Here is a 121,896-nt window from a genome sequence, read left to right on the forward strand (position 1 = left end):
AAGTACTATGGTGGTTTTTTGTGGTTTGTTTTTTGTTTACTTATTGGGGTTTTTTTTAAAAAGGACACTAATTGTATTTTTAATACGTCAAAAGCAATTGCTAAAGTCATGGTGGATCCGGTTTTGATCAGTTACAATACTGAAGTAATTTCCAGAATTTTTACTGTTACAGATGACAGGAAAAGGTCTGTTTTATTTGCTCTTAAGACTTAGTTTAGAGTTATTTCTAGTAATTCCTGGGATTGTATGTTGGTTTTTAATGTTAGTTTATTAAAATTCTGGAACATTATCTTCTGTTTTCTGGTGAATTCAGGAATTTAAATTCTCCTTGAACCTACCTCCCTTCACTTGGGAAGGCCTCCTTGAGGCACTGGGCCAAAGGCTGATGCTGTTTACGCACATTTTCCTATTTGTGCTAGGTAAAACCTGAGGCTTCAGCCTTTCAGACACACCTGTGAGCTGGAGTTCCACCATTTCAGACCCCTCTGTCATAGCTGTGCACAGGCAATGATAAGTCCACAACCTCTGGACCCTCTTCTGTCACTTCAGAAAACCAAGAAGGGAAAAGCTGCAAGTCCTGACTGTTACCTGTGGTTCCTGGAGAGATTTCACTGGAGTCTTCTCAGGCATGCACCAGTATGGCATAAAGAAGAAGGGAAATGCCACTGGTCCCAACAAGCCATAAAAATAGAGTCCTAGGCCTTTGCTGGCTGACCCAGTGTGTGTGTGACTCAGCCCCAGTCTCCTCCGCATGTGGAAATTAGATAATCCCACCATAGCTTTAGTTAATTAGCAATGTGTTCATAGCAGAGGAGCAGTATGAGTAATTCTTTCCTTTGAAAGAGACCTTGATAGACCTTTCTGGGGGAGTTATGAGCAGAGATTTCAAGATTTTGCTTGATATTAACAGTAAGAGAAAATAAATATCACAGAGGCATCAGAAGCAGCACCAAAGGGAAAAAAATCTCCAATATATTATAAGGATGGTGAGGGGGGGAAAAAAAAAAAAAAGGCAAACCCTAAACTAATTGAAATAACAAAACTCAAAAGTGATTTGTAAAATGGAGCCTCTAGTTACCAAAATGCCTAATTCATTTGCCTTATTTGGATGCTCATAACATTAAAATATTATTTTCTCTAAAGTATCACAGTAGCAAACATTCAGATAGCCTAGGTAGATCACTTAAGTAAATTGCATTGGCTAGAGGAGTTGAATTTTGTTATTAACCATGGAAAAAGAAAAGGTAATTGAAAAGGTTTCTTGTGGTTTGGAAATGCCTTCCAAATATTCATTAAACATTTAAGCAACTAAATTTGCAGAATATGTTCCTGACATTGGCACTAGTTCTGTGGTATTTCTCTCATCAGATGGAGTACTGTGTGTTATGCAGAGTGCATTCATGCATAAACAATATCATTTTCATAAATTAAAACCTCCCCTGCAGAAGGAACATCTGTGCCTGCCTTTGAATAAAAGATGGTGGCATGTGAGTTGCCCCTCGACTGACTAAAAGAATCCTTATATTTAAGAACAAGGTGCATAACCAAAAGGCGAGCAAGCCTAGGTCAGCTTTTTCAATTTTATCTGAAAATTGTCATCCATTTCCCCACCTCAGGTTACCTAGGTTATATTTAGCTGTGTTGCCACTGACAGGGAAAGGTTAATCGGGTGCTTGAAAAGTTGCCTCTTGCTTTCTTCAGTTTCTGCCACAGTTTTGGAGTGCGGAGCTGCGGGCTCGACCACAGTGCAGGGAGATGCTGTAAAATGCATCAGCCGGCGTCGCAATTAATTTTCAGCCTGTTTTTAGCACAAAAGACTGGCAGAAACGGGTGCTGCACCACCAACACGGGTTTGCAACGCTTACGCGTTGGATTTCCGTAGCTATAAACACCTTTAAAATAGACGTCAAGAGCTTGATTTCTCTTGGGGGAAAAAAAAAAAAAAGAAAGAAAAAAAAAAGCGCTGTCATCCACAGGAGAGCTTGTTCACTTTCTGCTGTGTTTAAGTGAAATATTTCTGAAATACTTCTGCGTTGTGACAGACTTCGGATAAGATATTTCAGGGAGCCCCGTAAAACTAATTCTGAGAGTCGCAGGCAAAGACCTGTTGATAATCGTTCCTGGTCATTAGGGGAATTGCTCTCCCGCAGGTTGCGTCTCCGGGTTTATCAAGCCCCAGAATCACCAGTGGAGACTAAAGAAACACACATTTCGCATTTGGAAGGGGGTACAGCGAATCGACAGCACTGGGTCCTGGGCTGGTTTGCGGGAGAAGGAGCACCTGCTGCCAGGGAGGCCGGGCCGAAACGGCGTTTGCCCGGTGTGCCACTCGGCGCGGGGAGCCTCGCCGGTGCGGCGGGCCGAGGCGGGATGGGGTCCCCCCAGTGCTCCCGCTGTAGCCTGAGAGGGGAGACCCGCGGGTGGGCGGTAGCTGCTGGGCTGGACTGAGCCGGGCTGGACTGAGCCGGGCTGGGCTGAGCCGGGCTGGGCTGAGCTTACCCGGCCGCGGGCTACCGGAGCGGGAGCGGGCGCTCGGCACAGCCCAGCCCCGTAGCCGCAGCTCCCAGGCGAACCGCGTTTCTGCCCGTTTCCCTAATTCAAGAAATCAGCATTGCAAATGGCCAGTTCCGCTGTAAACAAACCAACAAAATTCGCCACCCCCCTCCTTTTCCCGCAGCCCCTCGAGATAAGTAAAGAATTCGTGTCTTTTTTAAGTCCGATTTTATTCTACAAATAATAAATGTTGCACCTTTCATGAGCTATCCGAATAAAACAATAATCCCATAGGAATTACTTACACTAAGAAAAAAAATAATAATCACATTTAAGGAGAAACGCAACATTCGACCAAATGTTCAATACTATGTTGTTGCCAAAGAATGGATGTTTTTCTAAAATCCCAGTGTGCATTACACCATAATATACAGGATTACAAACAAAATTACAGTACAGATTGATTCCAGTTGAACCAGCGTATACATTTCAAACAGCACTTATTCTGGACTGCATTGTACATGCAAGAGCTATTGTTCTAATTACGGATTAAATGGTTTGAATTTGTTTCAAGCTACCGTACTAATCGACTACAATAGGTATATAGCCCGACTTTAACAACCTGATTAGTTTTAGGTTCCGATTTATAAGATGAGCATATGACAACCACGGATTGTGTGAATATGTATAAAAATCATGCATTTATACCGCCTGGAAACATTAACATCTTCAAGTTCTCTTCAAAAAAAACCACGGAATGCCGAAGGGTTCAGAGACTAAAAAGAAACAGTGCAAATTGTATGTGATAGTCAAGCAGCTTTCGATTTAAAAAGGGTGTTGGCATTTGCTTATACTCTTTATATACAAGTTTGTGCAAGTAATGTGTTGAATTGATATGTTTTAATAGAAAATAAGTCTCTCGTTCTTATATCTTCTCGTGACCTAGGGGATCTGGTTCTTGTTGTAGGGGAGAAAGGAGAAAAAGAAAAGAAAACAACAAGAAAATAAAAAAGAAAAGAATACTTTCATGGGAAAGAAATTGCCCGGATTGTGCATTTTTTTTTTCTTCTTCAACTATTTGAAAGGAAAGAAGTGCTAAGGCAACATAACTTCTCTAAGCACTTTTCTGCTGGTTTAAATTAGTTAAATTATTTTGTATAAATTAGATATAATTCTACCTTTCCAATATGTATAAAAATTGATGAAGCTGCATGATTTAAAATAGGAAATTCACGTTATAAAAAGTCATTAAAAATTCTGTACAAAATCACAACAAAATAATTCAGCATGGGAAAGATAACAAGTAGTAAAACGTTGGTTGAAAAATATAGATCTCATATATATTTTGTAATTGGCCCATCGCTAGTTTAAAAATTGCATAGATCCTAATTATTGCTTGTGATTTTGTTATCCCGATCAGGTAATTGACGCGATCCCAATGCCCCTACCCCAAATTTACAGCGTCGCTCCGAGGAGCAGAAGCAAGACAGAAGGTGAGCGGGGGCGCGGGGGCCCCCGAAGGCAGCGGCGGGCCCCGCCGGGCTGCCCCTGTAAACAAGGCGCTGGCCGCCGGCGGGCGGCGGGGCTCGGCTCTGCCCCTCTCCTCTCGGCCCCTCCCGCGGGCGGAGGGCTCAGTCGTGGAAGATGGCGTTGAGCTGGGCGTTCAGGACCCGCTCGTGGTGGGGGTGGCCCTCGTAGGGCGCCAGGCCGTCGACCGGGATCTCGCAGCGGGAGGCGGCGGCCGGGAAGATGGCGGCGTGGGCGGGCGCGGCAGCCAGCGCGGCGGCGGCGGCAGCGGGGTAGTGCATGGTGAAGGCGTAGCTCTTGTCGAAGTCGGCGGCCGGCTCGTGCTTGAAGGAGAAGTTGCCGTTGACGCTGAGGGGCGGGCTGAGCGGCCCGTCGAAGGCGGGGCTGGCGCCCTCGGCCAGGCCGCTCTCGAAGAAGGGCTCGAGCGCGGCGCCGTAGGCGTGCGGCGGCTTGAGGTGGAAGAGGTGGGAGCTGTCCATGGTGCCGTAGGGCGGGCTGGGCAGCCCGGGAGACTGGTAGGGGTAGGGGTGGGCCGGGAAGGGGGCGCCGGCCGCCGCCACGTGGGGCGGCATCTCCTGGCTCTGCTCGGGAAGGAAAGTCCGTGGGTTGAGCTGCAGGCAGCCAGCCACCAGGTTGGTGGTGGGCTGCGACAGGCCCTTGCAGAGAGTCTGCACGAAGGAGACCAGGTCGGGGCTCTTACCCGAGCGCAGGATCTCGGAGAGCGCCCAGATGTAGTTTTTGGCCAGGCGCAGGGTCTCGATCTTGGAGAGCTTCTGCGTCTTGGAGTAGCAGGGCACCACCTTCCGCAGGTTGTCCAGGGCCGCGTTCAGGCCGTGCATGCGATTGCGCTCCCGGGCGTTGGCCTTCATGCGTCGCAGTTTGAACCGTTCCATGCGCGCCTTGGTCATCTTCTTCTTCTTGGGGCCCCGTCTCTTGGGCTTCTGGTCGTCGTCCTCTTCCTCCTCCTCTTCTTCCTCCTCTTCATCCAAGTCGTCCTCCTCGTCTTCCTCCTCGCCGTTCCGCAGTGAGTCCTCCTCGGCCTCGACGTGCAGACCCTCCAGGTCCTCCTCCTTCTTGTCCACCTCGTGGTCCTCGTCCTGGGAGCTGAGGCACTCGTCCGTCCAGGTCGGGGGCCCCTGGGGCTGGGGCTCGCCCATCAGCCCGCTCTCGCTGTACGACTTGGTCATGGTGGGCGCCTGCTCCGCGAAGACAGAAAAGAGCCGGATCAGCACCCGGACCAGCGGCCGTGGCCCCGCGCAGGAACCCGCGGGGAGAAGCCGCCCGCGCTCTCCTCCCAAGGGAAGCCCCGGCTTCCCCACGGTGCCAGAGCAAACTTTTAATTGTCTCCGCGGTCCTGCCTTATTATTAAATTGACATACGTTCAAATGCCATTATGTAACTCGCCGATATTAGCAGGGAATATTAAGCAGATTACGTGTGCGGGAGACAGCCCGAGCGGCACGACGCAAGCAGATCAAACGTTTTTTCTTTTTTTTTTTTTTTTAAAACCCCGATATTTGTAGAATCGCAGAGGGAGAAAGACGGGGAGGGGGAACACACAAGACAACCACGGGAACGAATGGTCACCCGTGACGCCTGTCCCCGTCACTCCTCCTTGCCGCCGCCTTGCGCGGGGCGCTCCCACCACTTCGATGGGCACCAGGCACCTGCTCCCCCGACCGACGCTGCTCATCCCCTCCCGGCGAAGCTTCCTCGGTCCCTCCTCCGCTCCCAGGATTGTCGCTGGGTGCCCGCGGCGAAGTGGCGAGCGGAGGCGCTCCGCGGCTCCCGCCCGCGGTAACAGGTGCGGGACCGGTCCCGGTTTTCCGTGTCCATCATCCCCGTCGCCGCAGACGGGCATCGTTCCCCGGCTCCCCGCGGGGGCCTTTCGTGATGTGTTGAGACCGTCCCTCAGTCCCACCGGGCACAGCGGGGAGGAACAATGCTGCCCGCCTAGTAGGGCCCAGAGTGTGGGGTGCCGCGGCGGAGGAGAGGGAACTGGAAGTTAGGAGATGCATAGGTGGAAGCACATATATGATAAGTATGTGTATAGACGTACTCACACATATTTATATGTGTGCATGGACGCATATATACATTTATATACATATATGTATACACACATATATGTGTGTGTGTGTACGGATGGATACAGGTGTGTACTCATACGGCTGCCTGCACACAGCGGCAGGAGCGACCGCCGTTCCCACGACCGCAAGCGACAACATAAACCGAAGCTGCTCCGGTAGAGGCAGGTCCCTCCCGCCCCGACCCCGCAGACTCCTCTCCCACCCCGGTAGCCGTCGCCAACAACCCCTCTCCCGCGAAGGGCGGGAGGAACCCGGTTTCCCGTTACCTCCGTTGCTCAGCCTGTCCTGCGCGGTGACGGTCTCATAACCCCGGCGCAGCTCTCCGTCCGAGGGCGGCGCGTGTTTTTTTTTTTCCCGAGGTTGCGCAGCGCCGGGCTTCCCCGTTATATAGCGGGGCGGCGGATGCTCGGCGGGGGGCCGGCACCGGGACCTGGGCACGGCGGCGATCGCCACCGCCCAGCGCGCCTGCGCCCCGCCCCGCGCCCCGCCCCGCCCGGCGGCACGCGCCATATGGCCGCCCACGTCAGGCGCGGCCGTGTCCCTCCTTTCCACGTGACGCCCCTTATTTGTATGCGGCCGCGCGCCCGCCCGTTGGGCCGCCACGCCTTTTGTGGCCCGTCGGGCGCCGCCATCTGTCACCGGGCGGCCCCCCCGGGCGGCGGCGGAGGGCAGCTACCGCTCGTCTCTGCTCCTTTCCGCGCCTCTCCGCGCCCGCCCCGCCGCCGCCCGGGGAGGTGGCCTGCCCCGATCCGCGGACCCGCATTGTTCCCATTGTTCGGAGATGCGGCCTCTGCGGGCCCCGCCGCCCCTCCTTCGCAGCTCCTAACGGGCTCTTCTGACTCCCGGAGCTTCCCTGTCCCCGGCCTTCCCGTTCCCTCACCGCCACAGACAAAACGTCCCCTTCGTGGCTTTCCCCGGTTCTGGGGCAAACGGCGTCCCGGAGGCGCTGTGCCCCTCGCTGTGTCCTGCCGTCTGGAGCAAACGCTGTTTTTGCTTTCCTCGGGTTTTTGATGGAAATACCGGCCGTTACGTGGAGTTTGAAAGAAAGATGCTGAGCTATGGCTTCAAAGTCTTTAAACGCCTCGGTGGAGTTTGCAAACACCGCCAAATTTTAGAGATGTGCTTGATTTAACGAGGGATAACATGCATGATAACATGGGGAGCTTTGTTATCGGCATGCATTATCCGGAGATTTAATCAATGAAAAAAAACCGAAATAATTTATTTTCGCCTCATGCAGTTTTAATTGTGAAAACTCTAATTCCGCTCTGCGGAGACCGATTCGAAAGATATTTTTCCGGGACGGGTTATTTTTAAAATGTTTCTCTCCTGTTCGTGACCTACATAGCCCTGGGGCTGGCGGGGCGACAGGAGAGGACTCCGGGCGATGTTTGCCTTCTCGGTATAAAATACGAAGGACAAGCGGCTGCATTTTTGTTATTTTCAAGCTGGCCGGTTCTCCGTGCGAAGCGAGGGGCGGCAGTGCGGCGTGTGCCACCGGGCGGGATGAGCGGGGCTGGAGCGGGTCACCGGTGGCTGCGGCCCTTCCCTGGGGCATGACCAGCAGGGCAGCGCCGGTGCCGGCCCGCCTCCCGGCAGCCCTTGCCCACGGCGAGCCCCTTCTGTGCCCGCAGAGGTGCCCCCGAGGCAGGGGCCGGGAGGATGCCGGTGTCCCGGGAGGCTGGGCAGGGCGTCCCGCCGGGCCGGCCGCCCCCTCGGGAGCGCGACTCCGTTAACGGGGCGCTGCTGGGGCTGCCGCGCTGCTGAAGGGAAGGCGTTTTAGACCCAGGGAGGTTTGAACAGGTTTTGAGGGCGCGGGAGGGGGCTGGGGCTGGACCAGCCCTGTCTCGGCTACTGGAAAAACGTCACCCATGTTTGGATGGGACTGATTTGGGAATACACGCGGGAGTGCGGGACGCTGGGGAAACAACCGGCAAAAATACCCGGAGGAGGGCCCTGACTGAGAGCTCGATCCCGGGGAGCGGTGAGAGCTTTGGGATGCTCGTGTGCTTCTGCGTGTGTTCGGTACTATCAGCTTCCTCCAAAACAAAATAGTCAACAAATTGCCGGTAAACAGAAAAGTAGACAGATAAAACGGCAGGCAGTCGGACAGAGGGGTTTGGAGCCCGGCTCGGGGAGCTGGTTCCTCCCCAGGCGGCGCTGGGCGAGGGGACAGGCGAGGCCGTGGAGAAGCCGGCCCGGTAGGTACGGGGCACTCTGCGATGCGGCCCGTCGTGGCGGAGGACGGGCGCTGCCCTCCAGGGCTCTCTGCCGCGCCGGCTTCTTCCTTCCCGCTCCTCTCGCTGCTCCGACACCGCTTCTCCGACGGGATCTCACAGTCAGACGGCTCTGGCTTTCCCCCTTGGGCTGTTCCCTGGCTCCGCGGCTCCGGTTTCCCACCTTCCTTGCCTCTCCTCCCAGCCCCTTGATTTTATCGCTCCGAGCGTCTTTTTTTTTTTTTTTTTTTTCCCTCCCTGACCCACAGACTCCTCCTTCTCCATCTGGCTTCTAATTCGGCTTCTGCTTATTTTTCCTCCCGAATCCTCTCTTCTTTTTCTCTTTTTATTTCTCTCTTTTTTTTCTTTCAATTTTCTTTTTCCCTCTCCGCCCTGCCCCCCTCTCTCTCCCTGTCCCCCTCCCGCAGCGCGGCACGCGAACCGCACGCGTCCCAACAAAGCTGCGGCCCGGCCGCCCCCCGCCCTCGGCGCCCGCCTCATCTGCCGCCTCCCGGTCCGGGCGGGAGGGGAAGCCCGGGGGCTGCTGGGGCCCAGAGCGGCGAGTGGTGGAGGGGAAAGCAGCTCCTCTGCGAGTCGCCGCCGGGGCTGAGCCCCAGCCCAGCCGGGCAGGAGGAGGGTTCGTTAGGGAGCGGGGCGGGGAGCAGCGCTGTGGAAATGCTTTACAGTTGTCCGGAGCGAGAAATCCGCTCCCGAGGAAATCTCTTGGGTTTGCGGCATTATCTTAATTAAGATAATTGATTCATATTGCACCTGCGAGAGTGCGGGAAAAGGATGCCTCCTCAAATAGCTTAAAGCTATTGGAGAGAGGAAGCCGCGCTGATAATTTAGCGAGTGATTTACTGCCCGGGCAGCCCAGGCTGTTCGGGCTCTCTCCTTTCGATGTCCCGTTTCTCGCTCCCTCCCTCTCCAGTGTGGCACCCACACACGGCCTGAGGGTTATCTCTAATAAACCAAACCAAACAAAAAAAAGAGAGAAAGTGCCCCTAACGGCTCTCCCGCCGCCCCGGCCCCGCTCAGCACGGCCCCTCCATCCCACCGCACGCCTGGGGCCACTGCCGGCGCGGGGAGCCGGGCAGGGCTCGGGAAGGTCCCGCTCGGGTTTGCCGGGCCCGGGCCCATCGCGGGCGTCCGCCGCTCGTCCCTCTCCCAGCGCTGCGGCGAGAGGGGCCAGGAGGAGCGGGCAGCCACACCGCCCGCTGCCCGGGCCTCTCTGGCTGCCTCGGCTGAGAAATCACCGGCGAGAATAAGGCTTTAAAATTGCGCCCTGTTACCGGTTTGGCGCCGGGATGCGTCTGTATCGCACAATCTACTCTCCAGGATACGTGTACAGCTGGGGTCGAAATTCATACGAATGATTAAGGTGCCGTTTCTGCTCTTTTTCCCCTTAAGACTCAGTGTATTAATTGTATTGAGCCTTTCACCGTTAAATAAATACTGTTGTTGTTTTAATTCTATAAATGTAAACTTCTATTTAGTTAATGGAAAATACATCATCATCAAGGTTTAATTATCAGCTTTTTAAATGACTCTTTTAGTCAAGTGCACACAATTATGAAATCACAATAGATTTAAAATATAATTCAAATTGATTTAAAAAAATCAGACAAGTACGTACCATTAAAGCAAATGTCTAAATTATATTGGTAGGCCAGCTACTGCCTGAGCTAGAGTTTAAATAACATCAGCAGTCTTTGCTATCGGTGTCAAACCACCTCTGTTATTAGGAAAAAGGATTCTTATCAGACGGGATTTAGATGCTCTTATAACTGCAAAATCTAATTATTTTTGATCCAGGCGTTTACCCCCAGAGTCCTACCTTGTTTAAATAAAGTGTTTTCTTTCCTCTTGAACAAATGCATTTCCATTTGAATTAAATATTGATAATTTGACCTTTTAGTTCCTTTAACTAATCAAAAGGAAAAAAAATCCGAATGTAGATCCTAGTGCCTTGCCCTAGTGAGTCTTTCCGCTTGAATAGACACTGAGATTAAATGAGTCAAACTTCCTCTTTCATTGCACTCTCTTTGCACTAATTGCTTATGCAAAAATGCAGATTTGTATTAATTAGTAACTCCACTGATTAGTTCGGTGGTATTTTCACGTAATAAATCATGCTGCAGACACGATTTTTGGCACGTCCCCAGTAGTGGCTCAGGATGCAATAAGTTTTCCATATTAAATAAAATCTTAGACTAAATCTACCTTTTCGTTGCAGGTACACTGTGTACCACCTGCTGTATGCACCTGCTACGGGAAATTACCTTCTGTCCCTGGCAAGCCTCTTTCCTTTCCTTGATAATGCACTCCTCTTCACAGGGCGGAGGCTTTAAAATGGGAAGCATAAACCACAGAATCAAAGGAGAGAAATCTGATGTTATTTTTAACCCTTTCAAATAAATAATGATCACTTTTAAGGGGATAAAACCTATGTGAGATACATCAGCAGTAGATTTTTAAAATTTTCTTTCCTATGCCCAGTCACATGATCTCCTTTACAGCACCATTCACTGCGCACCCAAATTATAATGAATAAAACAAGTTTGGAGTGTTTGTTTGGTTTTTGTTTGTTTTGTTTGTTTCGTTTTGGTTTTGTTTTTTAACATTTCTTTCTCCTTCCTTGAGATGCACAGACTAAAGTCTGATAAGTGTGATACTCGGTAACTGGAGTTCACATCTCAGTCAGATACAAGGGCCTCCACAGCAACAGGACTCCACAGTATCCATAGTGGTGTCTGCATGGTACTGAAAACGTCCCCACTTGCTCACGTAATTAAACCACTATAAAAATCTCTCCAGAGCACACACAGACTACATGTCCAGTAGCTTAGATCTATGTATGAACAAGCTTTACCAATTCTTTCATAAATCACCCCAGATAATACCTTTTTACCTTTTTCCCTTGAGCAGAGTGGTCTACACTTCACTGCTTTTTCTCAAGCAAGTCAGCACGATATACCAGTATGTACGTAACACAACAAATAATGTCGACTAGTGCAGTACCTGGCAGAAAAAATAAGAGGGTCCAGTGGAACAAAAAAGTCGATGACACTGGTGTCATTTCCTCACAGGTGACACTTTGCGGGGCAGATCCTGAAAAACCTTTGTCTCGCTCATGCCAAGACTCCCTATCAGGGAAGCAGGATCGCTGCCACTGACATAATGTGCAGGATCCGGCCTTTGGCCCTCACGCTGAGCAGTGCAGTGGGGTGGAAGAGCAGCAAACACAGGTGCCAGCAGATTATCCAAAGCTTTGCTGAGATTAAAATCTTGTCTCAATATGAGTTATTGCATATTCTCTAAATAGAAATCTCCTTAGTGGAGGCTTTAAAAGGTCTGATTTTGTTTTCCTCTGAGATAAAATAATGGTTGAACCCCAGGCTATGCACATAATAGCTTATGTGTTCCTTCCCTATGGCCATGCAATCTGAATATTTTGCAGTTCCTAGCGAAGATATTGGTTCTGTTAGTGTTCCTTTCTTGAAGAGAGAAAGCAAAAGTCAAAACACTCTTTACAGGGTTATACAAAAAATTATCCTAATTAATTTCAGAACATGATTATTGTTTCAGCAGTATCCTGAAAACAAAAGAAGGAAGGTTAAATCAATGATCCACAGGGATGGAAAAAGAGATTCAAATAATCATTAAATCTTATTACATAATGCGGCTTTGTTTTTACCTCTTGGAGTGAGTTCACACCTGGATCTGTGCTTTAGGTGCTCCACAGTGAGCTGGACATGATGGAGAATTGTTTTCCCATCACAAGTACAGTATAACCTCTACAGCTGTAGAACAAAACTAGGCAACTGAAACTCTTGCCAAGAATTTTAAGTGTATATGGGGATATTCTTCACTATACACAGCACCACATTTTGAGTGCTTGCCTTCCTCTGCCATTCCTGTCATCGCTCCCAGTTTACTACTGTGATTGCCACTGGTGTTTCACAATAGTGTAGGAAATGCCCAAGTGCATGTGTCATCACATGTAACTGCTTTTCAGAGATGCTCCTGGGATGTTAACTATCCCAACTATAAGTATGCTTTCCCCTGCACTCCGTGGACATATGATGTACTCTTTCTCTGTGTCTCAATGTGGTGTCTCAACCTCTTACCCACAAAGGACAGGATAAGCATCAGATAGTACACTTTGTTTGCCTTCTTTGACTCCAGAGGCACACTTAAGAGGTGACATCTTGTTATCCAAAAAGCATCTTTGTTCTGCTCTCAGTTCATGCAGAGAGTGCAGTTTGCTTGCCCTGGGAGCAATCTTAACATCCACCTAAATGAGTTATGGAGATATTAAAGACCTAGGACTGAGACCACACAGAACATAGACATAAGTAGTCTGCATTCACACTCCAAGAACTCTCAAAGGCAAGTGTCCATTAGGATCAAAAGTATGGAATACAAAATATTTGAAGTTCTTGTGCAAAATTAACCTTCTGTGATGGACATTGACTTTAAGTAACTGTGGTACAAGGGTAGACAGGCTAGAAAAAAAACAGTAGATGAGGAATGATCTACACACTGTAGCCTGCCACATGCCCTTTCAAGGATAGCTGGCCTTAGTGGGGTTATGGGATGTGCAGTGACACAAAAGCTTATGATGTTCTGGCTGGAGTCATCTGGCAGGGAGAGGCCCTGAAACCAGAGCTTTAGCCCAAGGCTCTAGCAGAGAAAATTTCTGAGGTGCTGGGGGTGAAGCTGTGTGCTGTGATGTACACGCACTTATGTGTCCAGGTAGAGCTTTCATACTCATCTGTGCTGATTCTTGCCCAGGAAAACATTTCTCTTTGCTAGGCATCTTCTGAGCACAGAGGAAAGTACATCCTGAAAACCTGTAGCTCTCTCATCTGGCTCACTCCTTCTGTCAGACTTTTTTCCTCACTGCTGAACCTTTGCTTGGTTTATATGGATTTCCAAGAGAGGAGGAACATGCTGGTAAATCACTGTTTCCTCCACAACTGATCTTCAGTTACGTGCCACTATGATAAGATAAATAATTACTCATTTTGTGCCTCTTCACCCTTGTAAGAGGATAAGAGCATCTGACCCTTTGTTAGTCTATTGTCAGTTTACTAGAGTACCCACTTGTTTATGTTTACCTGTACAAAAACACATAAATAACCATTCTCTCCACTGTTTTGCAGAGCATGGTCACTGTTGAAAGTCGGTGTTAAACTTACCCTCCTGATGGGAGTGGAGAATTCTCATCTGATCACTCTTCAGGTGGCTTGCAGAGCTGTAATTCACAATATGAAATACAAAGCAAATCTATGATTTTTGCATTTCTGTACATTTATCCTGGCACTTCATGCTGTAATATTTGGCAGAATCTTTTTGACAACACAGAAAACCTCAAAACCAACAGCAGGGCAATGGAGAATGAGACCTAGCATCTTTTAAAATTGACAGGAAGCAGAAATATAGAGCATACCATTAAGATATATTTTTTAAAGGATCTATTTCAAACTATCAGCTGTAGTTCTCCTATATCCATGTCATCTCTGGGTAGAATGGTGTTCTGCAAAGCTATCAGGAAATAGACTGCGTATTCCTTCTGAAATGAATTTAAAGATTTATGTTGTCCATGTTGATTTTGATTTAGAGGGAGACATCTCCTTTTAAAAATAATCCCTCCAGAATTCAAAAGCCACTGTCAGCCTTTTTTTTTTTTTAAACTGCACATTCAAGAGTCACAATAGAAACAACCCTTGAAAAATTTGTATTTCTATAATAAATTATTATTGAAAGTATCAACCATAGACATAATTATAGACCCTTGGCAATTTCAGTTGGTGTCAGGCATGTAATCAAGTTCAAAGGTAATTTATGGTCCATTTGTTCTACTATATACCCACAAGAAGTTATAAGTTTCTTGGATCACCTTGATTTCAAATTGTCTGTTGAAATTTTAGGGCAGCTCATTCAACAGTTGATGTGAGCAAATGCATATGAGAGCTGTGACCTGGAAGCAGCGGTGCTGCCGAGCAGGTCTGGTCATCCATTGACAGCACTGCTGTATTCCCATCCTTTGACTGAGGGCTTCATGCTGAGAAAATGAGCCTGAATGTGATGATGTAGGTGCATACTTTATGCCAAGCATGTGAGGGATTACAGTAAGAACTAGTGTGATTACCTGCATATCTCCTAGCTCACAAGTCTACAAGACAGAAGCAGGGCATTATCTCATGAAGTTTTTGAAATAGATAAACACTTCAGTTTTGCTGCCTTTTCATGTGCAGTCAAACAAATGTAACAGCTTGCTGCTGCTCAAGGCAGGAGGGCTCATTCCCTCTGCCTCCTTTTCTATGTCTCTCTTTCCTTTGCCCTGGTTGGTGTAGTCTGCTCCATCTCCTGAACCAGATCTGCTGCATGTGACTCAGTTTAGAAAACTCCTTGTTACTGAACAGGTGACACTGGCTCATGGACAAACACCTTCACAAGTGCAGGATGAGGGGCAGGAATGCACAGCCAGGAGCAGAATGAAGATGAGGGAGAGAGGAAAAGGGAGTGGTAGGGCACCCTCACTCTTTCTGCTGCAAGGAAGTGCTGCATTGGGCCATCATTTCTGGAGGAACTGCATAGTTTTCCCCTCCTTGCTAAACCACCCAGGATGGACCTGTTGGAAACGTGATTAGCAGGCTAGATGAACCTTTGGTCTGGTCCAGTATGGGAACATTGTGTTATTATGTTTACATTATTCTGTCGTTCTTGTTTGTACCATTATAGGAATCTTGTTTTTACCATTGTAGGAATCAGCCAGCGACAGAAGGGAATTCCTGCCTGTCCCTGTTCAGATTCCTGAACAACTGATCCCTGAGATGTCTTCAGTGAGGCTAAAGTCTCCCTGGATGGCTGGCACCCATGTCATCCTACCCACTGTACTGTCCATCTGCAATGTGCTTCCTTCTTGCTCCAAGTTCACCCTCATGTGTTACCTGCAGTAGTTCAGTCTGAAGAACAGACAGCACAAGGCTGCTTAGAGCTACATTTTTGGTGTGAAGAGATGGCAGCTTTCATTCATCTGGGCAACAGCATTGTTTTAGTCAGAAACCAAACTAACAGACTCCATGGGGAAGAAAATATCCAGAGAGATACTGATGTTCTATCACACCAAGTTGGAGGGGGTCCTGTGAAAGGATTCACTAAGCATTATTTAGGAAGAAACATGCAAGAGTCAACATCATACTCAGAGAAGATGGTGTTCAGGATCCATCACAAGCAACACAGGACTTCTTGCACCTCTGCAGCTAACTCCTCCTCCCAAGCTGCAGCCAGTATGATCAATGTACAATCACTTTCAACCAGCAGAGGCTGTTTCCAACAACCTTACTGCTAGCATTTGATTACGAAATTTAGTATTTTCTATGAATCCTTTCTATAAACAGAAGGAATCCTTTTTTCTTTAAATGCCTAGAATTGCTAAATAAACCCTACATTAAACACAATGAACTTAAGCAAGGATTTTTTGTTTTGTTTCTTGTTGACTTCAAGAGAACACATCTTCATTTCTTTGCATTAAGACGGAAATAGGACATAATATTCTTGACTATGATGTGAGGTTGTTTACAGGGAACTGAAAATAAGTCTTCAATGAAATATAGGTATTAGAATGTGAGATTACATGAAAAAAAAATATATATTTGATCAAATGTTTTGCTTCATACTGGCAATAGAAAAGAAATGGAGCACCTGTGCAGAAGTTCACTTTGACTGTGGTGGAGAGATGAATGGCAATGAGGACAGAGTTGTGCAGATGAGTGGGAGGAGCGGAGGAGGCAATAAAACAAGGTAACTTAAAGCCATTTCTGTGCTCATTTAACTACTGCATTCCCTATCAACTTTCCAAATAAATTAGAGAAGATGAAGAATATTTCGCATTTATACCAGCTGCCAGTTGTTTTGAACAACTGAAGTGTGCAGAGATGTACCACTGTGCTCCACAGTCTGCAGGGGCCATTGAGGCGCCCAGCAGTGGCACCTGCATCTCCTGAAGGGGCTCCTGTGCTGGTGGTCCAGGACCGTGCTACCCATATGTGGGAGCAGGACTCTGTCTGTGAACACTCAGTTCTGCTCTGGAATTGCAGTAATATCTGAGCACAAGTTTCTCTTTCCATCTCCATCCTCAGCTCATCTCAGCACATATATCTTTGAAGATGGTACAGAGAGGCTGCCACAAAGTCAGTGAATAACGTGATTATAAAGCCCTCTTCTCAACTGCAAAAATTGTCTGTTTTCTCTGTCAGAAGATATGGGTATGTCATAAATAGAGAAAATATTTATTAGATGGTGACAATAAGCAAGCTAGCTCTCCTTAAAAATCTATTTTCACATTTGCATTTGTTTGAATGAAAATCTTTCTCACATATTCTAGACATGAAATAGCAATGTTACATGTGCTTTATGTGTCCATTTATTTACTTATAAGTAAATCAATATAGGTATGTAAGTATGTATTGAAGGGTAACAATGCATGGTACAAACAATAGAAATCATTTGCAGAAAAAAAGTCTGCCACTAGATCGTGTCATTCTGCTTTATAATTTTCCAGAAATAAATATCTATTTTGACACTTAATCTTCCCGCACTTATGTCAGCTTCAGTGCCATAGTCTTCCTGACGATCGTGCCTGCCAGAAGGTGGCACTGAATGAACCTGTCCTACAGATAGGTCCGAGAAAGAGGAAAATTCAAATTCACAAACTGCTTTTGAATTTTTGAAAATAAAAGAATTCAAAAGGTCAGCCAACCATCATACCTAGTGAATGCTGGCTTAATTTGCCTATTACCTACAAGCACATTGTCATTCTCTCAAGTAAGTCCTCTTCACAAGCTACAATGCTGTTGAGCTTTCAAATACAAAACCTTACAACCAAAAAGGGTTTTGCTGGGAATTACTATTTATAATTGCTGTTTCCTGACTGAGCAATCAAGTCGCTTCGCATAGACCTATACTTCTAACTGAAAAAAAGGCAATTCTGCATCTTCACATAGAAATACATTTTTAAAACTTTGGTAGAAAAGAAAATTAATTTTCTAGTGACATGAGCATTTTCACATAAGAACTGTATTGGTTTCAGTTTCCCTTGCTAAATTTCTCTTTCTTTCTCAGATAACTATCAACTGAAAATGGTATTTTCAGCATCATTCTTCTGCTGCTTTACTTCTGGTCGGAGCCCAGTTCTGCTATGGGCTGAAACGGCAGCGGCACGGCCAGGTTGTAGATCTACAGCTGTCAGCCCGGAGCGCTCCGTGCACCGCAACTAATTACTATAAAGGAATAAACCGGCATAAAGCAGACAGATTAGGATTTAGATAATTGCAGTATGTTTAAATGTGGGTTCCTGGCTGCTGGCTACGGCGCCTCGGGGGCGGGCGGGCGGCAGCTCCATCTCCCGGGCAGCGGGGAAGCCGCCGCCCCGAGGGAGAGCTCTGGGTTTAGAGGTGCCGCTTGGTCACTTCAAAGCTTGTTTCTCCCTGCCTGGGGACTGTCTCAGCCTGTCGCTGGCAGGGCAACACGGTGTGCCGCAGCTGAAGAACGTTACAGAAAATTCACTTATCTGGTTTGAGACGGGTTTAAACCTGGAAAACCGAGCACAAAGTAAGTTTGGAGAGTGTGGGGACAAGGGCATGTTTTCCACCTGCGTTTAACAACTTTCTCAGAGATAAACAGTGAACTAGCCCTGGTAACACTCTGTAAAATCTGAGGTTTCGTAACTCTAAAGGGAGGGTTGAGGTTAGGGTTAAGTTTAGGATCTGGGAAAATACGTGTTGGAGAAGCAGGTTTTCTGCTGGATTTTGCAAAGCCATGAGATCGGTACAGTCATATATGAATGCCTTGTTAAACGTGGAGGAGCCATAGGTGTTTAAGCTCTTGTAGGCTGACAGTTAACACTCATTTTAGGGTTTGGAAAAGATAATTTGATGGCATCTTTCCTGTTATACATGGAAATGCTACCTGAGCTAAAGGGAAGGTAGATTTTAACATATTTAGTGGTCTTATTTAAGCGACAGGATAGTTCAGGTCAAAATTAGGAAAATCAGATCCCAGTAGCAGTTTCCTGTGGCCCTCCAGGACAGTCATACAGAAAGGGATGTGAATGCCTCGATTCTTAACTCCCAGCCAAGTCTTGTGTTCCCTCTTACGGGGTTACAGTTACAGGTAGAATCCTACCTGTGACTGGACATGAAATACTGACAAGCACATTTCCCTCTCTGACCTGTAGGATATCCTGAAGCAAGTTCAAGGTTGAATTTGAATGTCTTACTCTTACTCTGCAGGAATTGTAGGTGATCTTGAGCTCTCTTGAAGACTAAGAGTCAGTGTAACACGAGGAGCTAGGAAAATAAGGTTTACAGACATATCTTTCCTGCTGTGTTCAGCAAAGTCACATGAGATAATTTGGGGAATGAATGTGAATGTCTTATTCTTAATTTTGGGGTAGGAATAGTGTTGCTATGCTCCTGTGAAGACTGCTGAAGAGTATGAGAGAACAAGGATAGCAGGGTCAGGTTTATGTTTGTGTTCTTGGAAGGTCTCCTCAAAGATGGGTAAGAACTGGTATGAAGTGAAGGCTTGACCCGGAAGTTTTGGATAGCTCTCTAGAAAGTTAGGGTTGGAGTTTGTTTTCTGGTAGCCATACAAGTAAATACCAAGCTGAAGTGAGGAGGAGCTAATGTGATATTCTTAATTTTGAGGTAGCTTAAGCAACACTTACCTGTTTAAGGGCTCATATTCAGTTATAGAGTGGAAAGCGATGCTACACATTTCAAAGCCCGCACAGGGCTAGTACTAATAGATGTGAATTCCTTGTACTTCAAAGCAGTTAGTAATTTCTGGGGTTTGGTTTTGGTTAAGGTTTGAAAATCTACAGAGGCAAGTTGTTTGCAGGTTACTTCAGACTTTCAGCAGATTATTAGATGAAACCCAATGTAGTTAACTTGGAGTTGGTAGTTACAGATTTAAAGAGTTTATATTTTTGGGCAGCAGGGGGTGCTTGGTCTACATGAGCATTTTAGTAGCCATTAGCAATTGAACAAGCTTGCTATGGCAAAACATTCTGTAGTGGGTGCTACATGCTGCCCATTTTTAACTGAGGGTCTTCAGCTGGACAAGTGATGTGATAGAATGAATTGGAAGGGATCCACAAGGATCACAGAGTCCAATTATAGGAGTTTGCCATGGGATTGTCATTTGTGCAAATCACCAGGCCAACTGGGATTATTCAGAGGAGGGACCATGTATGTGATTGCATTTTGAGAAAATCAGGATCATGAGAATCCTCCTGCCTAATACAGTCATTAAGGCAGCTGACACATCCATGCCTGAACTTGCCTCTGAAAAACAGGAGTGGGAATCTACATCCAGAAGACACACACAGAGATCAGCAGGTGCTGGTGATTTCCAGGCTCCTGTGTACATCCATGGGGGGAAGCCCCAAACAAAGTGCCAAGTACTGTGGTCTCCAGCGCATCTCTCCTGGCCACAGCATTCTGAGATGGGGCTTTGTCCTCAGTGCTCTCCTTTCCATGGTCATTAGCTCTGCTACCGTAATGTTTTCAGACTTGCCCAAGTGAACTGGAAGTCTAAATCCCATTTCTGAACATAATTAATTAGAAGCTCAAGGATGTGCTCCTGCAGCAGCTTGCTGCAGGGCAAGGCAGCCGGAGCAGCCCCAGCCATGTGCGGGCCGGGAAGCCATGGTGACACCACGCTCCCCCTTCTCCCAGCTCTGACAAGAGGAGATGCTCAGCAGGGCCGCACACAGTTACTGGCACTGACATAAACAGCAGAGAACGGCTGCAGCCATACAAGGCTAATTAGGATGTGAAACCCACAGAAATATAGCTAGTGCATGGGTTATGAGGGTTTCTTTGCTTTACCTGGATGTGTTGTGTCTCTCCATTGCTGCTGAAGGTTTTTGTCTCAGATCAACCAGCACAGCCTGCTCTGTAGGGTAGAAGGATACTTCTTTGGCTTGGCTTGTGCAGCATGTAAAAGCATCTGAAGATAAATGCTAACAGTCGGGGACTGAGAATCTCACATTGCCTAGAAATTAAAAAGAAAAAAAGCCACCAATCATTGTTCTTGCTTACTATACTCTGAAAAAAAAGGTGGTGATGTCATGGATATGCAGTTCCTGACAGTTGTTGCCAAGGCAAAAGCACATACCTAGCTCCATTGGAGCAGCTGGTAGGACCCAATGACAATGTCCCATCTTGTCTGATCCGTAGCCTTGAGGGGACATCCAGACCATGTGGCCAGAGGATGTGACTCTGGAAACCCAAGTGTAATGGCATCCCCTAATAAAAGAAACAAGGTGTGCCTACAGGGCTCTAACACACCTACTATAATATATCACACGAGAGAGGAGGATTTTCACTGAAATAGCCTCTGTCAGTGGTTGCTGCCTGTTGTGCCAACCCCTGTTAGGTGAAGCAAATCCTTACCCCTGCTGAAAGCTGCGACTCTTACAGACATTGCAGTGTACGACAGCTGCTGAGTAGTTGTGCGTGTGCTTATTGTCATGGGGGAGAAATTTAGGGTTCTGCTTACTGCAGAGCAATGTTTAGGTTTTTTAAAGAGGGGCGCGACTCTTGGTTTGGTGGCAGGTTCACTCTATTATTTACTGCAAGGGGGAAATATGCCAACCTGAATGCTGCTCTCCTTCTCTCCAGTTGCCTGTATCTGTCTTTCCTCCCTGATAACCATTCACTTTGGAGTCTGCGTCCTGGGGCACTGGAGGCAAACTTTCAGGCCAGACCAGTATGCATTGCGGTGCAAGCCACCAGGATTCTTCTTTCCCTGATAACTGTTTGCTCTGGAGTCTGTATTTTAGAACTCCAGCAGCAAACTTTCAGGTACCTGAAAACCGTATGCAGAGCAGACTTTCAGGAGACAAAATTCTTAGGAAAATAAAAAATTTAATGGAGTAGAACAGCAAAGGGCTGACTCAACCTGGGTACCTGTGCAGAGGTCTACCCAAGCACAGAAAACTACAAACTTTTGTGTCTTTACAGATCATCCACACCAAGATCCACTCCAATAGCAATATTTTACCACCAGGTCCTTTGCTCCCCATTGGACCCTTTTTCTCTGACTCCACGTTGGCCTTTGTTTTGTTCATTTGTAGACATCGGTTTTGGTCTATATCCTTGAACGTGCCATTTTGTCTGGATAAATCCTTTCTTCTCAGTGAAGTGCAAAATAGGCCCCATTTTGCAGATGTCTGTAATGTCTCTGCAATAGCTTTGGGTCATTGTTTTCCCAGTCAGTTCCATTTTTCCCAGCAAAATGTCAGCTAGACTTTTTCTTGCAGGCATTTAGTGTAGTCTGCAGTTGCTTTTGGTAAATATGAGCTTAAAATTTTAGCAAATCTAGTCTGCCAAGTAACATGAATCAAAGAGTATATTGAAATCATACAGCCTTATATCTCTAAATAATCAATTACATTCAGTATGCATCTACTTAAGTTAAATGACTAATGTTGAACTTGAATTGGGCTCATCCACTGACCTGTGAGTAGTAAAACCATTGCCACACAGCTCACTTATTTAGCAGGGAAAGCTCATCCAGGGCTCATCCAGGCTGTCATATTTGTAGAATGAAGTAGTTGACTAGTAGCCAAATTGTATACAGTGGGACGAGTCTCCCTGCACCCACAAGCCACCGGTGTTCAGTGTGCTGTTCTGCTTCCCTGTCGATCTACTGAAAGGAGTTCTTGGCCTGGGTGCGGCTCAGTCCTTTACCTCCTCTGTAGCCTGGACCAAACTGCTGCTGGTTTGTCTGGGCGGGGGGTCGAGTGCATCCATCACACTTGTGCATGTTAGTTAGCAAATACGAATCCATTCAAAATGTTGAGAAGTTTTAAATCTAAATTCCTATTTAAAGTATTCCCTTATTGATTGGACATGTATTTCATTTTCTGGAAGTGCTAGTATTACCTTGACATAACGTAACATGTCTTGTTGCTTGGAAGAAGGATAACGGGTTCTAGTCATGACACAGCTTTAAAAAAGTTTTAAGATTAAACTGTTCTTATTTAGATGCCAACTATATATATATGTATATATATATATATATATATATATATATAAAATGTTTACTCTTGCAGTTCCTGTATAAATTTGGTGTTTTCCCACTATGTGGTATTCTCAGGGCTGACACACGGTGGTGCTGCAGCTAATAGGTTTATGTTTTCTGCAGCTGTTTCTCTGCTGTCGCTGTTTTCTTCTTCTTCATTTGCAGATACTGTTTGGGGCATCAAAGGCCCTGACTGAAAAAAAAACCTATTCAATTCCTGAGGAACCGTGATCCATTTTTCAGCAGTTCTCAAGCTAATAATAATAACTAGTATAATAGTAGTAGTAGTAGTAATAATAATAATACCTTTGTGCTGGACATTTCCTTACAAAATGTGTACGCATCATTCTAGTGAAACAGTGCAAATATGGGCATGGTCCAGTAATTATAAACATAGACACAAAGGGGAAATTCTGAAAGGAATCTCAAGAGGTCGTTGAGTCCATCCTCTTCATGCGGGAGCCAGGATAGCTGGAGATCTGCCTGATCTCTTCTTGAATACCAGTGTGGGCTTTATTGGAATACCTCAAATGTTTTTATGTGTTTTTTCGTACACGTCTCCCACATGGGATCTTTGCCTGAGTAAAGATGAGAGATGAAACACGCACAGTTCCACTGTTCCAGTCTCACAGGCAAGAAATGGTCAGATCTGCCAGCGGGCAGTGAAACAGGGCTTTTGGCTTTTCCCAGCATTTCTGTGAGGCTCATCTGTAAGTTCAGAGGTGCTGAAGGAACAGTAGGAGACAAGAGGAACTTTGCCGACACCTGGCTCTGCTGCTTTGCTCTGGGAGTCTTCAGGTTTTTATCCCAACACCCCAGATATTTGGCATGCCCACTGTCTTTCCCCCCAGGGAGCCCTTACAGATGCTGGTAGCATTAAAGCAGGCACTGTGGGTGATCCTGGAGTGATCAGCAGCAAGGTTTTGCTGTTGCAAAGGAGATGTGTTCCTGCGCGGGATGGGCGATGCTGTGATGAGAAGCTGTCTCTCTGCTCTCACTTTGGCCGGTTCAGTCCTCCTTCCACCTTTGCACAGCAACAGCCTCAGTTCCAGGCAGGAAATAACCTGTAGGGACAAATGATCTTAATTATTAGGACAAAGATTACTTGTTTAAGTGCATATTCTTTGTACTAATACAAAAAATAATCAAGATGCGTCATAGTAATTAAATTGAATCTGTTATTTCCTCCCAAAAGATTTCCCTTTAAATCTAATTTATTATTTGGTTTCTTAATTAGTATTAAAGACCCAAAGATGTTGTGGTTTACACATGAAAAGCATGAGCAAGAGCATGATTTCTATTACGGGCTTCCTGAGAAGCGGTCAGGTTACAGGCTCTGGAAAACAAGGCTCTAGCTGACAAAATGCAGTGAACACGCACACACTGAAGAAGGTGAAGAAGCACAATGAGTGTGCTCCTGCCAAAACAATGGAGGCACTAAGCTGGTGTGGAAAAATTGCCTTCCTAGTCAGGAAAATGTATTCTTACTTGATGGTACCATGTGGCAAAAGCCTCAAAACATATGGTAGGATCAGTTTTGGTTTTGGACACATGTTTAAATGCTTTTTAACATGCAAGCTTCATATTTCTTTGGTCTTGGTAGATATAAGTGAGCTGCTTGTCACATCCTGCTGCTTCACAGAGGCTGCTTTTATTTGTGTGGACTTTGGAGTTGGGACAGACGGGGGAATTATGTAGCTGCAGGAAAAAAAGAGACGATCATCATCAGAACATATACCACTTAAGCGCTTTAATTTTTTTTTTTTTTTTTTTTAAGGAAGAAAAGACTGGAATTTTCCTTCATTATTTGGACAGATTTTTTTTTTTTTTTTTTCCCCCAGAAGAAATACATATTTCTTAGGGGTTTTGTTTGTTTGTTTTTCTTGGTTTATTTTTATTGTAGCTGTAATTCTCTCTTTCTATTAATATCTGAAGATTGGATATGTTTTCTAATAGAAGAATTTGTGTATAACCTTTGCCTGTGGAATAAAGTTTGTTTTCCTTTGCACGCTGAGGTCTGTCCTTTTTACCAAAGGATTGTATTACATGTAATTTTCCCTGGAAATTAGAGAGCAACCCTGTCTCTTCTGGGAAGTGGAGCAAGTAAAACCTAGTCTGTCTGACATATTGAAGAGGTTTTGCTGAACTCTTCTTCAGAATTCTGCTCTGGTTTGTTTTAAATCAGCTTTAAAGTCAATGTCAGACATTGCTTGCACTCTCTTATTTCAGTCTTCAATACACCTAGTAACTTTTAGGTCATTAATTTACAGATGCACTTGTACATCCTGTTACTCCTGCTGAAATTCACCTACCATGGCATGGGAAAACTAAAGGAGGATTTTGTCACCTTTCTCTAAGAACATGTTTACAGAACTAATTCCAGTCACGTTTGGTGGTGTTTGGTTTTTGTTTGTTTGGGGTTTTGTTTGTTTTTGTTTGCTTGGGTTTTTGTTTGTTTGTTTTTGTGTGTTTTTGTTTTGTTTGTTTGTTTTGGTTTGGTTTTAATGTACTTTCTACTTTTTATTCACAGAGACATATGTACCTGTTAAGGACAGGTGCATAAGCATTTCTTCTTTCTTTCATGACTGTCCCATTTATTCTTGTCATATTTGATTTAGACACTCCCTGGTTTAAGTTATTTGTTTTGGTTTGGTTTGGGTTTTTTTTTGTCTCCAGAACTGGATGTAAGCTGGATTTTACTGAGGGAGCTGAAGCCACACAACATGTGAAGAAAAACAGGCAATAATTCTTTGTATACCACACACCCCAAGAATACCTATCCCCTAAAACAAGCAACTCAGAACACAATAAAAGTGAACATTGCCAGGATCTCGCTTGGTCAGATCCCAGAGACGGCCAAGATGTTGCTGCATCTTCCTGATGCTGTTACTGTCTGACACGGCCTCTGTCTTGGTCAGGGATGCTCTGGGAAGATCTTGTACCTCTGCTTGGCTTTGGGTGCAGGCAGATTGTATGTTTATCTTGTTTTGTATACATTATTACTCAAATAATTGAATTTGTAATTAAAAAAAGAATTGGGAAGAAAATAAAGATTGCATGGTTTTAGAACTGAGAAAGTGAAAACTGTATGAAAAACAGAATTTTATTAGAAAAATGTTTTAGATAGAAAAAGCAAAGTGATTCATTCCCTTGTGAGACCTTCATGACAAAAGGTATGATTCATCATGAATGAAGCAAAACTTTCCTTAGACTGCCACTTAGTAAGAATATAAAACATATACTCTCAGGTTTAAATAAATGAACAACAAGAAGAGTCTGGGATGGACCTCAGACTGAACCTCACTGTAAGATCATATATACAAATAATTATAGTATTATTATAGTGCAAGTCTTTCTGCAGGATAACAAGAAAACTGGTGGTGGTACACAGCTAATTCACAAAGCAGAAACTGACAGTGAAGAACTAAACCTTCTTCCAGGACAGACAATCTAAGACATAGACTGTACACAGCAGGCAATGGGAAGCAGATAATGCCATTTGCAGCCAGAATGAACACTGCTTGAGGAAGCTTTGCTGGCTGGCAGATGATGGAGGTAGCAGCATGGTCCTCCTGGGAAGAGCAGCTGCCTCCAAGCACAACCTCCCTCTCCCAGACCTCCTGCATGACTGGATGCTGTGGCCCAAACCCAGCACCTACATTTCTCTAGGTTGTGCTCTCCCTGCCCAAGCACCGCCTCTAGGATTCTGCTTCACAGGAAACTTTTAACCAAAGATATCTAAAAATATATTAAAAATGCAATAGGAGACGCTGTGTGTCGCTAGAGCGGCTCTGACAGCTGCTGGCTGTGGCAGAAGCAGCTGCCCGGCATTCCCATGCTGACCTGCGCTGTGATTGCAGGTCTAGCCCCTTACTCCAGCAAAAAGAATAGCTGTAGGTCTTTTTTCCTTCGTGTTGTTACTGGTTTTTGTTTTGTTTTGTTTTGTTTTGTTTGGTTTGGTTGTTTTGTTTTGTTTTGTTTTGTTTTAAGGTGTAAGTTTTTTTAACATAATTTCTGGCCTAGCCCCATGAGTCATACAAACCATGCTCAACAGCCTCGGTGCATGCCAGTAACAGAATTTGGCTTCATGAATTAATGTACACAAATACGTATAGATGCTTTTTCTAAATGTCCTGGTCCTCGAGACTTCACTCTTATTGTTTCATACAGAACACAATGCTCCTAACCAGGACTGGAAGTAAAGCAAGTGACTGAAGCACACATGCCTCAGCTTATAATGTTTACCTCCTCCAGACTCTGGTGAGGTACTGCCAAGGCAGATGGGTGAATCTCTGCAGTGGATTATTCCCTTAACAGCAGCACCATTATTTTTCTCACTTATACTTTTCTTTAAGACCTTAAGCTGTTTATCTGTGTACCTGTAACTCTAAAGCCTGACCTCCCAACACAGGTGATTTTACAGCTTCAGTGACTGACAACCTGTGAGACACAGTTTCCATCAAACAGCAAAAGAGCCCCAGTGACAGGAAGATTTCTGGAGGGTGCAGAAACTTTTCCCTCATGTATTCAAATGCAAAAACATACATGGTAACTGTCGAGGTCATGACGGAGAGACCTGATGTATATCTCATTTTGCTTCATGTTCCCAGGAAGAGCTTGGCTGTGATCATGGGCACAAAGAGGTCTGGGCGGCCACAGAAAGGCAAGTGCAACTTGTTCTAAGAGCTCTCCAGCCTTTCAAAAAGGGTAACTTTTATTTAAGTATAGTCTGAGTGCTGCTGATGAGCAATCAGGAGGTTTTGACAGAAGACTTTCCTTCTGAAAGTTGTTTAGTTTGATTATTTTTGGTTTAGATCTCATTTGCAGGCTGCTAAAGTGCATTGAAGAGATTGTGGCCAGATGCTTTCCCTGTGCTTCGTGCCCTGGCTGAACCTTGTAAACAAGCTATAACCCTCAAGGTGAAGTTTGGTTTGCTTATCCTGGGACTCCTTTATTTTTTTTTTCCCCTCCAGCTGCTCAGGACTTGAGGCTGTTTCTTGTTGAAATAAAAATTTACACTTTTCCCCTGTTCACATATTTATTTCATTTTTTTTAGGAGAAAAAACTTGCAATTACTTTCTAGTTTAAATTTTGTTTACTTGTTTGTTTTTTAAACTGTAGATTTCAAAAACAGCCCTGCAACTGCCCTAATCTCTAGGCTGTGCACCTTTTTCTACAGTAAAGTACCACGATGACTAACCTGGTTCAGACCCTGTTGCACTGTTGTAAGGGTACCTGATGCCTCTCCTTGTACTGGCTGCCCGCTACCCAACACTGTGTCTTCATGACAGGTCACAGTCCAGGGAGAAGAGATATTTAGTTGTATTACTATTATTATTATTTTTTTTTTTTTTTTTTACATCATATCATATCTATTCTAATATATAATATATAGCATAGTATAGTACATTATTATTATTTATTTAGCATATTAGAGAATATTTAGTTTATTATAGCTTAAAAGCAAAAGTTTCAGCCTTGCACGTGTGCTATGATTGATGCACATATAATATTTCTCCCAGTCAAAATGAAACAGCAGTGACCCATGGCTGAGGGAACAGCTTATGAGAAGAAAATACATTTTGATCAAAATGTCCTTACATACTTTAGGTACTGAATTACAGCTGTCAGTGGGACATGCTCGGGAACAGTTGAGGCTGCCTTATATACTGTGAATAGCTGCATGGCACAGGGGCACCCAGGGTGTTTCATGTAGAGGATGACTTGGGTATCAGAAGCACTTTGGGCACTACCTTGGGATCACCTTCGAGGTGACCTGCTCATTGGGCCAACACCTGGGCTGCTGTGGGGAGACTGCTGCTAGCCCATGCACCTTTCCTTGCCACAGCTGCCCCATTCTCCCCCAGAGAGCAGGGCCAGGAGGTGGTTTAGCTTTCTTTTCCAAACGAAACATGCGCTTGTTGCCCAGGAGCTAGGCAAGTGAAGCTGCCAGCTCCCTTGCAGCAGCAGTGTGCTGCCAGCCACCAGTGCACGGTGATGCCTTCCCGGTGCTGAATGGCAGGAAGAGGTGGTGTGCGGGGAACACCCTGTTTGCTGGTGCATAGGGGACAAAGGAGTGTGCCACCCCCAGCGCTTTGCACATCCCTTTCACACAGCTCAGCAATCATCAGGCTGTTCTCAGAAATGCTCAGGAAAATGATTTGACAGCCCTCGCTTTTGCTGATCCCCCTTGAGTGGCAAAAACTGCGGTGGTGGGTGTTGAATGAATCACAGGTCCGGGGCTGCTTCAGGATATATGTGCTGCGTGTTCACTCTCAGCTCCTCTGGCTACTCACCCGTGATCTTATAGCCCACCCTTTCCACTGCTTCATGCAGCTGTGGAAAACAGAAGCCTTTCCTCCTGAGGACTGTGGTTTTCTGTCATCCAAAAATACACATCCCCTCACACACCACTCATGCTGCTATTACTGCTGCCCACCCAGGCACTTCTAGAGAGGCTCTGCTTGCCCAGTCCCTGTTTGATATTCTTAGCTGGAGAGACTCGCTGGAAACAGGCAGTCCCGTGAGCAGTTTCCTTGGGACTTGCTTGGACACATTTGTGTCTGCTGAGCTGCAAGTTCCATTTAAAGCAATTTTCCATGGATAGGGCATTCAGAGCATCCCTCTCCGGAGCAGCCTGCCCAGTGTCTAGCAGGGTGGGCTCTCATGCCATCCCATCTCTTGTTGGGGTCATTGATAGGCCTCTCCCCTTTCCTGTGAAATGTGTGGGAACTTAATATTCTGTCCCCTCTTCTGAATGTGACAGAAATAGGCCAGAGGCTCAGCAGTAGCTGGGGAAGGAGGGGAACAAGGTGATGGGGAGCACAGACCCTGTTTTCCTTAGCAAATCAGCCCAGAAACAGGATGAATGTATATATAGAAAGAGGCTTACAGTTTTATCTCCTTTATGATAAAGCAGTGCCATGGAAAGTAGCTGGGTACAGGGAAAGAGGCTTTTCAGGACGTTAAGCTTCCTGCAGTGTTCAGGCAGGGACAATGCATTTCTTAGCTGGGTAAAAGGGCTATTTCAAATGGCCTTTCCTCCCCCCAAAAGCCTCACAGCCCCTCCTATGTTTCTGAGATTGCATCTGGAAGGAAACAAAGGATGCAAACACCAGACTCAGTGTGTTAACTGAAAAAGATATTTTTTCAGTCAAACAGATGGCGAATAGAAACCTACCATAGAAACCGGCTTACGCAATGCTTTTCACAACCCCTGTGTGCCTGGTAAATACAAACCGCCAGATAGAACAGCGAGATAGAGCTAGGCAAAACAACTTGTGCTATTAAAACACTGAAGTAAGAATCATACAGTAATTTATAATGAACTTGCGAAGGATATGTTAACAAACAAAGGCAGTGATGTAATCTAAGTGTTGCTTCAAAACCCTACAGTTAGGGTTTCTGTTCATTTGTATGGTCCACCAAACCCTGCAAATCAGCAGCAGCGCTGGGAACAGACCCTTGGCGGGAGCTGGAGTCAGCCAGAGGTAAAGGTGTGGGGCTGCTGGAAGCTGTGCCGGCTGCAGCTCAGCCAGAGCCACGGGAGGTCAGAGCAAATCAGCCCTGGCTCTGCTCCATGGTGGGGGAAAAGCTGTAGGAGAAAAGGAGACAAAGCTTGGGGGAAGAAGAAGAGAGTGAGGTTGCAGAGAGCACTAGGCAAATGCCTGCGGTGCAGATGTGGCTGCTCTGAGCTGGGTGCTGCAGTGCTTCAGGGCTCAGTCCACAACGGGGATTCTGGAGCTCGTGGTGACACAAGGTTTCAGGCAAACATCAGATGGCACTGAAACCCAGAGCCGCAACACAGCCACCTCAGCTTGTCCTGACTCCTGCCGGCAGGATGGTCAGGAGATAAATGAGGACGAGAGCAGCTGAATGAGAAGAGGCAGCTGAGTGATTGTACATCTTGTATGTTATAACATCTTAGAAATTAATTCTGTGAGTTAAATGTTTATCACAAAGATCTGAGTTGTAAGACAGGATTTAATTTAGATGGTGGACATGTTCAGCCGGGATATCCAATGCAGTACATTAGCCATAAGTGGTTTCCTCACCATCCCTGGAGGTGTTCAAAAGACATATAGATGAGGTTCTTAAGGACATGGTTTAGAGCTGGACTTGGCAATGTTAGGTTAATGGTTGAACTCAGTGGTATTAAAGGTTTTCTCCAACCAAAATGATTCCATGATTCTATTATTCTATCTGTTCAGGCTTCACCTAAATATTGTGGATGTTTCAGAGGGTAAATGCTGTTCAAAATAGCCCATTTTAGCTCACCTAGATCAGCATTCTCAGTTATTATGGTTAGGAATATTAATACAGTGTTTTAATTTCCCTGAAGCGTTCAGACAGTATTTTCTATTGCTAGGATAACAGGATCCATTCTGGCAAAGACTACTATTTGAGCTTTACATACTGTGAACAAACCTGCTGATTTTACCTCCGGTTTCCTAACTCTTACTTTTTTCCCCTAGATTTAAAAACTTTTATTTAAAACTATCACTGGAGTCTCTCACATGGGCTGCATTTACAGAGAGCAGCTCTCTCGTGTTCACATCTTTCCTTATAGATTCGTATTTTTGATTGACTTTCATACAGAAGAAGCTCCCAGAGGAACTCATTGAACCATATGGGTCCTATCTTTTGACATAACAATTATTTCTTGATAACAACACAATAGCAATAGCAGCATGTTTGGGAATCAACAGTGAAATACTAATGAATGTTAATGCATTGTTTTAATTTACTACATTTGTTCTGTTGATGTACTTATTAACCTTCTGGTCTGTGGTTAATAAGGCACTCTATTTTAAGGTATTATTATCTGGGGGAAGAAGAGAAAAACAACATTGATGAAGTTAGACGATTTGTTCTTAATTTCATTCACATTTTGCTTGGTAATTGACAGCAGATTTTAGCCCATAACCCACTAACCCATAGACTGGAGGGACACTGATGTTATTTTAATAACACAGTGACAGACGAATACTTTAAAAAGAGAATGCACAGCTTATTTTAGCTGTATAAAAGGACATTATGGCCAGGAAATGCCATTCATTGCACAAGGCAGCCCGAGGGGCTGCACTGGTCACACAGGCTCCATGCTGTGCTGAGGGTGCACCCGGCAGAGCCGGTGGCCACGATGGCCCAGCTGCAGGACCAAAGCCAATGACAAGTGGAGCACAAGGCTGTTTTGTAGGGCACAGACCATCACTTCCCATGAGGGGAGGTTTCTTTCTCCTTGCTTGAAATTACGGCCCCCCTATTCTCCTGCCCTTTCATTGTCATGGTGTCTGGCTCTTATGGCCATGCTGATGTGTGGCCCGTTGATGTTCACTTGGCTTGGTTCACGCCATTAAACTGTGGCTTGTTGTGGGATTTGGGGGTGCTGGGGAGAGGACAGAGGGATTTCATTGGGAAAAGGAATAGCCTTATATGTCCCCTCACTCTGGATGACATTTACAGACGTATCTAAAGGATATACTTGAGAGTACAACTTCCACTGACAAGTAGAGACATTCGTGTTTCTAAAACCACCTGGTCTATTTGAAAATTTCCCTCGTAGTGACTTCTATTGCCATGATACAGAAAGTATCATCTACGCTAACAGGGAAAATGCCCTCAAAAACTGGAAAGATGGAGCCTGGAATTGTAATTTTCCAAGCTCAGACAGCATGTATCTGCTACTTCACCTTAACAACCTTGATCAGCCCCACCTGTGACCCCATAGGGCTCTATTTAAGCATAGCCAGGGGCACTCTTCTCTGGTGATGCTATAGGGTTCTGCTTTCCAGCTTTGATGGTTTTCTGCTTTTGCATTGGTCAAGACCTTCTTTGGGAGAAAGCTGCACCTCTCCAATACTTTGAAAGGAAAATATAAGGTAGAGAACAGCTTTACAAATTGGTTTCCTAGATTACTCCACTTCCTTTGTGCATGTGAAGCTTGCAGTTTAGGCTTTGAATTGCATACCTATGCTCTGCTTTTTTGGAAGAGCTAAAGCACAGTTGAATTATATTATAATTTGGGTGTCTAATAACCCCAAATTAATTTGGACACCTCTCTTTTAAGCCTTTACTGTAATTCCACCAATAAGGTGCTTAACAATAGTGTTTGGTGGTTGGTTCTCAGGTGTAAGTAGTCTCTGTTGTTCCCAGGAGAATGTTGTTTTTATTTCCCACTAAGATTGATTTTAAGAGGTTTTGTTCTAAAGAAAGGAAAAATTCCTTGTATACAGGTGAGGGGTCTGGATTGTATGTCACTGTTTGTAAAAGCATATAGATGTACAAAGCAAAACATGCTGTTTCCAGCAGATTTCTATTTTACTAAAGCAGCTGAAGGAAGGGGAAGAAAATAAACAGCAAAGGTAGGAGGGCATTTCAGTTTGTTTAATCTCTAAGCTGTTTGAGCCATATTTTCAGGTACTAAGTTATCTCTTGTCTGAACTGGGCAAAATATATTCCTGACAGGTCAAGTCACTCTGAATGAAGGTTTTTCTCTTTTCCTGGCATCTCTATTTGAGCATTTCTTTTTAGTGACTGTACATTCCTACTCGAGCAGCTCTCAGGACAGGATCTGTGTCCCTGTCTCAGGCTTGGGAACTTCCCCTCAAAATGCTGTTTGAATGCTTCAGATTTTACATTGAGACTGCAAAGTTCTGGGTCAGAAATATGCATTCAATATTCATGCATGGGTTAAGTACATGCGCCTTGGATATACTGGAATTCATCAGTATTTTAGTGACTGGATGCATATGAAGGCTGTTATTCTGTTACTTCTGTTCACAAATGCCAGCAAGAGAATGAGCAGGCTAAGCTAGAATATCTTAATTCATTACATTGGACTCTCCTTTTGTATTATCCCTTCTTATTCCTCTTTGCTCTGAGGCAGTTGTTCATTGTTATATGCCCTGCAGGTGTAATTAATGAGAAAAACAAGGTCCGCTTGTGCTGACTAATGCAGAAACCCCACAACTTTCTAACACCTGCAGTGGGAAGGAAAGATACCTGTGTGCTTTGCCTCTTGGAACAGTGAGAGCTGCAGCCTGAAAGCATTGGCATAAGGCAGTTGTACTGTCGACTTACCATTCTTATTAAAAATACAACCACTCCCCAAAAAAACTTGAGACCTAACATGTAATAGAGCATAGGTTCTTAAATATTTGAGAATAATTTTGCCCCATAAAGTAATTTCTCTAAAAGAAAATGTAGAAGTAGTTGTTTTGAAGTTTTTTTTTTTTTTCCTTTGAGTTTTTTAGGTATGTGTATTATACAATTACCACCTGACTTTTTTTCAGAGGTATGCCCACAATATGTTGCATTTTTTTTCAAAACCTTTGATTTCTTGGAAGCTGTATTGATCCATGGCAGCAGAACATGTATAATTCAGTATGTTTTTCTTGTAATTCCTTATTAATTTCTACCCAGATTCCAGTGTCTGCCTCCTACAAAACCAGCTTGGTACAGCACATTGAGGAGAGGCTGATACAGCATTCTTTTATCACTGTTCAAAGTATCCAAGTTTCTGAAGATCTGACCTGAACCAAACAATTGCAGTCCAGTGGTATTATTGATTTGCTCTATGATATGCCAGGTTGAGTAGAGAAACATTTTAAGGGTCACTTCAAAGAAATAAAATGTACTCTTTTGAAATGATACTCAATAGGAAGGATGCTGAAGGCATGGCAATTCTGCCTACTGTGAACCTGAAATTCAGGTGAAATCTCATAGGGCATGGAGTTATGTGAATAAGAACCAAAAGGAGCCTGTGCAAATCCCTGTGAGTTGAAAGGCTGAAGCTAACATTGAAATATGACAAAGGAGTGGATAGTGGGCTGTTTATGAAGTGGGAAGGTGAAAGAACTGATTTTGTCCTGTCTTTAAGATAAGAGTAGACTATGTATATCACATAAAATTATTTCTCTTTATAGTGCTTAGAAAACGGACAAATGTATTGGTAGAGGTAGATCTGAAATACTGCTAGAAATACAGCCTCTTATCTATTTTTTGAGCTCTTTATTTTTCCTCTCATCAGGACTGAAATGCACAAGTTCCTTAACTGTGCTCATTTGTGCATGGACTCATTTGTTTTCTGTTTAAATGTTTGGTAAAGGTATGTTAGTCCAAATTCATTCTTGGATGGCTTTGAATACAATGAGGTTGATATGTGGATTTCAAGTTCTTCCCACAGCATGGGAAAAGTGTCTTTGATAAGATTAAAGCTTATTTTTTTTATCATTGACTCTGAAGTCTGGAAGAAAGTGAGGGGTCCTGGAGATCCAGACAGAGGTCTGCTCTCCAGCAGCTTCTTTGTGTTCATGCTGCTCAGTAGTTTGACTCCCCACGTTCTTTCTCCCTGTGAGAAAGCGGTGTATGAAAAAATTAACTTGCTTGGTCCTACTGTGTGGTAGTGCATAAGACACTCTAGTCTTTCTTTTCTCGCTTGGAGGAAAATGTTTCCCTGATCTGAATGGAGCTCTAAGTAAGAGACAACTGATGTTTGTGAAATATCAGCAACAGGGTTTACAGCTCCACTAACTTAAATGGATTTGTGCAGATTTAAACTTCCAATAATATTGATCTTGTGATCATAACGAGCTTGGGAGGTAACCAAGTGTTATAAAGCACAGATGATATATTGTAGGCTAGAACCATTACAGGGGAAAAAAAGTCTAGTCAAAACAACTCCAGGAGTGTTATTACCAAACAGACCGATAAGGCTCTCTTCCATCAGATAGGGATATGACAGTGTACAGAAGTGTTTTGTCATTCACATCTAGAAAAGCAAAATGTGTTGTTTCAGTCCTGTGACAACTCTTCATCATTACTATGTATTCAGAACAAACGTCATCCTTTTCACAGCTTTCTCCAGAACAGCCAAATAAACTGAGGGTATTTATAGTCTCATGAAGGATACAGGCACTGGTATTTAAAGTGCAGTTTGTGATCCATGGAAAACTGATAAACATTAATTTCAAAAACAATGGTATTGAGTGCTCACATTGTGCTCCGTGTAGCTGCCCTTTCTTGTATCTTACCACTTAGTCATACATCCTGAAACACCCAGAGATCTTCCCTGCAGTGCGGACCTGTTTGTGTCATGAGTATCACTAATCTTTTTAGATGACTTGCTTTCTTAATGTTTTACTTGATATGCCTGTGAAATAATAATTTTGTCTTTAAAAGATGCATTTATGATCATCTCCACTGAGTTGCTAGTAGAGCAGCGCCATCACAAAAATTACTACTGTCATAACTGATACCTGCTTTGGCAGTTTTATGGAACTGTAGGAATTTATTATGCATGAAGATAATTTTTAACCCTAGGCTGGTCCTTCAATATTACAGCTTAGGGCTTTTTTGTTTTTTACTGCCTGTGCCATGTCTGTCCTGAGTAAACATAAGATGCCAGAACAGGCAGACCAGAATCTTTCCTAGGCACTTAGTGCTGTGGAAAAAAAAGTGGTTATTTTCACTGGAACTCATTTCCTGAAACATTATATAACTTTCTTTGTTGAGCAAAGATAAGAGGCTAAACACAGTTGGTATTAATCTCTCCTCTACACTAAAACAATGAGGAGTTAGGCTCTACAGTAAGAAAAGGGGGAAGCCAGAAACCGTAATTCTTCAATCATAACGTCATCCTCTGAGTTACCAAAGAGTTGTCACCGGTGTGCTTCTCTGAATAAGTGATTATAGGTAGGGAAACAGGAATTTAGAGAAGAGTCTGGGAGATTTTTTGTTTCTGTTTGAGAAAATAAAAAGAATTGGCAAGGGTTTGACCTGATGCATGTGGGACTAGACATGGCCTTTGTGTGCACCCTGCCCCGGAACCTGGGTGCCTGGCTGGTGGCTGAAAGTGTTCCTGAGGTAGCACATGCAGACAGAGGAAACAGGCTTTTGGGTACCTTTTTGCAGTGTATTCTCCCTGGTGGTACAAGGTCTCCTTTCTGAATCTGGAAGAAGAGTTTTTGGACTGTGAATTTCTGCATGTGGTGAGTGCTCTCTGCTGAATGAGAAGCTGCAAAGGCCCTGTCCTCTCTTCCGTGGTTAATGCATGAAGCCTCTTTTGTGCCTAATCTGTTGGTTTCCAGTGCTCTTTGCCTCATGATGCAATGCCTCTAAACAAAAAGAGTACATACTATGGCCTAGGATGTTGTGTGGGGGGTTTTTTTATTTACTGAATGTTGCTAATATTTCTTGCGGGTCGGCCTCAAGAATTTATTTTCCCTGAACAATTTTAACCTGTCCCCTGTTCAAAATAGCTTATATATAGCTAGTGTAACCTTACCTAGACTGCATACATTGATGTATCATTTATACCAATTAAGGATGGGATTTCTCCCCACCAGATATACCAAGCCAGAGCAGCTTTCTGATAAAACATTTAAAGATAGATTAGCCAGGGATGGTTCCCTGAGAACCATACTTGGAGAAGATGCCAGTGAAATTGTTAATAGGAAATCTTAGCACCATTTATTTGCCTTGGAACTGAACTGGCCTCCACAATGCCAGTTGTTGGAAATGGTTGTGCACAAGTCCTAGGTTGTGCTGCATTTGCATGAGAGGAGACTGGATAGAGTCTCCCTCCAGTGCAAAGCTGGAGCTGAGAAAGTGAAGAAGGAGCTCCTTTATTCTCTGTAAAACCCACAGCTTACTTTCAGTGTGGTGGTGTGATCCCAGTAAACAAGAGCTGATGGATCATCTGTCTGCTGAGGCATGAGGCTTGTTTGCACCACTGCATTCAGTCAGGATTTAATGAGTAACTTCATGAATGTTAATGAATGTAGAAGAAAGTCTTCCTCTGGGTACTGCTGTGGGCTGCATTTGACTGCTTGCTGTATCCAAAAATGTACCTATATAGGGTTAAGGCAGCTTCTGGTGGTGAGCTATGCCTGTTAATTGCAACCCTTTGCCCTCCCGAGTCTGTGCTACTTCCTGAACCTGGATCGGAAATGACAAGGTAATTGTTTAAGTGAAAGCTAAGTACATTATTACTGTATATTCACTGGTAAATAATGTGTACTGTATGTCATAAATAAGTGTTGGAAATGAAAGCCTGGATCGGTTCAACTCACCCTCAACATCAAACAACCTTTGTTGTTGTTGTGTGTGCATACAGAGCAGTGAACTCACTCCATCAGCTCTCATCTCCCTCTGTGTCAACGTTTAGGGGGAGGAAAACATAGAGGGGCAGCAAGACTTGCTCAAATATGTGCAGGTTGAATTGGAAGGGGGAGCAAGAATCCTGTTGAACTTCAATATGAATTGTGAAAGGACTTATTTTTATCAAAAGTGCTGCATAAAAATATATTTGTAAGCATCTCTATTGTTTGTGAACAATAGAATGAAGCAAATAATGGAGGGAAAACCATGAATGAATGGGTGTAGGTTTTATTTCTACTCATTTTTTTCTTTTAAGATATGAAACTTGCATATCAAAGCAGAAGAATGGTTTTTTGTTAGATTTTGGATTCCCATGCGAAATTAAAAATCTGTGCCAGATCCTATTGGTGATAATGACTATAGTTTTAATGACAGCCATAACTTATGGAATCTGCCCACAAAAGAGGATTTCTGACATCTTGGTGCAAAAGATGTGAGATCTTTAAGGGTGCCTGTTACACCTCAGTACTATAGAATTATTTTAAGTGTTGTGCATTGGCACTGGGGAAGTTCAACACAGATGTTTTGTAAACACCATCTTCACATCATGCTAGCCACAGTCTGAAAAATCACTTTGGGTATGGAAAAGTATAAACTATGGTATTTTCTATACCATTTGTCTATTTTCCTACAGAGGAAGAGAAAAAGTTGAGAAAAAATATATCTGACTTTTTTAATGCATCTCCTTTACCCATCTATGGATCACCTTCCCCCTGTGCTGAAGGGATCCCAAGGGCCAGGCTGAGAGAGTGTACTCTTAGGTAGTAGTGTGAGAATCTCAAACCTGCAAGAAGAGTCACCTTGATTTTTGTTGGTGTTGCTTACTAGCTTACTCATGCATTCATTGTCGTTAGGCAAATTCACATTTTGGACAATCTCCAGTTTTGGCAGTTTCCTCTTGCACTGCAATTTTTCTATCACTATTTCTGGTTCTTTTGCCTGTTCTTGAATAGTCTTTCATTTATTTTTTCCATCTTTTTCCCCACTCCCTGGATCAAAAAACAACATTAGAATCATCGTTGTTAAGCTTTAACAGCCGAATTAGACTAACAGCATGTCATTGTTTTCAGATTAAATCCTGATTTATCTGATGATAGCGTTGGACTGTATACTAGTTCCCAGTGGGTTACTTTCATAAATAGAAATCCCAGCATGCTACTGAGTTTCTGTTTTTGTCCTGTTTGTATAATGAAAGGTTAGGCTCCAGATAAGCCTTTTGGAGCTAGGTGGAATTACTGAAGTAGGACAGATACCCGATATCACTGCCCTACATTTATAGGTGCCTGTGTGCAATCAGATATGCTGGGTCTTGAGCAGACTTCTGCAACTTGCGTAGTGCATTAGGAAAGCTGGGTTAGATGTAGCAGGCCAAACTGGAAAGAGCTTGTTAGCTGTGGGAAGTAATGTTGTATTTCTTCTGGTCACTCTTGTGTTGCTTCCACATCCTATTTCAGTCTATGAATAGCCTCTGAATGAATCTGAAAGCTGTTTGTATACAGAGCCCACACGGTTCCCATACTCTGTCCAACTGAAATCATAAAGGTCATACCTCCTGCTGGTGGACATTGCTGGTTCCAGCAAAGATAAACTGTTGCTCTCCTTCACTGTTGCCCTTCATAAATCTCTCTTCCATATTCAATGAGATTATTTCCTTGGAATGTATAGAGAAATTATAGCTAGGAAGTAGCAGAATTAAGATTTTTTGTTATCTGCCCCAAAAAAGCCCTAGCTGATGACTCTTCAGTAGAAGACTATTTTGATTTTTTTTTTTTTGTCTTCAGACACAAGTTATAGTGAAAATGTTAATCAAGTCATGTGCCTAATTTTCAGAGAATTAACTGTAGTGGTTCTAATATACAACTCCTGGCAAGATGTTTAACATTGTTAAGCATCCTTTAAATGTCAATTCACTGCAAGCTGGTGAAAGGAAAGGATATTTTTACTGCAACCTGACTATGGGCTTAGATTTGGAGATAGCCATTTGGCTATGGTATCCATTTGGAAATGGACATGATGACCTCAAAGGATTGTCTTAAATTCTGTTTGCTGCCCTCAGTTTCCTGTGGAGAATTACTTGAAGTATTTTAGTCAAATAAATTGGAAAGGGACTGCAGAAGAACAGGGTTTCTGCTTGCAGCCATTCTGGGGAGTGATTGCAGCCCCAGACCTGTAATAGCAGATCTTGCTCTGTTTGTTTATCCTTGAGGGGTTCAGCTAGACCAGCAATGAGACACCTGGTAATGTCATGGAGAGAATACAAAGGTGGTGCAATATTCACATTGCTTCCACAATACTGGAGGAAGGGAAAGCAGGTGCATTTTGAATGCATGTGGGAGAGGTTCATGGTAAGAAAATTGTCCTCCTGGATAAGAAACAACTTAGGGAGCTAAAAACTTGTCTGTCTGGAAAAACCAGTTGTACAGTGCATGTGCTTTAATGTTGCTTAAATAATTCCCATCAAGTTAATTTTGATTAATCCAAATATATGTGGCCTGTCTTTGGTTTGGAAGTGAATTCAGCTAAAACAGCAACTTAAAATGTAAGTGAATTTGTCCATGAAGGCAGCAAAGTGGTTTAATGGAGCTATTTCTAATGACCTAAAGTTATGAACTGCTGTTGCTTCTACTCTCTGTGAGAAGAACGTTGCATATGGGCTTTCTTAAATCCAAAGAGAAGGAAAAGCATTGGAAACTTTCAGCATGCCATCAGTAGATCTGACCCTTATTCATCCTGTAGCCTTGATTTGACCTGATGTGAAACTCAAGGGCTTTGTCTCCAATCTTGCCTTAAAAAGAGATGGTGGTTTAACACCTATTTTTTTTTCTCCCTATGGTGAAACATGTTCTTTTGTCAATGAAAAGAAAGCCTAAAAGTATTGCAGGCTCACTTTGGATGGCCCTGCATACTATTTACACTGAATAAACATTGGTTGTTAAATTGTTGAATGAGACTGTCTATGGTGAGGATGCTTGTGTTTTGGGTTTTTTTCATGGTATCAATATTAGTGTTAGTGGATTTCTTTTCTAAAGTATAGCTTAGTGAGTGTGCTATGTATGTAGTGATATAAGGAAGTGATCAGACAAATAATCATTTTATAGCTGACCTGCATAGCTGATTATGTGGATGCTCTCACTACATCACAGTCACAAATCAGTGAGGTTTAAATATAAGAGGGAAGCAAAATTTTTTGTTAAAGCAGACTAAGAAACTTGTGCTTGAATTTTTGGCATCTGGTGGATGGTAAATTGTTGGAGTTGTCCATGTGCAGAGCTGAGCAAAATGTTGTGGTGTGGTGGTTGGTTTTTGTTTTGGTTTCTGTGTGTTTTTCTGTTTTTGTTTTACTTAGATTGGCTGGCCAGACTTGGGGGAGGGGAAAGGACATTGCTAGCTAGCTCAAACATTTCATTTTGGTTTTTAAAGTGTGTAGCCATTTTTAAAAGTAGCCCAATTTAAAAAGAAAAACATTTAGAATTGAAAAAGTTGTAAAAAATGCTCTGTAGTGCCATGGTTTTTGGTAATTTTTGTCAAGAAACTACTTGAAAGAGATATGTAGGGAAAGGTGCACTGAAGCTGTTTCTCACTTTCAAAGTCAAGTTAAAAAGATTTTCCTTTCTCAACACTAATTCAAGCAAACTTTAAAAAAACACTGTTACAAGTGATACTTTAGTTGCTCTTTCATGTGTTTTGGCATGTTTCAAGTTTCTTTGCTTTATCATGCAAAATCCCTATTAAAGTATATGAAAACCAATTTCCGTGAAGTAATTTCTTTAACAATAGTTACACTCTGAAAGGAAATGTAGCAACTAATTGTACTTTCTACAGATAACTTTTTCTGTTTTCTTTATGCTGTCATGCTTTAAGACTTTTTAGTGAATTTAGGACTTAATCTAGAAGTAGCCTAGTTTTCCAGACTGTGGGAAGAAGGGGTAGCAGAGAAGTCCTAGAGTGAGAAAATAATTAAAATGCTAATGAATCTGGCCCAAGCAAAGGTATTCACCAAACAGATATGAAGGGGGGGAATGTGGTTTGGAATTGCAATGACATCAAAAGATGCCTGAAATGATTGCAAAAGGAAATTAAAATATATACAAAAGAGCATAATTAATTTAATTAAAGGTTTTGTAAAGCAGATACAGAAGTAGGCACAGAAATGGGTGATGCCAGATGAATGTCTGAGATGAGCAGCTGATGTAATGTTTAAACATGTTAATAAAAATATGGGACCTTTTCTGTGCCAAAAATGAGTTGGGTTTTTTATATATATAAATACAAAGTGCTGATCTGTGAAGACAGGGAAGGACTGGGCAGAGGCACAAGTGGATTCTTGAGGGGTGGATTTGGCAGTTTCCCTCATTACTGGCATGTCTCAACTAAGGTGGGACAAACTCTTGTTTATCAGAAGACACTTCTGTCTGGCTCTCCTGGTGCTAAGCTCCTTAATATCTGAGCACCTGAAGAGATTGGCCTGGCTTTGCTAGAAGAGATGCACCAGGAAAAATAGAGGAGGAAGAGGTGGCCTTACTGATGTCAAGACTGGAATTGGTATGGTTTAACTTCAACTCACCTGGCTATGGGAAACACAGTGACCCAGCAGGTGACAACACCTTTCCTGATCATCACTGAAAAGATCACCAGTTGCTCTACAAGTGGTTGTATCCAAAGTAATAAATAGTGGTACCTCCTGTGCATAAAATAGAGGCAGATGGGAGTCATGAATACCTCCTGCCTGGATCCTCAGGGTTTAAGTGAGTATTTTGTGGTTCAGTCACTTCAGTGCAACTGTGCCCAAGGATGGGGAGGTTCTGCTTCTGCTGTGTGGTGAGTCCAGTACAAGAAAAATCTTTGGTCACCCTCTTGTTTGTCTCAGTGGCTATTTTCAGACCAAGAATGATGTGTGCAAATTGTTTTACACTCAAAGCAAGAGGTGGTTTTGCCAAAATCAACAGCAGGCTTCAAAGCCTTCCAGGTTCCTTAGAACACAAAGGCTGACTCAGAGCCCTGACTCACCATCAGGAAGCAGCAAGCTGGGACCTCCTTATCTGTTTTCATATCTGGGGTGTGGGAACCAACGCCAGGGTGCGGTGGGGCAGGGTGCATGTCAGTGGAAGAGTAGAGGAAAGTTTAAATATTATGACAGCTTCCACTTGTTTGGAAAAGCACTGGAAAATAGTCATCCTTTCTTATGTCCTTCCTTACTGGCAACTAGGGTTGTTTTAACAGGGGAAGCATGTGAGTATTGTAGACTCATTGACAGTTGTACAGTAAATCAGTCCCTGGGTGAATTATTGAAGTGCAAAACAGTAGATTAAGATTTAAAGTTTTACAAATTATGAGAGCAACTCCAGGTACACAGAAATTGTCACTGCTAACATTGTAAGGACTCTGGGCTCTGTCAATCTGCTCTGCCTGTCTCTGTTTGCTGTCACTGCATATTCTTCCCTGCGTGCAGCCCTGCCACTGTGGTGGCTGATGTATGGATAAGTCTGCACAGGGCTTTTGCACCTGAGTTCCAAAATGGAACTTTGGCATCTGAATAGCAAAATTAGAACTTTCACTGGGGCTTTTTAAAAGCAAAAAGTTGTTGCAGGGCCTGGGATACTACCAGTGAATAATGAGGCACAGTGTCTCTCTTGGCAAAAGGTGCTGAAAGATGAAGAGAACTTCCTGCTGTTTGCAGTACGTGCTCCCCTCAATCCTTCCCTGCTCTGGGAGTAAAGAGTTACTTTAAGCTTCAGAAGATGCTTCATGGTCCTGCCTTTCACATCTAATCCTAGACAACATTACCCACTTATTTCATTGCTGTCATTTTTACTGGCTTCCTGACAAATTATCTGGTGACTGGTCAGACCTCTGCCCAGTGGTAGATATTCTTGCATTGCTCTTCAATAGGCTGTGCATCTCCTCCCTCCTATCTCTGCAAATGGAGGGTTTTCTTGACCTCATTGTTTATGACCCTAACTCTCTCAACATGCCCTGGATTATAAGGACTTAGAGATTTCTTTGACCTGGTATGCCTCTCAATTCCTGGGAGCTTCCCACACACCTGCTTCTTCTCAGATCCTTTTTCTAATTGGGTCATGCTTCAGATCTGTTGCTAGTCTCTGTGCAGGCTGGGCTTTCCCTTTCTTTCTTTCCCTGTCTCATGCAGAAGCATGTGTCTGGGGTAAGTGAGAGTGGTGATTAAAAAAAAAAAAAATCAACAAGAAAGCAACCTTTCTTCCTTTGGCTGGGACCCAAGGAGACAGATGTTCCTGGGAAATGGCTGCTGTAGGGCAATCCAAAGGAGTGAGTGCAGCTCCTGCAGACACACCCAAAGCAGCTCAAAATGAATTTGCCTCGGTACCAATTGAGCCCTGGCCCTGTGTGCTTGGCTCAGGCTGCCACACACACTCTGCTGCTGGGACTGGGGTTAGCTCTCCTGAAATGTTCCCTGGACAGGCTGGGATGGAGTTGGGCCCTTGGGCATGCACTAAGACAACTGCTTCATTGGTTTCCCTTGCCAGAGGGCTGGCTGATCCTGCTGGTGAAAATGGAAGGGAAAAACATGAGTAAATACCTGCTTTTTATATGGGGCTCAGCAGTGTGTGGTGCTTTGTGCAGTTATTTACACTGTGAAAAGTGGTAGAGGATTTGCTGCTTTGTGTTAGTACAGCTTGGTCAAGTTTTGGAGTGGTGCAAAAGGCTTCAAGGGTGAAAGTGAATGGTGACTTGGCTCACAGCAAAGTACACTTTAAAAGGTGTCATCTGTGTTTTCCCTCAAAGATCAGTTTTGGTTTGGAAACACTAGAATTACCTGCTCATCTCCACTTAGTGTACATACGTGTATGTGGAAATTTTAGATTTATTTGTACATGTGCCTGAACCCCCATGTCTATAGCAAAATTTGTAGAATAAAAGTACATGCTTTCTAGTGTAAACTTAATTTTGTGAGCTGTAATGTATCCCAGGCAAGGCACCTCATCATGCCTTGTCCTGTGTCAGCAATCCCAGCTATTTGATTAACTCTTCTGCCTATAGCAAAAAAGCAATGTACAGTCTGTGTCTTCCCCCCCCTCTTTGAAGTCCAAGTTATACCCAAGAGACACAGTGTTCATAGAAGTACTGTAGGGAGCAAGAAGCAATATGTGTTTTTTAGAAAATTAGTAACTCTCTACATTTTTTGCAGCTTTTCCAGGCATTTCTCTCTTCAAGTCCTATTTCTTCCTCTTCTTGATTCTTTGTTGAAGGTTATAATCCTGTGTTTATATCTGTCTGTTGCCATAGAAGTAACTGATGTTGCTAACTAAGCTTGAAACTTCCTTGAGGGATAAAGAAAAGGGCTATTCCTTGTAATTTTCATGTCTGTGAAAATAACAAGTCTCCAGATTGGTTTGTCTTCAAAGGTCATGAATTTTCACTTCTCTACTATAATATGAAGGAAGTGAGTCCTTTCAGTGGCACTACACTTGACTTTCTTCAAACAGCAGGTCTAACCGTGTGCTTGTGCATCCTGCCTTCCCATCCTGTGTCAGCTCTGCCTACCAGGGACCAAAGGTTGGGTCAAGCTTTCTGCTCACCAAAGCTTTGCTTTTGCTGTTGATATTGCAAACACTTGTTCATTAGCATCTGCCTAAAAAGTTAATGCTCCTTTCAGAAGGAGCTGTATGGTTAGTGCAATGTAAATGAATCTTACTGCTGACCTAGTGATCCAGAATTTGAACAGTGGGACTGCCAGCAAATGTGAGGTGTGACTGTCCCATACCTGAGGCCTTCATGCTTGTTTACTTCTGATAGTCCTTTCTTCTGTACACTTTAGTGCCACTGTGTCTTGTCCACACTTTTTAAAGTCAAAATCTAAAGGTATGGTCCTTAATTTGGCCTTATGCTCTGTTTGAGGTGTGTTACTGCAAACAGCCTCATAATTTAGATAAAAACCAGCTATAGATGGGAAACCACAGTGGCACTTCTATTTAGTCTCACTTGCCTTTTTGTCTGGAAGAAGTAGTGGAATTTTTTTTTTTTTTTTTTTTGCATTTAGCTTATTCAAAACGTTAGTTTGATTCAGTAAGGGGATGGTTTAACTCTCTTTTCCATTGTAGGGAGAAACAAAGCAAGACATACAAAACAATGCAAATTTAAGAGGAAGTTCAGGCCCTTGGGAAGGCTGCTTTACATCCTTTGGGGAGAATATTTTCTAATTCAGCAACTACTTCATAATGAAATAAGGCAGTTATACCTGAGTTAGCAGTCTCTGCTCTACTAATTTTGGATAGTTCCTGTCACTGAAAAATAAACCAAGCCCCACCCTGGTGGGCATGTGCAGTTGTGGGTAACCCTTTATCTCACTGATCTTTGAAGCATCAGTTAATAAAATTTTCTTCCTCCTCCCTGCTCTTTTGAGTTCTGCTTTGTATCCTCTCCTTCATCTGTCAAATGAAGCCCTACCAAACATTTTACAGCCTACCTGTTACCCCTCTATTCTATGTTGCCTCATTTTTTCTTTTTTCTGATAACACTGCAGGATCAATGATGTAGTTCAAAATGTTGAAGGTTCAACAGCACAGCTCAAGACTTCTTGAAAAAAAGCATTATTTGGTATAAACCTTATAGGCAATTGGGGGTGGTGATAGTTTATCCACATGCAGGATATTTGAGGTATAGAAAATTTTTTCAAGGTTACAAATAATTCAAAGGCAAAACAAGCAATAAAAAAAAAATCCCACAGTAACCTGAACTTCTCCCTCAACTAGGCCCAGGTTTAACTTTCATTTCAAAATTGTCTGCATTGTAGCAACATGTGATGTTCATGCTGTGGAACAAATTAGGGAAACAAGCAGTGATCCTTTGCAACACTGCTTTTATATTTAAGCATTTCCAGTTTGGATGGTCATGGTAATCTATTTGGATGATCCTTTTTTGCTTTTATCTTTATTACACTGTGCAATTTCAACAATCTTTAAAACTAAATGGTGAATATATTTGGGTCAATGTCCCAACAGCCCTTTGGCCAGGCTTCTATGAGGTGTACTACTTTCTTGGGTCTTGGATGGAAAAGCACCTGGAAATACAGTAAGCCATGTGTAGTGTGTTGCTTGAAATTTGCAAGCACTTTGTTCCAGGCACACTCACGCTCCTTTCTTCTTCTATAGGTCCTGGAATTCCTGCTTGTGAAAACATTTGTCTGCTTGTGATATCAAATATTTGGGTAATGACAACATTAATAAAGGTCAAATGGTTTCAAAATTTTCGCCACAGCCAGAAAGACTTTTTTTTTTTTTTCAGCCTTTGCATTGCATTTCTGTCAGGATTAGGAAGAGGGACCAAAATGGCAGGAAAAGAGGGACTGGAGGAAGGTGGAAGTGACAGTTGTGGTAGGAGAAACATGTGGTGCTTCTGGTCCAGTTGTTTTGGTTTGTGCCAGAGAGGCTGTCCTGCAGAGCTGGACACCATTTTGCTGTAGCATTTGTATCCACAACCATACTGACCTTGGAACATTCAGATGTCTCCATATTCTGTGTGTTGATCTCTCAAAAACAAACTGATGGTGTTTGTTTTATCACATGCTAGAGAGTAACAGTTGTTTTCTGTAACTTTAAGTAATTGCAGAGCTATTTGCAAAACGCATGTGTTTGTGGTGTTCAGATTTTTTAGGAGTACTGACCTCTTCAGAGGTAGCAGGATGTTGGGGTCCACACTGATTCCTAATTTAACTATCAGCCAGCAATTTTCTTTCAGGAAGTTTTTTGCCAACTATGTCATAGAGAAATCTGCTCTGACCTGATAAAAAATTAGCCTGAATGGCAGCAAGTGTAAATGACGAGAAGCAGAACCGGCTCATGTCCAGTTTGCCTTCCTGTTTTCCTCATTAATACTGATTTTTGGGTAATGTCTGACTCCAGAGCAACTTGAAAACATCACAGTAGTGAACAAGTCCAACAAGGCCAGGTTTGAATATAGTCCTGTGTCTAGGGAGACAGATTTGTCCTTTCAAAACCTTAGGTAAGCGCAGAATAAGGCTATGACTTGGCCTGTCTGTTTCTAATGATGTCCTGTAAAGAAAACAGATGTTGAATACAGATTTTCTTGGAAACATAATATAGCAGCAATTTAACAGGCTGGAATTTGGTTATAGAATGCTGACCTTTAGCAGTCCTCTTGTAACTTGTAGCTTTCTGGTTGAAAACTTGAGAAAAAAACTCAAACTCTTTCATCTCTAATTTTGAACTGAGTACATTTAAATGAATGCAAAAATAAAGTTTTCTGTGGTTTTTTTTCTGTTTAAAGTTCAGTTTCCAAAGTAGCTACAAGAAAATCAGAAGCAAATATTCATGGGATTATTTAAAGCCAGAATTTAAATAGGTAAAGGCAGAAGTCTTATAAAAATATGAAGCTGGAAGCAAAAATGGAGAAGGAAAAAAATATACATTGTAGATCATAAAGTGGAATATTTACTGCAGCTCAGAAAACTCTGGGAGGATGGTGCCTAGCTTGAGGAGGGGCAGGAGGAATCCTGCCTTCTGTCTCCTGGCCTGATGTAACATTGTGGTCTTACAGAGCTCAGTCCTGCCCTGTGGTCCCCCCTCTGACATGAAGGTTGGTGCCCTGGTCTTCGATAGCTGGCTTTTTGCTTCTAACACTTGGGGCCTTCTTCTTCTGTTAGAGGCTTCTGTAATGCAAAAGCAAAGTTTGAAGCTGTGCAGATAGGAGCTGGCTTTCGGCAAGCAGTGAAGGGTGGAGCTTTATCTTGTGATTTTGGATGTTATCAAGGTGCTGCTTGAACTCAACCTGTTACACTTGGAGCAGGGATTGAATCATGGGTGGTGACCAGTGTGTTGCCTCACAGACTCTGGTATTGGCCCTGAAGAAGATTTTGTCTCTTCCAGAATTTGCTAGTAAACACTTGAACTATTTTTCATTTCCAATATGGTTAAATATCCAATATAGGGTAAATATTTTAAAATCTCTTTAATGTGGATCAAAATTACTGTGAAACACTTTAATCATTTGGGTTTTCACACTGAATCAATGCAGGACAAGTTGTGTCCTGGCTGCCCAGATTTCTATTTTAAATTCCCCTAGGAGCTTTAATGAATGCTCTAAGCAGGGAGGTGAGCACTGAAAATTTATTTCTTAATCCTTCTCCATTTAAAGTAAATGGAAAACCTTTGTTTAATTTCAGTGGATAAGACGCACCATGCTGTTTTTTAAGACGCGTGCTTTCAGCAGGTGCCTGCGGAGCACTTGGCCCCTGTGACAGCTGGACTCTTACTACCAGGGGCACAACTTTTGCTCCTGTGAATGTGCACTGAGTTACAGACTCAGCAATGCCAGCTGAGGACATGGTAAAGGCAGTAATTCATTATTTTGTAAATTGTTTTGTGATGGAGCTATAAAAGGTGCTCCATTCTTCAAGCCTGGGTCAGTTTATCACAGAAGTACCCTGAGGTGACAGGAGGCTGAAAAAGGTGTTTTTTAACTTCCTGTGCTTTCAGCAGAGACTTCCAATCCTGACTTACAGAGCACAGAAGGAAAGAATCTGAGGAATGTACTCAATGACTATTGAGCAAAACCCAGCTCCTTTCAATGACAGTAACCAAGTAACACTGAAACCCTCAGCTTTACCCTTCTCTGCCAGCATAGATGAATGGGAAAGGGCTGTCTGAATAGGTGCCCCCGCCCTCCTGGAGACCCCCCTCATCAGCATGGTTCTTCAGTGGTACCATGACAACCTCGGTATCCACTCCACTTCGAAGGAGAGGTGAACTTTTTCCTTGAGATATGTTGAAGCACTAACTACTCTTTTGTGTTCATTTCATGTTGCTACTGAAATTTTTAGGCACGTAGGAGTAATAACTAATGTACAGAAATGCTGAGTTAGCTGAGAACTGTCGCAGAAGGAGCTGCTGCATGGGCTATTTCTGGGAAAGGAGCCTGAAATAGCAGGACCACTGCTGTGCTGGCACAACTATCATCGCTTGTGGTGCTCTGTGTGATGCAACCTTGAGACACCTTCTGAGGGCACAGCTACCTCCTCAAGCCCAGACTGTCAGGCACCTGGTCGTGCTACAAGAGAGCAGCACCAAAATGCTTACTCTCTTTTGGGAAAATAAGCAGAAAGCCCTGTGCTCTGCAGTGTTTCATCTTTGACATGATTTCAGCTGTGGAAGCTTTCAGGATGTGAGGCTTAGTAGCATGTGTACACAAGAGTTGCTATTCTGAATGACAGCAAAGCTCTGGGGCGCTGTCTATGCCTGTGACCAGTACCAAAGGCTTGAGGAAGTGTGGCCCAGGGTGTGCACAGTGTCCCCCTCTTCCTGCTCCATCCCAGCATCTGTCAGGACCAAAGAACACCTGGTAGCATCCTTGTGATCTCTTGCTTCTGCTGGACCTGGTGTTTCCTCTGAGGGTCAGTCTGCCCATTTGTGGTCAAAAAAACCCCAATCAAACAACCACCCCAAGTCTAACAACTTAGAGGAAGCTGTGATAAAATCCTCTTCCTTTGAGACACCCAACTGGGTACAGCGATGTCTTGCTTCTGTCTGTACCCAGTTGGGTCAAGGGATGTGATTATTCCACTCTACTGGGCACTGTTGTTCAGTTCTTGTTCCCTAGGCACTGAAAAATTGGAGAGGGTCTGGTGGAGGGCCACCAAGGTAGTCAGAGGTTGTAAGATAGGAAGATGGGTTGAAGGAAGTGGGCTTGTTCAGCCTGAGGAAGAGCAGGCTCAGGGGAATCTAGCCACAGCCTCCCAACACTTCAAAAGTAGTCACAGAGAAGACAGGGGACATTCTTTTTGCAGATGTCATGTTTCAGGATGCACAGCGACGAAAAGAGCTAATGGGCACAAGTTTCTTCACAGGAAATTGTCTGGATATTGGAAAAATATTCTTTCAATCAGAAAATATTCTGTGGGAACAGCCAGATTTTGGAACAGGCTTCCTAGTGAAGTGATAGGATATCACATGAAATATTCAAGCCTCAGCTGCACAGGGCCCTGGATAACTGAATTGAAGGCCCTAGGCATTTCTATGATCATCCTCCACTAGGCTCTATAAGCCATGTTACTCCTGAAAGAAATTTCAGACAGTTACTTTGTACAGAACTATCCGAAAATGCTCACTGGTAAAGTGAGGTCACATTTAGTACTGTGAAAACACTGCAGTTCAGATCACTGAGCCCTTCTAGTGCATGACTGTCACTGGTTTCTCCTAGCCCATAAACTGAAAAAAGATCCCAAACCTTTTTCAGTTCAAACCAAACAGCCTTCCTGGGTTCTAGACATTATTTTTCAGCTACACAGCATTTCAAGTTTGTCATGATTTGCCACATGATAAGCAGCATCTCTTCTCCAAAAAGAGTTCCCTTTGTGGTGTGTACATCCATCCTTGCTTTCATTTTGAACTTCGGTTTGGGGGTTTGTTCTTTACCTTTGGTTTCTGTTTCAAAAGCATAATGATATCAAGGCCTACTCCAGTTTTAGGCATACAGTGTGAGATGAACAAATTACCTCTATCAGGAATGCTGAGGCTTGTTTGCAGTGGAGAATGGCCTGTAATAACATGGGAGTTTATATTTACTTAAGAACTTTAAAACACTTCATTTATATATCTTAAGATGTAGAAAAAAAAGCACATGAAAAGCAAGCACTTCAGTAGCTCAAGTTAGACAGACATGCTGATGGAGATACTTAGCAGGGATGGGAATGCTGTACAGTATGGGGTGTTAATTTGTGTTGGCAACATGGGCATCCTTGTAGGGACTTTGCCATGTTTCAAGTGTAGTAAGATAGAAAATGGGGGAAAATTCATCCTGTGTAAATAGGTGCCACATATGCTAAAGTTAATGGGAGTTTGAGTATAAATTGGAGCTGAATGTGGTTTATTGAAAATATTCCAGTGGTACTGGGTATATGTTAAGTTGATAGCAGAAATTTAGTTGAGGTGTATAATAATATGCAAGAGATACTACTTTGTCAGAAACAGCCACATATACTATACCTACAGTAACCCTTTACAGGGCTACTGCTTCTTTGGTCACAGTCTGAGCTTAGCAAGATTTTCACTGTTCAGAATAGACATCTGGTTTCCTAGAGAAATTAGCCTGAGTTAAAGCTTATGTTGTAATCAGGTGTTGGACTGAGTTGTTCCTGTTACACTATCTGTGAAACTGCTCTAAGTTGTAACATTAGGCAAAGGAATCTAAAGAAACATGGAGCAAATTTGTTTAATTATCTTGGTGTGTTCCCTCTCTCATGCAGGAATTCAAGTCCCGTTGAATTTTTTGCACCACATGTGTGTTGCTCTGCACCCAAGATCTGCTCTGGAGTAAACTAACCAGGCCTCTTGTGTGGGCAGAGAGCAGGTTTTTCTGCTCTGCCTCCAAGCATGGACAGTAGGATAACGTGCATCAGAAACCAGGGCCCACATGAAATGCAGCTGTGAGCCAGTCTGCCAGTGAGCCAGGTCTTCCACAGTTCATGGAGGACAATCCAGCACAAATAGCAAAGCCAGTGTAAAATTATCCTGGGGATGTCTGTGTGCAAAAGCGTATCAGCTGGCACACAGCAGTTGTACCAGAATGCATGAGAAATTCAAATTACCTTTTCTAACACAGTGACTGTGTTAGCTTTTCACTGCATGTGAAGCACTGACATGGCAGTGACTGGGAAGTTGCCTTCATCTGTGGCTACGTTATTACCTTAAATAAACTTAACTGGAAACTCCGGTGTCACAAAAACAAAGCAAAGTTCTTCATCTGGATCTCTCCCACTAATGTCCTTTGCAGCTGTGTGTAAACTGTGAATCACAAAGGAGGAGAACTGCAGAGGTAAGTGGAGAGTGAGTTCTCTTCCAAGCAGAGCTGCCTGTGGGCGGTGGGCACCAGGTCCTGCACAGTGCTGCCACTGTGCCGTGCCCTGGCTGCCACAGCTGCTCTTCCATTGCTGTGAGTGAGCAGACTGTTGTGACTTTTGGAGTGCAACAAAAGTCTGAAAATACCATCAGCTCTGTGGTAACCATTTCAAAGGCGAGAGTTGGGAATCATGCCAGAGCCATAGATAGAGCCTGGATTGCATTTGTTCTTACTTTTCCCTAAAGTTGAGCAAATGCCAGTATGGTATTACCGTTGTTTGTTGCTGTACAAATCAGGAATGGTAGAATGAAGTATTTTTTACTGGAGGGCCTGAGTAGTCCCCGCTTGAAAACTCTCCCTATCTTTTGCCATGTGCCTTACACCTAGAATAAGAGGACCACACCAAAGCAATTGTGAGGAAGTAATATGAACCAGAATGACTGTCAGAAGTCTCATCAGGCCAGTGGCCTCTCCAAGTTTGTGTTGCAGAGAGAAACTGGAAGGTCAGCTAGCAGGCAACTTCGTAGATGCTCGTATTAATAGATACCTCCTCCCAGCCTCAAGGACAGCACACGGATAACACAAGTTTGAGCAGTTTTAAGCTGAGTGAAGAATGGAGCTGACAGAGAATGAGGAAAATCTATGTAAATTGGAGGCGAGTCCAGAAAATAAACGGCAGATGTGATAGGACATCCTGGAGGAGGGCAGGTAATGAATAAGCTGGTAAGTAGGCTATAGGGACTTAATATTCTACATGGCTGTAGTGGATCGTGATGGAATTTTTCTAGGTGAGAAGATATGATATAGTAAAAAAAATGAAGGTGATAGTGGTTTTTATCTGTGTACTTTATCTATAGTGATGGGAGGCTAGATATAGCTGAACCTTCTAGTAGTTTGTAAGTATAGTCTGTAATATATAGCTCAGATGTGAAGGTATAGAAAGACATTCAAAAGAAGAGGTCTACATTGCATACCTAGCAGAGAGATTGATCCTGCAATTTGTTGCCATAAAGCAAGGGATACTGTCAAACCTTTCCTAGTGAGGATTTGCCAGACTCACCTTCAACTGTTATCCAGACTTCTATGAGATATCAAAGCAAGGGAGAGACTATTTTGGACAGGAGAAAGATCTTAATAAAGCAGCTGAAAGAGTGGTGCAGAATTACCAGTGCATTGGATGCAAAGGTGGAGATGAGGAAACAGGTCTTTAGAGGGATCAGTATAGGCATGATGAGCATCCTCAGCATGTGAAAATGATTAAGATTTTAGGGAGAGGAAAACCAGGAGAGAGATGGAGCAAGGGAAAAGATTTCTGGTACGTATCAGGGCTGGCAGAGATAATGGCTGATATGCAAATAAGGATAAGGGCGGAATCTGAATTTCCTGCTTTCACTAAGACCAACAGAAGCTTTGTTTAAAGAAATTGCAGAGAATGCAAGATGAAAGCTGCATTGGAAAAAGGTTCAGAGTATTAAGTGGACAAGAGAAACTCTCTTCAGGAATGGGTATCTATTGGAGTTAGTCTACCTAATGGGTTTAAAGAAAGATGATAGTGTTGACTAGAGACCAATACAGATCTATGGGAACATCTGTGCAAAATGGCATCACAGGAGGTCAGGAGCAGGTATGAATGGATATGGATCCAGGATTTGTGCTAGTGGACGGTTGAAGAGAGAGAGAAGATCCATATAGCTGGGGACTTCAAGAAGCAGAGGGAGAAAATCTGCATGACAGAATGGCAGCAGGGGGCACAAAGGCATTAGAAAAGCAAGTGCTGGGAGATGACTGGCTTGCCCAGATTCTGTTTAAATCCTACAGATATACCTTTGAAATCCATCCCACCTGACAAGGGTGAAGTTTAGTGCTTCATTCTGCTCTGGAGAGTGAAGATTTGTAAGAAGACTGAGCCAGCTTCAACCCAGCACTGATCATGCTGTCCTTTCAGCTAGGCCAGGTTAGATGAATGTTCTGTTGCACAGAGGAGGGGAAGTTATTTTAACCAACAAAAGATAGTGGATGAGACTCTGTTAAGGTAATAATTAGAAGATTTCTAAATTGTATCCAACAAGTGGATATACTGTGAAAAGACACTTTGCTTCCCATGAAATTTGGGAACACTCCTTAGGTGGCTGCATGAAACCAGGTCCTGTGCTGCTGGACTTCTGGATAGAGAGAGATCTCTCCTGGTGACTCCACCAGTGCTGTGGGAAGAACAACCTTTGAAAGCAGAACATGGCAGAAACTTTAAAAAAAAAAAAAAAAAATGTTTCAACACAGTTGATTAAGCATTGACTGGGCAAATTCCATTACTGAGACAATAAAAGAAGTGAAAGGATAGAAATACCTGGTCTGACAGAGGAAAAGAATGCATTAATAAAACCACATTTATGAACACATTTTTTTAAAAGGGGTGAGGGAATGCTTTTGGTTAGTCCCTTTCCTTGGCTTTCCTCTAGTGTATGCTCATGTTTCTTCTGGCTTGTTTGGTGTTCCGAGCATCAGAATTATTGCAATATTCTTGAAGCTTGAAAGTAAACGGGAAATCAGCAGTCCCAGCCCTAACCTTATTTCCTGTGCTACAATGCAGAGACAACCCAAGGGACCTTTGAGTTCAGTAAGAAAGACATTCCCTATCTTTATACTTAGAGGTCTTGTTGTTTGGGTTTGTGTTTTTTTTCTTACTTGTTCAGCCCCAATGTTGGCAGCTAGGACTGTATGTATTGTATGATTTTTATCTCTAGCCTTACAAAGCTGACCATTCACAGAGGAGGGTATCTACTGTCCTCATCCTCTGTACGGAGATCCATAGTTAAAGGCAACTTAGCTGTTGTTAAATTAAAAAATAATTTTAAAAGGTAAAGTAAAATCTTAGAGTAAAGCAGTGGTGTTTCTGCAGGAGTGCTCAGATATGTTCAAGAAGGACAGGGAACTGCTGGAGAGGGTCCAGTGTACGGCAACAAAGATGATTAAGGGAGTGGAGCACCTCCCTTATGAAGAAAGGCTGAGGGAGCTGGGGCTCTTTAGTTTGGAGAAGAGGAGACTGAGGGGTGACCTTATTAATGTTTATAAATATATAAAGGGTGAGTGCCACGAGGATGGAGTCAGGCTCTTCTCAGTGGCAAACAATGATAGGTCAAGGGGCAATGGGATCAAGCTGGAACACAAGAGGTTCCACTTAAATTTGAGAAAGAACTTCTTCTCAGTGAGGGTAACAGAGCACTGGAACAGGCTGCCCAGGGAGGTTGTGGAGTCTCCTTCCCTGGAGACATTCAAAGCCCGCCTGGACACATTCCTGTGCGACCTCACCTAGGCGTTCCTGCTCCAGCAGGGGGATTGGACTAGATGATCTTTTGAGGTCCCTTCCAATCCCAAACATACTGTGATACTGTGATATAACAGCAGGAGAAAGTGCTGATTGGCCTCCTTTCCTCCTTGTCCCATCTTTCTCACTCCCAAGACAAACGAATCCCCCTGTTGCCCTCCATTTGTGCCAGTCATCCAATGCAGACAAAGCCTGGCTCAGGATCCTGTGGTTCTTCAGCCCCATGTCCAGCTATGCAGTGTGTATCTGACTGCACAGTGAAGGTGTGCTGCAGGTAATATAGTCCTTGTCCTGATGGAAGATGTCCACAGGGAAGAGCATGAAGGGGAGAAGTTCTTTTCCTCTATGACCAAAATGTTTCAAGCCAGAGTGAGACAAATACTGACAGCCATGGAGTTTTTAAATAAACAGATCTCCTCAGCTATCCTTCTGCTGGAAAGAAAAATGTGATAGGAAGAGATCTTTGATTCTATACTGCAGCCACCCTACAGCTGATGTGTTCACTCCTAGTAACACATGGAGTAACTTGATGGATCAAGCCGAAAGCTGTGATTGCTGTATGATTTTGTACTGGACTTTAGATTTAGGCTGCACACCTCCCAAGCTGATGCAAAAGTGACTCTTGGTTTAATTGAATAACCTCTTTGTTTTCATCACTTGTGCTATTTTATGCACTGTTTAAGCAGAAGAGGTCATCTTCAACACACATTGTATTTATGGACTGCATATTTATGATCAAGTTTCTTGAATTCAACCTTTCCAGTTGGCTTCCAGTTAAGTGAAACTCTGTAAAACTAGATGAGGGATCTATCCCTAACTTTTCTATATGAACTTTTAACTGTTGCAAATGCACATCATACTGTTTTGTTTAAAAAATTATATACTTTTACCAAATGTGCTGCTACCTAATTGTTTTCCTCCAAGACTTTCTCTGCAAGTCCTCTGAAGCAACCTGTGCAGAACTTAATAACCAGATTTTAAATGTTGCATTGGCTTCATTGAATCACTATTTCTAGTTTGGATAATTATCTGAAATGTCATCTATCTGGAATGAATAAATAGCATTAGTAATTTGATAAAGGTTGTATGGCCTCTTTTGAAACAGTAATTCATTACTGTTACTTTTATAGTAGCTGTGGTAACAGCCAAACAAATATACAGTTTATGGGGCCACTTCTTAAAGCTATGTTAATCTAATGACCATGTTCAGACTTTAATTAAAAATGTCTGGTAACAGCAGAAAAAAATACCTGTTTGGCAAACTGTCAACTTTCTTCTGTGATAAAGCTCATAATTTTTTTTTAATTTATGAAGATTAAACAATAAGTTTGCTTTCTGTTTCATATCATAAAGCAATCATGACATAAAATATGGTACATTCTGCTAAGAACTATAGGCCAAATTAGTTCATTTTTTGTAAACTCTTTGTCCAGGTCTGTATTTACAGCCTCTGACAGTTTCAGATTTATTTTTATGAACTTAGTTTTAACTCTGTAGGCTGGAACAATCTATCACTTAGTGTACAACCTATCACTTCAGTAATATTTTTTCAAAGATGAAGTAAGGCCAAGTAACCTGTTGTATCATGTATTTGTTTCTTTTTCAATAAATGTCAATTGTATATTTGCCTGAATTTGGCTTATTGATCATTTCTAGGTTGTTACATTTCTGGATTGAACAAATAGTTTTGCACTGTGAATCATCAGTTGAACATCGTTTTCTTACAACAACTGATCTTTTAAGCAAGTAGAGCCTCAATGTGATGTTAACCAGAATATTATCTCTTTGGGTTACAGGATTTTCTTACATAATTCTCTTCGCTGTTAATTCCAGATTTCAGCAGCTGTTAAACAAATATTGTCACAGAGTGTGTGCAGATTTCAGTGTTTAATTTCCTCTGTGCTGTTGTTTGTCATTCAACAAAATATAAGTATAGAAGGTTGATCAATAGGAAAAGTAGCTTCATTAAATGGTGTCCTGGAAAAAGCTGTGCATTTGTAATCAGCATTTTCTCTAGCTTTTGCTTCAGAAGAGGCAATGTAGGAAGCAATAGTTATTTTTAAGGCACTAATTGTTTTTATTTGATGGCATACTAAAAATATCAGAGGTTCATGGGTAGGCCAGATTGGTAATAATGTCTGTGCTGCTCTGTGAGGAGCCCAGAATAGACTCTTGGTGATCTGTGTTTTTCCCAGTGGAAAACTGGGAGTTCCTGTGCTCAAGGTAATTTTTTTTCCCTTAATACTATTTACTTAATATTGTTTCCTACTTAAGTAACAACCTTTGTGAATCATATCTACTTTGTCTCAAACTAGTAGTGAGATCTTTGTGCGGTAAGAGTGTTTAAATAGAACTTATGTGTGAAAATTGCAACAGGCAAAGAAGCTTTGGAGAACAGATGAGCCATTAGGTAGATGGAGGAGAGTGAATCTTTCTCATGGCTTGAAATCTCTGACCATTCCTTTTAGTTGGAGAAATGTGTTTACAAGCTCATTAGGCACATTTGCCAACTTTTGAACCTCTCCTAAAAGGCAAATCTCTCACTGCCTTTTGGGATTTAAGGCTTAAACATGGAAATGGAGAGAACTGCCTGTTAATTGTAAGGCAGGTGTCTGACAGTGAGTGTCAGCATTTCAAGGAGGGAAAGGACAAGGAACAGAAATGTAGAGTAACAGTTCCTATCTGTTTAAAAAAAAAAAAAAATCACTGAAGGTGAAACATAATCCTTTGGCCAGAATGAGCCTTGAGCACAAGGTTGTCAAGTGGTGTTCCTAATCTTACTTCTGCACATGACTTTTTCTTGAATACGTGAGAAAGCAGGTATATTTTAGTAGATGTTCTAACACAAATTCTGACTTGAATTAATCAGAATTTTTTTTCTAAGTATTTTTTCTTTTTCATAACTCCACAATGAGTGATGCTATGGAAGGGAGAGGAAATGGAACTATTGAATCCAGGATTTTAGAAAGAGTATAAATAAAATGTGAAGGCTATTAATTAAACTGGTTTCCAAATGAACAATCTAATCTCTTGTCTGTGTAATTTCATTATCTGCAATTTGAAAGGACTCATATTTTTTCCTCCAGTGTTTTAACAGCAGATGTGGGCTAGACTAAGTGTGTTAATTGGGAGAGATTGTTTTTCCAGTTGCCAAGAAACGGACAGTTTTCTTAAAGAATGCAGTGTTGTACTTAGAGCCTCAGTGTCGCCCGGTTCTCCTGCAGGGTTTTAGGAAATGGATGTTCTGGTAACTAAGTTACCCCTGACAGCAGTGGCACCAGCTCAGCTCCACTAATGGATGGAGAGATCCATAGGCACTAGCTGCTGTTCAAACATGCTGAACATTAAAAGAGAAGCTTTTTTGTTCTGCCAATGACTTTATACCTTCAGGAAAGGGAATTAGATTTTCATGATGAAAAGAGAAGATGTATTTAAATGAAGATTGCCGTTTTTTTTAAAAAAAAAGCTTAATAGACTAATAATAAACCCATTCCAATCTGGCTGCCAGCTACTGTGAACAACTATTTGCGTGTGTTGTATGAGTGCTGTGGTTGCATTTTGTAAGTTTGCTCCCTGATGCCAGTGATCCTGCTGTATTGTTCCTGTCCTATTATTGACAGCAAAAAGTGGCCCAGGAAATCCTGAATATTTAACTCACAAGACTAATGATCCAAGAATTCTGATTAGCTTTATGAGTTAAGAATGTTTAATGGAATGGGTGATAGATGTTTGATAACCTTTTCTGATGTGGTGTGCTTTTCATGGTATATTTTTTTTTCAAGCTACAATTATTCCACTTTATAACTGAGGGTTTTGTGCTTCTTAAATTGCAGTCATCATTTTGTCAATCATTCATGCCTCCTTGTGTTCCCAGCTACTTGTTTCCATCCCATCTTTCCACCTTCCCCTTTCCAATGTGCCAGTTTCCTCCTTATGGCACTTCAGCTCTGTAATTCTGTTCAATGTTCTCTCTACCATGACTTTGAGGGACAAACAGGGGAAAGCATCTTCTTGAGGTGCCTATTTTTCAGCTTTATGTGGACCCTCTGTTCCCCCAACAGTCTTGGTGTTGGCTGGTGTTAAGGGATGAGACACCTGTTTCTGTGTGCTGAGCAAGCAACCTTTTCCTCCCTCAGCCCAGGCCTGCCTCATCCCCAGAGCTGCCCTTGGGCTGACCCACTCTCTCATTCAGGGACAGGGGACAAGCCCTGCCAGCCATGTTAGTGCTCTGGGGGTGCAGCTGGCTCCTGTGGGAGCTGGAACTGGTGCCCCCCAGGCTGCATGCATGGAGAATGGGAGAGGCTTGACTTGCCTGCTGGCTTGTGGCACATCTCTGGGCTCTGTTCCTACCTGGATTTCAGCCCTGATAGTGGGAAAAGTTTCCATTGGAAGGGTTTACTTTGAAAAGGCTTACAATCTGCATTAGCAATCTGTTCTGGTTGGCCTAGTGGAAAATGTGCCAACCTCCACCTTTCCATGTCCCTTCATGCCTTTGGGAGAGGCAAGGCTTCCTGACTCAGTGGTGTTCGTTTCTTTTTGTGATGCACAGTCATCTGTAGAAATTACCCTAACAACAAGATTGACTTTCAGCACACTTAATCCTGAATGATTTGGAGAATCAATACAACAGAATTTATATCAGAGAACAATGGGCCAGATTCACAAAAGGATCTAAAGCGCTAAAGTGCAACTTAAGAATGTATCCACGTGCAGCTGAGAGCAGCCTCCAAGATCTCTGCTTGACCACTTGCATAGCCAGGTATCCATGTTTTTGCCAGACAAGCTATGTAGGCTCCTGGAGTTGGTCAGAGCCCCTGCAATTGTGGATAAGAATCTCTGTGCGTTGTCCCCTCAAAAAGCCATCAGAGGTTCCTCCTGCAGAGCCTGCATCTGTGAAGTGTGATGTGAGCATGAGTAAGATGTGGCGACTAAAAGGAGGTCAGCAAAAATTACAGAACTTGCAGCTTCGTTGCCCTTGAAAATTACAGTAGGTTGCAGGAGGGAGCATCATTTTAGAATAGCCCAGAGGCCCTCACTGGGAGATGAGAAATGAGCTTAGCATCCTTTACAGCTAAAAGAAATGGGAGGTCACATTTTTCCCTGCACAGGAAACCTTAAACTCTGCAGTTCTTCTGCTGAAGGGACCCCTTCATCCTGCTGTGTGAAGACCAGCCATGGTGTTCCAAGGAGATAGGCATGGGGCCAGGAGAGTCTGGCATTGTGGTCTCACCATAAGAGACATTTCCTCCAGATGCAGATCTTGTTTCTGGCTGTTCAGGCTGAAGCTGCATCTACATTTTGCATGAATGCTGGGAAGGCGGCCATCCATCCCAGTGTTTTCATAAAGTAGATCCAGAGTCTGTTCCTTGTGCCCTGTGTTGCTGTTGTGGTATCAGGTGTAAGTTTGTTCTGTCCTGAGGAATGATGTGGACACTTCACACCAAAGCAGATTTGGACTGTAGATTTGGTCTATAACTTGGTCTCTGGATGATGCAAAAATCTGGGGAAGATTTTCAGGCATTCTTCCACATGGATGTTGTTAATGGTAACCACAGCCATTGGAGCCTTTCACTGCACAGAGGATGGGCATGCAAATTCCATTCCTGTAGCAGAGCATCACCTGTACCATCAAAGCAAGCAGCCAACCTACAAGCCTCAGCACAATCTAACTGTGTCTGTCATCATAATGCTCAAATAAACTGTGAGATGAGTTAGGGCTGTAATACAGTAGGCCCTGGAGATGTGATTTGCAAGAGATAATGTAGTTACTTACTGTATGATGGAAGAGTATTCTTGGCATTTTGTAAAGGTAAACATTGCAACTTGGCATTTCTCTGTGAGCCATGAATTTCCGCCTGCAAATGCCATTGCCCCTCCTTTTTATCAATACTTCAGTGCCATTTGGAGCTGTCGATAAGCTGTATCTCTTCTCTCAATTAGAAGCCATTGGACAACTCAGCTGGCATTCCCTTCCCTCATCTGTATCATCAGACAACAAGTTCACTCTTCAAAAAGCAAATATTTTTCATATTCTGGGTAAACTGCAGGGTTAAATTCTTATTTTTTCTGTCCTTCAGACAATCTGGTAGTAACAAAAGCTGAAGAAAGAAATTTGCTTTTTGTATTAGTAATAGTGTTTGCTGGATTTCAATCTAATCAAAGACATTTTTGAGCAGCCTGCTGTGAGTCTGGGTTCAAAGTATCTACTATTGAAAATCAGAAATATTTGACTTGAATCTACAGCAGCTAAATATAAAAGTGTGATATTCTCTGTTCCTTCACAACACTGGGAAGAACTCCAAAGGCCTGGGCTGAAGAGATGTAATGTCCATACATGGGGGTAAAAATAGCATGAGGGACTGACTGGAAATAATATATTCAGCCTACAGCCATTAAAGGGAAACAGTAAGTCGAAGCAAATGCCTTTTGACACTTTGTTTATGAGACTTCTCAAAAGTGCTTGTTCTTACTCTGTCACTCCCTATCTTGAAGCTGAATCTCATTCTTTCAGGCAAGGCAGAAGTACTTAATGTGTCCCTGTCCCTCTTTCTCTTAGCATCTGCCCACACTTGTCATGAGTATACAAAAATGTTGCTTTAGCAAAGACCTGTTAATCAAATCAAAGCATCTTGAAGGCCTATCGTGTTTCTAGTAATATCAGCTACATAGTATGAAGTTGCACTTTGTTACAACAAAAAACTTGCCTCAGTCCCACCATTCAGGCATGTGTCCCTTCTGTCCCTGCTGCTTTCTTTCTAGCTGGCACTCGGCTCTAATAGTTCATAATTGGCTCCTGTGCATCATCTGTACAGTCATTCTCATCCTTCAGCTAGAGTGAAGCCTTTCAGGGGAAGAGCGTTTGCATTTTGATCTTCCAATAAACCTTTTTTATTACTATAATCTCCCTGACATTTTTTCCTTTTCTGTGGCTAAGGTAAGTAAAATGGTATTTTCTTCAAGTTTTAACGCACCTATAAACTGTGAGAGTAACAGGCTGTGAAACTATGAAAGATACCCTGCTGTTTGCTTGTTTAGAGGTTTGGGGTTTTTTTGTGTTTGTGGGTTTGTTTTGTTTTTAAGACCATCAAGTTTCACTTACTACTTTTCATGCATTCACCCCTTCTCCAAGGTGTTACATGCAACTGTATATGTTTATGGCAAGAGTTTTCTGTGCAGTCAGTATACACACAAGAAGCTGATGTTGATGGTCATTCTGCAGTGGGATACAGCTGCAGAGCGTACCTGGCAAGGTAATGTGAAGGAAAATTTTCACTTATTTCATAACAATGCCTGGAACTACAGGATCTTAATCCTTTCCAAATTTAAAACAAATGACCTCGAGCTTCTTAAGAAGGAATTTTTGGGTTTTGTTATTTTAAGTTGGTTGTGTCTGAAGGGAACCACATGCTGCGATCTTGAGTCTAAACAAGCTGTGAAAAAGGTTACACAACTGTGTGCAAATAAACAGCTGTTAAAACCACACAAATGACAGAGCCAAATCTGATAGAAATAAAATAGCAGAAACTATGTTCATACTCACTTAAGCTTCAAATGACAAGTGATTTTTTTTTTCCTTTTTTCTCCTTTTTCTGTCCTAGGTTGAACTGATTCAGATGCTTTTCTGGAGGGGACAGAGAGTCCTGAGAACAGCCTGGTTTACAAAGAGGTAAGAGCTCTCTGGAAAAAAAAAGCCAGGCTGGTGCTACTCTGAGGTTTGTTTGCAACTGTGTTTTTGTGTAAGTGCATATGAACCTTTGAGGATCGTTGCTATTTTGCATTTTAGCTTTTCCTCAGATGGTGATTATTCAGAAACAAGTGTGGGACACTGAGTCCATCAATTAATTCGCTGTATTCTGCCACTGTAAGGCTAGTGCTGGTCTTATGCAAGATGTTTGGTATACAATATGCATTTCTTAGAGTCAGTTTCATCATGATATTGGATGAATATTTTGTGATATCCATTTTAGCTGCCCTTTTCTGAAATAGCCCTTTTTTTTTCTGCTTTGCAGAAAAAAAAAATAAGAAATATTGTCATTTTGTGAGCAAAAAGAGGTTGGAGAGACAGTGAGCTCTTGTGTCAGCACTATAATCGACTGAAAGGCAGAGTAACATGCTGCTCCCTGGAGCTCCTCATACATTCACTGGCTCAGAGCACAGTAGCTGGAGTTTGGATCTATTGGCATCCACCATGTACTTCTGTTAACCAAAACTTCACATGTGGCTATACACCTGCACTTTCTGGGCCTGTGATACCTCCTCACTTGTTTTACTGAAGTAATATGGGAGAAGAATTGAAACCAGATCTCCTGAAACTAGACTGCAATCTGAAGAATTATTTCACTTGTGCTCTTGCTGCTTTTTTCCTCTAACCCATCTCTCTCTCAAAATCAGAGGACACTGATATTCCAGTTTTACAGCCATTTCTGGAAACCCTGCTTTCATTTGTCCATGCATGATGCTTTTTTGCGGAAACAGAAAATCAGTTTCTAGTATTTTAATCCTGATGCTTCCATATAAATATATACTGATACTTATAATATCTCTGGTGGAGGAATAAAAAGTCTTCAAACACCAAAAATTTTGTCTTCAGAACAAAATATGTATCTGAAAAATAGTGATGGAAACTTAGACTCATAGAGGCTGTAAGGTAGCGTCACTGGTGTTCGTGTGGCTTACACTGGTGCTGATTTTTTTCTTCTTTGTGTGGAAGATATAAAGGAGACATCTATGCATCTTTTCATGGCTGTGACTACAGTCATCTTTTCAGGAGTAGCTGAGTTGGATAATTAAAAGGCTGAATAGCACAGTTCTTCATGCCTCGCATCCTTCACACTCTGGTCTAAAGCACAGCCATGATCACAGGAGGACTTTGTTGAGAAGAAGCTAAAGTGAGAGGGTAATGTAGCTGGAATTTATTATTCAAGTCTCCCACTACTTTGAATCTTATTCCATCTAAATGCTTACTCCAAGTAACTACAGTATGTTTCACTCAAAATTTTACTAGACATGTTAACTGTCCATTAATGGCCCTTGCATTGCTGATGTATTTGTAGCCCTAAGGGAAGTGAAAACAAGGCCACTGTGATATCAGTTTATGTAACACAAAATTTGTTTCTTGGAAGGCTCAAGGCCATTAAGAGTAGAAACTACATTAGAATATGTTCCATATGGCAGTTTCTCAGGTACTGTGATAGCTAATCCAAGTTAATAATTAAAATCCATTTCTGTCACTATTTCCTTCTGCATTCAAAGAAGGGCTGGAGCTTTTCTTTTAACATCATGCCACCTTTTTCTCAGTATGTGACACTGTTGTCATTACCACAGCATACATCTTTTTTTTTTTTAATTGTGTAACATTTAATCTGGGTAAACAAACAAAGGGAGGAAGGTTGGTTTATTCTTCATGATATTTTTGTATAAGTTGAGCCTACAGTGACATTAGTGATTGATGGAGCACAAATAGCACTTGAAGCTTTAAGATTCCTTTTCCAGAGTAGTACTGGGAAATGTCCTCTGCTCCCTTTCTCCTAGCCACATGTTTTGAGGTGCTATGATCTTGGCTTAGGCAGCCACAGACAGTGCTGTCCTTGTGCTCGGCAGCATTGGCAGCCACTGCACTCAGCAGGAGCTATTTCAGGATTTGTCTGTGCCAGAGGGACTTTCAAAGGTTGAAGGTATAAGACTAGCACAATAAGGAGATTAAGTTCAACTTTTGTTTGATGCTTTTTAAGTTCTTGGGATATTTCACTGTTTTTTCAGTTATAAAATATGAGGGTTTTATCCATCAGCCTGGCAGAATGCTCTGATCTTATCACTGGCTGGTGCATTAAGAAGCCCATAAAGGAAGCATCAACATTACAAATGCAGGAACGAGGTGTAAATACTCAGAAATCTGAGCTTCAAAGATTAATGTACCTCAGGTGTTTGGGGGGGGGGGTGGTTTTTTTGTTTTTTCCCTGGATAAAACCTGTTCTTCTGGGAAATTAGGTCCATACACAAAATAGAAAATATTCTGATGTCCTTCTTGAGTACAGAGGAATATCACTTTGGTGTCCTATCACCTATACAAATGAAAATGTTTGGGCTGAGTTACACAAAATGTGAAAGAAAATGAACACACATCTCTCTCACTTGGTAGGGCAGCTCTTCAGCCTCTCCTCATAGACTCAGGTAGAGCTGTGAAGGTTTGCTCGAGACAGAACTTCAGTTTAGTGATGCCTGGATGTGACCACCAGCTGATGTTCACAGGGACTCCACAATCTCAACTATTTGCCTTTAGCCTCTAAATGCCATGCTAATTTTTTCTTTTAAATTAATTTCCAAAGAGATGCTGTCGGAGCAGCTGGAGATTCAGGAACACCTCTGTTTGCAGATGCTTTCACACACCATCGAGAGTGGCATCCAACCTGCTCTCTGTGTGGCTTGATTCACTTGCCTTGTGCCAAAGATTTTTGTTCTGTGCTTTTTCTACTGCATGACTGTCAGCTTTAGAGGTCACGGCAGGAGCCCTCAGACGTAGCACAACTGCGCCTGCTGCTCCAACAGCTACTTTATATCCCAGGCAGGTCACAGCACAGGACAAACAGACTGTGCTGCCAGTCTGTGAGTCAGAAAGCATCTTCCACCTGGGAAGAAAACTCTTATGCCAAAAGAGCACATATTTTAATTTTCCAGAGTTATTAAGAAGATGGTGATCAGTTAACTTCTACTTAGTGTTGTGGAACTGTGTGACTAGAACTACATCATAATGCTTTAAAATGGGCAATATTGTCAAATTATAACTTCTATATATTTTCACTTTTTTACTAATATTGGAATAAGGAGCTAAATGAAACATCTTCACTATTGTGTGACTTCACAGCTTCAACAATCTATTACTGAAGGTTTACCAATGACACAATCCTGAAAACAGCTAATTAGAGAAAAATGAATCTAGCCTGAATCTCTCCTCTTTTAGTTTAAAACCATTTTCCCTTCTCTTGTTGTAACAGGCCCTGCTAAAAAGTCTGTCCCCATCTTTGTTATAGGCTTTTTTTTTAAATGCTGAAAGCACTGAAATGCTGAATAACTTAAAATCCCATGCATACAGTAAACTAATGGAGTCAAGGAAGCGTTAGAGTCAAGAATCTATCTGCATTTAATATATTATTGTAAAAAGTATTTGATAGTATCTTATTTTTTGTGAATTTTAGCAGAGGGGAATACTGTCGTACACTTTCTTTCTCTAATCCATTTCCTATGTGTTAACAAAGGGTAAAAAAAATACTTGGGTACAGTGCTAAAGCTGTGGTGGCTTTATATGAAGGCAAATTCCTGAGCCTGGGTTATTGCAACTGGTCTGAAAAAATGTTGTGCATTCTTCTTTCTTCATTTAAATAGAAGTAGCATGGCAAGTTTGCAAAGGATGTGGGTGGAAGAAATGTTTGCTGTTTTCAGAAAGTGGGCGAGAGGCTGGAATACAATTGAAATTAGATTGTTCAGCTGGTCCTTTATCGTACAGATGAAACCTGTTTGGATTGAGATTTTAGGTACTTTATTTTAATTGCCTTAATTGTAGTTTTTTTGAAAACTCGTGCAGTCTACTTGAGGGCGAATAGGAGCTCAGCTGTAATCTGGCAGGAGAGGATGAGGGTGGTGGTTTGGGCTCTGGTGCTGTGGCTATGACCAGCACAGGTCCTCAGTGCCAGCCTGACTCTGCTGCCTTTGAAGTCAGACAGAAAACAAGAACTAATTCAAAGTGGTTTTTTTGAAACCACTCTTTTGTCAGGGAGGACTGGTTCCCTAAACACCATCAGCGTGTTGGGAATAAACAAGAACTCCTCTGCTCTGCTTTTATTGATCATTAATATGCTTTGTGAAACCCAGCAAAAGGGTATTACCAGTTTATGGCTGTGCCAAGGCAAGAAGGTGGAGTTGTGTGTGGGAATGCAGCTTTGTTTAATCAGGTTTTATAATTACTTTGATACAATTTTAGCTAAAGCATGTTGGGTCAAGCAGTTCCTGGTTTAATACACTTATTGCTTTGTTTTAAGTTGAAGAACTAAGAATTTACCAAATATCCATTCAATAACCATTTTCTACTGTTGTACATTGATCATCTACAAATATGCATACAGTAACTGTATGTTGTGGTTTTATTTGGATTTGCTTAAGTAATTAGCTTTGGATGTCATAACTCCCCTGAAGTCTACTAAACTTTTCAATAGGTTTTAATGATGAGAGAAATCAATCTTCAGTTTGGTGTCCTAATAAGGGCAAGTGAGCACAACAGTAGCAGAGCTTTTCTGCCTCTCATATCACAGGCGTGGTTAGTTTCAGTGTTTTCTTGACTGGTCCATTAGATGTAAATGAGAGGAATATCCTGTATGTTGAGGTGTAGCCTGGCAGATGGGGCTGTTGGATGCAGAAGCACCTTGGGAGCGTGGGTAGGTGAGTGCTCTCAGGTGGGGAGGACCCAGGTACTGCACTGCACAGCAGCTGGAAAACTTCACAGCAGTGATATAACCTGCTGTTGGGACACCACCCAGCCTGGGAATTTGTGCAGAAGCTACAGAGAGTTTGTAGCAATGGAATGTTATTTATAGGCAATGGGAAAGTTTATCCTTTGTGTTTGCAGCTGCAGGTGAGCAAACTGTAAAATTGTATATTCCTTTATCCTTTTTGTTCAGTTTCTACACCACCAGACTTTTTCCCTAGAAGCACTTATTTCTTTGGATTTCTTGATTTCACATCTCTAAGCCAGGAATCTGTCAGTTACTCTCAGAGTCTGGAGACCTGCTTTTTAGTTCTGTTATACTTTTTATAACTTTTTAGACAAACCCAAGGAATTTCTGGGGATTTTTTTTTTTCTGAGAAAGGAACATCTTGGTATAACAAGAAATTGTCTGTAACAAATTAATTACAGCCTATGAAGTGGCTTGAACTTTTTCAGCTGAAAGCTGCTTTGGAAACTTAACATGGGATTAATATTTGAAGTACTCCTGGACTATCAAGAAGTTAATCGATGGACTGTGAGCTATACCCACTTAAAAAGGCATGGACATAGAAATCAGTGCATTCTCCACAAGAGGCTCTTAATGATTTCCTTTCAGAGGCTGTGCACACTATCTTAATTATACAGGAGCCTGCGTAAAGGTACCATTGGAATGGATCCAACACAAGCTAAAACAAACAATATGACAACAAAAAGGGCACTTGCGTCATATCACTTTAGCATTTATAATACAAACAATAACTGCCGAATAAAAAAACTTCTAGCCTATGGTGTGCTTAATAGTGCTAGCATAATCATTCCTTCACATGTAGTCATTAAAACAGAATGCTATTACTGAAAATACCGGGATGGTCTTTCTTCTTTCACGATTTGTCTACATAAAAAGCAAGACCACCTTTCAGCAAGGAGGTACATCTCCTGTGGTGTTCTGCTGGCTTCATGAGGTTAATCACCTCTCCATTTCACAGATAAGACTTTGAGTGTGCTTCTCCTGTGTGCACAAGTGCACATATCCACTGAAAATTGCATCAGAAAGGCTGGCCAATAAAGTTGGCTGTGAGACTGAGGTGCTGGAGTTCTCTCTCATTAGAGGTGCCATTACTTTCTGTGAGGGGTACATTGTTGAGATATACAGTAATGGTTATTTTAATAATTTCCTACATTGTAAGTCTGGTATTCTGATCAAATCCACCTTGTGAAACTAAAGCTTCTGGATCCTAATCTATTGTTTTAGAGACCCCAATTTTAGCGAGAGATGTTGGGCTGTGGCAGTGCACTATTAACATGCTTTCTCTAATGACCAAGGGGAAAAAATGTCCAGATCTTTACACATTGTTCTCTGAGAGGGCACTGATGTGACTTCAAATGTCAAGTCATGCTGACATTCCTCTGCATATTTGACTGCGTTAGGTATGTTTCAGAGACAGGCAACGCCATTCAAATGTTTCTCAATACTGCTACCAAAACAAGTTATCACAGTATTTCTTAGTACCATGTTACTGCCACACCATCTGAATGGTGTTGGGGGCTTTAGAGGATGGTTAGTAGCATTCCCCTTCACCCCTTATCAGCTTCTCTTACCTTCCTGTGACTACTTTGGGGACAGTTACTACCCCCTAGAAGCTTCAGCCCTTCGTAGAGGCTGCAGTGTAGAGTACTGCAGTGGGCTCCAGAGCCTATTCCTTCCACTTCTAGGGAAGAAGACCCCACCTCATATGCAGGACAACCTCCTATGCTCCCTTCAGGGGCCACCCAGGCCTAGACTTGTTGCATGCATGGTGCTTTGCTGTACCCTAGTGTGTTTTGAGGAGAGAAAAGCACCATTTTCCTCTAGGCAGATGAGAGGATGCACAGCCCTCCCCAAGCCCTGAGGAAGTCAAATGCTCTGAAAAGGGGATGTGCATGGCAGGATGGGCGCAGGTGAGCTCACGAGATTGATAGCTGTCAACATGACAACAGTGATACTCAATACATGTTGGACATTACTGTACAGCACCAGAGTATGGGACAGAGGAAGGATGGATCACAAATGGCATGTTTCTAAGAACAAAACAACAGCCTCCATTTGTGCTGAAGGGCAGGGCTCAAAGGGTTGTAGTGAATGGCAACCAGTCACCAGCAGTGTTCCTCAGGGCTCAGTTCTGGGGCTGGTTCTCTTCAATATAACTATCAATGATCTGGATGCAGGAGTTGAATGCACTATTAGCAAGTTTGCTGCTAATACCAAACTGAGAGGTTCTATTGATTCTTTTGAGTGACAAGAGGCCTTGCAGAGGGCTCTAGACAAATTGGACCATTTGACTATGACTAATCAAAACACTGTTTTGATCAAAAAACTATTCTGCACCCAAGATGGAGTAACACTGTGCAAATGTATAAACTGTGAGAGGAGTGACTGGAGAGCAGCCCTGCAGACAGATGTCTGGGGGTGCTGGGTGGCAGCAGCTCAATATGAGCCAGCAGTGTACCATGACAGCCAAGAGGACAAACTGCATCCTCTGGGGCATCAAGCACAGCATCACCAGCCAGTCAAGAGAGGGGACTGTACCACCGTATTCAGCATTGGGGCAGCCTCTTGAGTACCATGTGTGGTTCGGGGCTCCACAATTTAAGGAGGATGATGATGACCCAAGCCTGTCAGTGTTTAAGAGGCATTTGGACAACGCACTTAACGTGCTTTAACTTTTGGTCAGCCCTGAACTGAAATGTTCTATTCTCAAAATAGTTTTAAACACTAATAATACATTTCTTTGACATCATGCAGGTTTTCCAAAGCTAGTAACATCTGATATGTGAGCAGTGTTTGAAAGCTGAATTCCTGTTGTTGTCAGGAAGCTATGATTCAAGGCACAGTGACCCATCCCTTCCCATAGTGAGACTAGAAGCCTGCTGGAAGGGATATGCATCAAACACATCATCACAGTCCAGAGCATGCCACACTAACAGCAACAACAGGAGCCTTGGTAAAACTCTCATGTCCTTATCCTTCAGGTGTTGTGTTCTGTAGTAGCTCTCCTAATCAAACTCTTAACTTTTTTTACACTAAAGGCAGAATCCTTATGTTTAGCAGAGCAGGCTTTTCTGACCCTTCCATGTCTACTGTCCTCAAATTCGTACCTGTGATAGTCAACCCGTTCTTGTACTAAGTGACTGTGTGCTTGGAGAGATGCACAGGTACCAGGGCAGGTCTGGGAGCTCTGCTGACTGCAGGGACATGAGCAGCAGGAGCTGCCCTGGAGTTTGACCAGCCTCATGGGGAACATGCAGACATTGGCTATTCCTGGTGTACATCAAAGAAGGAAAGCTTTTCTCTGGTTGGCAGCTGATTTTAAAGACATGAGTTTATTTTTTTGGAGTTAACATTTTAATCTATTAAATGGATGTGAAAAGTCACTGGCAGAGTTCAGGGCTTGGAACCATATGAGTTTGAATTAATTAATGCTCCTAAAGGCAGTATTAATTTACATTTAAAGGGGGCTGAGCAGATAAAGCCCTCTGATAGTTTAGGATCAGAAGGCTTGAACGTCCATGTAATGGAATAATTCATCTGGGCATCACAGGTTCCATTCCCATTTATTTTTGGTGTCACATTCACCACTACCAGTCCTTGCTGTGCTCTTTAAGGAGTTAAATTTAAAGTTAGATTCTGTGCACAAAGGGTTTACCAACCTGGGCCACAGACAGCAGTGAGGTACCCAGTTAGTACAAAATGTGATGTTTTTGTGACTTGGCTTTCTGCCTGGTGGGAGTTACTTCTGTTGACCACATCAAATGAATTCACATAAGTCACCAAAGAATTGCAGGCCAGGAATGGCTCTTGTTTGCTACCAGATCACACCAGCTTCTGAGCAGTCAGCTAGAGAAATAACCTGTACTTCAAATGCTGGAGTATCAATTTATAAACATTTCAAATATATATGACAAGATGGAGTTGTTAGACTGGAAAATCCTCTTTAATGTGATACAATCTGACCATTAAATCTCTACAGGGTTGAAATAGCATAGTGACTCATCAAGGAGCTACTGAACTATGTAAATAAATCTTTCTTTAGAATATATTGATCAGTGGTGAAGAGCTCGTGCAGTAAAATATGCTTTTTTAGTCTCTAGGCAGCTTCACACAGGAAGTCTGGCCTTTACACAATTCTTTGACTACCCGTAAAATCAGAAGTAGTTACTTTACATATACTGGAAGAAAAACACGTTATTTTCTTCCTTTTATTCCAGCTTCATTTTAAACTGACTGACACTAGAAACTGACTTTTATAACATAGATAACTTTTTCTTCTCTTTCCTGCTGCAATATTCTTTAATTGACAGCCTGTTCTTGGCCAAGTTTTAGCTTGTAGGAGCTGTAATGCCTGGATCCCATTCTTCTGTGTGGGCTTAACCCACCCACCCACCTCCTGTGCTCCCACTGCTAAGGAACGTGTTGATACCGATGCCATTCTGAACTGCGCTGTTTGAACTGGTGTCTCAGAACTGGGTGAATGAGATTTATAGCAAATAATGTGAAGACATCAAGACTGTCTAGACCATTTTAGCTGTGATTTGACTTGGAAATTCTTACTGGTTTATATTTAGAACTTTCTCTTGATATTCTTTGTCATATCGCTGATCACAGCTATAGGATAACTTGGTCAACGCCTTGAAGTTAATAGTATTATCACTCTGGAACTTCTTGTACTTCCCAAGGAAAGGAAATATGTTAATTTTAGAGCTGAGTCAAGCCCACAAATGAATTGGCACATTAGGTAAACATCTGATAGTACATTTTTGTAACTAGCTGGTCACAGAAGCTGAGCTGTTCAGTTCCAGATGACAAGAAAGGGATGTGTCCTCTGGGCTTGCTCATACACAACCTTTCTGTGGACTTTGTGATGAGGAATGTTAGTTGCTGTGGTAGTGGTGGCAGATTTTTTTGTTTCTAAAAATCTTAATTTCCTAAGAAAATAGAGATTATATAGATTATTTTCCTCTCTTTCTCTTGTCATAATTTCTGATGTCACTGGCCAGTTTCATTCCAATTCTAGAGAGGGAAGAGGACTCAATTATGTTAAGATTTCAACATGTTTCATGAAAGAGATAGTTGGTGAAGGATGCACTGTGAAATTGCTCATTATCAGACAACAGGCAATATACGGAAGAGAGATACACTACCAGTGTTCCAATGATGGAAGACTTAATGGAACAAAACCCACAAAGGCTACATCCATAGGAAACTTGACTGCCTTCATTGTGGACCTGATAAAACTGATTCATTGGAAAAAAAAAAAATCCATCCAGAGAGTCTTCTGAATAGATTTGGAATGAAATGAATGAAATGTATGTAAGTTGATCAGACCTGGATATGATGATATGATATTTTGTCTTCCTGCAGATCACTGTTTCACAGTGGATAATGTAACAGCTATTCCATACCTCAATGCATGTTAAAAAGCTTAATTATTCTAAACATGCACAGTTTTATCAGTGATCCTAGTGAGAGCAGAAACAGGACTCAAACGTTAGTGGAGTACTTTTGAATGTGAAGAATAAGAGATAGAAAGATCTTTAAAGTGCAAGTAAATATCTCTCTATATTTTTCATGGGTGGTTTCTTCATCAGCCATTTAGAACACCAACATTTAATATTTATCAGATGGGAGAGTATTTTCAAATGAAATTACTGTCTTAAAGTTCTTCAACTGTAAAAGTAAACCACAGAATCCTGTAGCATAGGGCAGTATAGGATAGAGGTGCAAAAAGAGACATAGTCCCAATGGGGGGATGTTCAGAAAGAGAATGAACACAGTTGCTAAAATTCGAGAAGGTCAGCATAGAATGAGTAAATACACAGAATCAGCTTGAAAGTTAAATGTACCACAACCTTTATTTCCTGCTTCTGTGGATTTATTTCTTTAGCCTGCTCTCCTGGCAAAGACATTAATGTACTCTAAAAATTACAACTATCTACTGCCATAATTTAATGACATGAAGTACATTTACATCTTGGAAGATTTAAAGCCACTTTTACTCTCTGCTCTTCTCCATGGTGTTTTTTTTTTCATACATTTACACATATTTGGCCTCAGTTCTCTCCATTTGATTTGGCAGTACAGCTGTAATCCACTTCAGTACAGATATCCGGTTCTTCCTTTAGAAACTTCCCCTTGCTATGCTATAGCTCTTGTAAATGCCCTGACGGAAGTGAGTTTTTTTCCTCCTTCCTCCTGCTGCAACATGTCCCAGAAATACAAGTCACTTTATAAAACAGATGACATTTGTCTCAAAAAGAACCCAAAGAGATGTAGTTTTGCATTAACGCATTTGTTTCTTACCTTATAGAAATGTCATGCATATCACTCATGTATAAACAAAGCGACTGGCAAAGCTATACAGGCTGTCATAACATTTTAATTTATTACAGTAAAACTGTCAGGTTATTTTCCATCTTTTCTACTCCATATATATTTGAGAGAGAACATATGTCGATAGCAGTGATGGTTCCAAATCAAGTACATGGTACTTTTTCTTTATGGAGAAAGATATCTGAATGACACTCCAGATGTGATTACCTTTTTCTAGCAAAATTTCACTTCAAACATGTAAGTTTAAAAATGAAAATTTAGAAAAAATATGAAATGCATAATATTATTGTTTCATGGCATTATTTTTATTATTTATTATTTTATGGTATAATTATTTCATAGGATTTCTGTTCTGCCTTAGTGATAGAATATTCCAGTTACTCATTTTGGTTCCTGTAAGCTGTGAAGATATGAAACAAGCGAGATTTTCTTTAAATGTGTTAAGAAAACCTTCAGAGGGTTAAAATGGCAGATATTCTTGGTATGATCAGTGTCAGCACTGAGAGAGACAAGGCTCTCAAAAGTCCTAAAACAATAAATAAGTAATGGCATACAAGACAGCACCCTCCCTGTCCCTGCCCCACCCCCCCTAAAAAAAAAAAAAGCATTTCCACTGACAGAAAAGTCTACAGATGTGCTGTGGGAGAGAGGTGCAAGTTCGTGAGAAACGTTCAGAGAAACTGGGAAGTTGCCAATCCAACCTGAGGAAGAGGTGGCAGCACCTCCCCAGCCACCGTGGCCTCAGAGAAGCTCTGCAAAGACTGATCTCCAGCCTTCTGCTTTCATTTGCAGATGCAGGACGTGTGTTCTGGAGAAATCAGGAAACCAAGCCATTCACCCCTGCAGTGGGCAATCCAAACTAAAATATTGCAACAGGCAGTGCAGGCCTTTTGCCTTTGACATGGAATAGATACAATGATGCAACCCATGTCTGAGCAGGTTGTCTTTTTCACTTATAGTACAACACAGGTCTGAGTAGATTTTTTTTTTTTTTTTTAATAATAATATTGGCTCAGAAAGAAATCACTTAATTTAACAAAGTGCATTTACTAAAACAGACCTGTGGAAACTTTAAAGATGTCCATGACACTGGGTTTTGTGTTTCCTCACGCATTCTCCTGGTCCTAGACATGGACCCTGCCAAAGCAAATAACTGCGCAGTATTTATCATTGCTTTGTTACTATGTAGGACTGTTTTTCATTAAATGTGTGCTAAGATGAGCTATTTTTTAGCTTCCCTTCTGTCTGGAGAAAGCCAACAACATGGAAATCCAGTTGAGGTCATGAAATGTTACTGATTTGGAGCTGCCCGTCGCAGGATCAGACCTTCATTAGCCAGTAGCGTGCAGTTTCTCCCCTTGTCAAGAACTGGTTGTTACTGCTGTGTGAAAGTCCAACAGAAGGCTTTTATCTTATTGTACCACTTTTCTAAATGCTACAGCTTTCAAAATTACTCCCATTTCTTCTCTCAAAAGAAGGCACTAGACACATAGAGAGTTAGTTGTTTGTTTGTTTATTCTTATTTACCCTGTCTAGAATCTTCTGTGTTATCTGCTTGTGTGGCTGCAGCGTCATCTCTGTGGTGAGCTCTGTGCAGTGAGGCTTTGGGGACTGGGTGGTAGCATGTTGCCCTGCTATAAGAGGTTGTCCTGGTCGGATGGGCTTAGCTCACTGCTGAGCTGGGAGCAGGCAACAGCTTCCAAATCTGGCCATTCCAGACCTCACCAGCACCTCTTGATCCATTTGCTCCCATCTTCCTCTGGCGGTGGGTGTCTGTAATTTTTGGGGAGGCAGCAGAGAAAGAAGCACAGGCTCTGACCATGCTACCAAGGGTCCACCTATATAGTCCGCAAATATTTCTTTGGTTTCCAGAAGCTTATCCCTATCCCTCCATACCATAGGGTAGTATTGATAGGATGAGAGGAAATGGTCTTAGGTTGTGCCAGTGAAGGTTCAGATCAGATATTAGGAAAAAATTCTTCACAGAAAGGGTCATCAGGCATTGGAACAGGCTGCCCAGGAACATGGTTGAGTCACCATCCCTGGAGGTGTTTACAAGACATGTAGATGAGGTTCTTAGGGATGTGGTTTAGTGCCAGTTCTAGGTTAGTGGTTGGACTTGATCTTGAGGGTCTCTTCCAACCAAAATGATTCCATGATTCTATATAAATGGATTGTGTAATCTTTCCTGAACAGTGAACGTACAGATCTAACAGGGAAACAATCTGCTCAAAAGCATGGTGAAGCACAGCACTCGCATAGCAGGAAAGTGTTACTCACAATCCACTCAGACATGGGAACAAGTCCCCAGGGGAACTGGTGGAAACATCTAACTTATATGCTTTTGAATTATGTAGAAATGTAATTTTTTTAGATAATCCTGCATCTGAAAGAATCCTCTGCATGCAAAAATTGGATTAAGTTCTTTTCAAAGGTTTTTGCTCTTTTAAGAACAAAAGAGTGACTTAGTGGCATTCCTTGGGCTAACTTGTATCTCTGTGTGTGTGTGTGTATTTCTACACACATTTACATACTCAAGGCAAACACCCAGATGACAGCTGTGAGAGTTCTTTTATTATTATTCTTAAAAAGTGTGTGTGTTTTACTGTGATGTCTGGTAGTATTGTTAATGGTGCTATGGTTATAAACCTTCCTTTTGGAATTCATAATGTAGTGTAAATCACAATTTCTCCCTTATCTAATTACTGCTTATGCATTTTTATTTCAATAGTTTCAAAAATAATTTGGGGAAAAAAGAAGTTAGTCTGATTTAAGTGGTAAGATGGCTTGACAGGATTTATTTCTTTGAAGTATGACTAACAAACTATATTCTGAAGTGGGAGAAGTTTTTATTGCAAAACAAACCCACTTTTTTATTACAAGTATTAAAAGAAATACTAAGCCTTAGAAAACAGTTCTACTTAACACAGGAACTTAGTGTGCAACCTTTATTCATATAGAGTCAAAGGGAATTTGCTGGGATAGTGTAAAGGCGCAAGTGAGAGTTCAGTCCTACACGTTGCAGGACTTCATTGCAAAAAGCTACTGGCTGCTGTTTACATTACAAACATTCTCCGAATAAGTGTTGTCACAACAGACAAGCAATTATAGACAATGTCAGTAATTTGTGGATTAAGAACTCCTTAAGGATGTATTGGCACAGCAGACAGTAGCTGCTTTCAGCTTGCAACAGCTCACCCTTGGCTGTGCCAGTGCAACTGTTACTTCCCAGAAGCTATTGTGTTCCCTCTGAGGCAGAACAATGACAGGGGTTAAACTTCTCTCTATCCCTCCCATTCCCAGGCCTCTCCAACAGATCTCATCCAGACAGCTTCACCTATGAGAGCCACTTTTAATAGATACGCCTATTTATGTGTATGCACAAAACAGAAATATTTCCCATTATGTCAAAGTAATCCTGTGCTAGGTTTTTGCCAATAAACCCAGAAAAATCAGATTTTGAGATTCCAGTACTGTAAATACACTTGTGAGGAACTTCAGCCGAAGGCCAAGCCCCAGCATGCCGTGGTGGAGGGTGCAGGACACGCTGACTCTCTGACTCACCCCTCAGGACACCCATGGCTCAAGACATGCTCTGTATTAGCTTATGCCAAAACATGTAGTGTGTGAAACATTCTGTGCTGAGAAAATGTTGATAATTTTGAAGATCAGCAAGATGGATTCAAGTGTATTTTGCTCTTTTTTTTCAAAAATACCAACATTTTTAAATACAGTCCTGAAACATGTATGGCAACGCACACTTTCAGGAACAAATTAAATAGAAATACACTTTCTTTGTGCCACTGTTCTTTTCCTTTCATCTTAATACAAGGCATTCAGGAAATTAGAGCACGTTTAGGAAAATGGATCAAGTGATGAGGATAAATTAATCTTAGGAAGGCTATGTATATGTAAAGTAGTGGATGGGTTGGATGGGTTATGAAAAATAAATGTTTTGTTCTCAGTCAATTTTTTTTCTTTTGTAGGGGAAAAACATTACAGAAATTCTTTGATAGGTTTGAAATATAAAGCTGGACAGTGAAAGGATATTTGCTGAGCATGTCACACCTCCTTCCCAGATGCAGGGACTCATCTTTTGCTGGGTTTTCAGTTGATTCTGGTTGCTTGAGTTTACCCTGGACCAGATGATAAAGGCTTCAAGTGAATCTAAGATGCTAACAGGTATTGTTTGGTACTGACGATGTCCCTGCAGATCTCTGCCTGTGCTCAAGCAGAGGCTTATCTGATGTCCCACCCCTGAAAACAAGATACAAAGTCGTGTGTGTTCAGCCGATTTACTTGCTGTCTTGTGCCTTCCCTCTTCCCGGACGAAAAAATGTCACAAATACTCTTCTATCTGCTTTGCCTATGTTTTGGTTTCGAAACATCCTTTGAATGCCCACGACTGGCCGGCCAGGGCAAGGCCGAGGAGCGCTGCTGAGCCCAGCTAGGCTCAGCCTGCAGCCAAGCGCGGCTGGCGCAGGGTGCCCTCCCAGGGGACCGCAGCCCTGCCGCCCCTTCCCCGGCCGCGCTGCCCTAGCAGCGGTCAGGGTCAGCCCGACGCCCCGACCCCGTAGCCCTGCCCGGCCGGTGCGGCGCGGGCGGCCCCGGCAGGACGGGAGCTGCCGCCAGCCCCACTGCCATCACGTGGCCGCCGAGTTTTCTTCCCGCAGCGGTATGAGGAAGTCAGAGCCGCCGCCGCCGCCGTCCCTTGCCCGGGCGGGCGCTGCCTCCGCCGCCTTCCCGCGGCGCGATATGTGAGTGAGTGAGTGGGTACCCGCGGGCAGCGGCGCCGGGCCGGGCCGACCCCAGCCCAGCCCCTTGCCCTCCTGCTGCGAGCCGGGCGGGGCCGGGGCTGGCAGCTGTGGGGCCGGGAGCGGCCGTCCGGGGGAAGCCGGGGCGCGGCGGTGAGTGGGTCTGGGGGCGGGCTGGGCTGTGATCACGGGTGGGTGTGTGGGGGGGGGGATGGTGAGCACGGGGCGGGGCAGTGTCGCTCCCCTGGGGCTGTGCGGACAGCGGCCCCGCGCCCCCCGGCGGCCCGTCTCCGGTGGCGGCCCCCGGACGGACGGACGGCACGGCTCCCCTTTCCCCGGCAGGTTGGCTCTCTCGGGCACTCGCCTCCCGGCGTGAAGCCCCCGCCGTCCCGATGGAGGAGCCCCCAGCGGTGGAGGAATGGCAAGGGGCGACCCAGAAGAGGAAGGCCTGGGCCAAGAGCCGGGACTCTTGGCAGGCGTCGGAGGCGGAGGATTTCTCGGCAGCGGCGGCCCGCAGCGAGGAGGAGGAGGAAGAGGAAGAAGAGGAGGAAGAGGATCTCGCCAGCGGAGAGCTGCCGCTGGCCGCAGAAGCAGGTCAGTGTCGGGAGCGCGGCGGGGCTGGGGCTGCAGCCCTCGGGCCCCTGGGACCCCCGGGATCCCCGGCAGCGGGAGCGGCCCCTGACGGACGGGCTGTTACTGACGGTCAGCTTTTCTCTCCTGCTCTGCCCTTAAGGTCACAGCGTTCCCAACGAGAAGATCGCGATATGGCTGAAGGACTGCAGGTGGGTGCTCCCGCCGAGCTTGCCCCTGCCCTTGTCCTGCCGCCCCGTTGCCGCTGCCGCCGGCGAGTCGCTGCGGATGCGGGGCCGGAGCCCACGGTCCCCAGGCGGGTGTCGGGTCGGGCAGCTCCCACATAGGGGAGAAGAGGAAATCTCGGCGGCGTCCTGACCCGCGGGTTGTCGTGGGCACCTCTGCGCTTTGGAGCGCTGTTTGTCATCGGCGCTGTCAGGAGCCTTCTCCGAGCAAAAATACCCTTCGGTCTTACGGCGGTTATACGCTCAGTTGGGGTTACAATGGGAGCAGTGGCATGTGTATGTGTAGCTAAGGAAGAGCTGGCTTTGGCACCTTTTCTCTCCTTGGTGCCTCATGTAATGAAGCTGAACACTTTCAACCACTGGGGAGGAACTAAGTTTAGGGTAAGGATAGTGATGTTGTTTTGGAAGCGGCTCTGTTTCTTATGGAGGGGCTCCAGTTTAAAGCGTCCCGTTGCCTTGCCTTTTTTTTCCTGCAGACTTAAAGAAACAGAACTTACACAGTAATGCCGTCTGTGGTTAGGGGTCTTGAAGAGCGATGGCACAATTTAAGCAAATTTGACTTATCCAAGTCTCTCTCCTTGTCTGCCATATGGACCGACATCCTTAATTTGCAATGTGGTGTATATATCCCACGTTTCTGTTACTATTACAAAATATTTTCTTGGTGTTTGGAATGAGTTGATGACATTACTTTTTCTTCATTCTCAGTCACACAAAAGTGTAAATGCTACATCCAGTAGCTACTGTTTTTGTCCTGTCTTTTTCTCTATTAAATCCTAGCAGCCCTTGGAGCCAGAATTGACGGGTCAAAGCTAACAATTAGCTTTTATGTAGTTAACAATGACATTTCAAGACCTCCCCTACTTGATATTTCTGATTTCCTTCTCGTTTTGAGAGCAGCTACGTTAAGATGAAAATTTAACTCTGAGATTAGCTGTGCTGTTGTGATCTTTTTATCCAGTAAGCAGCTGAGCTGAGCTTACTCCTGTAACTGAAGTGTGGGTTGCTTTATAGCTACAGGGTGCTTGGTATAATTTTCCTTGGATCTTTACAGGCTGTGCCTTGGAGGGGGTTTTGGCAGCTAGGAGCTTGAAATCATCCTGTGTCCCTAAAATGCGATGTTCACATCTGCCAGGCCATTCTTCCAGAATGTTAGAATGGGAGAAGATTTCTCTGACTTTACCTGAAATCTGATATCCTGTTGGTCTGGCAAAGTATATCCTTAAAAATAAGTGTTATGATCCCAATGCTTTATTAGAAGTATTTTTTGAGCAGAGAAGGCAAAAAATAGAGGAAGAAGGGGGGAAGAGGCCCTTGAGGGAGAAATTTCTCCTAATGCTGCAGTGCTACTTCTCTCCGTATCTGCAGGATTTCTGTCTAGAACCTTCCCTGATCCTGTCACCCTTACATTATCCATACAGAATTTAAGGAACTGCAAACTGACAACATGAACACTTAATAGATAGTAAGAAATCTTGAATCGTAACACAAAGCTTGTGGTTTTATTCATGTGCTATGGTAACTATCTGTTGCTAAGACTGGCACCAAATGCTTCTGCAGAATGTGTTTGTATCTCTGGTAGCTGATTTGCAAAATATGGGAATCTTATTTTATATTCTATTTCCATATTTTACACATAAGGAAATAAAGCATGAATATACCCTTTTGCTAATACAGAGATGCAAATTTAATTAATGCATGTTTGTGAAACCCATTGTGGCCTTTCCACAGAAGTCTTTTAAAGTATAGCTATCCAGTGTTGTAAATCTTTTCAGAAGAATCTTGGGTTCTCCTTAGATAAAATTTACATTTTTCTAAAGATCTCTTAAACTGTTAAACTGTTGAGACTGGAGTTAGCCTCTGATTCTGTAATGTGCAGCGTGTGTGCATACACTATTCAATCTGGGAGGTGCAATCCCAGATGCCTGGAGCAGTCCCTTGTGTTTTACAAATGCAAATGATTTCTCTTTTTTTTTTTTTTGTATCAAATATACATGCAAGCAGCAGCTGGTACATGCAGTAAAATGATTATACAGCTTGTACGATTATAGAGTGACTGTATGTATATAAACCCTGATCCGATTGTCTCTTGATAACAATGTATATAGGAAAAGAGGAGAGGGTGTTGTTTGAAAAGGAATACTTAAAAACAACAGTTGTTGTGAAATTTGCAATTGTTGTCTTCCCTGAGAATTCTTATTTGTTGAATAACACTGTTTTTGTTGTAGAGCTTTGATTGCTAGAAAGCATGGGCTATAGATGCAGACTGAGCTTCTGTTTCTGGCCCATTGCACTATATCATTGTTAGGAGTTAGCTCTGTTGCAAAATGTAACCATTACTACAAGTGAACATTCAGTTACTAAAATGAAGTATTTTCTCTGTTGTGTATTTTCTGAAGGCAGTCCTCTTTCCATTTTGTCTATAAGATTTTGTGAAATGTACATCAGAAGCAAATTAGCACTTCTAAAATTTCGTTTTCTGTTTTGAGTTGGCAGCGGCACAAAAAAATGTAATATCAACCTGCTGCATAAATAGATCTGCTTGTAAGATTTATTCCTTTGTTTGTTTCCAAAAGCATCAACAGTGTTATAATATGGATAAAAAGAATTACTAGTTGTCCCTTGGTATTCAGGTTAGCAGTTTGGGGCTCTTATTACTTGGCATCTATGTTTCACATCTGCTTTGGAGGAGAGAGGAGTGTGCCTAAAATCACATGCTATTTAACTTGGTATACACGTGTTTGTTTCTTTTCTTTTTGTTTTGTTTGTTTAAAAAAAACAAACAACAGCAAAACCAAAAAAGGCAAGTATGTATCACACTGTAATAAGAATTATGATGGCTTAAGAAATGTCAGATGTTACCCAGAGTTTCTGGTTCATTCATGTTTTGGGAATCACCTACCTTTGAGAAAGGCATCCTTTTCTCTCTCTCCAGTATTTCGAAAAGGCATTTTGAAGTAATGAGAAAGCTTATAAAGTTTTCAGTTTTAACTCTTGTAAAGCTAAGACAGGAAACACAAGTGTTTGTATTATACTGATAGAAAAGAAACATTTTTTGACGACTCCATGGTGATGTGTATTGTTTTGATTCACTGTATTTAAACTCTTCCAGCAATACAGGGGATGCGGGAGGTATTTAGGAGCCATCTCCTGTAGATATGCAGGAAGTGAGTTCTTGAAATGCCTCAGAAAGAAGAGATTTTTTTGCTTCAAGTTTAAAATAAACATGGCTCCTGCCCAATTAATGCTTTAAAACCTGAGGTCTAAATGCTCTTCCAGCACAGTGCAAAACCCTCATCCCATTCCTGAAGACCAGCCTACCACAACTGGTAGTTGAGTAAGCCAGCCTCTGGGATGAGAGAAAGCCTTGAGGCTCCATCTGCCCCTCTTACCTGCTAGGTATCTGTGGCAATGTGGGCATTGAGAGTTCATTCACTTATTTTGTGAGATACTGAGATAAGTTATTGCCATATGTGTTAAAATACAATAATAAATGAGTGAACACAAATGGAAAACTGTAGGGTCCAGGCACACAGCCACTCACTTGCTCTTTGCTCTGGCTGGGCTCTGCTTGCCTTTGGTGTCCCCAGCTGCTGTGTGAAGGCTGCCGGGATGTGCTGGGGACCTGCCGTAGGGCACCTCCAGCAGGGAGATCTTGTCCCGAGGGACCGGCAGATGGAAAGAGCCCAGCCTTCCCCAGTGCACGAGGCTGCTCTGAGACAGAGCCGGCCAACCTGGCTCATGGGCCTCACTGGTGACAAACATCTGTCCGTGCTGTTGTCCAAGAGGATTTTGTCTGTGATATTTGTCCCTTGTTTAAACATGTGTCTAGTTCTTAAATGAAAGTTTTTCAAAGGCAGGAGGTGTAAGGCAGCTGTGCCTGTGTGCAGCAATGCAAGCAGGGCAGCAGATGGGTGGTTGACAGGGCTGCTTTTCTGGTAGCTGCTAACATGCTGTAGAGTTGATAGGCTTAATTTTTGAAAGAAAATGCCCGCTTTGGCGGTTGCTTTTACCATTTTTCTGACAGTTGGTGCATGCAGCACTGACCTTGGTTGTCAAAGTCACTGCCAGCAAGTTTCTGTATCCGAAAGTAGAGACGGTGAAGTAGCCACCAGGGAAGGAGGGGGGAGAAGGGTGGGAGCGCACCCATCAAAGCCAGAGAGTTAAACAACCGGCATAGTTATTACCTCAGAACATAAGGCTTGTTGTAGTGTGACAGGTTCAGACAATATACCCTAAGTTTTTTCAAACCCTGAGAGGACAGACACGCCAAAACCCAGGAGATCTGAGCCTTGGCAGTCTCTCCTGTCACCTGAAACACGCTTGTGCGCATGGGTGCTCTGGCTGTTTGCCTTGGCCTCTCACCATGCTGGTCTTTGCTTTGCTTTTCAAAAGACGTGTTGACGTGAGCTTGTTCCCTGTCAGCAGGCCACAGGTGGAAAGAGTGAACTCTTTTCAGAGAGGAAAGAAAAAAAAAAAAAGGTTGTGAAATGTTAAGGTCTGTTAGAAAGGAGAGATGCAAACTTTCCTTGCTTAATTTGGCTGTGGCACCAAAACAAATACTGTATCAGAGCACTGTTTACTTTCAGCTCTTTGGGCTGGTTTATGTGTTTGTCTAATTAAAAACCCAAATGAAACATAGATAAATTATAGGCACATAAATCATCTACTTTCCCCTTCTTTATGAGTATTATATTTCTGAATTTGTTTTGGGCTTTGAGAGTTAATGCTGCACTACTTAATAGTGACAGGCCTTTGGTTAAACACGTCTCAGAGACAAGTTGTGGAAACATCCAGCTAATGTCAACAAGTGTAGTGTGAGCCCAGAAAGGGTTTGGACTTGTCATTTCAGTGGTTGCTGCTGCTCCATTTGGGCACCATGAGGTTCAGCAAATCCTCTGCCTTTCAGGGGGCAGCAATAGGAGGGATCATCCAAACAAGAGCCAACCTGAAGAGCCTGTGAAGTATCAGAACTGGCAAGTGACAGCTGACATAGCTGTTAAGATATTTATCTTGTGTCTGATCACCCAATACAGCTTTTCACCCCTCTCTTCAAGAAGTTTTAAATGTGTAGAAAAATGGCAACAGTTTTTGTTGTATAAATGAGATCAAATCAAGTCATTCAAAAACCTGTGCTCATTTTTTTCTGGGTGTTCTGCTGAGAAGCCTGTTATCTTCCTTGACAGAGGGCTAGTGACCCCAAAGCTTTGCTACTGACTGGTGTCTGAGCATTGCAGTTATTATTAACCTGTTTTGTTGTTTTTCCCTACAAGACATATTTGTTCAGAGGGCTGGGGATTGTTTAGGAAGTAATTGCCTGTCCTCAGATGTTTGTGCTTTCTGGGGGCGGAGGGAGGGACAACTGCTGCTATCAGAAGCTTGTTACACGCTGTAAGGAAGGACATGAAGCAGCAAGTTTTTAAAGTATTATTAATCTCTTCTGTGGTTTCAGAACGCCTCTGGGAGCCTCCCTGGATGAGCAAAGCAATCCTCTGTTGAAGGGTAAGGAAAGGCTTTACCTACTGAAATCTTTCTTGCTGGAACTGTGCTTCTGTGGATGTTCACCTGAGACCTCAGCTCTCTACCATCAGCACCAACCACAGCCTGGTTGGTGTTGCAGAGTTGTTCTGGCTGTGAAGCAGTTGTGCCTGAGAAACTGGAGGAGTGGGAAAAGATCCTGAATAAATATTCCTGGAGAGTTTAGTAAGCCCTAAAACCAGAAACCCAAAATGTGCACAATGAGGGGGTTGTAATTTCTTCTCTGAGCTGGCGAGCATTAGGCAGTCTCTGTCTCTTGTAACTCTGGTTGCCACACCTGAAAATTTTACTATCTGAGCAGAGCTGGATACTAAAGTTCAAAGTACAGTGAGAATGTGCAGGTAGTGACAAGGTGCAGAGGAATTACTGGCTGTTCCTGGAGTCTTTGCTTCAACTCAGTCTGGTACAGGGAGAGAGAGGGGAATGCCTAAGCTGGACTCAGACTCTGGATCCCCCTGGTAAGATCTTTGGAGGATAGACACATTTGTGCCTTCTGATCCTGGGTACCTCCAGTTTCCCATGTGCAGTTAATTAGCTTGTAGGTTGACTTGGGGGTGTTTCTGAGGACAAAACTAAAGCAGTGTTATAGACATTCTCTTTCAAAATAATTTTTCTATGTTCTCAAATGTAACTTCTCACTTCTTAGTGCTTTTTTAGTGTTTCAGTAATGCAGGAATTGTAAATATAGCCTGGTTATAGCGTATTGTACCAACTGAAGTGTCTTGCTAAAATCTTTAGTTAAGCTGTTGAAAAGAAGACACTGAAGCATTCTAGTTGTTGAACTGCTAACTGTACGATTTCAGGCATGCTGGTGAGAAATGGAGGAAGTTTTGAAGATGACTTATCCCTGGGAGCTGAAGGTGGGTGTGGCAGGATTACGACTTTTTTTTTTTCTAGAAAAAAGTATAGTTTAGTCATCTGATTTTTATTTTGAAAGATTGCATTTCCATTCTGATCAAAGACAGTTGTTAAAGCTGGCTAAAAAACCTGCATGAAGCACATAGAAAAATACAGGAGGATTTGCTTTTTGAGTGTATTAGACTATCACTGGTGTTAAACGTTCTTGTCTAACCCAAAGGTCAGAGGCAGCCCTGAATTTGCCTCTGCCTTCTCATTTTAATGCTCATAGTGGCAGCACAGCCTGCAGCACTCACTGAGGCTGTGAGAAGGTGGTTTCTCCTACTTGATCTTCTTGTCCGTGGGTTACTCTTTGCAGCTGTGCATGCCCCACTTCCCCTGAATCCCTTGGAACTGGCATGTGCAAGCTTTTGAAAGGAGAAATGAAATTCTGTCGGCCAAGAGGCAAACCCATTAAGGGCTAAGTGCTTTTAAAAATGAAAAGCACCAAAGCTAAGTAAGTACTTTGGATCAGCCATGATATACACTTAGCTGTCACTAGCTGCTTGCCTTTCTCTTTTACTTTCAAAGGGGAAGGAGATGTGTGTCTGTTCATGGTGGACTTTTTTGCTAGAAAAACTTCTCTGTTGATCATGGGTTAGAGGTGTCCATAAACGAACCAAAGCACTGTGGACCGTATTCTAACAGCAGCATCGTGAAATAAAATAGCAAAAAACAGTCTCACAAAGGGAGCTCTGGCGTTATCTGCAGGATAGGGAATATAAGACAATGTCTTTGTCAAAAAAATAAAAAGGTAAAGCCACTCCCCCCCTTTAGCTTTTAATGTTTTTCAAACTACAGTTTTTGCAATAGTATCAGAACTTGTATAGTAGACAGCCCTTTTTTCCCACAGCAGTATTAGCAGTGGTGTCAAAGTAGTAGGACAGGGTCTGGAGGAAGGAAATATCTTTAGTTTGTAAAGTTTCAAGACTTCTAAGGAAAACAGTTGATCTGATAATTACCTTGATCTGATAATGATGGAGATGCAGTAAGTGAGTCCCTTATTGCAATAGATTAAATAGGATTAAATTTTCTTTTTGACAGTCTTTTCTGCCTGTTAGATTGCCTGCAGTACAAGGATTTCATAGAAAAAGTTTTAACAATAATCCCAGCTCGGAGCATATGGAAAATAAGACAAGAGTCAGTACATTTTAAAACATCATGTCACTTTTTCTTTTCAGTGTTTTCCCCTTATCATTCCCAAGGATTTCTGTTTTTTATGAGCCTTTAGCATGATTTAAGCAGAAGGTTGTTTCTCCCCTTTACAGATGACAAAGAATCCTAGAATCCCTAGTTGATTTTCCTGGGTAAAGATGCGGGTGTTTCTGCAGGGCTTTGTTTCCCCATCTGAGAACAAGGGGACAACAAAGCTGGTTGGCACAGGGCCGCGTACCCTGCCAGACAGACGGCCCCGCTGAGGCTGGTGTGAATGCCTGCCCTTGTGCATCCATCGCTGCCCGAGTCCAGAAACAAGCCAGAGCCCTGTGCAAATGGCACAGAGGGCATGGGGCCCTGTAACCCCAGACCCTACTGAGCTCTTGAAGTCCATGGTTTAGCTGTTCACACCAGTCACCAGCTAATCCATATAGGTAGGCTTACCTTCATGTTATAGGCAAGAATATTAAAAAAAAAACCACAAAAACAAAACAGAAAAGGTGTGGTATCCGTGTTTTGTGTAAGTTTCTTTGTGATGCCTCTGAAAATAAGGGGGAGGTGGTGAGGTTGCCATGTTTACTCTCTGTTGGTGACTGTGCCCCCTGGCACAGCAAGTTGAGATGCAGGTTTTTTTCCTGGCAGCATTTGACACCATTCTGCTCTTTTCGTAGCTGATTCTGAGGGCTGCTACAGCGTATGCACACTCCATGTCTGTCTCCTGGGGCAAGTTTGTTAATGTTGAGTCGCCTCTTTGGAGATTCCATAATTTAAGGCTGGTGCCCAACTCTCTAGCTTGACAGGGTGTTGATTTTCTGAAAGAATAATGCTGCCTGCGGTGTTCCTGTATGGAGCTGGGCCGATCCACCTGCCTTTCGTATGTGGTTTACTTTATCTATGAGAGCAATCCTCCCATGCCCGCTACTCCTCCTCCCCTTCCCGCCCAAGAACAGCCCTGCAGCCGGTAATTGCTTCTTCAATTGCAAAGCAATAAATGGTTTATATAACAATTACTAGCTTACCACATGTAAGATTTCAAGTTAATATGATTAGTGACAGTATGTAAGCACGTGTCCATGTGAGATTTTTAGCTTAAACAGAGCCTGAATAAACCAGATTGTCTTCATATCAGCTGTGTACTAGAAACACTCGACAATCACATTTATGTGGGAAGAGAAAAACATGGCTTACGTGGGGGTTTTGGTAAATGTGCTCACTGCCTGCTTCTTCATACCTGTCGTGGAACGTGTTAATCCTGAAGAGATCTGTGTGTAATTTCTTCCTGTTTCTCTACAGCTAATCATCTACGGAGTGATACACAAATGGAAACAAGGTAAACTTATTTTTTTATTATTTTTTACTTCAAACAAATATTGATACTGAAGTGCAGGAGGAAGAGGGAGCAATGGAAGTTGTGGAGGCTACATCAGAGCTAAAGCTCTTCTGGTCATGTCACTTTATGTGAGAGGGAAAGAGAAGACTTAGATAGCACAGAAACAGTCATTACGAAATGCAGAAAAAAACCAGATTTTTATTCTTCCAGCAGACCTGATGTAGATTTTGGGGTAGCAGGAGGAGAATGGAGAAATGCCAAATCTGAGTAACTAGTGTGATTTACCTTCTTTGCCTTACTGATGGGTTGCTACTTCAGAAATTTCAAGGAAAAAATAGTTTTACTTCTCAGACCAGATATCCTTTGGGAGTGGGAAGAAAAGACTGAGAGTACTTGCTTTACAGGGAGAGCTTCTAAATGAAATGTGCTGTGACTAAAACCCCTGTTGAGACTTCAGCAAGTGCCAGCACAGCCCATGTGGGCAGCGTCCTCGCTACTCCTTCTGAGCCAGGCTCCACAAATGTGCTTTTAGCTGAATCCACTGTCATCTTTGGTTTTTCGGTGGTTGTTCTGTTGTGTGTGTGTCTTAGGATTTGTACAGTAAAATTCACCCTGGGAAAGTTTGTCCCACAGAGAGATTGTCAGTAACAGTACGTTTGAGACTGAGGTACCACCTAATGCTGAGGAGGCTTCTCCAGACTCCGGGAGGAAATAGTTTGGGATTGGGAAAGAAACCGGCCAGCAGTCTTGATTGGAGCTCATCTTGCTCCATTTCCTCCCCCCTGGAACCTCTTCAGCTTCCCTGGCTGCTGCTGGGATAGCTCACAGCTTTGCGCGGGTGGCAGTCAAGGGTGAGGGGGAGCTGGGTACCTGAGGCATGGAGGGGTGGTCCTGCCATGGAGAGGTGGTCCTGCTAGAGGAGGCAGTGGCATGGGGAAGTGCAGGGAAAGGCAGGACAGGGCAGCTCAGCAGAGGCTGGGCTTCCTTGCTGGAAGAGGGTGGGATCGGGGAGGGTGGGGCAGCAAGGGGAGATCAGGGGTTTGTTTATTCAGCTTGCATTTGCCTTCAAATTCTTACCGTCTATGTACATTTTTACTGAGGCGTCCCAGGGTTCACTTTTGTTATTGTATTTCAATAAATGACATGGCTAATATAAACCAGATAACACTGAAAGGGAAAAGAGAAATTCAGCAGCGCTGGAGGCTTAGCTCTCCCCCGAGACAGAGACTCGAGTCCCTGAGCAAAAGGAGTTTATCGCAGGGGTCTCCTCTGTTTGTGTTGACAGCAATGGTGTGCTGGCGAAGGAGAGGAGGCTGCAGTTCCACCAGAAGGGGAGAAGTATGAACTCCTCCGGGTCTGGAAAAAGCAGTGCGACTGTTTCAAGGTAAGAGAGTCCTATGCTTTGAAGGTCATGGCGCAGTTGAGTGGAATTTGGCCGTGTTTTGCTGGCAAAACTTACTTCTTCTGTTCCTCAGTTAAATGGACTTGGCTTGATTTATGTGCATTGTTGCATTAAGTAGCCGAGAAGGGAATTTTCATTTGCTCGCTTGAAAAACTGCTATTTGGTTTTAGTTGTGGTTTGCAGTAAATACTAACAAATGGTTCCAAATGTTAGAAACATTTGAGATTTTAATGACATTTTAAAATTGGAGCTCTGCAGAGTAAGGGCTGACTTTATAAATTAAAGGATTGGATCTGAGATGTCTCTGAGCTGATGTCTCTGGTGATGTGAACCAAAACTTCAGATGCAGAGATCTCCACAATTATTTCCTAGAGTAGACTGAGCTGTAGGAGTCAAAAGTTCAATAGACCAAGCTGGCTACTGGGCTGAATTAGCAGTTGTACAGAAGGGACTGGGTAGAGACAAGTAGATCGTAAACATATTTTCATTTGTTTAGTGTTTCTGAATTACTGGAGCTTTATGAGGAAGATCCTGAAGAAGTACTCTATAACCTCGGATTTGGAAGAGATGAACCTGATATTGCTTCAAAAATTCCAGCAAGATTTTTTAATTCATCATCATTTGCCAGAGGGATAGATATCAAAGTATTTTTGAACGCCCAAATACAGCGCATGGAAGTGGAAAATCCAAATTTTGCTTTAACAAGTAAGTATGTTTTTGAAGCAAAGTTCATTTTTAAGTTCTGGAACTATGTAAGCAGCCTCAAAAGAACGTGTGTATCTAGTGTTATGGCAAAACCCCTTTACAGTCTAAAGGCCAAATTCCATCCAGCATCCATAATAAAACTCTTTTTTGGTCTTAAATATGGCAAGAGGGGACCATCAGTGTTGTACACCTTGGGTTGAGGGGAGAGGATTTATAGTGGGGGAGGGAAATGAAAGGCAATCCCATAAAATTTATTGGTTCCTGGTTTGTATCATTCCTGCTTCTTGCTTCTAAGCTTGTCTTCTGATGTAGCTTTAGAGCACTGAAACAAATAGCAATATCTGTCTTTTTCTTGTGTTCTTCAGTGTCTGGGTGGGATTTTTGAAATGTGTCAGCAGCGACCTACTTCTGTAGTCATGGAAATCTGGGCCAGTATTTCTATTGGCTTGGACAGGAGCTTTGTTAGGTCAGTAATGAGTGCTGCTGAAATGAGGGCATAGCTGAAATGTCCTCCTGTACTTGTAGATGGTGAGAGTGAGGCGTGTAACCCTTTTCTTCCTAGCACCTTGTATATTAACTTGCACTCATGTAGCTGTGTCCCTTTTTCACTTTGTGAAAGCTTTCTTTGCTGTTCTTCTTGCAGCTAACACTCTTGCAAAGTTTTTTTCCATTTTTTTCATACTGTGTGGTATCACTTATGTTCTAGGACTAGGCAGTGTTCAGTCAACCTTTGGGACCCTTGATACAAGTAGGAGGAGATGTAGGGTTGGGCAGAGGTTATGATGAAAAGTCCCCCTTCAGGTATGAAGAAAGAGCTGTCTCTGAGAATGCACACCATGGTGTAGAGATGGATCGACAGGTCCTCATAAACGCTGCCTTATGTTTTTTTTCTTGTGCAGGTCGTTTTCGTCAAATTGAAGTGCTTACTACTGTGGCCAATGCTTTTTCTTCTTTGTACTCTCAAGTCTCTGGGACCCCTTTGCAGAAAATCGGTAGTATGAATTCAGTGTCTTCCAGCAAAGAGGCATCCAGCCCTCCCCCTTTAAATCGCAGCAACACAGCCAGTCGGCTGATGAAGACCTTGTCTAAGCTCAATCTGTGCGGCACACAGCAAGCTGATGGTAGTGGCTGCTCAACTCCTTCACCTGTTGAAAAAGGGAAAAGTCCAGCTGAACCAGGGAATGAGGACAATGATGTTAAAAATGAATCTAAATTACCAAAATACTCTAAAAAGAAAGACTCTTCCTCTTTTTTGGCTACTGTAAAAGAGGAGATAGCCAGTAGTCAGACAAATGCTGTGGACACACATAAACCTGCAAACCTTCCTGCTGGGACTGATGACAAGCAAGAGGGTACTGTGCCTCCAGCAGATGTGCCAAGCAGCAGGTTGGCAAGCGCCCAAGATAGACCATATGAAGAATCCGGTCTTTTGGACTCGCCAAGCCTCAGCAGCAGTTCCAGTACATCCAACAGCAGCTCCTCGACGCAAAGGCTGCCCACGGCATCACCAAATAGAGACCCCTGCGCTCTGCTTGCAAACCCGTCCATAATGAACCTAATGCTGCAGCAGAAGGACTCCTTTGAGATGGAAGAGGTAGGTGGAGATAGATGGCTTTGTTTTTGCATACAGTTTACATAACTTGCTGGCTGCCAGCAGAGGAATGTTCTTTCCTGTGTAGCTGACAGTGTTTTCTCCAGGAATACTTGGAATTCTCTGAGTGATAGGACAGTTGTCACTCTCTCTCGGTAGGCTGCTCTAATTGACCCTTTTAACAAAATAATTTTGTGTTGCTGCTGTTCCTGAGAGTCAGCAAGAAAGTTCTCATTCTTTTTTTCGTCGAGCTCAGGTAATTGCAATCATTGGCAAAACTACTAAGAACTTTTCCTGTGGAAATAGATCTGCCTTTGCCTTTATATATATAAGAACATTTTTACTCTGCTTGAATTGCTAACTGGAAATCTTTCTTTTTGTTGCCTAGAAGTAAATTTAGTTTATCATTTTATATGAAGGATAAATGTGTGGATGGAGCAAGAATGTTGTTGCATGAAAGGGAAAGGGGCCGTCAAGTAAGGTGAGGTGCTTATTTTGTGCAACTTTTAGTTTTGATGGCAATCTACAATATGTTGATTTGTTTGTTGTCTGGAAATTAGCACACTGAAAGTTGCTGTTTGATGTGCCTTTGGTTGTGGCTTAGTTACATATTCTATGCTAGCTGCCTTTTAATATCTTTATAAATGCATGTATCCATTTTTTGACTGATAATTGTCATAAAGGGGTTTTAATTCCCAGGCTCCTGTAAGTTTTTTGTTTAATAGGCTAGTAAGAATGCAATTTTTGAGCATAGATTCACACCTTGAATTCTGTGGTCTGCCTTAAATTAAATCAGCAGGTATTTAGGTGGGCATGTTCTGAAGCGGCCGTTGTTAGCAATTCAGCAGTTATCTTCTTCTGTCTATGTGAAACAGACATGTAAGATGAAGTATTGTGATTTAATTGGTGAAATGAGTGAAGGAAGTAAGGGAATAGAAACCCCCCTGAGTTCTACAGTGAAGGAGGAAATGATGATTTAGTAGGTGCCATGTCTAGTGTCATATTTGCATTACAGGCTTTTGAGGCTCCTCTAGATTAACTAATGTTGGAGCTGAAGGAACTCATTAAGTAGAAAGAGGTAATCCAGCCTCTCGTAGTTCCTGCCACTTGTTTGTGCCTGTGTATCATCACCCACATCTTGTGTGGCCATCTTCTGAATCGGAACAAAGGACTGGTCCAGTTGAGAGGGGAGAAAGAAACCCAGTGTATTTTGATGTATTTATTTTTCCTGGCTTAGTTTTCAACTGGATAATTTTCGTGATCCAGTTTGTTGTGTAGCTGCACAGATGTTCTCATTGACACAATGGGAGAGGTCTGAATGCCAACGCATTTTGCTATATTCTTGATAGCTGGGCTGCTTTCATGTATCCCAGAGGAGAAACCCATTTTTTGGTACCCTTGGGCCAAATCAAAACAACTAATTAAAAAAAAGGAATGAAATTTTCCTTCAGAGTAAGTTGGACCGTAAAGGGTTATGACATGAGGAAGACTTGGTGAATTCTGCACAAGCCAAATGCAATGGGTTTGTGAAGTTTTGGTTCACACACTTTGCAATGATGCCAGTGCATAAACACAGCTGTTTTGGCAAGACCAGATGTGATCTGGTAGGAGATTGTGGTGAATCTTTGTTTATGTAATATAATACATACATATCAACTGCCGTCAGATCCCTGGGAGGGAGGGATTTGGTTTTGTTGAAGAAACTTTAGAACAATACCTGGCAGTGTGATTTTATTTGTGTGCGTCTCTAAGGAGGGTTTAATGAACTGTATTAGAAACAGTGCTACTAACTCCTCCCCTCATTTTCCCAGCTTGGCTTGGAGTACATTCATTGACATAAGAAAGATGACAGATGTTTCAGGAAGCTCTTTCCACGTTTACAAATGCCTTGGAGGTCTAGGCGCCCTTCGGAAGCCTGTGGCTGTGGAGATAGCTAATGTGGAGTGAGTCAGGGCAGGATTTCCCCCAAACACTGCTCCCAAGCCGGCCAGTTACAATCTCGAAGGTCATTTACCAGCATCAGTGTTGGCCGAAGGGATGGGTACAGAGTGAGGAGCCCTGCGTGCTGGCCGAGCTGTGGCCAGGATGTGTGTGCCAGCCAAGGACAGGAGGTGGGGGGGATTTAGGTGAGAAGAGGCTTTGCTCTTGGGAGGCTGAAAATTCAGCCATCAGAAACTGAGAGGATTGAGAGGATCAAGACACCTTTCCTGGAAGGCCAGTCTGTCCAAAAGGCCTGTAAGATTACTTACTGTTCTTTATTTTTCTATTATTGTTTTAAAAGGTGCTTTTCCTAGACATAAATGGTGAGCCCCTTCTATGCTTCCCTGCATTTGGACAAAATAAGCATTTACCCCTTTGGTACAGCCTTTTTCTCTTGATTTATCGTGCAGGGGTAACGCTGTTCACTTATTAAAGGTGAAAAATTCAGGCCAAGTACCTCTCAAAACTCTTCTAATTAAGAAAATGCACTTTGGTAGCTGCTCTGCACACAGTATCCACGCAAATATAGTTTCTTCTTTAGCCAAATACTAATTTGGGCTTAAAACCATCAGTATCTTGGTTTTGCATTTTCAAGTTGAGCAAAACTGGAGATGAAAATTTCATTGCTTGGTAATTTTGAAATTAGGCAGGCAGCCCATTAGGGGGAAGGACTGAGAGGTATTTGGGTTGGGGTTTTAGTGCATGTAGACTTGCATGTGAACCATGAGGATTTTTTCTGCAGCACACAAGAGAGAACATATTCTAGCTTCTGAACTGAACAAAGGCCTCCCTGTTGAGATTTTAGATGTATTCTTTTCATTGTTTGAATGGTTGTCTGAGAACTGCTTTCTTAATAAGGCTGTGTTTCACAAAGTGATTAAGTAATAGGATTAATTTTCATGTAGTTTTAAGTTTCCCAGTTGAAATCTGCATAGCTCCGAATATATTATCTTCCTTTTTCATACTGACGGACACAAGAAGTGTTTCCATGAGTGGTGGTGTGCTGAAGTCTGGAGTAGGGTCCGGATCATTCCAGAGGATTGATGGCTTGTGGGAAATACTTGGTAGGGCAGTAGATGACAACTCTTACGTGCTGACTTCTTGATATATTTTTCTAAGTGTATTTTGCTTTTTCTTCAAATTCAAGTGAGAGGCCAAGAGTGCTGAACAGAAGAGACAGTAGTAGTGTGAAGGTGGTCAAAGGTATTTTCACACGTTTCAGTCTTTGATCAAAAGGAAACTGAGAACTCTTAGTAGTGTCACAGGATGCGATTTCCTGGTCTTTTTGCATTATCAATGTAACTGAAGGGAAGCCCCATGCTGTGAGAGAGAGGTGCTGTCCTAAGGATCCCAGTTGTCATGCAGAGGCATTGCTGAGTACCTGAGAAATAGTGCTTTGATTCAAGGAGGTACGATTTACTCCCTTAGTCATTACAGGTTGTCAGACTGGAGAGAAAAAAACAAACCAAACAAAAAACCACAACCAACCAAACCAAACAAAACCCCCAAAAAACCCCCTCAAACAAACCCTTCCTGCACGTGCAGTGTATATAGCTTGGGCATTCTTGAGCACGGGAACATACGCCAGTTGTCCTGACAAAATATTCATCTCCTCTTCTGATAGATCCAGAGCACAGAGGGGGATCTGCCGCACGTTCCAGCTTCTCAGCAGCTGGCAGTGACCAAGTCAAGGAAAGGTGAGTAGACTTCAACTCTTGGGAGACAGCAGTCTGCTGAGTGTCCTTCTCTCTCTGAAATGCTCGTTCAGATATTTAAAACTTCTAAATTTTCTTTTCTCTTCATAAATAAAAAAGATTTTCAGCTAAATCACAGAACATTACTGCGAAGTGGCAACCAAATTACAGGGAAGGCAACAGCCCTATAACCTCACAGGCTGTTTTCACTTTTGTACAACTGATGATAGCTCAGAGGAACTGAAATGTTAATTCAGATTGCATGGGATTTTCTTTCTCTGGCAGATCTTGTAATTTAAGATACCCATTTAAACTAAAATTATATTGTTTTAAACCTAAATTGCATGATACATCCAGCTTTTTCCTATGAGCTACTGCTCCGCCTGAAAGCCGGCTGCACAGAAGACGAGTCTCTCACACCCACATGGAAGCTGTGGTCCTGCACATGGCAAACTGTGCACTGGCTCTTGTAGCTCAGTTTGTGCTCTCATCTCAAGTTCTTATTTATGTATTTTATGGCTTGGGACTGGGACAAAACTGATCTTTAAGTTCATTTTGTGAATTGTTATGTGCCCACCGTTGGCAAGTGAAGTCTGTTCTTCAGCTGTTACGTGTAATTAAAGAAGAAATAGAGCTTGTTGCACTTAGTGAGAAGCTTAGCTGTGATGCAGTTTCCTGGTGAAACATGACTAGCACCTCTAGATACTAATGAGAGGCAGTAACACTTGTCTTAAGAAGCAGAGATCATCTTCTTTGCTTTTTCACAAATGAACTGACAGTCCTGTGAACTGTCAGCTGAATTGCATTAACATGGCTGAGAATGCTGTGGCTTAAGCTCTGAAAGTTAGTGTCTGGTTATTAGGACAGCTGATGCTAACTAGTTCAGCAGCTTTTTGCACAAGACAGCATTGCACTCACTAGTCTTCCTCTGTTACAAACACAGGCCACCAGGAAGGACCGCCAGAAACTGCATCTCTGACTGGTCCCAGCGTTTCTCCCTTGGCTGTATTTTAAAGTTCACGTTTTACATGATTGCATGTTAAGAGATGCACTCTTTACAGGGCAGGTCTCTTGTTTGCCTGGCCTCAGCAGTTTCAGAAAGAGCTCTTCAGAGAAAGGCAATTTAAGGAACCAGGAGCTGTAGTCAGGGTGGAGAAAAATATGGTTTTTCATCTTCTGAAATGCTAGTTTTGTGCTCTCAGTTCCCAGTAGCTATCTTACCCGTTTCTTCTCCATGAAATGGGGGAAAAAAAGCCAGGTGGTCCTGTGTGTACCTGCTGAATGGTACCAGCAGTTCTAGCGATGGGTCTTCAGTATGGCAGAAGTGGGGGATACTGGCATGTGTTTGCCACCCATTTCTGAATACACTTGGCATAGATTAGCGCTGACATTTTGTTATTATGCAAGTATTGCCTAGAGTTTTATATGATTTACCTTACAAAGATGTCACTGCTGATGGTAAGCCTGCACGTTTGCTAGAAGTTAGTCTGAGACCAACATTTTATTTCACCTTGGAGATATGGAACCTTAGGACTTTATTCTAATGGGTTTCAGTAACATTGCCAAGAGGGAGTGCATTTGATGGAGAACTTAGCCAGAATGTTAAAAAACAGTAGTCATTTCTTTTGCAAGTTGTTCACCATGAGACAACATAGAGGCCAGTTTTGTCAGAGGGTGAGTGCTCACCAAGTTCAAAGGCATCCAAAATTAATAGTCACTTATTAAAAATCTGTGCCATTATATCTGAATGTGAAATGTCATTCTCACTAGCAATCTCTTGAGGTGGGGTCAGTATGAAATTCAAGCACCGGTCTTCTGTTGCAGTGTGATGTCAGTTGGCGATCCTCATACAGACCCACCTCTTTCAGTGGTGTTGACTCTACTGTACAGAAGCACCCATAAACAAAAAATTTGTTCCAGATGAATGCTTCACCTGAGGGAATACATTTGTAACTTTTTTTTTTTCATGTAGGGGTATTTCTGTGACAATTAGCAGGGTTAGTGGTGTTCGGTACAGACTATTATAAACCTTGCAGTGTCATTTTACATCTACACAGAGGAATGTAGATGTTTTCTCTGACATTTACACCAGTTTGTAAGGCATTTTAAGAGGACCTATAATAAGATAGAAAGTATTTGGGTTTTTTTTTAAGACTCTCCTACTGAAACAGTCTGGAGACTTAAGATATGCTTGAACAACACTGAGTCTACCGCTGCTTAGACTACCCATTAAAGTATGTTTCTTATTTCAGATTAGCTTTGTTTATACGTGGTAAGCTTGGATTTTCAAAGTGGCTTGCAAATGAGTGCTTTGCTATAGTACTGTCTTTGTTTATAGGATACAAAGAATCCTGTATTGTATTGACTAGCACGATGTACTTTTTAGGTTATGTCTTCTGAATGGTACTGAACTGGTTTATCCATTATGCCCAAAGTCGGCATTTTGTTGTTTGTTGCATGGGGTTTTTTTAGGAATGCAGCAGAGAAGAATGAAAAGCTTCAGTTGCTCTGCACCATAAGCATACAGTGCTGCTAAATGTTCACTATAAAAAAACACTGCAAAGTTATCTGGAAGGAAGGTTTGTTAGTTGGAAAACAAATTCTTCCTGACATATTTATACAGCAGCACCTCCCATTCCAAAAATGCCCAACAAACAAGACAAATATAGGTACAATGTGTAAAGAACAAAGTATTCTTGAGGCATTGTGATTTGTGAGTGTCTAGTTGCTGACATCAGTTGCCCTGTGAAATTTTGCATAGCCACAAACCTGTTTCTTTTAAGGCATTTGAAATTGACAGTCAAAAGCAGGGATTAATTTTGAAAATTTTGTTCTTTACAGTGAAGAAAGCACATCATTAGCACTTCCTGTCCTTAAGATTTTATTGTATTTATAGCCCTCTGTGGGTGCAGCTCCACAGGAGATTGGAGATGGGGGAGTGAGAAGAAAACATTTGGAACAGATTTAGTATTTGTGGCAGTCTGTGCTTATCTCTCTAGAAGCTGGGAAATCCCCAGGGACGCTGCAGAGTTTCTGCAGCAATGTTCCCTATCAGGCTGATTTTGGCAGTGCTGGGGTGCAGGGTGCGACCAGTATGGGAAAAAGGGGCAGCATATATTTAATCCCATAATGGATTTATAGCTGAGTTGGGAATGTCAGTTTATTAATAATCTTGTGAAACACAGAGTACATTAGAGCATTGCAGGTAAAAGAAACATAGATGATACTAAAACATCATGGACAGTTTCCATGTGTTTCTCCTCTTCTTCTGTGTGAGCAGTTGGGTGACACAGAAAGTCTAGGACAAGTACCTGATGGAACCATTTGGGCTGGTGAGAGTGACAGTCCATTGGTAGTTGAATATTATTTTACAATAGATGAATTATTCCATTATTTGATAGTGATTCTCTGACAAATTGGTGCTCCCACATTTTGTAAACTGCAGACTTCTTTTTTCATCATCTGTTCTTGTTAAAACTTTTTCAGCTTATTTGATGTATTTCTGAATACCCACATTTCTCTGGCATGTATTCAGTGCTTAAATATATATATATATATATTTTTATGCAACTTAAAACAATAATCCAAGGGGCATTTTTGTTTGTGCTCTGTTTAACTGGGACGTGAGTTTGATTGTTCCTTCTGGTTTTGTTCATCTTGGCTGGCTCCTTTTCCCACAGTTTCCTTATTATGCTGCCTTTGGCCTTCTCCCACTAGTTCAGAAGATTTCCTCTACATAGTGTTGGTAATAGCTTTGGGCTGCAGAGTGTCAGCATTTGCAGTGACTTTTTGCAGAAGGTGCAGTTGGCTTAGTGGGGGTATGCAGGACAAAGGATGGTCCCAGATTTGCCCCTACAGCCCAGTTTTTGTGATGAGTTTTCTGCATCCAGGGTGAAGAGAGAGGAGCCATATCTCATCACAGGAGGTGTTTGAATCAAGATCTAAATGTAACTTTTCAGCTTTTTTAAAAAAAATGTTTTCATGCTTTCCCCTTGTCTGCTTGAATCTGACCTGTTGACTGGCAGTATCTGTCACATAAGGCTGTCAAAGCATGTGCATAAATAACAAATGCTATAGAAAATTATCTAAACCACCGATTTTTACTTTACTACTGTGTGTCCAAGGAGGCTAAGAATTGATTTGAGGAGACGTGTATAAATTTGTTGGGTTTGTTTTGGTGTTTGTTTTGCTTGTTTGTTTGTTTTTGTGTTTTTTTGAAACAGCTGAAAATGAGACATTGACTGAGAAGGAAAAAGAAGGGAAGGTCAATATTTTTCTTGAGCAGTGATAAACTTCACGCACATGAAACCAGGTGCCAGCACATGCACTGATGAACTGCTTTATCAGAACTCATTGGAATCTCTCCCCTGTGGCTAAGGCTTTCACCAGTAGTGCTTTGTCCTTTTAAATTAAAATTCACCAAATAGGGAAGGAGAGACAGTGAGGAGGCCAAAGTAGGTGACTATTCACCTTGGAGGAGGTGGCAGCTTCCCAGCAGCCTCAGCTGTAGTGGCAGCCTGTTCACGGCATGCTCTTTCAGCTGTATTAATTGAATCAGGCAGTTAATAAGAGCTAGTCCAGTTCTCAGGAAAGTCATTTCCATTGTCTTTACTGGGAGCTGGGTGGGAATGTCTGTCTTGAGGTAAAAAAGTTGTTTATCATTGCAGGATATTGTGGCTACCATGATAACAGAGCAGCAGCACAATTTGAAAGACACTCCCTAAAAGCTGTGTGAAGTCGCTGATAGAGAAATTTAATGGGCAGTTTGCCTCTCCTGGTGCTCACAAGCTTCTGGGCCTGTGCAGGGTTTTATTTTTGTTTTAGTGAAATGTTCATCAAAATTAATAATGAAAAAATGAGTTCTGAAAATCCAGCAGTTTCAAAACAGTTTTCATAATGCATTCCAATGCATTGAGCTGTGAACTGGGATTAATTATATGATGACAGTTAAGCGGTTGAAGGAATGTGGGGCAAAATTCTGTGTTGAGCATCTGAGAAGACAACAGTGAGCTCTCGCCACAGGGTAAGGAGGAGGAGATGGAGGCCTGGGAGCTGGAGACCACTGCGGTCTCATCCCATCTCCAACCTTTTACACTTCTGTAGAGAACTAGAGGTGAGTTGTCGTTGCCCAGGCTGCCCTCTGGCTAAGTGAAGTGTTTATGGTCCTGTAATGGTAATGTAAAGCCTGTATCTGGTGAGTGCCTCCTGTGTCTAGCAGGGAACAACATTCCTGCAGTACTGTACTGCAGAGCTTGCTGAGGTCTCCTTGGAAAGCAGGCTTTTGACTGTAGTGCTTCCACCAGAGGAAAGCACTCCTGGGTAGCACTGAGGGTTTTAGAGTCTCTTTAGGCTATTTTAACACTTACCTAATCTAAGTAGAAAGGAAGAAGCAGGAGGATCTTATCTTTTGTGTATAAAATGAGCACTGGGAATGTGCTTTGGCAGATTGCCTGTTGATGTGTCAGAGATGTTTTGTATTTATCCTCTAAACCAGTGGAGGTCTGTCTCTAGCGGTTCTCGTAAGTCCTGCGCATCGCCCCCTCTGCTCAGGTGATGCTGTTCTCCTGGGTGTATGGGCTGGTGTAGGCTGGCAGGAGACGAGTGATCTCCTTTATCTTCATGATGTTGCGGGGGGTGTGGCGAATCTGTACGTGTCAATACAAAGGCAACTGTTCCACTGCTTGCATGTGCATTAACCAGTGATTCAGTTTTGTGGAAGGAAAACTCCAGCAGTGACAACATCTGTAGAGTGGGGTTTTTTCCACAGTACAGGAAAGAAAAATGTAAAAGATGTTTCCTCTTCCACCACTGCTTGAAGTTTCACTAGTAGAACTTTGCATGAGAAGAGCTTTTCCTTGAAACAACAATCTGTTTCTCTGTATTGTTCAAAGTGGAATTTCAAAAGTAATTGTGTTATCCACTTAAGATTGCTTTGATGTAAAAGGAAAGCATGTATTGAATGTGATTGGTCATGAAAGGTGGTGATTTGCAGAGTAATTACAATTGGGTTTTGCCTGTTTTAAACAGATCAGCTCTTACGGACTGCGAGTCAGCACTCTGACAGCAGTGGGTTTGCTGAGGACTCCACAGATTGTTCTTCGTTTAATCAGCTTCAGGTAAGGCTCCCACACTGGGGTTGAAGTATTACAGATCAGTGTGTGACAGTAGGGACCCAGGGAGGGATGTTGATGTGTGACTGCTATCGTGACCATCAGTTTAGATCCTATAAAAATTCTCATTTTCAGAGCTGGACCTGCTGAATCCCTTACAGAACTGTGTTAAAATATTAAGGCCCTTCTGGCAGGATAGTCTGGGTATCCTTAGGCCTGGAATAAGCTCTAAGTTCAATATGTCCTCCTTGCAATTTCTGGTATACCTTTTCTCACCAACTGAGTCTCTAGAATCACAGTCCATTCCTCTCATGACTGCAGTGGGTAAAGATTAAGGTAATGAAAGAATAGCTTTTCTGCTGATCATTTCATTTCTTGTATTGTTTTTGCCTTCCCACTCATATTCTTTTGTATATTTTTCTATATATATATTTCTTTTAGTTAGCAGCTGACAGAAAGTGAAAACAATTTCATACTAACTTTACTGTGAAGGTATACTAATGTCTAGTTGATCTTGAGCTCCCACAATCTTTCTTGTTCCAGTTCCTTTGATCTCAGTCCCAGAACTTGCTGTGACACTGACCAGAGACAGCATGTCTTAGCGGAGGCTTTTGTTCCAGCGTGGTGCTTAGGTGTCTGCTTGATACACATGTTTGCTCAGTATTGTACCTGATATTTGTGAGAGGTGTTCTCTTGCCTCTCCTAAAACATTCCCGCACTAATAGTCATGATTTGGTTGGCTTGTCAATCAGCCAGAAGTCTTGAGTTGGATCCTGGCCTCAAGGCCATCAATTAGCTGTCTGGGACCTAAACCACAGCCTGGAGGAACACAAAGTTAGGAGTCTTAAGTATTACCAGTATTTTCATTTCTGGAGCTTGCAGCTGCTGAACTCTTTTTTTTACAGTATGTTTTTTGCCTTGTGACACACCAAACATTTTTAAAAGCTGTTTGGCACTTATTAGGAAGAGATTACCACCCTCCCCATCCATCAGTGTTGCTTTTCTGTTTTGGTACTGCTATTCTGTGTTTTCCAGTTTAGTAGTTTTTCAACTGTGTACCAAAATTAAAGCCAAGACAGTGCTAGTCTTTTTGTCTCCCTTATAAACATCAGCTTACACTTTCCAAGAGAAGAGAGTGAATAAAGGAAATCATGAGCCTGAGTCTCTGTAATGAGCATAATAGTCTGAGATACTGGTTCTGCTCTCTGCTAAACCGGGACTGCACTGAAGTTGGCAAGCATGTTAGAAAGAGCCTCAGGTTAAAGTTGCTCGCTCCTGATCTTTATATTGGTCACAACCTGATTAAGAGTCCATTAAAAGTATTTTGCAACTAAGCACCCCTTCACTGGAAGACTAGTGGAGTTTATTTTTGTTGGCTGTGAAGGGATGAGATTTTTCTGCTTTCTAATATGCTGTTTTGAAAAAGATGTATTGAGACTGCATGAGATTTGTGGCATGGAGTCACTAGGCTCTATTCTGCCACCTTTACTGCTTTATTCAGAACAAGTGCTGAGCTGAATTCAGAAAATCTGGGTGAAGGATGAGACTAGGGGAAATGAGGACCTGGCAGCTAGCAGAGAGAACTGTGAAAAGAAGATGAAGGGGATACAGAGGAGGGTATATTGTTTCTTAGAAGTGTGGTAAGTTGGTGCCATCTACTGTTAAATAATTGACTCTAGCAGACATAGCATTCCTCTGAAATTCAGGAGAAAACTCAAAAACTGGAACCATATTGCCTTTCATCCCTGACGTTCAAAATAAAGATTTCAAAGGGAGATTTTGGCATTAAGGTGGGATATTCTGCAGAGGAGTTTCATGTTGCCGGTGAAACAAGAATTATCCACCCAAGTTCTTGAAGTTTTACTTACCTGACTTGTAAGCAAACAATGTGATGGAAGATGAGAGACACAGATACCCATAAATGTAGCATACTTCATTTCACCTAGACATTTCAGTCTTTTATTCTTTTAATACGTTTGACTTGAACAGTATCTGAACCTGTACAGTCTTTCATATGAGTTTGTGACTGTGCCAGTGACTGCAGTGTCAAGCACATAATTTAAGAAGTTGACATTCATGACTGAAATTTTCTTCTAGATGGTTGGAGAAGGAACTATTTCCTGATGTACTAATCTCTCTAGAAGAAACTTATATTTAGTATCCTAATGGTAGTGAGAACTGCAGAAATTAGAAACGGGAAAAACTTCTCTAAATTTCTAGTTCATATGTCAACTATGGTGAACTTCCAAGACCGTACTTAATAACACATATTCTTATGAAAATGTCTTGTCCACTTATACATATAGTAGTCAATCAGGCCAGCCTAAGGAATATGCTTTGTAATCCATAGATCTCTCTTTTTTACCTGTCTCAGAGATGATTTCCGTGTCATTTGTTACCTATTTAATTAGCATCTCCCGCACACATGCTGTTTTAAACTGTGATTTAAAATGAAAAGGGGAAGAAATATTAGGAAGAAGAAAAGGAGGATGGATGCTTATGGATGCAGTCTTTGATAGCAATTAGCAGCCTTATGTGAGTTGCCAGGTCTCAGACAATTCTGGGACTTAAAACAGGCTGAGTATACAGGAAGACTGGTTTTCCTATTCTTAGTGTTGTCCGTGACACTGGTTTCCCTGCAGTCTGCAGTTCTCCTCACTTCTCTGTATGCATTCCCTAATACCACCCTGCGTTTCAGTGTTCACTGTGAAACTTTGTGTATGAGCGATGCCACATGCTTCCACCCTGCTATCCCTTTGTCATCGCTACCTGAAATACTGGCTTTTTACTCTTTTATTCTGCTGCCACTTCTGTTCTTCTGGCACTAAAGTGTTTATTGTCAAATCAAAGAAATATGTGAATAGTTTGTTTTTATTTTTTTAGCCATCTCCATTTGGTGCTGTACTTCAATGTGCTTCTAACATCTCTGGTATTCTGGTTTCTTTGCTCTCATTCACTGTTTCTCTTGCATTTTGTATTATTCATTCTACTCCTCACCACAATGCTCAATGAATACGGACTTGGACTCTCAACCTGACCCCTGGGAACGCAGTAGCTGAGTGTCCAGTATGTTCACCCCTTTGCTGGCTCATATCTTCCCTAGGTTCAGGAGTCTTTGCAGGGCATGGGAAGCAGTGCTGACAGCTGTGACAGTGAGACAACCGTGACGTCACATAGTGAGGAACAGAAGACCCCAATAGCCAAGGAACTGTCCTGTTTCAATAAGTTTGAGGAGGAGGAAGAAGAAGATGATGATGACGATGATGAAGAGGCTATTATCTCTCAAGTAGAAAGGCAAAAGGTAGGGGCACCTTCTGAGAACAGAAGGAGCAAAGACACAAAGATTGACTACGAAACTGAACAAAATCAAGGAGGAGAAAGCAAGTCATCTCATATACTGGAGACAGTCCAAGGAGAGGTCAGCTCCAAAGAGGAGGGCATTTCTAGTGAGCAGAAAGAATTCAACCTGCTGGAGGAAGGCAGTGTGTTTGAGTTTCCTCAGTACCACACGCACCATATCCTCAAGTCAATGGAGTCTCTGGAAGGCGGCAGCTCCTCCCCATCTTCCGTGGACAGGGTGCACGTCGCCTTACAAAGAGCCGAGATGAGGATCATCAGCACATCTGATTCCAGGGCTGGACGCACTCTACTTAAGTCAAAAGATCTCCTGAGGAAGCAGAGACTCTGGTTTGCTGAATCGGGCTATCCTCTGAGGCGGTCTCAGTCTCTCCCAGCTGCATTGCTGAATCCAGTGAAAGTGGTGTCCTCTGTGAATGTCCAGTTAACTCCAGGAAAAGAGACTCTGTGCAGTCCTCCTTCTTTCACCTACAAGTACACACGTGTGGAGGAAGATGAGAAACCAATGTCTGAGAATGACAAAAGTGAAGCTGAGGCAGCCACCAGCCCGCCGGTGTGCAAATCCACACTGTTCATTGCGCCTTCGTCCTCCAAGAAAGAAGTGCCCCAAACTGGGCCCAGCAGACTGTCTGAGGAGCCCAGTCCCACCAGGGTACAGAGCTGCCCGCTGCACGCGCCGGCACATATGTCCCAGTCAACGTGCTCCCTCCACTCTCTCCCTGCCGAGTGGCAGGACAGACCCCTCTGCGAGCACATGAGGACACTGAGCACCCACAGCGTCCCAAGCATCTCTGGCTCTTCCTTTGGCACCTTGCTTTCCCCGTTTGGCTGTCCCTTCTCTCCGAGGCACGCCATGTTTCCTCATCGATCTCATGCCCTCAACCCTCCCTCCACTGTGGAGATGCAGCTGCGCAGGGTCCTACACGACATCAGAAACTCCCTGCAGAACCTCTCACAGGTAAGGAGAAGCCAAATTTTTACCTTGGGCAAAGAGGCTTCTTATTTTATCCTTACAAAACCAGAATGTTCATCTGAATATTCCTTTGCATGGTACAGCAGATCAGGAAAAAATAGTATTTTGTGCAGGTTTGATTTGCTGCTGTTTTAGGAGCTTCTGTTTAAAGTGGCAAATTATCATCTTTCCTGTGCTCCATTATTTTTGCATTTAATTTTTTCTTGTTGCAGTTGGTTGACCCAGATTGATTTTTGGTTTCTTTTTTTTTTCCTCTTTCGGATATTCTTGGATGGGAGGAACAGAGCACTCTTTATCAGCTATTATTTTAGGGTGATAGTCATTAGCTCTAGATTTGAAAATACATATTGACAGTCCATTAACCTCTCACTTGTCTTTGATATACTCCACATCCAACTGATAGATTTTTTTTTTTTTTAATTGCAAGTCCAATGGTTTCAGTAATGATGTCAATGATTATGTCTGTTCCATATAATTTTCTGTGCTGTTTCGTGGCAACCTTTTGCACGTTCAGCTCTGGAGCTAGTCAGCATGATCCTGAAGTCATCCATCTTTTCTTAAGAACCAGTTTTATCACAGTGTGTGAAATTTTGTCCATCTCATCACCCAGAGAAGAAATACTTTAAAATGCAAGCACTTTTTTTTTTTTTTCCAGTTTCAGCCACAACTTCTGCTCTTTCCCTCCTGATCACCAGCTGTCCTTCCTCTGCCAGCCCTGTGCTGCTGTTCTCTTAGGTGGTGATCCAACTTAGGAGCCTGCAAGCTGCTACAGGAGGCTACACGGGCACAGCAGACTTTACTTGCTTATATATGAATACATGAACACTATTCAGTCGTAGAGCTTCAGCAGTTTCTGTGGGTTTTACCCCAGAACAAACATACACCTGCCTGCACCATATTGCAGGTGGTAGGCTGTAGTGGGCTTTTTTAGACTCCTGTTTTGTTTTACTTTGCCACTTGTCAAAAGTTAGAGGCTGTTGCATCCTGACTACGTTGGCTGGCTTTGCTTCTTGGAGCAAGCCTGGGCACTGGGACACTGCTCTGCAGTGGAAATCTGAGATAGCTGTGGTTTAAGTCAGTCATTGCTCAAGGTAGTGGACAGTGTGCCTGAGAGTAAGCATTTGCAGAATTTAACCTTCTTTGTAAAATTTCCTCTTGGGAACCAATTGCAACCTTAATGTCGTAAGGTTATAGTGTGCTACAGCACTTTTATCACTTACACTGTGCTAACTAAACCTGCTGAAGGAAAAGGTCTTCGCGTTATGTCCATAACTTATGCTCAAGCTGGTTTGCTTAAAAAAAAAAAAAGTATCAGAAGGGATAATAATATCTCTTAGCCCACTTATTCTATTTTCAGCATAATTTGTCTAGACTAGTTCCAATTTGGGGACTTGGTCCTTCTCATTACACAAGTTTGTATGGAAACATCTCACTTAAAATACACAGTTCCCTGGTGCTGCTTTTTCTTACTGCCAAGATCAAGTTTGGCTCGTAGCATACGCAGCTGCTAATGAAAAAGTTGAGATGTTTTGAATATATGACTCTGATTTTAGGAAGGAATAAAGAGGAACAGATAAATTCCTGATAGAACAGAGAACTGGGAGAGGAAAAAAAAAAAATCATCCACTTGATGTGATCATGTTTGAGCAAAACTCCTTTGGGTGACTGGACATGCTTCAAATTTTCCATGCTGTGTCAGTAGTCCTTCTAATTATTTCAAAATTATATTGGACAAGCTATCTTTTTCACATATGAAAAGGTGAATGTTTTTGCTGTTTCCACTGTTCCTTGTTGTGTCATGTCCCTACATTTAACAGCCCCTTAATTTTATCTGGTTACTCCATGTGTTGATGCAACATGCAAAGAGAAATTCTTCAACGCTCTTCATGAGAGATCATTATCATGCAGGGATCTTTGGATGTAGGCAATGTAGTGAGATTAAAAACCAAAGTCAACAAAAAAAACAAAACTAAGAACTGAGCAAAACCCTGTGACAAACGTGACTGTAATAATGATTTGAAAATGTCACACTTTAATTTGCTCAGTTCTGTTTTCCGAGTTGTTCTTACCATTAGCTGAGACTACTGAGTTTTCAGACATAACAGGCCTGCAGCAGGAAAATTGAGCTTTTACTCCTACTTACAGTGTCAGATGGGATTAATTTGGTTTTTCACCTGCAGCACATTTGCATTACAGAGCTTTGGTGTACATGCTTCAGCTAAGAGCTGGCACTGCCATTTTGTAAGGTTTCCCTTTCCTGATACAATATTTACATAGACAGCAGAAACTGCGATGCCACCAAGGTTGTGTTTAGCAGTGGCTGCTGTTGGAGTATCTGTGCGTTTGGGAAGATGAGTTCTGAAAGGAGATTGTTGACATTCCCATTTCAAATTGCTTGTTTCTTCCCTAGTACCCTGTGATGAGGGGTCAGGATCTTTCAGCGGCCACCGGTTACACTACTCAGAGATCATCCATTCTACCTCTCTACGAAGTAAGTGACCGTGTTCACACAGTGGTACTTAGTCAATATGAAACACAAAGAAACATCCTAAATGTGCCACAGATTGTGCTAACTTTGGCAATTCTCTGGTTTTGCTCTCAAGAGATAACAGATGACTCCATCCTGCAAATAATATTAAAAATTAATTAATCTAAATACATGGAAATACTTTCATGTGTATGCTTGTATGATAATTCAAGAAAGCAACATTTTTAGATGTAATGTGAGTTCACAGCATGCAGCCTCTGTAGTATACTGGAGTTGCTGAGGTTCTGCTTGACTCAAGGGTACGTCTGGGCACATGTGGTTATAAGATCCAGACTTACTTAAATTCAGTTTTTCCATGTAACACAATATTATGTTGTGGGTTTTTGGTTAGTGCATTTTTTTTTTCCTTTCTCCTCCAGAATACTTTCCAGGAGCTACAAGTGGTAAGGCGAAATCTAAACTTATTCAGAACCCAAATGATGGATTTGGAATTGACTATGTTACGTCAACAGACAACAGTTTATCAGCACATGACAGAAGAGGAAAGGTAAGGTGCTCTTTTTAAAACAAGAAAGTACTTTAGCACCTCAGGAAATTTGTTGTTGCTCCTCAAATTAGAGCAAAAAAACCTATTAGTTTCGGTTTGAACAGGGTTGGAGCTGAGTTTTTGCCAAAAACTTGTTTACTCTCCTCTTTACACTTCCTAATTTCAGAGGTTTTTCCTCTTTGTTTCTTCTGATCCCTATTTCTCATTAATTGATGAGGTTTTTTTCTTCATCCTTTCTCCGAAGTGATTTTACAACTCTGGATTTTAAGGACTTCTATTATAGAATACTTGAACATAGGATATGGGCATAAAAAAATCTTGAAGATTTTAATCTTAGATTTTTTTTCCCCTCATCTTTGTAGATGTAAATAAAAACCGAATCTTTTAGTATTCAGGTGCTTTTCCAACTTACAGTGCCCACTTGTCAGGCTACAGATGGCATTCACGTTCTGGCTCCGTGTGTTTGTGCTCATCATGAGTTGCAGCAGCCGCTGATCTGGAACAATTTTCAAAACTGCTTACATATTTACTTTAGTTGAATCAGCTCTTGACTAGTCATTTTAAAAGTAAACGTGTTTGAAATCAGTTTGCTTTCTTATGCAATGGCGTCCTGGCCAAATGTAGGTGTGACTGCTTGGGAATCTAGTACCAAACAGAAGAAGTAATATGCAGTTACTGCATTGCTCTGTGATTTTTGTTGTTACTAGTTTTAAATTGGATTTGATACATGTATAAATTCTGACTTCTGCTTGCACATATTAAAGCATTTAAAGCTAAAATTTTCGGAGAACGTTCTGTGATACGCTGTGTGGTTTAGTTTTCTCCATGGAGTGATATGTATTTTCTATAAATGGAGAAATATTTCTGTCTAGGAGTTCAGCTAATTTTTCCCTGAAACAGGAATTTTCTGTGTTGCACTTTGAATCCCCTTGTATGAAGTCCTTTCCTTGCGGGACTGTCCTGTTCAGCTCCCCCTTTGTGATGTGCTGCTGAGCGCAGTAAATGCCCTTGTTCTTTTTGTGATGCACTTGGTATAGATACGAAGCTGATCAGCTACAGAGCTTGAGAAAGTCTGTTCGAATGGAACTACAGGAATTAGAGATGCAGTTAGAAGAACGTCTACTTGCTTTGGAAGACCAGCTGAGAAGTCTGCACATGTCTTCACCTTACAGACCTCAGACACACATAGTAAGTATTTCTTTCTCAACAACATTGTATGTTTTCTCAGTGTAATGTTAATGTCTCATAACTGTTAAAACTCTTAGAATGCAGTGAAATCTGGGCAATCTAATGATGCCGTGTGTATTATCAGGGGTCGTATTTTATTCGTTTCAGTCCGTGGCTTGTTTGAGGGAAAGGGGTGTGAATAGAGGGATTTCCTTGGTGTTGATATGTATCAAAACATATCTTCTGGAGTTCTAAATCTGAGATTTCAAACCTCTTCTTCTTTTTCTTTGTCATGAACCTGAATTCTCACAGTTTTGGTAGGTAGTGCTCATGTCTAAAATCCTTGAGGCATGGGGATGGTCTTTCTAGAGCTTCCCTACACTGGTTTTCTTACTTTTGAAGTGAGGTCAGATAGATCAGAAACATGCAGTGTTTCTTTCCCAAGAAATGGGTTGTGCTTCCCCTCTAGCTCTGCCAGTCCATGGGGGACAAAAAACCAAACAAACAAAAAACAACAACAAGAACCACCCACAACCAGAAGCAAACAAGCAAACAAACAAAAACCAATCAACAAAACAAAACCAACCAATCAACCCAAACCATAAAAATACAGTCGTCATCTTCAATTTTCCCTTCTATTGCTTTTTCTAACTGCTTCAGATGAACGTGTGGCTCCCTGCCAAACAGTGGGAGAAGCTCTCCTACCACAGACGGTCCCCAGAAGCACAAGAGAGGGGATAAAAAAGACACTTGCATGTTTATTGGTGGCATGGTGATATACTTTCTCTTCTTCTTCACTGAAAGGAAGACTGTTCCTCTTTTTTCTGCTGCAATTCTGTCATCAGCCAAACAAATGAAGCACAAATGAAAAGTATCATATGTACTTCCTGCATTTCATTCCTCTTTCTTAGCCAATTTTCTTCTGTAGAAGCGGCACAGGCCACATCTTCCTTTTCAGTATTTTGTCATGGGAAAAAAATTGAAATGCAAGAACAGGAAAATATGGTATTACTGTGATCCCAAGCCAAACTTGCATTCTTTGAACCATATAAAAATCTTTTTATTTGTAAATCCTTTTATAGAAGGAGGACCAGCTTTAAAAATGTCTGAAATAAACTTTCTCCAGCCAGCTTTGCTTCCTGTTTCTAAGTTTCTGCTTTGACAGAAAGTCATCTGAGACACAACATGTTCATATATTGGCTTCTGACAGCTCTATAAAAATCCTTAATGCATTAACTTGACTTAATTTTTCAGGGTATGTATGGAAGCAGAAGTGCTGATAATCTATCCTGCCCTTCTCCATTGAATGTCATTGAACCAGTAAGTAATTGTTTTGTGCTGTATGTTTTACTAAGAAAAAGAACTGGGAAGGAATTTCTCAGAAAAGGTTGCAGGAGATTCATTTGACACAGTTTTGAAATACTTTACTGACCTTAGTAGTTCTGTTGAGAACAGCTGCGTTTTTCCTTAAGCAATGTTAAATATGGGTGTAAGTAGCTGTGAACTCTTGTTAGTTTTTAAAAGGAATACGTAGAAGTGAGATGTCGTTGGTATTTAGTTGATGCAATAACTACATAGTGAGTTTTCCAGGGAAAATTATTTCTTATTTTTCCGTGCATTTTATGCTATCAAAAACAAGTAGTTCAAAGATTTCAGGAAGGGAAGAACAAACTTGAATTGTTCTAGTAAAGAAAAACAAGATCAAGCCTTTACATGTGTCTCTGTCAACGGCTCTGGCAGGATGCATCTGTATTGCAAAAGTCAGTGGCTTGGGGAACAGCCTTACTTCGTATTTATGTTGGCTTTCAAAAAAACCCATTCCTTTTTATGATCCTCTTTGTTGCAATCATAAAGGCAAAGCACATATTTATTTTATAGCTGTATTTGTTACATGGACAGAATGAGTAAGTGAATGAATAACCAGAAAGCATAGTTGTGTCTATATGTGACTTTTTAATATGCATATTTAGGACTCTTTCTTTTCTGAATCCTTAGGTCTCCGAACTTATTCGAGAACAGTCATTTCTCAAGTCTGAACTGGGTTTAGGACTAGGAGATCTTGGACTGGAAACTCTCCCGGCAGAGGGTACAGAGTCGGTATTCTCCCATGGAAACTCTGATTCCTCTTCAGTGTGCTCTGGTCACGCAAGTAGAAAAGCTGGTGTTGGATCATCTGAACTAACGGGAAAGTCTAAGGGTCAAAGCAAGAAGTTATACCGAGCATCTGTTGCCTTAACACCAACTCCCCCAGTGAGAGCAGGTGCTGGGCAGCAGGTGGAAAGCTCCGAGGAGCTTGCAGACTCCAAGCCAGAGGTGGAGCACAAACTTGATAAAGTCCCTCTTGTGCCTTCGGTTGATGAAATCCACAAAAGCATGGAGCAGGAGGAGCTGCAGCAAGTCATACGGGAGGTGAGGAGAGAGGGGCTGATGATTGAACAATGTTTACTGAAACCTAGAGACAGGCTGTCTATAACTCTTGGCCACTGGGGTTTTCTCTTTCCTCTCAAGCTAAGGCTCCATACTGTTACTGTACTATTTCTGAAGGCTCGGAGCTTGTGACTCGATTTTCAAGCCACAGTTGTATTCTTGTGCAAGGCAGTAGATGTTTTTTCAGTGATAGCGGTTAGCACGTAACTTGATCACTTGTTGCTACTATAAGTCTGGGTGAGAAGGAATTTGCCATCTCTACTACGTGGTTAAGCAGCAGTATTTCAGAGTCCCAAGTGAAAATTTCTGTGTCATATGTGCTTGCTAAAAAGCCAGGTTGGTGTTTCTTTGATTAATGAATTACTGCTCCTGAAAAAACTCTATAGTAAATGTTAAAAATACTTTCCCAGTCCCTCTGCCCCAAACTACAAAGATCTGTAGAAGTGTAAGGGAAGCAAACTCTAGTCAGATGAGAAGTTATTTCAGACTTAAGACTGATGTTGGACTAATGCTGTTAAACTAGTTTTGTTGGCAGTCAATGAAAGTGAAGGGTGCTTGGTTATTTTTCCTGTGGGCCAGGCTGAAAAACAGGACTAAAACTGGATGTTTTGTTTGTCAGTGACATGACAGAAAGCCTTGTGGCAAGCAGTATAAATGGGAGAAGGAAGCAAAAGAAACTTCTTGTTCCCAAAAGCAGTGCCCATGAGAAAGTGGAGCAAGCAAGCTCTCTGTTGTGAATACAGAAATGGGAAATGAGAACCTGTAAGTTTTGTTCCTTCTCCTTCACTGGAGAGGCACCACTTAGCCTTTAGCTGGAGGTCATTCGACCCTTAGCCTTTAGCTTGTCCCTTGAAGCTTTTATGTGGCTCTGCTGCAAACCAGTGGAAAGACCAGGAGCAGTATCATGCTCAGGAATGTACAACAGACCAGGCTGTAACTGCCATCCAGGTCTGCTTGTGTTGAGTCTGTACATAACTGGAACCAGCTTTGCCTTAGCTTTGTTTTTCAAACAAATGAGAGGCAGGCTGCTCATCTCATGATAGAACAGGAGCTGTGATCCCAGAGGAATCTTTTGGCACAGCTTCACCCCTCTTCTCTCAGCACAGAAAGAGGCAGAGTGTACTGGACCATAAGCTTTCCTTTGACTCATCATCTGACCACAAGATTCTGCTGTGTCTGTCTTTGCAAAGTGGAGATGTTTTCTTGGCTGACTCACTGTGGGCTTTGCTATGCATAGGCACTTTCGCACAATGAGATTTGTGAAGCAGCAGGGCATTACTAAGGGGTGTTCTTATAGAAGATGATGTCTGGAAGCATGTGAAGGTACTTTGTTTACCTTTGGGTAACACCATAAATAACCGGAGCTGAGAGTACAAAGAATAATACGTAGCCACAAGCATTAATGGCCAGTAAATTGCTAGTGTTAAAAAAGGATGCAATTTGGCAATGAGGTGAAATGGAGACCAGCTTTCAATAAGTAGCCTTATGATGCTAAATAGTACTTCACCCCATCAGTAACACCATTAGAGTCAGTGGGATGAGTTATGCAAAGTGGCATTATCCTGTGGAAGGACGGGCACCTCAGTGAGCTCTCAGTGAGGTGCCAGCAAACCAATGGCCTCATCATAAGGCTCAGCATTAGGAGCTGAACACCTTCTGACCATCACTGATCTTTACAGATCTTTCCACTGGAGCTTGTGATGCTACAACTTTACACCTCCACTTTGAAAGCAAAGGAGTGAATGAGGCAGGGGAGCAAGCATTCAGTTTTGAAATGTATTCCCCCTCTGCCACCCTTCTGCTGCCATCTTCTCTAAAGTAGCTAAAGTTGAAAGGAGTCTTGGGAAAGGTCTTGTTTTGGAAAGGTCATAAAATACTCCTAGACGTCCCAAATTCTGGTTCATTTTTTTTTCTTTCATGCCTTTTTTAAAGGGGTTTCTTGCTGAATGCTTAGAGACTGGCACATATTTATCATGCCTTGCGCTCTGCTGCTGATTCTGAAGTGAAGCCAGGATATTGCATTTGTATTCAGCCCTTCTGTAAAAACCTGCATGTCAGAGGAGTGGTGTCGTAGTGGAGGATGGCTAAAGGAGAAACAGAGAGGAAGGAGAGCTGTAATTCAAATGTACTGTAAGAGCAGCAGAGACAATAAAGGGAGCTGGAGTCAAAGTACAGAGTTATTTCAGCCAATATTTTCTCTGAGGTTAGCCTGTGTGAAAGTCCCTCTTTAACTTCATTAATTGATAGCAAATAAAGATGTGTACTCTTTGCATAGAGGTTGTTCTTTGGGTTATGTGGCACTGAGGACACTGTAATGCTGAAAGAATCTGCACTGAACTGAGAGGCTGCTATTCAAAGATGAGTAGTCAGCAAATAGCTGGGCTTAACTCAGTTCGCAAATGTTTGAGCACACAGAGATTGTCCCTCAGTTTAACTTCATTGTCAGCCTGGTTTCTGCTGTCATTCTCAACGTGAGAAGTTTTGCAGGTCAGAATGAAGATTCATTGGCTTGAAGCTCCTGGTAGTTTCTGCAGAAACAGAATATGCTATTAAATACTGGTCAGGAAAATCTTTTGTATTTCATAAGAGCTAAAACAGAGCATAAATTGAAATGTCTTCCTTAAGTGGCCTTGTTGTTAGCAAAGGAATTCCAGTTTCATTGTCAAAAGAAGAAATCTGATAGGTTGCATTCTTGATGTCTGCACTCACAAATGTTAAACCCTTGCTTATTCCTCCCATTCTCTGTAGCTGCATGACCTTGTGTTGGGGAAAGAGAAGTCAGGCAGTGTTTCTGAATATGCCTGGGTGGATTGTAATGCAAGTGAGCTTTGACCTGTAACTATTTGCTGGCATTAGAAAACCCCATGGTGTTAACTTTTAGCATTAATTGACTAACTCCCACAGAAAAGCATTCAACAATCTGAAATGTTAAAACGTTGAACAGAAGCCCTCTTGTTTTGATGAAACTACAGCCTGACCTCCGCAAAGTATCACATGAAGCACATACTGCTTGACTCGTAGGTCACAGTGTCACTAGGAGTGCCGCCAGGCCCTCTCTGCTCTTCTGTAGTTTAAAAGGTGTGATAGTTTAAAAAGCTTTCCGCATGAGAGTGCTACAGGTTTTGGTTTTGCTAACAGTTCTCTATTGTAAATGACATTTAATGAAGTTACACTTTAAAGAAATGTATGTTTTTCCTGTTAACATCTGTTTTAAGAGGTTGTAATGGGTCTTAATGGGACGGAGAGATGGTTTTATAGAGAATCTTCTGTTTTCCATTCAAATCCATGTTCACTCAGCGTCAATCAAAAACGTCTGTTGGTTGTTCATATTCCCCCTGTGCAGGCATTGAATTCCTCTTCTTACTATCTTGAGCATAAAACTCACCAGCTGCTGCCATGAGGAAGTAGCACAAGAAGAAAATAGAGTAGAAAATAATTCTATTGATTTAGAAAATGTAACTCATATCAGGAGTATGAGGACTGTGAAAGCTTCGCGCTCATTTTCCATCGGTAAATGAAGAACACCCATCCCCAGAATTGTCGCTGTGGCACATTTCACTCTCAATCAGTTCATTATTTAGCAGGAACGTAATATTGCAGTTATGCTAATTTTTTCGCAGGGAGAAGGATCATTGGTTTACTGTAGTAAAGCTCTCTATGAATGTGATACTGTTTTATTAAAGCAATATTGAATGTTAGTGTTGTATTAATGTAGTATATGTACCATAAATGAGGGAGTTCTCTTCCCTTTGAAATGATCCATTTTTCATTCAGCTGCTAAACATACTGGCGGAGCATTCATTGACTGCCTCTCTCTTTAGTATGGAAGGAACCTTGGCAGTGGGCTGTGCCTTCTGCAGAGTAAATGGGAAGGTGCACCTTGCCCTCAATTGTGTCTAATGAAAAAGGCAAACATTGGCAATTGTTATGACACATGCATGGGACTGAGTTACTGCAGGAATTGATGTCGTGCTTGCCACGCAAGAATGGCCGTGATGAGTCTGGAAAGGAGGGAGGAAGCAGTGGCAGCGAAAAGAAACAGCAGACAGTGTCCTTGTTCTGTCAGTGAGGGAGGGTGAGAGGCAGAGGGCTCAAGTGACCCTCCAAAGTCAAGCCAGAAGTTGTTGGAAGAGCTGAGGACAGAACAGGAGCTGCTTCACCTCGCCACGAGACTGTCATACTAGACCATTTACTTGCTGATTTGGGAAGCTTTTATCAGTTTTCTTTGGAAAATGAGGTTTATTTTTGTCTATCTGGTGAGGGAAGGGCACTGAATAACTGCTTTGTAGTGTAGTCACAGACCCATCCCGTGTGATACTGGAGAAGGAAAGTGATGAGAGCAGTGCAGGGCTCTTAGGACAGTGGCCTGATAGACAGCTGGGAGGCTGTTTCCCTGTGCCAGTGTTTCTAAATCCCAAAGCCCTTACTGCAGTGACAACGGTCCTAAAGCATTGTACGTCCCTGTGTGCATTGATGTAAACATCCTTAGGACTTTGGCCATCAGTAAGCCAGGTCCTGTGACACACTGGTTTTTCTTTTGTCAGTTAATCAGCTAACAACCCAACCGGAAACCTGTTTCCCAATAATATTAGAGTCTCTGAATTTCTGCTTGATGCAAAGCAGTAGTAAAATAAGGAACTTTGTCACTAATAGTTTAGGGATTGAATTCCTTGCCAGTGAGAACAAGGGATAAATAACCTGTTGCTAATGCTGTTGCCACCCTTCTGACGTTGTTCCTTAATCCTTTTGACGCACCAGGAAAAGGGGAGACTGCAAGATGATCGTGGAGATGATGAGAGGTCTATGCCATTGGGAAGGCTGGGTTTGAGTAAATATTATTCCCACGGTATTGGTGAGGCATCACAACATGAAGGGATTTGTTACTGGCAACACCAGGATTAGAAATTTGAGCTTTTTTTCTGGCATTGAGTCTCGTGTTCATTACCACTACTCAGGCACTTGAAAGCTACTTTAAAGTGACACTGTGAACAGTATTTTCTTCAGTCCAAGATCAGCTATTCATGCCAGGAAATTATTTGCCCTTTTCATAAGAAGAAGAAAAGTGGGCTTAACTGGGTTGGTGGGTGCCCCAGTGAGTGACCCCAGTGGCTGGGCTCTGGCTCTGACCCCGCTCCGTTCTCTTACCATCATCATCCTCCCCGTACTTGGAACAGCATCTGACTTATCAGTGCTTCCTCAAGTGAAGACCATCCAAAAAATGAGTTGGTGCCAAAGATTTCTCATACATGTGAGAGCAGCCCGTGTTATTTTTCCTCGTCATGCCCTGATGCTTTCCAGCATAATACGCTGTTGTAGAACTGGGGTTTGCTCCCTTTTCTGTAGCTGTCAGTGCTCTGTTCTTCCTCTGTTCTAGCCTCAGCCACACTTAGGTGCCTGCTCACAGTAACTCCTGGGTTTGTTTTATGCAAAATTTAATGAGTAAGTGCTTTGTTACAGTCCTGTGAAAAATAGTCTTTGCTGGCATAGATCATACCCAGGGGCCAACTGACGGGGTGAGCAACAGTTCAAGCTCAGTGTTTGTCTTTGATGCTGAAAGTATGTAATTAGGATTCATCTCCTTTTGATTTGTATGAGAACAGCAGCTCATGTTCATAGGCGTGGATCTTTCCTAGTGCGTAATCCATTTGTGAGGCAGATCGGTCCTGCCTGCCTTTTCAAGAGATAACAACTACTGTCAAAAAGTAGTGCATCTTGGGGTGCTTTTGGTGTGTGTATCCTGAAATGCCATTTTCAGAACTTCAGCACAGTAAAAATGTATTTTTTCTTAACTTAAAACTATTAATCCTGAGTGTAAAACACAGATATATTTACCAAACAAACAAAACAAAAACAAATAAAACCAAACCAACCAACCAAAAAACCCAAAAGCACCAAAGGGTTTGCATTTATATGATTTCTGAGAACTTTAAAATTATGGTTATTTTTCCAAGAGAAATCCTCTTATATTTTTCCATTTGCATTTTTTTGGCACTTGAATTTTTGCTGTTGTACATTTTCGTGTGTCAATAATGTCAAGCATATCTGCAATATCATTTAGTTTTATCTGTTGCTTATATAACTTGCTGACCTTAAAACTTTGGCTAATCCCTTTCAGATCAAGGAATCTATTGTTGGTGAAATAAGACGAGAAATAGTAAGTGGATTGTTAGCAGCTGTATCACCCCAAAGCAGATCTGCAACTGCAAAACAAGATACACAGCCATGAAACGGGTACTGCAGGTAATCTTTGGCAAATGGCCACAACCAGATTTTATTTTGTTTGTCACATGAAATATCATTGTTAACTTAAACCTTGCTTTGTTTGCATTTTCCCCTTGAAAGATAAGTGATCAAAATAGAAGTTCATTAAACACAGAGGATACTAATAATCCTGGATAACTTTGCAAGATCAACGGGTTTATAGTTTGGCTCATTCTATTGTCAGCTTTCTCGCAGTGGTGTTTGGTGTTTGATTTTGGTGTGCTCTGTGATGGCTTTGCATGTGAATATAGCATGTGAGAGGATTTCTGTAGCTTGCCTGCCTTAGCCATGAATGTTATCAAAATACATACTTAAGCATAACAAGCAGACTTCCAAAAATTTAATTTAGATATTCGTCTTGCTTTTTGTTTTCTGTAAGGTTGGATGTAGTCTGAAACGCTATGGGATTCTGCTTTGAGCGGCGTACACTGGCAAAAGAGTCAAGTTATTTTTGCTTCAGGAGATGTTAAAGCTGCTGAGATAGGCTACTGCGTTCAGTGCTTGATTCTATGGTGTGTGCCTTTCCTTGAGTTCGTTTATAAAGACTTAGACACTTTAACTAGTTCATTACTTTCCTTAAAGCATCAACAAAACTGTGGGTCTCTGAAAGGTTTTGTATTTATTTGTATGTCCCTGTTGTAAATTTTTGTGTAGCTAATTTCTTTCTTTAATGAGGCATCATGAAACTTGAAGATTTCCAGACATAAGCAATTTATAAATAACACACATGCATTCAGCCTAGCTTTTTTACAAAAATTTAAAAAAAAAAAAAAAAAGACAAAAAACCCCCCAAAACACTGACCTCTATGAGGTATTTATTGTGCAATAACTGATTCACTTTAAGAGCTTGAAACAACCAGTAATGGTTTCCACTGCTGTTACTTAGTGCCACTTCAAAAGAAGGAAACAATCCTGATGTAAAAATTGCTGTTAATTCTTGGGGCGGTTACTATTAGCAGAGTGGTAGAATGACATGAGGTTACTTAAACTACTTAAAGTTCTGACACTGAAAGCCTTATATTTGTGTAGAAGACAACTTTTAATTATTTTTATTTGCTTCCTTACTGTTTGCCCATCCCTTTATAGCAAAGTGCCTTATTTTAAGCACTCTTTGTGTTGACTGCTTTCAGTCAAACCAAGAGAAGTTCTCTTCTGCTTCCTATTAACCAAAATGCAATAAAAGTACTGGTCTTCTGAAAGCAATTAGGATGTGCAACTTGGAATGGATGAACGACCTTGCTTGTATTATGGAGAAAATGGAAAAAATCTCTTTTCCTTCCCCATCCGTTACTGAGTGTATTTTCAGTTAGCCTGGTGAACACGTATTTGTTCCAGTGGAGCAAGCTGGAAGTCATTGGAGGTTTTATGTGGTCAAATAGACATGTAGTGGATATGTAATATCCCATTTTGCTGTGCTTGGAATCTCTTTATTCATTTGCCATTTCCATCTACTAAAACTCTTTACACTATGTCAAGGTCTTGAATCAAAAATTGTTTCAAATATAACAATGTTATATGGAAAAGTTTATAAGATTTTAAATTGTGTTAGGAGGACACACAAGGGCTGATTTCTTAAACAAAAGTGTATATTAAACCAATAAAATATTTATTTTGCCTATAATCTGTGTCAGTGTTTTTCATTGACCGTGGTTTACTCTTAAGCAAAGTAAGTAATACAGGTTTGATCTAATAGTGCACAGAATGGAGAACAGCAGCAAAGCTCAGGACTTGAGTTTCCAAAAGCTTTCAGATGTTCAAGGGGTACTATATGCTTAGGAAATGTGAAATTTGAGAACAATGTTGGCACTTAAAACCAAACTCTTTCAGTTTTTTGCTCCTGTTGTGGTTCCAAGAATTTGGTTGGTCTTGACCTCTCCTCAGAGTTGATCCCTGTCGGTGGAGCCAGAGGTTTGTTGAAAACCTTATACATGTTTAAAAGTTGAAATATAAGCTCCGACAGCACTTACGTGTGGCAATCCGTTCAAGGTGGTAAGCTGCAGTAGGTTTCTGCTTTCCTTTGGAGCTTGCGTGAGCAGGCAGTTCCATTCCAGAATGCCGCTGTAGAGGAACCAGCCAGACCTGAGTGCCTGCAACCTTGCTTCGCAAATGTCCAAACCCAAA

General features: G+C 42.5%; 2 protein-coding genes and 1 long non-coding RNA gene across 5 annotated transcripts; 2 read left to right on the top strand and 1 right to left on the bottom strand.

Annotated features, from left to right (window-relative positions):
- Nucleotides 1–2,704: 2,704 nt before the first annotated feature.
- NEUROD1 (neuronal differentiation 1) lies at nt 2,705–6,557 on the bottom strand. Its single transcript, XM_065841060.2, has 2 exons — nt 6,377–6,557; nt 2,705–5,216 (listed from the first exon to the last, which is right to left on the bottom strand). The coding sequence occupies exon 2, from the start codon at nt 5,205–5,207 to the stop codon at nt 4,125–4,127; it is 1,083 nt and encodes a 360-aa protein (XP_065697132.1). The 5' UTR covers nt 5,208–5,216; nt 6,377–6,557; the 3' UTR covers nt 2,705–4,124.
- A 23,297-nt stretch (nt 6,558–29,854) lies between these two features.
- LOC139828363 (uncharacterized) lies at nt 29,855–78,989 on the top strand. The gene is made up of 3 exons (XR_011739877.1): nt 29,855–29,919; nt 63,341–63,408; nt 78,571–78,989. It is a non-coding gene; the product is annotated as an uncharacterized lncRNA (long non-coding RNA).
- A 220-nt stretch (nt 78,990–79,209) lies between these two features.
- Nucleotides 79,210–121,396, top strand: ITPRID2 (ITPR interacting domain containing 2). Of its 3 annotated transcripts, none has more exons than XM_065840776.2 (19): nt 79,210–79,341; nt 79,681–79,932; nt 80,072–80,120; nt 85,606–85,655; nt 86,495–86,551; nt 89,037–89,073; nt 90,359–90,457; nt 90,972–91,180; nt 92,080–92,774; nt 96,376–96,448; nt 102,473–102,561; nt 105,659–106,870; nt 109,296–109,376; nt 109,793–109,920; nt 110,958–111,108; nt 112,342–112,407; nt 113,083–113,496; nt 119,630–119,754; nt 120,155–121,396. In XM_065840776.2, the coding sequence occupies exons 2-18, from the start codon at nt 79,731–79,733 to the stop codon at nt 119,738–119,740; spliced, it is 3,723 nt and encodes a 1,240-aa protein (XP_065696848.1). In that variant the 5' UTR covers nt 79,210–79,341; nt 79,681–79,730; the 3' UTR covers nt 119,741–119,754; nt 120,155–121,396. The 3 variants fall into 3 exon arrangements, with proteins under 3 accessions (XP_065696848.1, XP_071667262.1, XP_065696849.1); XM_071811161.1 differs by having other exon boundaries at nt 79,222–79,345; XM_065840777.2 differs by lacking the exon at nt 79,210–79,341 and adding an exon at nt 79,389–79,491.
- The last annotated feature ends 500 nt before the right edge of the window (nt 121,397–121,896 follow it).

The sequence above is a fragment of the Patagioenas fasciata genome, chromosome 7 (assembly GCF_037038585.1).
Source record: "Patagioenas fasciata isolate bPatFas1 chromosome 7, bPatFas1.hap1, whole genome shotgun sequence".
Lineage (NCBI taxonomy): Eukaryota > Metazoa > Chordata > Aves > Columbiformes > Columbidae > Patagioenas > Patagioenas fasciata.

Bases quoted from the DNA above. Each gene is read 5' to 3' on its own strand.
- NEUROD1 (XM_065841060.2), bottom strand. From the start codon at position 5,207: ATGACCAAGTCGTACAGCGAGAGCGGGCTGATGGGCGAGCCCCAGCCC.
- ITPRID2 (XM_065840776.2), top strand. From the start codon at position 79,731: ATGGAGGAGCCCCCAGCGGTGGAGGAATGGCAAGGGGCGACCCAGAAG. The intron at 80,121-85,605 runs GTGGGTGCTCCC...CTGTGGTTTCAG, and splicing joins ATATGGCTGAAGGACTGCAG to AACGCCTCTGGGAGCCTCCC. The intron at 113,497-119,629 runs GTGAGGAGAGAG...AATCCCTTTCAG, and splicing joins TGCAGCAAGTCATACGGGAG to ATCAAGGAATCTATTGTTGG.